The following is a 123,246-nucleotide window of genomic DNA, read 5'->3' as shown; positions in this document are numbered from 1 at the left end:
CAAGCCTGACAATTATTGGTCGCAAAATACAACTATCATTTCTGAAATTATGTTACTGAAAAACTGCATTTGCTCTTGACCTGAATGTTATAGATGACTTTTGTCATCATCACTATCATCGTCATCTGTAGATAACAAGAACATAGGATATATATATATATATATATATATATATATATATATATATATATATATATATATATATATATATATATATATTGCATTCACGTGGACTTAATAACATGTCCTTCCATTTATCTATCTCTTATATTATATCTATCTCTTATAGTATATACCTCAGCACAATAAATCATACAATGCACAGACATCTTGTAGAAAAAGTCATATAGATACACCCCCAACCTGACTGAAAAGCAATGTAGAAACAAATACACTCTCCAAGACTGAGCTAAAGTTATAAAAAAATAATAATCAGGGTTTCAATTCTTGCCCAAACTTAAAAAATAAACAATAAAATCGAAATAAAATAAAAAGAAAGAGAAAAAATAAAATCCACACGAGTTTTAATTCAAAGGTAGGCTCTCTTAGCGAAATTTGCACACCTTTAAATTTAAATATGTGCAAATTTGCTTTAGCTGGCATCTTATTTATGGGCACATTATGCATATTGTGCATGTAAATAATAGAACGTGTGTACATTTTACACATATCTCAACTGATATATTTACATTACACGCTTTCTTCTCTTCACCTAAATACTAGTACGTGTATACACTTGACACGCATGTCGACTGAGTAATATAAATGATGACGTTTCATTCCCACACGTAACTATCATTACAGATACGTGTGTACATTTTATACTGAAATGTAATTACATTTACGTGAGATGCTGTGACACAGTGCTGGACTCTCAACCGAAAAGGTGCGGGTTCAAATCCTACCACTGATGTAGCACGTCAGCAACCGTTGTGTGTCCTTAGCACTAAATACCCTACTTGTGTTGTTGTGCCGTAAAGTACCAAACGCATGTATACTTTACATGCATGTACACTGATGAATGGTAACCTTACCATTTCACATACCGTTCTAAAGCACGTCATATTTTGTATTTAGTTCAACAGTCAGTGTGATTAAAACGCATAAACACAGATAGTGGCAAATATATAGACAAGCACAGGGTTGTTCATGTCCAACACCGGTTTATGGATCCACGCGGCCATGGATAAACTTTTGAAATCCATCCTGCTGTCAAAACTGAAGCACTTGTTTTGCATCCGTTCCATATTTAACCCAGGCTTATTTATGTCTAACAAATGAATAACCTGTTTAGGACCAGAATTGTTTCTCAATAAAGGTAAGCCCCTCCCTGCACCATCGAGAAAATTAAAGGATCATTCCCTTAGGGAAACTAGTCCTGCACTTTGTGGTGAATTTCCGCGAAATTTTAAATATTGTCTGATGACTCTAATATCGACGAAACCGAAATCAGCCAAATTTGAGAGTAATGGCCCCTTTTTACTTAGCACACGCTCAGGTATATATCAAAATGTTGTTAATACATATACTTTTTTAAAACTTTTATTGGAACTACTATTAAACTTAATATATACGACTGGGGCTCGTAAAGTCGCTGACAATTTACATAAAAATAATATAATGTACTGGCACTTGACCCGATTCTCGTGAACCTATTTAATAATCGACGCTGATAGTATAAGCTACACTTCACGCAGCATGATAGTTTAGTATTGGTTGTTCAGTTCAGATACTTGACTTGTTAGACCTGCATCAGATTCGAGTCGTTATCACATGTTCTCCATCGTTATCGCTCGACATAACCGTGATCGCTATACAAGTGCTGAATGGAAAACTGCTCCGCTCATTTGATTGACTAAAACTGAGAACTCAGTATGCGTAGTACGTTATCGTTAGGGATCACATACGTATTTTCCGTAAAACTAAACAAAATCATATATATCTCCTTTTTATGAACTGCGGCCTATTTTCCGTCCATCGGTTTTTTCTTCTTCTATTTGCTACTATATTTACCAATATTGTTTTAGGTAAAGATAAACTGAAAATGTATTCGAAAGATTTATTTTAAAGGATAGGCGACAGCAGCGTCTAAATCTTTAAGTCAGAATCATTAAAGGGGAGTGGCTGATGTATCGCCTGCTGTACAGTGTAAAAACTCTTGTTGCACATGGAATTTCCATGTGACGTAGGACGATACACTGTAATATTGATTTCGGATAAAGTTCGATATCCATTAAATTTTTTACTTGTACGTTTAAATGAAACGATGCAATTTACTCCAAGAACCATACCTATTATTGAAGGCTGAGCTTCAGCTTCAGCTCTGTGCTCAACAAGTTTCGAAAATGCATGGCCTGGGTCCCAGTACATACTCAACTATCCAAGGACCGTAGCCAAATATCAGTACTAATTGATATTACCCTAGTCAAGGAAAGGTTTCGTGACTTAACGTACGGCAGTTCAACGGGTATTTTATTTAAACATTTTTATACTAAAGTCAAATTGGGGGCTAAATAAAGATTAAGCTGACATCAAAGTGACTGAATACTATTGAATTTAAATTGGCATTTGTTCCGTCTGTCAGAGGAAACAATTTTTGGTCATCTTTTAAGTGAACTCTTGAAATATAAATCGAGGTTGATAGTCATATTAAGGAATATAAATAAGCTCTGGTAAAATTTTAAACAGAATACAAAATATTAATGTGATAATAATTCATTTATGACTAGATTTTTGTATTCTACCTACTGTCCTCTTATTCATATTTGTAAATGGCAAAGTACATGTTCATACGTCGGCTTGCAGCCAGTGGTTAAAGCGCATGCTTTGTTTTGAAAACTTTGCAAGAAATTCAACCTTATTTAAAGATACAAGTGACATGAAGGCGAGTCTCGTGGGTTGGAACAAATAAAGAGTTAGAGAACTTAGTCTTTGAAAGAAGAACTACTTTATTTGACTGTAAGTTACATGTGACGGATACCTAGAATAATGTGGTGAATTTGTGTCCATCACTTTACGCGCTGAAGAACTTTGACCCTTACCATAAATAATGCCACCCGAAAACTTCATTTCCTTGTAGAGATACTAGTAAAATTATCTTATCGCCTTAGATGGCTGTACAATTTTAAAGGGGTGCAGAATATGTCCCTACAATGACCTGTGATATTTACGTTGAATATGCCGTAGTGAATGTGGCGCCTAACACGTATTCTAACAAAGAAACGCGTTTGCCAAATTTATTCGATCTGACCTACACTTGAATCGTTGACTTCTGTAGATAAAGGTAAGGAAGATAAACGGAAAATGCCAACCCATGGTCTTGACCTTAAAACTAAAACCCGCAGTGTGGTAGACTACGTGCTGTCTAGTACACCAAACATCACCAATTTATCTCTTATGGTACTGAAGGTACATAGAAAAAAAAATTCGAACGTGTAAACGAAAGCGATGGAATCAGATTAAGCAATTCTCGAGAGTGGTTGGATTACAAAAATAACAAAATTACAAAAGTAAAACGTACACATCGACCCACCCGCTAAAAGCATATCCACATTCATGCAACAAGAGCATCTTTGACAGCGGATTCTAAGAATGGACAGACGGTTTGCTTGGTTAAGAAGTAAATACGGTCGTCTTTAATAGAGATCAACTACATTTAATACTTATCTCTTTTAAACCAAATACTACACTAATTATCGATAACTAATTGAAACGTATATATCCTTGTTTATATTTGAGTCTTCGTTGTGTTTGTTTTATTACTACCACCGGCATCAGAGTGGTGTAAAGCTCTCGCCTTTATTGAAGAATGTGCTCTTATCTCTGTCATTGTTGTTTAGAGAACCAGTATCAGCCCATGTCGACATGAGAGAAACTTCACCAGTAGTCTCCCATTCAAGTGATGCCAAGCACGTCCAATAGAAGATACATTTAATGAGTTACAAACAGTTTAAATTAGAAAATGGTATTCTCTCCTCAGAAACTCATATTCAAGATTGTTTAATAACTGTAATAACTGGCACTTTTTGACTGGAATTGACTGGAATTGGCCTACGCTTATACTTAAGAAGAATATTACAAAATGTGTAAAAATGGTTTGGAGCTTTATAACACAGAAACAGATGCAGGTTATTAGATAGGATGCAGTCGAAGTCAAGGACGTCTCCATGTTAAGGTCAAGGAAGCTGACCCAGTTTTGTCCATTGCTCGTATTAAATCCCTTATCAGTCAGTCATAAGTCCAGTATGCTAACCACAGAGTCAACGTGGCTCCCTGGTATGAAATTGTCCCAGGAAACCAATAACTAGTACACTATAGCTAACTAGTACCACATCTCAGTCAAGTTGCGAAGTCGACCATTTGATTAAATGGCAAATAGATATCCCCAGAAAACCGGTTAATTTTCAAAAGGCAATTGAAATAAAGAGTGCATCATGTTTTGTACAAATATGCAGTTAAAATCGAGATAGTAATGTGAAAAAAAAAACCGCACATCCACTGAGATTTACAGGATTCAGGACCATACTTTAAGCCAGATTAAATCATGCATACCATCTCACGCAATATCACCTGGTTCATGTGCATCTGCGTGACAGAAACAATTTCGTGGCACATTTTGAGAAATAAATCAGGATTTTGTAAGAGTGTAAACAGAATGGTATTTTTGCAGTTTTGTAATGGTTTTAAATATGTTATATAAAACAAATGATAACCATAGGCTGCTAACTGCCCTGGGGTGTGATAAAGAATAGGGTAAAGGGTTTAAAGGCAAATTAATCTAAGTATTGGAAGTGGTTTTCAAGTGCACATGCACATTTTGTTCATAAATTGATGTGATCGTGCAATCAATGTAAGATTGGGATCCAGCTTTTATATACAAGATAGGCACTGACTGCTTCAATTCTTATTATATGTGCCAGTCTCAACTAACTACGTCTTTACTTTAATGTCTGTGGCACAAAATGTTTATAAATTCCATTACAATACAATAAAGACACGAAGATTGCAATATTGTTCTTAAACTAATAAACGTTAGCATTCAAATGTGTAAATACTTCTGACAGAAATATAAGCTTTCATTAAGCTGGTATGATATACATACATATGGCAGGACAAGGTACCAAACACAGAGGTGCTTACCCAGGCCGGAATGACACGTATCCACACAATGCTGTGCAAGACACAATTCCAATGGGCTGGCCATGCTGTCCGCATGCCGGTAGAACGCCTACGTTAAAATGTCTTCTATGGAGAGCTGCAGCAAAGCAAGAGATCTCACGAAGGTCATACAAGAGTTAAAAGGACACCTTCAAGGCCTCGTTGAAGAAATTAGGCATTGATGAGGACAGCTGGGATGGTGTCGCTGATAATCGAACTGCTTGGCGCAGTTAAGTCAATGCCGGTCCGGCAGTGTTTGGGTAGAAATGATCGGTGGACGCAGCTCAGAAACGTTATCTGCGCAAATCCAGGAATAGCAGTTCCGCAACTCCCAGTAAGCAGCCTGTACATCCACTGCATCGGCACCGATGGACAAAAGTCATAATGATATACAAAACCTTCTGATATCAAATCAATATATTCCTAATATGTTTTAATTTTACAGAAATGTTTTTACAATAAATTTCAGATAACAAAATTTGATAACTTTTTTCACAGCCAGGATATGCTTTAATCCGAATATTCTGTTACGACTGTAATATCTATGTGGCTTATCTTGCATTGTTTAGTACCAATCAGAACAGGGATAGGTAAAGTAGTATAAATTGTATTATTCTCTATAAAAAAGAACATTTACACGACAATATATTTAAGTGCATGAGTATCATAACCACACGATCTGCAGGTGAAAATTGTTTACTTTTTACAGTTCTTCAAATTTAATCTGTTACAATATGTCAAGGAATGCAGTTTGATTCCACCTCGGATGCGAGAGGTCATTGGTTCAATCCCCGGCCAAGTCATACCCACGACTTGGCGCTCAGCATTAAGAGGTTAATGTTAGTACTGGTTGGCTTAGTGTCAGGATAATGTGACTAGGTGGGACATCATGCTACATGTCTGCAGCATGATGCCCCAGTGCTAGACATCACTATAATCTGCCACACTAAATACATCGTAGCGATATGAATGAAAAATTGTTAAAGCTACGTAAACATTTTTAATCACACACATATATAACTTTGAAATTCAACAAATACATGGCAGTCTTATGGAAATGGTATATTGCCATCGTTGTTGATCCATCAAACCTTGGTCAAATATTTTTGGATTAAAGACTTTATGTTTATTATAGACTTTATATTCTTAAACAAGCATAAATACTGACATATCAAACAAAGTGAAACATGATAAAACCGAAAACTCTTGGGACCAAATTTAATTTTCATTTTGACGTTTTCAATTTACTGAAGGTCTTCCAGGTTTGAAAAATGTTCCACTTTTTTAAAGCACGTATGTTACTTGAGAAAATACAACTATGATAGAATATCTGTTTATGCTGGTAGGTGTGCTTCAATTAATATTTGTTTCGTTAACTCCAATGATACATTATTTTATTGTTTTCTAAAAGCACATCAATTAACATAAATAAATACAGTTGTTTTCCACAAGAAAACGTATTGTCGAGAAAGATTTAAAGAATGAGATTCTTTTATAACAAAACTGGAACGTACATTAAAATTATAGAATTATGTTCCTGTGTCAAAGTGTTCCCCCACGAGTTTCTTAAATTTGCACTGATTCGTACTATATGATCAGACTTGTTATATCACGTAAGGACAACAATCCTACAATGATTAGCTGGTAGCTTTGAAATCTTGACATGCACTTTAAGACAAATAAACCATAACTTCGAAAATAATTGTATGTAATACTTTAAGGCCTTTCAAAACCAACTGACTCAATGTGTCATTTTTGAAGTCCTATTTCCAGTCTCCAATGGGAAAGCATCAAAGGTAAGGCTGCACATCACATTAAAAAAAAACAACAGGTAATGCATGTTTTCAAAAATGAAAACCAATGATCTACGGATCACTTATACTAATCACCTGCCTTAATTACGGTATACAAATAAATAAATGGTTTTTTAATCGCTTATCTACATGCATTTAGTTACCAGTGAGTTAACTGAAAACTCGGCCTTTTTGTATGGAGCAAAGACTTTTAAATAGATTGTAAAGACCCTAATCTCTGTTGACATTAGTCTAACAGTATTGTAACCTCGACTACCTGTGTAACATATTCTCAACAATAAGCCCATTACAGTATTTGCTAACTATAAACAGAAGGATCCATCATGAGTCATTGATTTTGTAGCTAAAATACATTTCTTTTGTAAGCGAGCTTTACATTCATGTGTTGTTTTTTCTTAGTGTAAAATTCAAATCTGGCACCAACTGTCGTTTGCTGAAATAAAATATGATGATATTATAGAAGGACAAATTTGGTACCCCTCAAGAAATTTCGAACTCTTTCGGATTCCGGTATAATAAAGGTTGAGGATTTTCACTGTATAATAAAGGTCTGATTGTTACCATTATGACTAAACACACACCATCCATTTATTTTTTTCTGCTTACAAAGCACAATGCTTATGTGAATTCACATTTTGCTCACGCTTCCCTACTACTGAAAAGCTTTAGGTTTTTCTTTTCCTTGCATTTCCTTTGCCAGCACTAATTAAAATGTCCTATCTGACATAAATGATCAGTGCGGGAACAATGAATGTTATTTTACATATTAAAAACACCATCTTTATTCCCAGTCTATTATCAATCGTTACACATGGTCAATGTTCATTAATTCTGAAAAAACTGTCACTTAAAAAAAAAACGCATATTCTCCATTAATTTTTTTAAATAGTTTTGCATATAGTTTGGTCATCGTTTTTCAGTACAGGTAAAATATCCCTAAGAGTATGTTCTTTTAGTTTATTTTTTTTTTACTTTTTAAGAAACATAAATGAAGTTCAGGAGTTTTGTACCTTATTGATAATTATTACCATTCTGAAAAAGATGGCATCTGGATAATCAAGGAGTTTGAACATATGAAGTTGATTATGGTAAACCAGCCAAGAAAACTGAGTTGTATATTATGCTCATATGAAGCTTGCTTTTCTACAGAGTATATGGTAGAACTTCTTGTTCAACGGCAGTCTCTTTGCGACTGAAACATGTGCCAATACCTTAACATGAAGTTAAGCCCTTATCAAATATAGAGTTCACAAAACTAAATAAATAAACATTACTTCTAATTGATATCAGCCACATGGTCTTGACAACATATGTAATTCAAGCCTAATACAAGTATGATATACATGTGCTACAAATATGAATGGGACAAACTGGAAGAATGCGGAAAGCGCCTCATTCAAGCCGGTGTCATGATGACAATGGACACTAAAGCTGTGTTTTCTCTTTCTCTCTTATAAGCTAAGTAAACTTTCAAGTAATCAACTGTATAGTAGGTTAAACAAAAATTAAACAACAACATGAATTGCTCTGTCCACCACTTTGACTTTCTTTAATATTTTGCTAACTCCAATAATCGCTGCTTTTTCGTGGCTGGCCAGGTGATTCATTATAATAATGATTTACACTGAATGCTTGGAATAGCTCTCAGGTATGATGCTCCAACATCTAAGCGATCTTCAAGCAAAAATATAAACAAAGTCAAACTTTCATAATTTTGTACTTTTTGTTTAATCATTAAAATTTAACAATGTGGTTGTGATAGCTTTGCCTGGTAATTTTCTCTATATTTACCGAAATCACAACAAAAGCCATATAACAGAAAGTTCGAATTATCAGATTTCTTCCATTTGAAAGAAACACATTATTGCAAACATTTTAGAAAGAAGCTGCTTATAGAACATGAAGATACAAATATGTGAGCAAGTGTCTTTTCCTGATTAAGAAATTTAAAAATATACAAACATCTTTGAAAATAACAAATACAGATACTGCTAAAGAATGCATAAACAAACTATTTTCACGTTTTCAGACTGTAATCAACAAATTTAACGTCAACAATACCAAACAAAAACATTTAAGAAAACAATAATAATAAAAATGACCTATTTTTCAAAATTACCAATCAATAGTAATGATGAGCAGAAACAGCTACAGCATTTTAGTGTGCCTTTGCTGATACAATAAAAGTATTCCACAAAATTACACTTTACAAAGGGTACGAAATATCTCTAAATTATTGTCAGAAAAATATTTTATACTTGAAATTTTCATCAAGTAGAAGTTTGCAGTAATAATAAAAGATGTATAATGGGGAAAAGTAAATGAGCTAAAATCAAATAAATTACATTGATTATGAACTCTTTTCTAACAAAGCACTATTGTACGGCTGGTTACAAACCAGTAAAATATTTTGGAATAAATAAATATTTATATTACAAAAGATATTAATTTAAAATAGAAAGATATTCTTTGCAACCTAGAATTTAGTTTATTTTGCACAATCTATAACATAACAAATCTTCATGGGGTAGCAAGATGCATGTGTATGACCTCCCCAGAAGACGTCAGCAAGGAATGCACGAAGGTGTCTCGTTTAGTAATAACTGTACTGTTGGTTTTATTACGCGACTAATGGATTTGAAATTTCCAAGCAAAGAAAAAGTGTTCACGTTTGAACTTTGAAAATTCTAATGTATCCTCTTATTTATTATTAAAGTCGACCTAAATTGAAGACATATTAATAGAAACAGCGGAATATTCATTGGAGGTTAACCGATAACCACGTGCCAGTCAATCCCTAACATTTGCTGATACAGTGAAACGCCAACTAATACTTATTTGCTTGCAAAGATTTTGGAGTGTTTATACAATTAATGCTATTATGTAATATTTTGGGACATGTGGGTCAAACCTTTGACAGCTGGCTGGCTCGCTATATCTAATATGCACAAAACGAAGTCCCAATAGCTGTAGCATTTTATTATCATTTATCGTGGCATTTCATGCTATAAACTAAATAGTGATACTCGCTTCAAAACCCATATAACAGATGCCGTAATTATGCAGTCCTTTAATGTAAATAAATTGATATGATAAGAAGTGTGCATAGCAATGTTTACATGGGTAAAGGTGTTCCTCCACCGACATCCTTTGTAGTGTAAACAATTTCTTTGCATGATCGCTTATCAATGTGAAGTATACATTGAAATTTTATATTTTGAAAGAGTAATGTGCTTTACTTTTGCGTATTAGTATATATGCTTTAAACGTAGTTACTACTACAGCTATCAGTATTGGGAGAATAAATCTAAAATATTGTTTAGGTCAAAATATTGACAACCAAAGGCAATAACAATCTTTGTCACTATGGATGCCGTGATGTCTTCTTGGAGACATGGAATCCAGTGTTGTATTATAAAACTCAAACCTTGCATTTCCTGAGGGCCGAAAGTATGTTTGGCAAATGAGGAGTGCGAAAAAGAAGAAAGAAATGAATGTGTCACTTCTTTATCCCAATGTTAGTACAGTGGAATCCAATAAGACACGGAAGACAACAAAGCCAATTAAATATCTACCTAATCACTTTTGAGCGAAAAGAAATATGTGGACCAAACATACGTTTTCCTTTACCTGCGCATGCTTGATCTTTATGATTATATGTTTGTAAGTGTTCTTGTTATTATATTTATTTTGTTGTTTGTTCATTTTATGTCCTGTTTTTACTTTTATAGGCAATGCATTTTATATACAAAATCTTTGCTTAAAATCAGGATTGGTCATTCTAAAATATCTTCTTTCTATCATGAATGTGTTTGGTAACTCTTCAGATTTAGTGAATCTTATGTGATGCTCTCTTAATTTATCATATACGTGTTCTCACGATATTTATGAATTTGTTTTTTAGCATGGTCCCCCAAAATATTAGTCATTTCATTTCTAATATTTAAATGTTATTTAGTAGCTGGAACCGATGCTTTTAAGGGATTGCATTAATGTTTATGATTATTTACGTTCAAGTCATCGCTGATTGGATCGTCAATCAATGGGTTATATATATCTTCTTCTACTAAGATACAGCTACTATCATGCTAATTTACTAATAAAGCTCGAGCAAATCTACTTGAACCTTCCCAGAACCCATCTGTAAAACTTTGCTAATGATGATTATCGTCTTTAAATACGTTTCAACCTGATTGGAAAATACACACTCATCTTGATTAATGCCTCTTTACATTTTATATTTATTTGCATGTGAATGTCTGTCTATTCGTTACGATTATATTTAAAGTCTATATATTCTTCCATTTCCTATTTACCAAGTTTAAGCATCTACCAAAGTTGCCTGTTATTTTTCTCATACTGTTTTGCTATTCATTCGTTCAGCTGAGAGTAGATTTCATTTTGATTTTTCTAAATCAAACTGTTTTTTCTAATTGTTTATATATGAACATGGTATTTTCCTACAAAACCATTTCGCAATTTACATATTTCGCCCATGGGTCTACTCGAAAAGCAAATTACTGCGTCTTTCAAATTAATTCATCACCTTTTCCTTCCCACCGGGCGGTTTGGTTAACGATGGAATTCCAACTCAACAATCAGCAGTACATTACGAAGGCATTGATAATGCCATCACACGTATAACACAGCTGGGTATGGGGTGCTTATGGCCAAAACAGACATCAGGCGCTTTCCGCATTCTTCCAATTTGTCCCATTCAATATCATTGTTTTGGCTTTTTGAGGCGGAACAGATATTATTTTCACAAATGTTTACCAACGGGTTGTAATTCCAGTTGCAATTCTCTTCCATGGATAGTGAACACATAATTATCTATAACACACATGAATATTGTGGACGAATTTTTATATTATATGCAACTCGTGTCCAATGCATGCATAAGTTTGATTGCTTCCTGACTGTGTGTGCCGACTCGACGTTCCTATGTCTGTGGATAACACATTTGCCCCATCAACAACTATGACTTACCTCGGATACGAATTGGATTCTGTGAGAATGTATGTTCGCTTTCCCACGGACAAATACAAAAAGTAAAATAACTCATACATTTATATATGACTCAAAATAAAATTATTCTCAAGGAGTTGTAATCCGTCATGTGTACTCTTACCTTTGCTTGCACAGTAGTTTTGCCGGCACGAGCTTTTCTTAGGCGACTAAAAAATTGACAACTGGCATCTCGAAACCGCATCACCACATTAGATTAACAAAAGAGTTAAAAGAAGATTTAAGGGTCTGGTGAAACGTTTTAACCGGTTTAAACGGTAGATCCTTATTCTTACTGAAATTTTGCTGACTTCTGACACGTTCGATTTGTACACAGATGCTTCTCCCTCAGTCGGATACGGTGCGGCCCTAGGCACACACTATTTCTATAGCATTTGGGATCAGACATGGGCAGATAAAACTATAACGCTTCTACAATTCTACCCCATCGTTCTAGGGAACAAGCCTATCCAATAAATTATCTGTTTCCACACTGACAATCAAGCCTTAGTTAAATTGTAAACAAGCAATCATCTAAGGACACAAAAATCATGCATTACATTGGCAGGTTTGTATTCTCTTGCCTTAAATAAAATATCGTTCAATGCAAAACATATACCTGTTACACGTAACAAACTCGCCAATGCCCTTTCTAGCCAGCAGGTTTCGAGTTTCCACACCATGGCTCCCTATGCGGCTTACACCCTCACTGCATCCCGCTTCTTCCTACCTTGCCCAGCTAGCGAGTGCGCTGGACCATTCGCTCAAAAACATCCTACATCCAGCTACACAAACCACATATAAGCGGGCTTGGACGCTATATAACGAGTTCAGATTAGACACCTTGATCGAGTTCTCTCCCACTTTCAATAACCAGGATGACACTTTTCATAGCGCACGCAATCAACAAGAAATATGCATAATCTTTGATATTCACTTTTGTTTATGCATTGGGCTATATGCACAAACTTAATGGCTTCGCAAACCTTTCTTCCTCTTACCATATTCAAAACTCATTCAAACCATTCACTAAAGTATATTTCATGATCTTCATTTGCCAATTGACAAAGTTGTACTGGATAAGCTTAGAGTTTGTATGTTGCATACCATCTCAGACCATGTCGGGCGTACCATGTATTCGGCCATGTTTACATTGGCTTTCCGTGCATTTCTCAAAATAGGAGAGATTATTTTAGACACATCAAACACGGCTCGTGATAATCATATATTTTGCATATTTCTGCCTAACAAAATCCTTCGACATGTCCAATAGCTCATTTATAAGCATACCTAACCATCAGAGGTAATACTCCAAGATCACTTTATATGAAACAAAATGGGCAACCGTGTCCAGAGTAGAATTTAGTACAGAACTGAGAAGAGCGCTTTGCTTTTGTGGCTTTAACTCTAACCATTTTATGTCCCATAGCTTCAGAATTGGGGCCGCCACTGAGGCGGCCAGACAAGGTTACAGTAGCAACTAAATAACGGAATTATTCTGCTGGAGTTCAGATGCCTTTAAGAAACACATAAGATTAGGCAAAATGGTCTCACCTTTGTAACGCTTCAATCACTTTTTCTAAGATTGCCATTCTGCCGTGTGTGCTACTTTCTTGTACATGTCTCGGGTTTCGCAGACCTAGATGCCAGGGCATCGACCGTACTTTTCTGGAATGGCATACACTCGACCTGGACTAATCTATGTCTATTTACCATTTTCGACTGTCAGGAGCGTATGAAGATACTCTAACAACTCCTGAACACCAACAGCGCATGTATAAGTACGCATATCAGTTTTAAAGTTTCTTCCCAGCCTTTCATACAGGCTGGATATATCCTAACTACCGAGGCATATAAGGGTACTCTTATGCCCCGGTACAACAGAATTCACCGGTTTAACATTTATCAACGTTGCTATTTTCTTTTCTTTGATGCTGGACATTTTTGTTCTTTCCCCACCCACGATTTTGTGACTGGCAGACATGCAGCAAGCTCTATTTGCTGTATATCTGTTTATGGCGCTTGAAGCCTCAACAATGTCTGTATTATACGCGATGTCTCGTTGTTCTCATTCTTAGCACGTTTACTCTATAGACTTTGTACAAATAGTTAATTTATGCTGTAAATATATAGCAAATGCTTGGTTCACTAATATCATTTATGTTCAATACAAAGTCATGAAAGTGGCCAGCATCAAACACAATGTTTGTCTGTTTTAATTATGTACCCATATACTTTGACTTTGTAATATTTGCACGACTGACCTAGGGAATTCCGTCACTTCACTCTCTGTCCTCCTTTCGACTCTATCGATGTCGTAAAGTGTAGTCTGGTGTATGCACATTTAATTTTACTATCTCATCAAACACGTTATTAAGATAGAACCCTGTGTTTTCATTCATTTTCTGACAATAATTTCCACCCCTCTTCTACATGCGTAAGAACACATCACATAAATATTATAATAACTTCCGGCTTGCATGCTAGCAAAGTGCCAATCAGACAGCCGGGTGATGGCCGTTTTGAATGTTTTATTTCCCCAGCAATCACAGAAACAAAATACAGAATCGCAATAATAAGTTTTGGACCAAGTTAGTAATGTAAATATTTGTAAAGGATGGTTCTCATGAGACGTGTTCGATTTCATATGACCTGTGAGGACATGTCCACAACGGAAGTTAGGCGAAACCTCCACACTGCTCGTATATTGTTGGGAACTAGAGTTATGCAACCATAGAACACGTTTAATATATTATCAGGCATTACAATAGTTATGTATACATTCATGTTGGATTTATGTATACACTATTACTGTTACGAGAATCATACGTAAATTGGAAAATAATTTATTAATGATATAAACAGCAGTAAGGAAGTGAACAAACTCAAAATACCTAATGTGGTGGTGGTGTTGCCGGATAGTATTTACTGTTTCTTGAATTCATTTGTACTATCGGTAGTCTTGCGACCTGTTTAATATTTGCTAATTAATATTGGAACGAATTTTCTAACTTGCAAGATTTTCATCCATATTTCTTGTTATGGATATATTCTGAACGTTGCGGCCAATACAAAAGTATCCTTATTTTTATTTGTTCATAAAAGAAAAGGACAATATTTTGTCTAAATTGGTGATTACTTTCATTATACGCAGGAAGCATATGCGAAAATAAGGTGTGTTGTCGCAAATATTAAACTTTTACTGTATTTCTGTTGTTACACATTACTTTAAAATAGTAGCAAAGGTATTTCTCAGGGAATACTTATAGGTTACTAAATTTTATGGGGAAAATATGGACGAGTCTTTTTAGCAATACTGAACGACTTTTGCAGTGAAGTATTACTCAGAAAAACGGAGATCACATTTTCCCCTAAAACTAGAGTAACCCTTTTGTTATAAACTCATTTTGCGTTTCTACCTAGACCTGAATAATAAAAGAATAATACATGAAACAAAGTAACTGAATGTAAGCTGGATTCCAGAGTAAGTACTCATCGTGAAAGCTTATTAGTGACGTAAATTAGTTATATTTTAGACCACTATCTTACTAGGCTAACTATCAATGCAGAGCAGCTGTGCTAGTAGCTCTTAGTTATTTACTACCAATTAATTAGTGTGGTTCAATGTGTTTTGCTTTTCCTTAATTTTAGGCAATAATGAAGTCAAATCAGTTCAGTAATATTCACAGTAGTGTATAAATAAGCAGGTCTGGAAATAATAATTTTCATTGTGAGGCTTTGTTTCATTTTTTCATAATTTATTTATATACTCATCACGCTCTGCCCATTTGTAAACTACTAACAAACATTTATTTATTTTATTTATTTTTTATTCATTTTGTTATTTAAACTCCCAGGCAGTAAATATCAAATACCATAATGTCATACTTTTAAAAAGCACAAATTGGTATACCTTTCTAGGTTCATTTCATGATAGTGCAGTTCTACGTTATGACATTGCATGTGTACATAAATAATGATTTTGATGAATGAAATAATTATAGCAATGTGAAGTTTACATTCAAATAAATATTTTGAAAGAGTGTTGTGTTTCTTTTCTAGGGGTCTCTATAAAGGATTTGAAACCAATAACCACTACACGTGTCCATTTTGGTAGAACGAATCTAAACTTTTATATAGGTTAAAAAAGTTAGAACCAAAGGCAATAACAAGTCCTCTTTACTATGGATGCGGTGCTCTTGTCATGAATACATGCTATCCAGTGTTGCATTATACAAGTGATACTTGGCATTTCCAGATGGATATGAGTATATTTGGCAAAATAGTAGACCGAAAGAAGAAGGAAAGAAAGGTTCAACGTTTATGTGACAAAGTCAGCTCATGTTAGAATTGTTACAAACGCGAAACTCTATAATATTGGCCTTTACCACAGATGAGGCTGCAACTATTCCAGTAAGACCAAGTACTCCATCCACCTATCACTGCAAGTAAGAATATATGTGAACATAAGTTTTCCTTGCATTTCATATATATATATATATATATATATATATATATATATATATATATATATATATATATATATATATATATATATATATATATATATATATATATATATATATATGTATATATATATATAAGTATCTAAGTTATTTTTATTCTGCTGAATAAGCAATATAATAACAGATACTATGATGCAAGAAAATATAAATCACAATAAACTTCTGTAAACGATTCTGATAAATTTAATTACTACAATTGTTGCAGAATTGTGCATTCTTAATATTGATCATTATACTTGAATTTAAATGTACTCGGGTTTGTTTTCTGTTTGTTGGTTGTTTTTCGGGTCTAACGCAATTTCTCGGGGAAGACAGCCTCTACACGACGGCCAGTATAGCTGGCGAAGGAATAATCCGAGGTAAACCGTGGTATGAATCACTGACCATGTCTCGTGTACTATATAGCTTTAATCATTATATTTTCAGCTGTCTGAATTTTGAGGGAAGGTGTGACTATCGGTTTGGATTTGTAATTTTGGACGTTTAATTTTGGCTGTGTAACTGATATTGTTTGTGCAAGAGTCCTGGATGTTTGCATAGCCTGTCGAATGCACTCAGTGATGACGTTGGCCCAGAGGAAGCTTAAAAGCCAAAGTGTCTTCAGCAAATAATGGAGACATTGGGGATATTAAGGCAGACTAGGAGGAACTGGTCAGTCTAGGTGGTTAATTGATCATCTTAAACAGCGGTGTGACAGAAAATACTTTGTGGTCGACATCAGTTCCTTTTTTGGGAACTTATCAGTATCACTATCCGAGTGTATATTCAAGCATATCCTTATCACTATCTGAGTGAATATTTAAGCATATCCTTATCACCTTTTGTGTGGAAATTATATTCAGGTCAATGAATTCATGTCAGTGTAGTCGATACTATCTTATAGCAATGCCAGTTATGAGCGACGAATTAAATGCATGGCGATGCTTCCTATCATTTTGTGCAAAATTGATATTTCACTTATGCAATCTTTTTTTCTGTTTTTTCGGTCACCAGACAGTAACCCCTCCCCCGCCCGTTTCAAAAAATTTTAAAAGTTGTTATGTGTTTTGGTATCCCCCAAATGTGTGTGTCTATTTGTATTATTTATAATAGAATTTGGATATTTAAAAAAAATTGTTTTTATTTTTTATTTTTTATATATAGAATTTTGGATGGGGTATTTAATCCCTAGTGTGATCTATAGGGTTGTTCATCTGACACTGGGTTATAACCCCAGTGTCAAAATTCCTTCCCTGGTATGTTTGGTGATCCTTGTCAGAGATCCCTAAGTCCCGTGTATGCTATATATGTTTGTTATATGTATGTGTGCTATATGTTTCTATGTTGGGACGGCAGCCATAATCAAATTTTTCCCAGTTGTCTTCTCGTATACTTATAAAATGGTTGTTTAGTAATAATTAGTTTTTTATTTAAATATATTGTAATTGAGTTGTTTGAATTTTGGTCCAGAAAACGGTGTGATATATAATAGTTTTTAAAAGAAACTTATTGTTTTAATTGAGTAATCATTGTGTGTCGTTTTCTCGCTATTTCTTTATTTTAGTACATTTTGTAAATAGTTTGGTTCTAATCGGTCAAAAGCTTTCTCCTGGTCGAAGAGTACCATAGCACCCTTCGTACCTGTTTCCTTTATGTAGTCTATTATGGTTTTAATGTTTAAAATATTGTTTTGTATATCCCTCCATTTTGTGGTTTGCATTAAATTTTTTGTTTATCCCACCCTTTACTCTATTTGTTAGCATCCTACATAAAATTTTATAATCCGTATTCAGAAGTGATATAGGTCTCCAGTTTTTTAATCTCGTCTCAATCCACTTTCCCTTTATATATAATTGTAATAACCCCCTCTCTCATAGATTTAGTCATTTTCTTTTTACTTAAAAATATATTATTGTACAACGCGTTCAAGATCGGCGTGAGTTCACCGTGGAAATTTTGGTAGAATTCCACGGTGAGTCCATCTTTCCTTGGCGATTTTCTCTTAGTGAGTGTAGCTATGTTCTTTATGATTTCTTCATCTGAGATGACATCGTCACATTGGTCTCTATGTTCTGCTGATATCATCTCAAAGTCGACATGTTTTAAATAGCTGTCGATTGTGTTGAAATCTATATTTTGTGTAGTGTATAGTTCTTTGTAATATAGAAAAATGCTATTTAAAATGTCTTCTTTTGTCGTGTGGGTTACATTGTTTATTTTTATTTTATTTAAGATTTTATCGCCCCATTTTCTAAATTCTTCTCATTTATATGTTATTTGCTTTGTTGTAGATCTCTGTGAATTTTCCCGCCCTTATTATTCTCCCGATTTTCGTCTTCTTCAATGATTTTGATTTTATCTGTCAGTTGCTTTTTTTCGTCGTCGTTTGTTATCTTACTTAAAGTTAATTTGAGTTCGTTTTTGTCTTTTTTGTTGTTTTTCTGCCCTTCTGTTGGAGTAATTATTAGGACAGAATTTTTTAGTACAAGTAACAAGATTGACATTTTCTCTAAATTGTATTAAGAGTAAGTTTTGATTAAATTGTATTAGAAGTAAATTGATAAATCATACTGAAAGTAATCCTCTACTAAAATATATTGAGATTTAATCCATTTATTCGTGTTACAATTATATACTACTATTCAACAATGATTACGCTATTATGATCAAGTACGAACCGTCTTATACAAAACATTACTTGTATCTCAGACTCAGCAGAAAGAGAGTACATTCATCAGGTTATAAAAATAGCGAACTAGACAGATTCCAAAAATTCTTATGGAGGGCAAATGTGCTGATCTTGCAGAAGTACTTACGTAATAATGTACATAGACCTAGACAATAATCTGTAAGAGACTACGAAGCCTCGCTTTGAGATTCTGGCCAAACGCAAGAGCTAAAGAACACGCCATATTTGGCGTTGTCTTAAGAAAGCGGGTATATTAAGCCCAGCCGCGGGTCGACACCAGTTTTGCTGGCCAGAAGCTCAAGCAGGCTCTGTCTTTTGCAGGTAAGATAACCGTCTATGTACAGTTTTCATAGTATAAGACTTTTTAGTGTTATAAGAATTTTTAGTGTTATAAGAATATTTAGTGTTATAAGAATTTTTAGTGTTAAGATGTTAACCTAACATCAGTATGTTTAAACATTAGATAATTTTAATATTTCTTTGCTACTCTTTAATATAATGTAACGGAAAGTTTAATTGTTTGAATAACTTATATTTACTTATAACTATATTATTGATTATAGTAAAAGCAACGATCGTTACCAACGTCATACTCAGTAATAGTTAATTTAGAAATAAAATACTCTTTAAATAATAGAGTTTAATATGCTGACTTTTTAGAATAAATTCAGTAAAATATATTTCAATTAGGGTATTAGTCTGAAATATTGAATTTTAGATTCTTTTGCTATCGTGAATTTATTCGATATTTAATTATCTGTATTACATTCTAAACGGCAGATATTATACAAGTATGATGTTGGTAAGTGAAAGAATATCGTAGTTTTATATGTATTTCTTATATCCGTAAATTGAGCTTATGTAGTTTGATATTGAAATGTAAGTTTATATGTTGTGTATTTCAATAAAGTTTTGCTGGCCAGAAGCTCAAGCAGGCTCTGTCTTTTGCAGCTCGATCCCGAGTACCTTCAATTCCCCAAGAATGTAGTCACGTCTTCATCATCGAGTGACACTACATCAAATGACTTGAACTTCCTTCCTTTCTTCTCTCTCTCTCTCTCCTCGGAATTGAGAACGGATTGACTTAGAGTTTACGAAACAAATCTTCACATAAAACCTGATGAAGAAATCGTTTTACGTAAAATAATGAATTGATTTTCTTTTTATTATGTTTTTAAAACATCCAATTCATTCATTATACTTATAGTTTCTTCATTTTTAAAAGTTTCGATTTCTTTTTTGTTATTATTTCTATATATTCTTTTTCATTTAAAATTTTGTTATTTAGTTTCCATTGTCCTGACCCCCATTTTTCTTTTTTTTAATTTTTAGGTCCATAGTGACCATGAAATGGTCCGATAGATTCTGGTTGGGTATGGTTTTGTTGCTATAAGTTAATGGATCATAAAAGTTCCCGTAAAATTTGTCAATTCTGCTTGATTAATTTTGTTTATAATTAAAAGTGAATTCTCTCCTAAATATATTAAGTTTTCTTTAAATGTCATTTAATTTGTGTTTATTTGTTAAGTTTATCATTTCAGTCTTGTATATTTTGTCGCTAGTTGTTAGGTCAGTCGTTCTGTCAATTTCGTCCCCTACCCAGCTGAAGTCTCCTCCATAATTAAATTTTCCATAGAAAAAAAGTTGTAGGTAATTAGATAGATTTTCGATAAAATTTAGTTTTGTACTTCTATTGGCTGGCATATACATATTTAGTACATGCCAATTTAACATTTTTACATGTAATAAACGTCCCTTAAAAAACTCCCTCTCCTCCATCCTTTCCCAACTTATTCCCTGTTTACTTTTTATCATTGTTGCAACTCCCCCTCTAATATCATTATTTATAAAATTGTTGCATATCACTATTGCGTTAAGTTTATATTCTATTAAAAATTTGAATTCCGGCGTGATGCCATTGTTTGTTTCTTGTATCATTATTACATCAAAGTTTGTTTCTTTGGCTATTTTGTCTGCTTTCGCTTTGTCTAACCGATTGTTATTAATAGTAGCGATCGGGAAGTTTGTTTCTTCCATTTTATAGCTTCGCTTATGCAATCTGAGCTGGACAGTTAACATGATTTCTACATTGCTTTAGGTTTTAAAAAAAATCAACTATATTATTTGTTCATTATTTCAGGGATTAATGGTGGGTTTCTGAGTTTATCGTGGTATACAATGTTAGTTGACGACTCACTCAACAAACCACGATGGAAGGGCGTTAGGTAAGCTGTGTGAGTTGACAAGTGACAGTTGATAAAACAGCCTTCTTATCTATTAGATATAGTTTTTAATTCACTTGTAAGGAGCCGCAATGGAGGTGCTGTACAATGCTCCAGTGTGCTTCTTGCTAGATTTTCCCAGCAAATCTAATCAAAGAGAGAATTATATGTCTTCAGAAAAATGACAGATTTGTTATTTGATTCTGTCAAGTCAATTTATTAAATTATCTAAATAAAATAAAAACCCACCGTTATTATTTCTTTTTAAAGACATGCGGTGTGTATGCCTTCCGATTCAGTGTATACATTAGTTATTTTGCACGTGACTTTTAGTATAAAGTAGTTATCCGTACAGTGTATACAGAAATAAACGCAACTGGTATGATCACATGGTTATGTTCTGATAAATGGAAACTTCTCTACATTTATCAACTTATGCAACTGCAATTCTTCATACTTCCATTACAAATTTAATGCACAAAATGATACAAGATCTTGCAGCAACTCACTGTAAATCTTACAAAATAAATGCTACAAATGTGACTTTAATTTAAGAGAATGTGTGCATGATCCATAGTATTAACATAATATAAAGACACAGCTTACCTTATCATATTTTTACTATATTTCATTTTCAAAAACTAATCCTTTTAGTCATTTCATTCGCTTGAGGGTCACCGTGGATTTGGTTGCTTTGCAGGAGTCATTGGGTTTTGGAAAATCTGTTGTGCATATAAAAATACATTTCTCTTGGATCACGATTTAGTATATATCAGAATGTGTTAATTCAGATAATCGAAGCCTTTTGTGAACAACTGTTTAACTTAGTGTATAGAGCTGGTGCTCATAACGTTGCTTACAATTTAAATAAAACTAATACAATATAACACAACAAAAATCACTTCTTCAATTTCTCGTGCGACCAAGTTAAGTATCGGCACTGATATTTCAAGCTATGCTTCGCATAGCGTAATATTTTAAAACTAATTGTTTATTTCATATACATTACATTTTAGACCTACAAAGATTTTACTCGCTATTCCAGTGTTAAGGAATGCTAACCCGTTCTACCACGTTATCTCTAGACATGGCCATGGTCGCACCCACCTGTCATTAAAATGCAAGCATTATAACGAATACTGCTCCGCTCATTTGATCGACTGATAACGAGATTATCATTGTGAACAATACGTGACTATTGGTCGACCAAGAATGTTCACGAAAAGAAGGCATAACAAAATCATATATAGCTCTTTTTCTATGCAGCAACTGCCACACATTCGAGTTTTATGAACAGGCGTGCGTATATTGAATTCGAACAAAGTTATAAATATAGAACTCTCGGAATGGTTCTAATATTTCCCTTACCATTAAGTCTAATTTTAACGATGCCATTTACTCGAAGAACCATACCTAAATTTGGGAGTTTGAGCTTCAGCTCGATATCCGTGCTCAACAAGGTTCGAGAATGCATGGTCTGGTACTATTATGAAGGTAGCATAGTAAAACCTCAGATAATTGAGAATACTTGAGCTAATGGTTCACTTGCAATGCCTTAATATACAACAGTTCAACGGAGATTCAATTTAAACATCCTTATACTAACATCGAAATCATCTGGGACTTGTAAAGATAAAGTTGCTTTCAAAGTATTCCAATTTTGTTAAATTTAAATCGACGTATGTGGCCCGTCAGACGAAAGAACTTGATGTTAAGCACGTGTTTAAGGGAATTTGTGAAATTTAAATCAAGTTCGTTAGCCATAACAAAGGAAATATAACAAGCTATGGTGAACGAGTTTCAAAAATATACAAGTACATGTTTTAATAATGCATTGACGAGTTGTTTCTGTTCTGCCTACTGTCCTTATACTGCTCTTTGTGAATGGTAACGCACATTTTCACACAGGGGCCCCGAGTGGTCGAGTGGTCTAAAGCTCTCTCCGTTACTGATCACTGCCATCTCACCTCTGTCTGCGTGGTTTAGAGTCTCGGATTCGTGGGTATGTGAGAAAGCTTGCCAGTAGCTTCTCGTGGGTCGATGGTTCTTTCCGGGGTTTCTTCCTCCACCAGTATTACTGGCCGCCATTTATCGTGTGCTGAAACATGGCGTTAAATCCTACAACATCAGCAACAACAACGTCTTCACAAATTGGTTCTCGTCCCATGGTTAAAGAATATACACAGATATGAGTACGTTTCAAGAAAGCAAGTCTTTATTAAAGACGCAACAGACATGCGGTAGTTGGTGGTGGTTTGAAACAACTAACGAGTGCGTGATCGTACTTAGCATTTCACATAGGAGCTAATGGTATGTGCTTGTACATAAACTGTGGCCAATCTCTTAGAAATAATTTGGTGAATTTGTTTTCACCAACTTATGCGTTGTAAACATTTCAGCTTCATCACCCCAAAAATGGCGCAGAATAATTTCCTTGTAGAACTACCTACCTGTATAAGTATGAACCTTTAACATGTGTCCGAGATGGCTTCAAAATTGCCACGGTCAATTGCAAATGGCCTAACTTTGATTTGTGACATTTACGTTGAAGAGACTGTCTTGAATGTGATACCTAATAAGTCTTCTTGAAAAATGACATAAGTGTGCCGAATTTCATTGATATAACTCACACCTAAATCTCAAACTCAATATAAGTGTCAAAAAAAATAAATGGAATAAATCACCCCCATGACACTGAACGTGCAGGTGAATTCCGCAGTGTGATACTACATGCTCTCTGGAAATGTGCACACAATTTCATTAATTTATCTCGAATGGTACGTGTTTCGAAAGAAGGTGGAATAGTTGGACGAGAGCGAGAAAATCGGGTCCCCCATTTCTTGTGATAGGTTGGACGACAAATAGAAATGCTACACCTCCACACGCCCTGATAGCATATCCCGTTTATGTGCCAATAGCATTCATTTATGCAATGGTTTCTCAAAATGGATACTCGCTTTGCTTGGATACACAGGAAATGATGATGGGGTTCAATGGAGAGCTCATCACATAAACAGTGTTTTGACAATTACTTCAGTAGCTACACTAGTACGTATTCAATTTACAGAAAATGCTACAATAATTAAACATGGAGGATGCAAAAAAAGCACGTGCCAGTTGTTTTTGTCCTGATTTTACTCATATCTTATAGACGAGTGGTATAAATTGCACACCTTTCCCAATGGCCGCCAAGAATAGCCTCTTGTGCTGAAAAATGGCTCTAAACCTTACAACAACAACAACAATCCTCTTTTGTTGCACGTCGACAGCATTTCTCATACTTGATTGAAATAGGGGATATGCGTCCCGGCTAAAACCGGAGGATTTTCTATTGTTGTTTTCCGTTTCATATATTTAATTCCTCATATATCCATTGTCTGAATCATAGTCCATATTCATTATGGGTTATGCCTTTATTTATTTCCAACTCGTTTCCATTATACTGTTCCCAGTATTTTATATATTGTGATTTACTACTGGTCCATAAAGCCTACCACGAAAATAGTCGCAAAACGTTAGTCGATGCAAGAATAATCGCAGATCTTTACTTCACATGAATATTATATGCTTAATCAGGTTCACGTACGAATAGACTGAATACTCACAATACGTATAATGTTGCGTGTCAAAGTAATAGCAAGTAGTACAGGGGTCTCAAAACACGCGGCCCGCCGTATCCTGTACCCGCAAAAATGATTGGTGTCACAAGGTGACACGAGAGGTAACAAAGGTGGTGCGGCTCTTCGGCCATCGAAAATGCCCTCATGAGGCCTTCGGGGTGGTTTGACTTTGTGACACTGCTGCAGTAGATGTGTTTTAGTTAATCTTAGCCTCAGGATACAAAATCCATCGTCCAACCATAGTATAAATGCGATAAAGAATCGGGGAAACACCTTTGTAATCAAAGATGGGAATTCCGCAATTAGTTATAATCATTTAATGAAACCTAAATGCGGGTTGAATGCGATGTTCTAATTAATGTTAGAAATTTAAAGTCAAAATATTGACTAAAAATATTGACTTAAAATATATGTATCAAAGCTGTATCAAATGTAGAAGCTGACCTGGTGGAAATTAAATTCATATATTAACAGACCAAGCTAACACGTAACCACTGCATAAAAACATAAACAACTTGCTTCATATTATTTTGCCCGTCATAGGAAAATATTAACACAAGCGACATCTTGAGGAACATAATAACTAGTACAAGAAAATACACGTACAAATATGACAAGGAGAGAAACGAAGTATCTTGATAAAAATTATCTTAGCAAAATGACAGACAGATGGAAATTAATGTAAACAATGGGAAAAAAAATGCGAAAGTAAGTAAACAGTTTGGTAATTCTTTTTGTAGATAGAAAACAAAATAATGATCGTGTCACGTAGTCTGCTCGCAAATCAAGAACAAAGGAATTGGTTAGAAGCCATGTATGTATGTTAGACCTCGCGGCCATAGTGGTTCCGTTCGTAATTGTTACGAGGGCCAGCTTTGTTGGGTGTCAAAAATCACATGTGGACTTTGAAAGCTTTGTTCAAGAACAAAGGACCCTTATTGGCGTTGTAATTCTCACTTCGTTGACAGATGGCCTGAGCATTGTCTGCTAAGTTGAATAGAACAGGGTAAAATCGATATCCAATCGGAATTGAGAGAGGGTGTGGTCATCATTTCAATTCAAATATAACTGAGTAATTTAGACTAGAAACTTGAGTAATTGTGAAACATCGTGCTGGAAAGTTAAAGCAATAACTCCGGGAAAGCCACTCGAAAATTGGCATCTTATTTCCGCGTCCGTAGTGAGCCCTGCTGTGACGGCTTGACATGCGCTCAAAACGAAAAGTACAATGCTGCCTAAACAAGCAAGAAGGATATAGTTCAAAAGACGCAAAGGTAAGTATTGCTGGATTACCAGTAATTACCGCATTACGTGATTTTTTTTCCTTGCTGCACTTTTTTCACTTTTTTCATTTTTCTACTTTTTTCATATTTTTTTTGTATGTATTTTTCCTCAAATTTGTATTTTTTAAATTTACTTGGTTGATTTGTCAGTTTATTAGTTGACAAATTAGAATCTAGTGATAAACAGTGCATCTACCGTTACAGTAGAAACTGGGAATTTTCTCATCGTGATTTGCAACTTAGTTATTAGCACAATAGTGTGAGACCATGCTTGTACACACAAATACACAGTGAACTCTACTCAGTCTAAATGGAAGTAACAACTGAGGATATTAGGCCTAACCAGCTTAGTGAACGCAGACTAAACACCAAAGTCAGAGCGCATAGAATGGCTACAGTTTGGGGGTTTAGAGAAATAAAATCCGGGGTCAGAGTTATAACTGTTTTGAAAGAGGACGCAAAGAAGATCACTACTTTTTTCTATGTGATGGGTTTCCTCTTACCCACTTGGTATAGAGGATGTGAAAATGATAGAATTTGCACAAGGTGTAAACAGGTGGAGCATGAACCAAGAAATTGTAAAAATCCAGTAGTGGCCACTACTTATGCCACTAAAGTAGCCATCATTGTACAGTCCGCAGAGCAAGAATTCCTTAGAGCAGATCGAAACCTACAAACTCAAGTAGGTCAATTGATTGATCAAGTTAGGATATAAAATGAAACACAAGATCAAAATGGAAAGGAAACGGAACCTAGCTTAGAAGACGAGAACGAGTCAAGTGCCTAAATGGTTGAAAAAAAACAGGTCAAGTATAAACCTAACGGAGATCAAAGGGGATCAGAATTCTCAAAATGAGAAAGAGTGGAGGGACTACCTTAGTCCGAATAAGACTGGGAGTGCCTCTACGCCAATAAAAGGAGGGTAAGTTGCTCTAAGGAACAGGTTTAAAATCCTGGGGGAAGAAAGCTCAATAGATCAAGTTGATAATGAGCAAGAATCAGGAACTAGTCGACTGTCAGATACCCCATTAACTTCAACCCCTAGGTTTAAAAAAAGGAAGAAAAATAGATTAAAATCAAGTTCATCACAGGGAAGTGAGGACACGAAAGTGGAGTTTGATACTCCACAAACAGCGCACGACAGAAATATTGCAAATATGCTACAACACAAACAAAGAGGCAGGAAAAAGACGAAGAGAGCTAAGACAAACATACAAACCAGGAAGAAGAAACGGACGAGAGCGACAAAGATGATGGAATGAAAACGGAAACAGGACCGGAGACAGACAGTGGAAACGACGATGATATGGATATAATAAACTCAGACAAGACCGACACAAACGAAAGAAATGAAAATAATACAAATAATACAAATGAAGAAACGGGAGGGGGTCAGTGCCCCTAAAAATCACTGAATAAATACCTTTAAAAGATAAATAAAGAATAAAATAGAACTTACTAATAAAGTAAAAATGTGGCGACCTAGTGGAGAGAAAAAATGGAGGGAAAAATCTTCCGTATAATCTCAAGAAACTTAAATGGAGCAAGCAGGGAAAAAATTAGTAAACTAAAAAACTATAGAGAATTATGATACACTATTTGTACAAGAAACACACAACCAATTTACAAAAGAAGTGGCAACTTTCTGTGAAGAAAAACTTGATGGTCCTTAATGATTATAAAGGGGAAGACAAAAGAGGAGGAGTAGATACTTTAATTAAAAACAAAAAGGAATAAGTTGGGAGAGGATAAATGAAGGAACAGATTTTGCGGGGAGGATGCTACACATCCTAATAGAAAACATTCACTACATAAAGATATATATATATATATATATATATATATATATATATATATATATATATATATATATGCCTGCAAACAATTACAAGAAACAAAGTTTTATAGATAACCTTTTCAAGTACCTGGAGAAATTTTCAGTCTAAAACATTGTTTTAGCGGGGACTTCAACTGGGTGGGGGATGAAATTGATCGGGTAAGGAAACTAACAACTACTGACACTAGATTTAAACCGGCAATGGAACACTTTTTGAGCAAACACAAATTAGTAGATGTGTACAGAAGACTGAATATGCTATAAAGGGAATATACCTTTGAGTATAAAGGAGATAAAGGTAGTAGACTGGACAAGTTTTATTGCACTAACTTTGATGATAAAGTATGTGTAAAAGCAGGAATCGAAAACATAAAAGTGTTTGATCACAAAATTTATCTAGAAACAATTAAAAAATAGAAACATAAATGGGGAAAAGGGTCGTGGAAAATGAACAACAGAATTTTAGAATAAAAAGAATTTGTTGAGGAAATAAAAGCAATTATAAAAGACTTTACCAATAAAGGAAATAGGGATATTATGAATCAGTGGGACACTTTAAAAAATATTTTTAAAAAGAAAGCCGTAGCTACTCGTGTATAAGGAGAGAAAAGCAAAAAATGGAGAAAGAATCCATAAAAAGAAGACTAGAGAAAAATCTAACTGAAGATGAAAAACAAAAACTAAATGATAGACTAAACTATATCCTAAATGAGGAAAAGAATGACAGATAAACTAGAGCGTGAAAATTTACAAAAATATATAAAAATGCGGAAGGGCTATGAAAAAGAGATGAATTAAGGAGAGGAGGGGGAAAAGCATGTAGAAAATTTTAGAAATGGGGAGAAAACAATATCGGGGAAAACAGAAATTTTAGATTACATCAGGGAATTTTATAGCAACATGTACAAATCACAAGAAATCGAAGAAGATATTATAGACAATTATTTAGACGGAATACCATGTGAGATGATATCGCCAGAACATAAACTCCTATGTGATGATTTCATCTCCACGCAAGAATTTAAACTGACTAGAAACAAACTATCTAAGAAGAAATCCCCAGGTGGAGATGGACTCACTGCGGAATTCTTATCGAAAATTCCATAGTGAGTTGTCGTCCATTCTTGAATGGTTATATAATAATATACTCTTACGACATGAAACAACGACTAAATCAATGAGGGAGGGAATCATTACATTATTATACAAAGGGAAGGAGGATAGGCAGAATTTAAAAAAATTGGAGGCCCATATCGCTCCTAAATATAGATTATAAAATTTTAAGTAAAGTTCGAGCTAATAGAGTTAAAAAGAGAATGGGTAAAATAATTAATTATAATCAGACATACGGGGCGGAAGGTAGAGACATACACAATAATATTCTAAGCATAAGAACCATTATTGATTATTTACAAGAAACGGGCCAAGAAGGTGCTATGGTACTTTTTGACCAAGAAAAAGCCGTTGACAGATTGAAGCAAAACTATATACAAAAAGTACTAGAGAAATTTGGTTTTGAAAAAAAATTCCAAACGTATACTAAAATCCTATACAAATAAATCTCTGCAAAAGTACAGGTAAGTGGCGCTACCACATTTGACATTAAAAGCTCGGTGAGGCAAGGTTGCCCACTATCAATGCTATTATACGTAATAGGAATTGAAATTCTGAGCATAAAAATAAGGATAAACAAATGAATAGATGGTATCCAAATCCCAAATATAATGGAAAATATAAAAACGCTCCAACACTCTGATAATTCTACAAACTTTATAAGAGACCCAAACTCATTTAAGCACCTTGAAAAGGAATATGAGAAATTCGGTAAAGCATCACGGTAAAAAATCAACCACTATAAAACTGAAATAGTAAAAATATGCAACTGGTGGGGGGGGGGAGGGGGAATCACCCAGGATTACCCGCATTAAAAAAAATCGAGTGAAAGCATTAGGGTTTTTTTATTTTTTTTTTGGAAATGGAGAGAAACAAGAAAACTGCAAAATTATAGGAAACAAAGTAGAAAAGAATGTAGATATCTGGGCGCTTACGCCACTTTGTCTAATGGACCGAGCCCAAGTGGCCAAAACTTATATGTATGCGAACATGAATTTTATTTTAAAATCCATAGATATAAACAGCAAGAACTATTTAAAATAGATAACAATATTATAAACTGTATATGGAATTTTAAGACACAATATATCAATAAAAACACTCTGTATAGAGCAAAGGAAAGGATGGGGGCATAGGATTACCGAATCCGATATTAATTTCAATGTGTAAATTGTATAAATAGATTCAAAAGACTAAGCTCAGAACCAAAATCGGCCTGGTAAGGGTTATACGTATACTGGTTTGGGTTTACAATGCGAAATAGGGGAGATGGCTATAAGAACAATAAACTAAGAAAAAAGCTGGAAATACCAAACAAATTTAAATATATTAAAGACTTGTTAATTAAATAGAGGGATGAGAGGGAACAATGGGAACAAGATGAAAAACTGACGTGCAAATGGTCAAGGGAACAAAATACAAAAATGGTAAGATCTAAGGTGGAACAAGGAAATATACATATAAATTGGGATAGAGCATGGGGCACTGGGCGAAACTAGGCTCCCTAAAAATTCAAAGCCTCTGCATCAAATACATGCACAATGCATGGTTGACAGGAGAGGCGGCAGTGCGACGGCAAATGATCAGAGTATCGCCAAAATGTCAACTGTGTAAAAAAGAACCCTTTAGTAAAATACATACAATGGTGCTATGTGAAAAGACGCAAAAGCATAGGATAGAAGTCATTTTGGAAATAAAAAAATGAGAAAGGTACCGGAGGAACCATATACTTTATCTAGATGGAAATTTTGATTAAAAATAAACCTTATATAAAATAAACAATTACACAACGGCTACTATGATGGCCTGTGGGCAGGTAGTCACAATCGGTCGATAGCCTGTCAGGGCTACCTAACAGTGGAGGGGTGGGAAAGAGACACTGGTATAACGCCAAAGTAGGGGCGTTAAGCAAATATGGACCGGGGCCCCGATCCCAACCATCTACCCTGGATGAATCAAAGAAAATAGAAGTGCCATAAACAAAAATTAAATATTAGCATAGAAACGAAAGTCTATCTTCAGGCCAAACTATAATATAATATAATATATAATTTAATGAGAACTCTGTTAAGTAATACTTTCTTTACTTCACCATTGCATGGGACAGGGCAACTATGTGGGTTAAGTACAAGGTAATGACGCCAAGGGGCTATTTCACATGGCTCTACGCGAAGTGGACAGGCCCATGAAAGAGCCTAAGAAAAACATTCCACATAGAACACAAACATACACATGCAAACATAACATAAATAGAGGGATTAGGAACTCTTTCAAACCCTTCTAACTTTCTATCTTTCCTCTGAACAACTATAAAGCTCCCGTACTGTATAGTTAAATAAAAAACATTTGGAACACTTTGGTTAATAACCTAAATTAAGAGCGGGCCAAATTCGAGTCTGGAGATATGCAACTAAATAAAAAAGGATGGACCCTAACTCGAGTACAGCCACCTCATTTTAAGAACAAATTTTAAGAGGAGTGACACATATGATCACACACATAAAACAATAGGTTTTCTTTTTCTAATCATAATGAACGCACCAATCACTCGTCGAAATTCTAAATTATACTTATATTATATATAATAATAATATAGGTCAGTATGACAACTGGGGTGATTGAAGAGTACTGCTGTCCCGACACGAAAACTATACATAGCACTCACACAGTATAGCAAAACACACATAGCAAACATATGACTTAGGAGACCTCTAGCAAAGGTCACAAATAAATTCTAGGGAAGGGATTTCGAGTAAGGTGAAGGAAACCTAGCCCGGATGAACAACCCCATCGAAAACACTACGAAACTATAAATACCTCATCAACAATTTAATCAGAGAAATTTTTGATCGAAATTCTTTATTTAAATATAACAAACAACACACCTTCGGGGGATACACATACACATAAAACACTTTTTATTTTGTTTTCGGAAATAAATTAGGGGGGCATCTGTCTGGTGCCCCCCCCCCCCCCGAAAAAAAAAATGGCTGTTGATGACACGCGCGCGCGCACGCGCGCACACACACACACACACACACACACACACACATACTCTTCTTGAGAAGTACAGTCTGTTGTTATATCGTCGGCAATGGCACGTACAAAGCAAAACAGGAAACGTGGAGATAGATCACATCTGATTGTAAGCGCCTTTGCACCTTTACACCTTTTTTTTCTTCATTTGTTTCATTTGTTTCTTTTTTCCCCGTGTGAGATTTTCTATGTATTTTGTCTTTTGATCATTGTTTGCATTTTTTTGTTTTGAGACTTTATCTCCAAATGGGGTTTAGTTTATTGTGATTTGTAACAGAATTTTTCAGCATTACGTGTCTAGGGGGATTAACCGCCCTCTGAATTAGCTAGCTCAGTTTTAAGAAAGTTATAGTAGTGTGAGACCCACATAGTGAGAAATACTCAGTCAAAATGATTAGAATGGAGCAGGAGCTGGGAATTATCAACAGTCGGCCCAAAGGGACAAAATTAAGTATATATTTTAAAACCCAGCTAGTAGATAGGGTGTTGATGGCATACCACCCCGAAAACTGCACATGATAGAAATGAAGTCATTCTAATGAAATTAAGGATGAAAAAGAAAAGACTGGAACACAGTGACGAATATGACAATATGAACGATGACGAAAACACAACAGATGAAAGTGACGACGGGAACGACGGCGACAGTGAAGACTTTGAAACAGAGACGGAATACGACAGTGCTACGGACGATACGAAAAAACTTCCGTCTTTTGTCAATAAATGTTAATGGAATTAATAGGGATAAAATTTTATATTTAAGCACTATAACCCAATATGATATGATTTTTATACAGGAGTCACACAATGGTTTCACAAAGGAATTAATATCCTTATCTGAAGAAAAAAAATGAATGGGATTGTGATTTTTAAAAAAATTATCTTGCCAAAGACAGAAGGGGGGGGGGTGGCAGGCGGTAGTGATAAATAGTAAAAAAGGATGTAAATGGGAGAGAAGAGAGGAGGGGGAATTTTTTAAAGGGAGGTTACTACATATAGCATTCGAATGTGTACATTTTATAAATGTTTATATACCAGCAAATAAGTATCAAAAACAGCAATTTATAGAAAAACTATCTAAATATTTAGAAAAATATACCATGGAGGATCTTGTTTTAGGGGGAGACTTCAATTGGGTGGGGGATTCCATTGATAGAGTAGGGCCCTTAAATGACATGAGATTTAGACCTGAAATGGAAAAAAAAATGAAAAATCACAAATTTACAGATATTTATAGGAAACTGAATATGCCCAGAAGAGAATTTACCTCTGAATACAAAATAGGAAAAGGGAGCAGATTAGACAAATTTTATGGAACACACTTTGAGAAAAAATATGTATAAACATACAGGTATCTTTAATTATAAAATATCAGATCATAAACTTGTTTACTTTGACTTAGATATTAAATGTAGAACTAAATGGGGTATGGGGGAGTGGAAATTAAATAATAAAATGTTAGAAGAGCCAAAATTTATTAAGGAAATTAAAGAGGATATTTAAAAAAAATTATAAACAAGGGGAACCGGGGCATAATTGACGAATGGGATAATTTAAAGAAAATTTTTAAAGCGAAAGCAATTATATTCTCAAGAATGATGATAGACAGAATTAAAATGGAAAAAGAAGGAATTGAAATTTTTTAAAAAGGGTCTGACGACAGCAAGAGAAAACACTTTCAAAGAGAAGTTAAGTAAGATATTAAAGGATGAAAGAAAAAGAAGAGAAATAAAAGCTGGGAAATTTACCCAAATTTATATTAAAAAAAAGCAGATGGACTGTATAAAAGAGAGGAATTGAGGAGGGGAGGGGAAAAACTTTAGACAGTTTAAAATTAGGAAATAACGAGAAAACATCCGACAAAAATAAAATTTTAAATCACATTAAGGAATACTACACCAAATAGTACCAATCTGAAGAAATAGACAATACTACGATAGATGAATATTTACAAGGAACAGAATGCGAGATGATATCACCAGAGCATAAAAACTTATGTGATGATTTCATCTGGACACATGAAATTACAAGTGTAATTAAAAATTTGTCTAAAGGGAAATCACCAGGTAGAGATGGACTCACCGCGGAATTCTATATTAAGTTCTGCGGGGAGTTGTCGCCCATTAGAATGGTTGTTTAATAATATACTACTAAGAAACGACACAATGACAAACAGTATGAGGGAGGGGATAATTACATTGATATATAAAGGGAAAGGAGATAGGGAAGATTTAAAAAATTGAAGCCCATATCCCTCCTAAATACAGATTATAAGATATTAAGTAAGATATTAGCAGAGCGCGTAAAAAAGGAATGGATAAAATAACCAACAAAAATCAGACGTGGGACAAAAGGTACGGACATTCAAAATAATATTTTAAGCATTAAGACAATAATAGACTTTATAAATGATTCTGGACAGAAAGGTGCTATGGTACTTTTCGACCAGGAAAAAACCTTTGATAGATTAGAACTCAACTATATACAGAAGGTCTTGGAGAAATTTGGATTTAGAAATAATTTCCAAAAAAGGACTAAAATCCTGTACAGCGGAATAACTTCAAGAGTACAGGTAAATGGAGCCAATACAAGGAAATTCGATATTAAAAGATCGGTGAGGCAAGGGTGCCCCCTATCAATGCTAGTATATGTAATAGCAATATAAATTCTAAGCATAAAAATAAGACTAAACAACAAAATTGAAGGTATCAAAGTTCCAAACATCAGATAAGAGGTGAAAATGCTACAGCCCACAGATGATTGCACAAACATTATCAAGGATCCCAAACTCCTTTAAACACCTTGTGAAGGAATTCGAAGAATTCGGTAAGGCCTTAGGATCCGAAATCAACCATGACAAAACGGAAATTTTAAAAATAGGGAACAGGCGGGGGAACCACTCTGGTTTCCCACTAAAACAAATTAAGGAAAAGGTTAAAGCTTTGGGAATATACTTTGGTAAAGATGAAGAAAACGAAAACTGTAACCAAATGAAAATTAAAGTAAATGAAAATGTGAACATCTGGGCGCTTACGCCTCTAAGCTTCATGGAACGGGCCCAGGTGGTGAAAACATAATATGTATGCCAATATTAACTATATTTTAAAATCTATAGACATCAAAAATGAGACACTGCACAAAATTGGTAGCCGTATTATTGACTATGTATGGTATTTTAAAACCCACTATGTTAACACGGAAACAATTTATAGAGCAAGAGAAAGAGGGAGGCTAGCAATACCTAGCCCCTTAATTATTAAATGTGCAAATATAATTAACAGGTTTAAAATGATACAAGCAGAGCCAAAAATACCATGGGAGGGATTGTATATATTGGTTTGGGTTTTCAATGAGACATGAAAAAGAGATATATCAAAATAATAAGCTAACAAAACAACTAGAAATACCAAGAAGATTTAGGACTATCAAAGACCTATTAGTTAATATAGAGACATGAAAAAACTATGGGAATCTGATGGAAAAAAAAAAAAACACCTTCAAATGAATAAGAGAAGACATTACTAGTAAAATCGAAAGCAAAGTAGAGATGGAGAAAATACACTTGAACTGGAAAAGACCGTGGGGGCACTGGGTAAAAACTAGGCTCCCTTAAAATGCAAAGCATCTGCTTCAAATACATGCATGATGCGTGGTTGACAGGAGAGGTAGCAGTGAGGCGGCATATGGTCAGAGTACCGCCGCAATGCCCACTTTGCAAAAATACCACATTTACCAAAGTTAACACCATAACACAATGCGAAAGTAGGAAGACTCAAAGATTAAAAATAATTAATGAAATAAGTAAAAAAGAGATATACAAACCGCAAAACGTTCTATACATAGACGGAAATTATGATAAGAAAACTTTATACCAAATTACGAATTTTATAGTAGATACGATGAAAGCGTGTGGACAGGTAATTGTTATTGGACGGGACTGACGAAAGGGTGAAAAGAAGAGGCGATGACGAGTGGCAAGGGAAGATCAACACTTAAGGGTAAATTACCGAAAGCGGACCTTTGCCCTCATACTCGACCCCCGGTTTGGATCCCGCAGCGGACAGTGCCTGATCTCTATTTCATATTTTCTAATTTCTAAATTTAGCGTAAATATATCTTTACTTTAAAAGAACATAACGTAGGGAAATTAGAGGGAGGAACAGGGAATCTATATGGGGTACTTACAGGTCGAGGACGTCATGGGGCTATGTCACAGGGCGCAACGAAAAGTGAACAGGCCCATGAAAGCTCTTGGAAACCATCACATATAGAACACTTAACAGGCACACACGAAACAAGGGTTAGGATATAAGGAAATAGGATTTTAATTTGAAAATATCTTTTACCTTTTATACCTTTTCCTAAATATACAGCTCCCGTACTATATATTTACTAAACCTCACTCTCGAGGGACACTTTAAAATATTGTATTAACTTTGGCTGCTAAATAAATAAGAGAAGACCAGTTCGAGGTGGGAGAAGTACATGCAAATAAAGAAAGTATGAACCCCATTTCGAGTACAGTCAATCTCACTCAAATAATGCGAGGAAACGACACAGAAAGCACACACATAATGCACTAAGGGTTTTATTTTCTATCATAATTATTACACCGTTTTTACTCGCCAAAATTCAAAATCAAAATAAAAATTAAAACATACATCATTGGAGATTGTAGCCATTGGAAAATGATATGACAACTGGGTCAAAAATTTTATATCACATAGCACACACGGGAAGTAGGCGACCTCTAGCAAAGGTCAACTATGGAAACTAGGGAAGGAACTCCGAGTAGGTGAGAGAAACCTAACTCGGATGAACAACCCTTAGAAACACTAGGGAACTTTAGAAATACCCCAATCAAAATATTTCTAATTAAAATTCTTTTTATTAAATTAAACAAACAACACACCTTTGGGGGATACAGAAACACATAAAACAACTTTTATTTTATTTTTTGGATAAGGGGGGGGGTCATCTGTAGAAGTACACAGCAAACGGAATAGCAGCTTGGAACCCCCTCCCAAACTGTGATTTCGTCCATGGATACGTGTAGCCAGGAAAAAGACTAACAACTCAACATTGAAGTATGTAGAACGGTAAACAATACTTTAAAACAAAACACTGAAAATACAAAACATCAAAGGAATCTTGCAAGGTGATCTCCGCACGTGAAGCACGAGGTAGAATGGCAGCAGCTGGGAGAGCACTGAGCAACTTAGGAAATTTTTTCCAAATCAAGAGAATTGAAACTAGTGAGGGAAGTTTTATTGAATGCGCTTACAAAGATGGAACACAAGAGCTAGACATGTCCCATATACCAAGAGATAGAATACCGGGAACAGCAGCAGTGATGGTTGCTGGTTGTACAGAACCCAGATTACATCAAAAACTTGTACTCAATTAAACCCAAAGGATATAAAGGATATATAATCAAACCCAGAGGGAAAGAACTAATTCTACCGTATGGAGAGATGAGCATAAGGAAAGAGAAAGTTATAGTAGAAAAACCAACACCCATATTAAGGAAAGTAAAGAAACAAACTGGAGAAATATACCTGTCAGACATTCCTCTATAAATCCCACTGGAGGATGTAGCAGCACAATTTGAAGAAAAAAATTCAACATGCAAGTGATTTCATCCAGATTGGCAACTATCCCCTTAACAGCAATTTACAATAGGATGCAAATATTAGAAATCGAGAAAAACAAATTGAAGGACATAAAGAGAGCATTCTTTATATTTGGATTTTGAGCTAAATCATGGTACAGAGGGTGTATCAACGACAGAAAATGTAACAGGTGTGGAAACACAGGACATACACCCTTCAAATGTCCAACAAATCAGGCAATACAAGCAGAGACTGGAGACCCCAAAGTCATGAAGCGACAACAGCATCAACAGCAACAGCAACAACAACAAAGTCAGAAAAACCAGCAACCTGAAGTTAAACAAAGTACTAACCAACAACGAAAATAAGTTAGACAACAACAACAAAAACAAGACCAAATCAACCTCAACAGCACCAAGAAATGCATGACCAGGAAATAAAATTAACAAATTCGAAAAGTTCCACAACAGTACAATCAGTTATGACGGGAAAACAAAACGCTGATTCACAACAAAAAGATGTGAGACACCAACAAAAACAACAGGGAAAGAAACAAGAAATGCAAAAAGAGGAAGAACAATGCCCAAAACCACAACCAATAGTACACAAACAGCAAGGAAAAGAAAAGCAAGGGACAAAAAAAAACATGAACAAAAACAAGAGAAGGCAATATTAATAAAATTTAAAACTCCGACAACAGCACAATCACCAATGGCGGATAAAGATAAAGATAGGGATAGAAGTAGAAGAAAGGAAAACGAAGGAAACTAAGAGAGGAAGACGAATCCCGAATGGCAGACGAATACTTATTTATGCAAGATGACGAATGCCTAGGAGAGAAAATTGATTCAGATTTTTTTAAAAATTAACAAAAATTAAAATATACAAAATTATTAAAAACATTTTAAAAAAAGTATCTAAAAACAAATACAAAAACAAACAAAACAAAAAAGAAGCATTTTTCCCCACATTTTTCCAAATAAAATACAAAGCTATAATATACACAAAACTATAGCACACACAAATTATAATATTAGGGCAGGAGGGTTTCTCCAAATGGTCTGGAAAGATCAAACGGAGAGTTCCCCTACACAAAAAAAGTAAATTGGCGGGAAAACTTAGGAAATTCTAAGGAAAGACAAAGCTTCGTAAAGGTCAATGAGTTATTTGCTCGATTGTTGCAGAATATTACGGCATTGTAATTGTAATTATATGCAGTATGTATACTTCATTACTAAAACCGTAAGTACGTAGAATTACATTCGTAGTGTTTAATTTAAATGCGTATTTGAGAAATGAGTTATGATTATGTAAAGAATTATGTAGATTACTAGCTCGTGGTTAGAATTAATATTGCAATTTGCTATTTGGTTACTTCGTAGTAAACTAGTGCATGTATTCGTGTGATATTCTAGATGTTGCAACTATTGAATTGAATTGCAACTTTGAAAAATTCCTGCAGTGTGTAAAATTAGTTAATATGGATTGTTGAATATTTGTGTACACTTGTGAGAGTGTGATGTACATGAATGCGTCTGATTGTTGTGCTATTATTCAGTATAATGCGATTAAGAATAAATATACTGATGTGACGCAATGTATTGATGTCTGTATGATAAGTAGTTGATACCTTGCTTTTATTACGACAGTATTTACCATAAAAGAGCGCATGGTTATTTCGATGTGCACGAATTCGTGATTGGAAAATGTAATAGCATTTATCTGATGATTGATTGTTGGTTTAGTGTGGGACGAGATGGATAAAGAAATATGCTAACATCCTTGTATTTTCACAGGACGCTTTTAAGGGACAAACTTCCTGTGTGGTTTAGTCCCCAGTCTCTAGGAGAGAGACGGAATAGAGACTAGTGGAGAAGTCGATTGTGAATCGAAGGCTAGTCGGAGAGCAGAGTCAAGGATGAGGAGGAAACGGAGAAGGAACAGTTTAGGAGAAGGAGTTAGGAGGGGAAGTCGGAAGGAGAGAAGAAATTGGTGGGATAGGAGAGATACAGATGAGTAGAAAACAAGGACAGGTGGAAATGCGATCTCACACTATAAATCAAAGGATGCAATAGGCTATCAATTGGTCGAGAGGAAGGAGAGTGATTGGGAAATTATTACCATTTGAATATTGAATTGTATTAAATTGTTATTCTTTTGAATTTCACCTTTTGTGTTCTCAATAATTTAACTGTCGGCATTGCTGACTGGGGGCTCGGAGCCTTACTTCTCTCTATCACTAATTTAATATATAGGGAGCACCCCTCACCAACCCTACCAAACCCCACAGATTGAAAATAATGAAGATAATGGAAGGAAGGGAAAAGAAAGCAAGCCATAAAAAATAAAGAGCTTTAAGAATAAGAGAGATCAGATAGGATCTGGCGGTTCCATAAAAGGGGGAAAAATCTCTAAAAGAGAGGAAATGATAGGAGAAAAATAAAGGGGGATGTAATAGAATGTTGCGTAAACGTAGCTAATATGTAGAGTAAGGAGAAACAATATAGAAGAAATGCATTACAAAACATAAACACATAAATAAAAAAATCATAATATGAAAGTATGATCTTCTTAATAAAGTTGATGAGGAGAATAAAAAGCGCCGTGAAACTTATTATTATTATTCAAACAACAATAAAACAACAAAATTATGTAGCTGAAGGAAGACAACCCGCCTGGGGAGAAACAAAAATCATAATCCATGCTACTCCTTAGATTGTGATGGAATGTCTCATATCATGCATGCTAGGCTGAGAACAAATTGTAGCAGCGTGCGATTTATATAACAATCGTGTATCTAATAATATGTATTAATCCTGTGTTGAAATTTAAAATGCAAAACACTTACTTCTATAGACTGTTCCAAATATTCAGATCTTAAGAGATCAAATCCTATACACGCCCCTGAAACATTATTATTTGGTAACCATATGTTAACCGTAGAAAATAACACGCAAATATTTTTAACAGCGCAAAATTATATTAATGCGCGGGCTGGATGTCTTGCGCCTTTAGGATTTTCGGACGGGAAAGAGAAAGGAACAGAAATTTTACTTTCCTTTAATCTCAGCTAACATCTAATCACACAATACAAACCAGGGAACCCCCAAAAAGAAACAGTAATTCTAAGAGGCACTTTATAGGAACAAAATAAATCCCATAAAGATGGGAACAGGGAATAATTATGAACATTGCCAAGAGATATTAACATGCAAAGATCAGTATGGCAGGGCTGCCCTCTATATATGCTGTTTTATACTATAGCGAAAATATAAATGAAAACACTAATATTCAGGTACTTAGAATACCAAATTTGAAATACGAATTCAAAACTACGTTGCATGCAGATGACTGCAAAAACTTTACCAGAGATGGATTATCCTTCAAACATCTACAATACGATTCATGCAATTTGTACAGCCTCTGGCTCGACAATAAACCACGACAAAGCGGAAAGTTTACTAATAAGTAACTGGAGAGGTAACCACCCAGGTCTCCCTCTGAATTTGATCAAGAAGCATGTTAAAGTATGGAGGGGGAAAAAAACTCCACCAACTTGAACCTTCGTGAGATACTAAGTAAGATAGATGCGCAAATAGAAATTTGGTTGCCTGCAAGGAATAACTTGATGGACCGAATACAGGTTGCTAAAACCTATATTTATAGACAATTGAATTACATAATGAAGACAGTGCATCCCACGCAAGCCGTGATTAGTATTATAGAAACGAAAATACTGAGCTTTATTTGGAATAATAAAATTCTCTAAAGAAACATATATGCAGACCTAGAGAGAAGGGAGGGCTAAGCCTACCAAAACTCACCATTAAGCAACATACTACTATAAGATAAGATAAGAATTCTCGATTTCAGACTACATAGTCCATACATCCAAATTCAAATATAGATATCAATCACAAACATTGTAAACATAAAGGAACCAATGTATCATACATACAAGTATACAGATACATCTACACAATTAACTGCGCCTTGCATTGAACGAATGAAATTAATTGATACATTTAAAGAGTAATTTGTTCCATCTGCTAATAATATGAGAATTTAAATGAATGTCATAGTTCCAAAGATATTTCAATATACAGTTCTTACTACTAGATAGTCTTGTCATCATTGAGAAAACATACTTTCTCGTTACTTCATCAAAACTGAATACGTTATAATTTACAAACATGCTGGAGGCACTGTTCCATCTAGGAAAACCTAATAGAAAACGAAGACTATTATTATAACTAATAACTAGTTCTCTTTTCATACATTCACTAAAGTTTGTCCACAGAGGAGCACGATACACAATGCAGCAATAAGATTTGAATAATCTAATTTTGATATTCAATGAACAATTCTTAAATTTAAGTAGAAGCTTGTTTATTCGAGTACACAAAAATCGGTAATGTTTAATCATATCTTCATTATCTGACCGAAAAGATTTCAAAATATGACCCATATACGTATAACTGTTGACCTAGGTAAGAGCATTGCCGTTAAGATGTACAGGGGCAGGATATTGTAATTTGAAAGAAGTTGGCTGAAAGAACATGCATACTGATTATTTTGTATTATAGATGATATCATTCTCAATCATTCTAATACTAGTTTAAATAGGCATACATTTTTAAAAACTCCTAAATTACCTTTGAGGCAATATACATATATATATGGATATTTATTATGTATATTTAACAATGCAATATATAAAAACAATACATTAAGTAAAGTTTTGGAACCACCAGGTCATCGTAGAAGAATAAGGGACGTTATATGTATAGGGATGATAAAGAAATATAGGTGAAAAACAAAAGTATACATAAAATATTGATTGATAATGCCTCTAAGGAAAAACACGAAGTAGAATCTCTCCATCCAAACCTAAACTGGATAACTATATGAAAAAATTGGGCAGGTATAGGATCGGCGTCTATACAAAGTAGGCTGTTCCTTTACCTGCATGATAAATGGTTAACATGGGAGATGACCTTTAAAAGGCACATCATTAAAACCATAAAACCATGTAGATGGTGTATTAACTGTATAGACTCTAAGGATCACCTAATCCTGAGATATCTTAATAATGACGCAGATAAACAACTAATAATGAACAAAATACAAAAAAAACAACATATGTGACGCAGTAGAAGCCAAAAACTTATTGTTTACAAACGGATTGGGAAATAGACATGGATTTGATAGGGTATATTAACTCTATACCGCTTTAAATCGGAAATGAAGTACCTTACTCTACATGTCATCTTGCAAGTAAATTAACATATTATTTACCAAACAGAAACATGCACATATACAATGGGGCAGGGAGCTTGGCCTTGTTGATTAAGGAGTAGTTGATGGTACGACACCTAAGCTACGCGGCTAACACGATGTAGTATGGGTCGTGTCTGATCTTCCCAAAAGCAAGGCAAATTAAAAAGAACATTATGAAAACCAAAATACAGGGAACATAGAAACCTATGCACACACATCAAGCAACAAATTACCCAATTACTTTTTCTCTGACTCTTTATAATCTACCTATCTCTTCTCACACAAATACATACATGTAACTAAGTAAAAACTCAGAGAATTTTATCCTTATGAGCCAGTCAATACAGAAACATAGGGATGACGTACAAAACATATAACATACATACATGGTAAACACTGGACAACACGGATCCATGGCAAGGATCATTAATATAAATAAAGCTCTAAGACCAGCCAGGTCTGAAGAGCATTTAAATACTAGAGTAGGGAGGTGTGTAAACCTTAGATCGAAATGTATAAAATCCAAATTTTGATAAACTTGACACAAACATCATACAACATTATGGAGGAAACATAAAAACATAAAATCCATTTGTAACTTTAGGCAGTTGGTGTTGTCCTATATGATACATATCTGAGAGGGACCACACCAATACTCGTTAGAAAAAAACCCGACTAATTTTGTGGCACTTTTTGTTGGAATCAAAAGACGCAATATTTATAACCATGACTGACAACGAAGGATATTTCCATGACGCAGCTGAAGATATTTCTAGTTGCAATTAAAAAGAGGACATTTAAGGCGGACAAATCTGTTCTCAATGGCTTAGTGATGAGACATACGCTGGAAAGGCCATGTCTCACAACACAATGTTTGCCCTATATCAGAAGACAAGAGGGGAAAACACTCTTTGCACAAACGAATATTGGGAACACACACGAGTTCGGATGAGCAAAACTACTTGCTGATAGCTAGTGTAGAGCTGCCCAATGACACTCATCAGCTTAATGCTCTTGATTACGACTACGAATCATTCAACTGGAAGGTAGAATTAGAGATGAAAGTCAATCACGAAGGTGAGGTGAACAAGGTTTGCTACATGCCACAGAATCCTTGCATCATTGCAACAAAGACATCATACAGTGATGTGCTGGTATTTGACTGCATCAAACAACCATCTGAACCTGATCTCAGTGGAAGATGTAGTCCAGAACTAACATTGAAAGGTCACGAGGAAGAAGGATGTAGACGTTCTTGGAATCCCATTCAAAATGGCAATCTAATTCGTGCTTCAGACGACCACGTCATTTGTTCATGGGATATCAATTCCATGCCTACAAAAATAAGCTTTATTGATGCGATTATCATTTTTAAAGAGCATACATCAATTGTAAATGACGTGGCATGGCATCCTTCATAGAAGAATATGTTTGAGTATATTGGTGATGACAAGAAACTTATGCTCTGGGACTATGTCAAAGAAAAGCTTCAAGAAGAATTATAGGTCTTGATCAGCGCTCTTCTACAGAGATAACAATTAGCAGTCTTGTACTGTGGTCAGGTGAGGGATATGTAGATAAAATCAAGTTAGGTTTCTTCAATAAAATCTGCAAAGCTAACGGTTCACCAGCATGGAAAATCATATTCAAGAGAAGAATTCTTGACCTCCTGATATATGAGAGCGAGAGCGTTGGTTTTGTTAAAGATATATATCGTGTTCTTTTGAAATACCAGCTTGGTGGTTTCTTCTACCTATACGTGAACACCCTATAATCTGTCCCGAAACCAGCCTGTAGGAGGAATATTGAAACGGTAGTTAACTGCTGCGAAGAATCATTGTGGAGATCTAAACTTGAAATGAGACCTGAACTTTTACATTATGCAAGTGTCCATACTACTCTTCAACCACTCGCTGTCTGGAAGCTTGGTAAATGTTTTCCTAATAAAACGTGGACTTTCGCTAACATTGCCTATTTAACTATGTGTTCAGTTTTAACAGAGAATGAATATAACTGTAAACTCTGCAAAAGATTGACTACAGACAGAGTCAAGCATATGTTACTCTACTGTCAAGCCCTAAGTAATGAAAGTAATACTATGTTTGAAAATATAATAGATGCAATACACATTCTAGACTCACACTGGCTTTTATCTCAGGACAATGACCCATTACTTCATATCCTTTTGGGCAAGAGAGTGGACATCTTTGATTATATGGATGATCAATCATGACAAATATTCATGTGTGTGGTGGCTGATGGAATAGACACAATGTACAGAACAAAGCATGAACTTATCGAAACGATATATGATATTATGCTTGTTCAGCAAATTAGGGAAATGGACTCGTTTCATTTCTATCATACAAATTATTTACAAATGTTCTAAGTGAGAACCCATGTGATAATCCATTCACATAGTTCAAGTCGAATGTAAATAATTCCAATTTCTTTTTTCCACTCTTTTAATCTCTAATGCTTATATTTTAATTGTCTGTGGCTGGAACACTGTTTAAAACCAAATCCGCCTATCAATAGCTGCAAATCTCTCTCTCTCTCTCTCTCGCTCTCTCAATTTATATGTTTATAACAAAATGATAAAATATTATATCCATTAAATAATTTGAAAAGAGAACGATTATAATGCTATAAAAATACAATGTCGCAGCTCAGAACCAAAACACTGCCTCACAAACCAAAACTGAATGGTCAGTATTTTATAGTAGATGAATTTGCTATATGTATGTTGATTGTAAATAACATATTTGGCGTAGTTTTAGTCCGATTTTTTTGTGCTAAATGTTATATTTGGACTGAATATCTTTCTCAATGTCCCACTGACATATGTCAAGGGTAAAACATGCGATTAAAGGATTTTAAATATAATTACATTTGTAATATTACAAGTTTCCTTAGTTTGATTTTGACCCGAATGTCTTCCAGAACATCTCATTTGGCCACCACGTTGACATACGTGATATTTGTCAAATATGTGACTAAAGGTTTTTAAATATAATTACATTGGCAATATTCAAAATTAATTAATGACAAACACAAGTCTTAATAATAATAATAATAATAATAATAATAATAATGATATTTTCATAATATTTAGTGATGAAAAATGATAACTTTGTTGTTAATATCAAACAGCTTGTAACAAGATTTCTCGGGAATTTGCGTAAGTTCCTTGCTAACGGTAACTACCAACATAACGGTACAGTACACAGATACTGTAATATGTACTACCGGAAAAAATATATATGTAAAAAGTGTGTGAGAGAGAGAGACAGAGAGAGAGAGAGAGAGAGAGAGTATTATCGTGTGCTGAAAAATGGCGTTAAACACTACACCAACAACAACAACTCCCTCTCTCTCTCTCTCTCTCTCACACACACACAGAATGACGAATTTTCCGTTCATCTCAAAGGGCACCTGTCCAGGGTGGCAAACTTTTGGAGTGGCAGATTTTAAAGTATGAAAATCAGACTTAATTCATTAATTAATTAATTCTTATTTCGGATTATTCATTTCTTTTAGTGTTGTAACGTCAGTATGCAGATGTATTTTATATCGTGCTTAGATATTTGAGAGGAAATAGCTTATTCTTTGGAATTGCAATGAGTTCGTACGACAAACTAGTTACCATGGGAATATTGTGAATTATTCAAAAGAGTTGTGAACAATGCCATTGTGATAAATCAGGACTGTTTTCAGCAGCGAGGATCTGACATTTTTCATTCGAAACATTAGATTTCTGTTGAACTTCAGAAGGACTTTTCGGATCATTTTATATTTAATTCATAATACTCTTAAATTTTCATTATATAGCTTTGATTATTAAATCAGATTGTGAGAAATAATTATGTTTGCCATGCATCAGCTCTTGAAATTGAAATCTGCCAAAACAGATGTTGCACCTATAATAATAGCATGACAAGTTTTGTGTTAGGTCCATATCATTTAGTATGCAAGAGAAAGATTGGTTCTGACAGATTACAAGAAAATAAAGCTACAGGTCTGTATTTATTACATGTCGGTGAAACAGCTCTGATACATTTCTCTAATTAACTTCTCTATCGGTGGAGAATAGTTTGGCGAGTGGTGGCATTTGTAGACCTTTTCACTCATAGATGGATAGAATATACATGCCTGAACAGGCCACACACTCTCAACAGTGACACAGCGTATATTAATGTCCATATAGAGCTTATCATGTCCTCAAGAGGTAACGTACTTGTTTGGAGATACTTTTAGATGACGGTACGATAGTATCTAAACAACGAGGAGATTTTGTTTCGCTGTGAAACATAGCGACCGTTGCATCATATTTCATTACTTATTTAAACAAAGTATTGAATTGGATGAAACACTATAGTTGTATATAACCTGCGTTGACCGCATGCGGTGTACGTTGTCACGGCATTATGAAGTCATCTAAATTTTACATTTATGACGTTTTCTGCGTCAGAAGGAAAATTATTGCGGAACACATTAAATATCGATAATGTTAAATAAAGAAACAAAAATCATATTTATTGCAATGTTTCCAAAAGGTAATGTGAAGATATCTCGCAAATGATGCTAATTATTCATCAGAATATACAATAAGTAAGTTATTGTCCTGATACCACAAGTGAATTGGTTATAATGGTTTCGCAAACGAATAAGCTGTTAGCTCACGTAGTAAAACAGCATGTCCTCTTGAAACGTCGAGTAGAACAAATCTAATAAATTATACATATGAACGAAAATTAAACACATTCAAAATAGAAATACATGCCACTTAGATGTATAAATGTAAACTAAATCACACCACAAAGTGACCTTAATGACCGTTACATAATTCAAACCATTCTTAGTTCACTCCAATAACTATAGATAAGGACATTCTCAACTTAGCTTTAAGCAATTATGGCCAATTAAGATTAAAACTAGTCTGATTAAAACAAAGTTGCTGCTCATCGATTGGGGGTGTCCGGTATTCAAATCATCGATGTTACGTGAGTGAAATCCCAATAGGTCTAGCAATATATCATCGTTCCTGATTTTATGAGCTACGACTCGACATACAGGCTGATTCAATATTCTTATTATATAAACCAAGTTAAAAGAAAGAACTTTCATCATTTGGCAGTATTGCACTTGGAATACTAGCAGAATGAGCAGGTGGTACTCCACCTATCATCTAAATCCTTTGTTCTCGTTCTTTGGTCTCTATCATTTTTTTGTTATCTACATAAAGTCATACCAACATGGGGTTTGCACAAGGAGACATGATGTCTAGTTGGTCTTAAATGAAAATGGTGTCAATCTGATGTCGAATATGGTCACCACATTAGCCGTCTTGAATATATTGTTATTGCTGATCGAAATGAGTAGACGTAAAGGAAGACAATTTATACTCAGACTCGACATATTACTACTAGACTTTCAACCTTTCAAAACTCATTGTAAATAGCAATACTTTAAATGGAACTAAATGGTATTTGCTGATCTTGTTTATGGAACACATGTATGCCGTATGAAGTCGAGAACTACAATTGATTTTACACTTTTCCAAGACTTTTTGTTGTCTTATGGATCGGTTTTAAACATTTGATTTGTTTTGCGAGTTATGATATAAAATTTAATTTATATTGTCTTCCCCAACCCTTCAACGACGCATTAGACTTGTTTGAGTCAAAATGATACAGTGTTTGACACATTTAAAGTTAGGTGTCTTCCGAGTGATGTGTTAAAAAAAATTTAAAGAACGGGATAGGAAAACAAAATATTTCCATAACAAGCATTGTGGCAAGGTATGGGTAGACAATTAATTGTCAGACTCGAAAGAACTATATTGAATAAGTACCATTTTCATCCCCCTCTCCAAATGTCCTTATATGATGTGTACACCTGAGTTGGTTAACGTTTGTTTATAATATCAGTTCCGTGTTTACGTGTCCGTTGCCATGGTTACATGGTGTCAAAACATTATCAAAAAAAGACATGAAAATTAGTCATCTTTTCCATTTACTTCTCATAGATACTGTTTTACCATGAGCTATTCACTCAGATTCAAATTTGCATTATATAGTTTTATTATATTAAGGGTTATTAAGCTCTATAAATAAAGTTTAGTCTCTAAAACTATTCCAAAATGGTCCATTGGAGACAAAAATAGACTATCGAACTTACACCTCAACTGAAAACTGTTTCTAAATTACGTTGACAAAACGGTACTTAATCATAAAAAACAAAAACTGTTTCGCAATAAAATATTGTTTAATGTTATTGAATGATGTTTAATATTTTTGAATTATTTAAATGATTGTTTGATATTATTGAAAATAACTGTAAATGAGGCCATAACAGGGGCATGTACGTTCGCTTCTTCGCCGAATACATGGGTTTGTTACCTTCACTGGATATTACAGATGTTCTTTACGTATTTATGTACTTTTATCCTTATATTTTCATGGCTGTATAACACACACACACACACACACACACACACACTACTGTGTTTCTATCTTTAGAAGACCAAAAATACATTATCTTCCACACCCTTTGCGGCAGCCTATAGTCAAACTATAATCTATTAATAGACTACATATTCATCCATAAATATATAATATGGACATTAATAAGAAAGAGAATACTATTGGTTCAGCACTTTTAATGAACTTCTCAAAAATGGGAAATATGTTTTAGACGTAATGGCATTGGAAAATGCAGGAAAGGATTGTACTCTCTACACCTTTTGCGTCTATTTTTAAACCAGCGCGGGAACACTGCATTACATTGACTGCATACAGTTTTCTGTGAAAAGAGATGATGTACAAGTTTATAAAGAACATAAACCTTTAATTAACAAATAGACATGAAGCATTTTATTATTGTTTTGTAAATGTTATTTACCAGCACTTAGAGCCTGCAAAGATGATGATTTACTTCGTGCAAGATTACAGTCAAAGTAAATTTCTACCTTTTCATTGTTTAAAGTAACTATATATGACAATACTTTCTCTCCTCCTCCACTGCACATGTAGGCCTATTTTCGATTCTTTTTAGCGACTCAAAAATGAGGACCTCAAGGAGGCAATGAAGAAATTCACAAATGTACAGAAAAATTGAAACGAATAAAATAACGTTATATAAAAATGTGTTCATATATAATATTAAAATCTAGCTAGTCACATTATTACATTGACAATTATAATTTGGCAGAGATTTCGAAGGCATATTGTGTGCATACATATTTTAAGTAATGTATACTATGCATGTAGACCGAAGTGTTTGTCTGTATTCCTACGCAAGAATTATGCGACTATCTCGCCGAAAGGCTTTCTATATAACAGGAGGTTCAGAGAAGTGTTAAAATGAAAACCTATGCAAGCATGAGACGACGAAGCATATGATAAAAGAAATGCACTCACTAACACATATTACCTAACGGTAGTAGTTAACCAAAACTAATAGCAAATCCTGATGATTGTAACGTCCCCACTGATCCACCCACAGTATGACCCAGACGCGATACACTCCTGCTGTCTGTACAGTTGAGAGGAGCAACTGTTGCTGCAATTGCCATTTGTTGTGTTTTAACCTTTGGCCCCTCTTAGATTCTCTGGGAGGTGACCAGACAGAACTTGCAATGACTGCACATTCATCAGAGAGATTAAAAAGCATTACAAATAAACTATTCAGGCCAACAAGGACATAAAAAGTCAAATTATTAATGAGTATTTTCAATGTCTATATTATCATAATTATTGTTTTATATCACAAATTCTTGTGTCATCCATTATTCCATGTTGCATCTCAAAACGTTTTATTTCAGAATTGTTTTGGTCAGAATATATTGTATGCTTGATGTGTTTTATGGTTACTGACAAATCTCCCCCCCCCCATGGATGTTTCCACTAGACAAACCAGGGAGATGGACATTCTTTTAGAATTATTTTTAGTGCTGTTATTGTTATTATTATTATTATTATTAGTAGTAGTAGTAGTAGTAGTAGTAATAGTAGTAGTAGTAGTAATGGTAGCGGTACTTATATTCAAGCAGGATATCCTTTGAATAAAAGATTTTCATCTGTAAATGTTATTATAAATATGACTTCTTTTGTTATAATCAGTAAGTGTACAAAGTTATGAAGTTATCATTTAATGAAATAAAGGAAATTTGCCATTGCAATAAATATGCAGTATTTTGATAAATAGATTAAACAAACTTGTTTTGTTTATTTTTATTTGTGCTGGTTAGGGGGTAAGAATATCACGATTATCTTTTTCAGTTAACAAACAATAAATAAATTCAGTTACTTTAGCTGACATCCTGACATTGGGACATGTTTCCCACCGTTTGGAAACAAAATGTGTAATTTCTAATTTCAGTAATTGCTAGAAATATCATTGATTTAGAGGCAAGTAAAAATGTGTCAGTCCGAAACCAGTTTTTCTTGATTGGAGGAGTGATTAGAAAAATGTGATAAAATATAAGTCTTAAAAAATTTAGCAGAAACAAATACATTTATAAAACAATTATTGTGTATAAATATGGAATAATAATCGCTTCACAACACTGCTTCCACCACAATCATTTTCTGAGGCAAAGATATTTGGCCACTCTCCTCTAGTTTCATTTTAGATGAATACCATACCCATAAAAATATTACACTTTAGGAACATAAAAATAAAATTATTTGCAAATGATTGAGGCTCATATAATTGCTGGCTTTTGGCGTAGAGGTAATGCAAATAATATTTTCAATTAAAATATCATAAATAAATTGTCACCTTGTTTCCTTCGTGATGTGGACATGGATCCCACTGTTTAGAAATGGTTTCTAAGTTCATGAATTGTTAGAAACGTCATTGATTTAGTAAGCAAGTTTAACATTTTTGTATCAGTCTAAAACCGATTTTTCTTCATGTGGACGAGTACACCGGAAAATGTGATGAAACTTCAGCATGAAAAAACTGAACATAAATAAACTTGTATGAAAATTATAATATCTAATTATTGAAGAATAACCGCTTCACAACGCTGGTTCCAATACCATTATTTTTTTATGCAGAAATGATTGGTACCCTTGAATGGTTCCATTCTAGATGAATAACATATTGACAAATGTTACCTTGCACGATATTAAAATAAAAATGATTTTCAAATAGCGCATTATTTTTTGTTGGTTTTGAAAACTGAGCAGTTACTAATTTTTATTTCAAACCTGTAATTTGACAGCTGTTGATATTACGGATATTAACTCTTAAAAAATAAAGAAGAAAAGAAGAAGAAAAGGAACCTTCGGGGATTCGAACTTAGTGCAACAATTTGACACAATAATTCTATACCATTTGAGCTATTGAAGCTATGTCAATCTGTGTATCATGCAGATGACATAGTTCTTCCTAACAGATTTATATAACTGCAGACGATCATTTGTTGTTTGCCCAGTTAATGCTTTAGTTTTAAAGAATTAATAATGTTACTGTATGAATAAAGACCCAGTTAACAAAATTTAATGAAAACATACGCTGGTTGTAACTGTTATTTCCATCTGGAAATTGACAGATTCATTTAAAGATTACATGTACGGAATTACACTGTAATAGTGAGTGAATTCAACGTAGCAAACGGTATCTTGATGGCAATGAAGAAAAAAAAAAAAAACCTGTTATTTACGTATAAAATAAATAATATAAATGTATTCATCCTATTATTTACAGCATGCTTTTGCAAAAAATTGGCATTGTAAAAATGCAATTCAATTTTATGTTTTTTCCACGTAATCTTTGTTTACATATAATTCCAAATTCCCCTTCAGTGCCTGTTCGAAAAATCGTGTTCCCAAGCAATTGAGAAACAATGAAGAAAGAGAGAAATGAATGGATAACATTGATTTCTAAATATCTGAATAGTTATTATTCCCGGAATTTGTTTAATAGAATAATGAAGGAAATAATAAAGCGCACTCTAGAAATGCAGGTCTGATTGCTCACGCGTAGCGATACGTAGGCAGCTACCGTGCAACAGGGATAATAACGACAATGATAAAAAGACAGCAAAATTCAAGAAGTTTTTCGTTTTTTATGATTAGCGCAAACGTCCTCACATACGTTAACATGAGAACCCAAAACGTTTCATAAAAATTAATCAATTTGTGTAAATACCTTGTTTGAGCATGCCTTAGCTTAGATCTTATTTTTAGTTTCAAGTTGCTCAAATGTATCATTTTCTCCTAAATTTCCTATACCAGCCCATGTTCACAGGTCGTGTTTTGGTATGAAGAAGAAATTTATAGACATATTTAATGCAGAATAAGGTGATTTATGCATCGAGTAATACAATGAGACACAGAGATATGATATTTACAAGATTTTTTTTCTTCATACAAACGGGGGCAGAAAATGGCCCTTATTCAATATAGTCCTTTCACAACTTTATTTTAAACTACATTTTAAAAACACTTAACGTAAATAACTTCTAATTCGAATTGAACTTGAATAGTATGTGATGATCTCGTTTATGGAACTCACGTCCACTGTAAAAGTCGAGAACTGCAATTAATTTTACTTTGTTCCCTAATTTATTTTTATCTTCTAGGATAAAAAAATGCATTTATAACCTCTACCTCACCTCTTCAACGATGAACTAGACTTGTCTGATTCAGTATGATAAAGTGTTTGACATATTTAAAGTTTTATAAACCTTTCTTTTCATCAGATAGTGATAAATCGTTTTTCGTTGTAAACTCGCTTATCTCGAAAGCATAACAAATGATTGGGATCATTCGTTACTAGAAATATTGTGGCGTAGGTGGGTAACCTTAAACACGTATGTGTATTGTATTAAGTTCTCACAAGATCATAATAATCTTGTGAGATTTAATTTTTTAAATAAAAAACTTGTTTTCATCGTGCAAACAATATATTTAGCACGATGGTCGTGATCTTTAAACCATCTCCAACATTGATTGTAGAATTCGACTTGTATATTCCTCGTCTTGAACACGGATTTGACTTTGTACTGAGCATGTGTTTGTCATGAGTAAGTTTTTCATATATAACGGTGTGCAGGAATTGAATGGAGAAGATAGTAATATCCTGTACCTTGGTACCTGTTATTTTACTACTGAAAAAAAAAGATCACTGGTCACAGAGTAAATTGTTTACTGACATCATTACTATATACTGCTTTTGACTAATGTACAGCGACGTAGAAGTCCGGTGAATCATATGTGCCACAATCAGTGGTCAATGTACAAAAATAAGGGCCACAATTTTCCACTGTCAATCCTTGTATCACAAGGGATCCGTCTTGAACTTGTTTCAAATTTCTCGGGAAGGGATGGCCGACTATCTGAAAGAGATAATAATGAACATTGGTGATGGAAATTGTATTGATGGCGATGATGAAACTGATTACGTCTGAAGTAGAGAATAATATTGTTGGTGGTATTAGTCCTACAACAGCTCTTACAGAAGTAATAACGGATGCAGATCAATAGTGACAGCAGCAGTTGCAGTGGCAGTTGTATCAGGAGCAGCAGAAGAAGTAGACTTGTAGGGAGCATGGCTAAGAAAGGAACACTAGAAGTAATACAGGTATAAATAACGATAAAAAGATGAAGCGTTATCATTATGAGTAGCAATGGCTTCTGTTATATTTATCGTATTCGTTACTTCCAAAATGGTATAAAGAATAACGAAAGGTCTAATATCGGTGTCTTTGGTTTTCTTGAGTCTTCCTTCATATTCTGCTTAAGTGCAAAACATCTATTGCAGTATCGGCAAAAACGATTAAATGTGTAATATTTATATTGTCGTTGGAATTCTCCTTTAATTAAAGGCTATAATTGAATTAAGTTTATAAAACTATTTGGTAAAAAATGCCACTTAAAATGTTTGTACGAAGAATTTGTGAATTTCTAGTCTGCGATTTAGCGAAAGGTCGTTAAATCCACTATTTTCTTATGAGAATACATCCCAGTTAGTATCAGAAGACGTCGCATAGTTTCAAGTCATAGCGCGCTTTAAAAGCTGTCACAACTTTACCTTTCTATGATGAAATAATATTTTAGCGAAACATTAGGGTACATTAGAGATTTTAAACAGCATGTATGTATGTGTGTATGTATGTATGTATGTATGTATGTATGTATGTTTGTATGTATGATGACTTTTTCATGTTATAAGATAAATAAATAAATCAGTCCATCGTCCTAGCCACAGAAGCTTTACGCCTCCCCCTGTATGTATGTATGTATGTATGAAGACGTTAGTATTTATAAGATAAATAAATGAGCCCATCACCCTAACCACGGAAGCACTGCGGCTCCCCTGTGTAGGCCTCCTCTCATATTGACACTGTAAGACAGCTCAAAGCAAAACCTACTAGTGGAATAGTCCATGTGACGTGTGGGACTTGTTGTGGATGAAAACTGTCATGCACAAGACAGTTAATTACAACCTGAGATCCCAAAGAACTTGTGTAGTTATGTGCGCTTTGTATAACTTGCGGACCTGAAAATAGAACACTACAACACAGTAGATATTATAAGCGTAAAGGTCAATCCAGGAGAGTTAAAACATCTTAATTGTTTATTCTACTTTTTGCTGGAAAGAAGGTAAAAATACACATGTTAATCGTGAATGATACTTTGCTGATCATATGGTATACTCTTACTCTATGTATTGTACTAGCTCTCAAGTCCTAATACTATAAAATGTCATAACATTACCGAAGAATAGCTTCATTTCGTTACTTATTTATGACTATAATGTCGAATATGAGAGTCTGGGAGGACCTACTATTATTATTTGTTGGTGTTTCACTTGTATCAATCGCTAGTCCTCACATCTCTATGTTCTTGTCTTCGCTGCTCCACGGTTTACGTCTCTACATTACTGAATGTTAATATGTACGCTTCTCCAGGAATTACCACGGCGTGTGCTAGAAACTCTAATATTTTACACTAAATCACGGTGTGTGCTAAAAACTCTAATGTACTAAAAGTCTATGAACAATATAAATTATGGGAACCGAAACACTCACATAATATTTGTTAAATATAGTCAGCCCGAAATTCAATATCGGCTCAATAGTGAGTATGAAGTTGGCATTACTTATAGATTATAATTTTTCCTGATCATGATGATGAGTAAATGCAAATGGTATCTAATTAGAACCAAACCTGCATCGCAAAAATATATCACACATCTAATATAATTTTAATTCGTACTGAACGAAGATTTAAGTCGGAGCCCGCGAATAAGGGCACACATCGTATTGCCTCTAAGCATCAATACCATCTCGATCATGCACACATCTCCGAAAAATGATACAAAGTCACTGGTACAGGCATTTGTGCGTAGCAGACATGATTATTTTTCATCTAAGTATATAATCGTTCCAGATACGTATGAGACAAATCAAAGTATTCAGAGCAAAGAAATAGGAAGTTATCTCCCCTAACTACTTTGACTATAATGATAAACTCTCTGACATGCATTACTGAATCGGGTTTGGTTATTTTGTCATGTAGTGTAAAAGAGTGACACTATTACAAAACTTGTATAATACTGCTGTTGATATTTATATGATAGACAATAAACAGGGATGCAAATGACGGTGAACTTAGAGTGAACTCAATTTTCTATTAATCGATAGAGGCCCTTATGGAAAACTATGAGAAAGTACAACATCAGATCAAACCTGGTGAATTTTGTTTAGCACTTCTGTGACAAATTTCTTGCAAAGTTACTGAAACTGGCGACTTAAAGTTACCCTTAGTGACATTTTGCCATTGTTTATTAGCTTAATCTAGTGACTTTAGTTGGTGTGTTTTGATGAAATTTAGTCACTTTTATTGATTTTCATTTAGCGCTTATCGGTGAACTTCACCGTCTTCTATGTGCTACAATATTTAGTTACTTTGTAACCTCTCATGACATCTTGTGACGCACATCATTTTGCGAGCCATAGGATGCTGCTTGGCAGGCCGCATGCGTGTATGAGACCCATGATATAAAGTATAGTTGTTTCAAACGGAATGTATTGTTGTCCTTAGGCCAAACACTTCTGTTCTCAAGCTCAAGCATTAAACATATTTTTGTCACTTCTATAAATAGTATGCTATACGCAAAGATAATATTTATATTGATTCTTCATCAATCTTGAAAGTGTCCTTTATAAATTAGACATAACTAATATCTTGCAAAACGTTCCTAAATATTTATATTAAAATATTAATGTACTATATGTATGTTCGTTTTCGATGAAATAAAATCACTTCTCTGGCCACTAGTAATGTCCGGCAATATTTCCGTGATAATTGATATAACTAAAAGTAAGTCACTACAGACGGCAAGAAAGTTATCAAAGATGATGCTTATCAGTACAAAGTAAAACTGCGTTCTCACTCAGTCCAAACAATGCTAAACACAAAAGCTGAGATTCTAGCAATTCAGCGGTATAACTAAATGTAGCCATGTCTATTGCTTCACAGTGGATCATCGAGACACTTTGGTTAACTTGTATATTTTGCTTACGATTTGGTCCTGAGCACTGACGGATTTCGTATGGATGTCCAATATAGTATATTCCAGTAGCGGAAGGTCTGGGGTTATCACAATTGCGTTGCCTACTACTTATGCCACCTGTTCCACATGTCACACTGCAAGAGCTCCACGTGGTCCATAATGCCCATTGGCCATCAACTAAAAGCACAAATAGCTCGATTGTTTGCATATGACATTTGCGACTATTCCGATCGTCACAACAAAACTAAAGAGATGTATTGTTCCTAACATATGCAGTTGCTGCTTGTTATAAAGTAAAGAATTAAATAATTGTTTCATTGGACCTAAAGCCTGCTAACCAGGGAAAGTTGATTACAAGTGGTTGTATGGTTCAATTTAGGCTGACATGTGCAGTCTTATGTTAATAGTACAGCTAGCTTATGTTAAAAGTATAGCTAGCTAATGTTAAAAGTACAGCTAGTTGTAATTGGCCAATACTTATCCAGAGACTGACGAAAATGTTATAAGCCGAAAACTTGTAAAACAAGACTTAACTGCCACCCGTATTTCGCTGAATAACCTCGTCCTAAAACGTTGGTATAATCTTAAACACTGTCTAAATATTTTAGAGAGCTGTACAGGAAGCTTATGATACGCTGACAATGAACAGACAATGACTAACATTACGCAAGGAATGGAAGCTTCCTGTACTTGGAGCCAATCTTTCATGCATCGGCTTGGATTTACTCTTGGATTATTCTTAATCCGTTGAGGTACTTAAGAATAATATACAATAACTGGAACATCACTATGACCAGTGATACATATATCCTTGTTTCTAACGTCTTGGTTACTGGCGATCTGCACTATAATGGACAAATGTGGTTCATCTGCATTTAAATGAAGATTTGAAACAGTTGGAGCCTTCGGGCTTTTTATCGCAAAACAATATAGCACATTATCCCTTTTCCTTTTTTAAATACAGCAAATCAACAGACACGAAACACGCAGTCTGCCAAGAATGAATCGGTAGGCTTAAATGTTTATAGCATAAACTGCAATATTATTCACAGTAGACTTCAACACCTATTATCTGCATATGAAAATAATATGCATTACCTTGGCATGCGCCTATGTTGCATGCCTCTACATCTGACGTCGTGCCGATGCAGTTGGCCCCTCATGAAGCCGGCGCCGGATTGGTACAGGTTCTTGTTCGGATTCTAGTAACGGACGAACCACAAGTGGCCGTGCATGAGGACCATAGACCCCAGTCTGACCAATTCCCGTCGACTAGGTAAAACCTAATAATTTTAGTTTGCTGTTCGACTTTAACTTTTGCTATTTTCCTTATATGTACAAGGTATTTATATATACAAGAACCCACAAATAAATATAATTAACCAGCCAAGTGTATGTATCATATGTAAAATCCTGTAGAACACAGTTCCAATAAGTCATGATAAAGTATATTCGTCTGCCGCTGCAGTCTTCCCTCCATTTCAGACAAATATGACCACCCTATATCAGGGACTTTGTGATAACTACATCCCAATGGATTGGGTAACACAATAAATTTAGAACGCATTTGGTTCCAGATATTAAGTTACAATTGTATCTTGTGTATGTCAACTGCTGGCAAGTCCTACATTTTAATCATCATGGTGATATCATTCGATTATTTATCTCCTCTATCAGATATAAAAGAACTAAATAATACACATAAAATGAAATATATGATTTCAAGGATAAAGAACCTTCGCATATATTCCATCAAAAGTATGAAATAAATATGTCAATAAAGTAATAATGAGCAGTTCGACATCATCAAGATTTGTGACCAAGATCTGCATCTAGCAAATTGTTACGCGATACAGAGAACATGTCATTAAATGGGTGTAGAGCGGTCGTATATTTTTATGTTTGTATACGAATGATTATTTTATGAATAGGAATACTACAGCGTCTTGCGTTGATTTTAACATAATATCTATTTCAATCATGCATCCACCTGAATCAGTGTATTTATCAAGATGCAGAAGGATGAAAAATCAAAAAGTAAAATATTACATTGAGCAGTGCATGTATATATATATATATATATATATATATATATATATATATATATATATATGCACATAGCGAGATTATTAAAGTAATTTATTAGATACATTGTATATACCAAATGCTAGCAAGTGTTAAGAATTAAGACACATATTACCTTAAAAGTAAGGAACAATTATATATCCCAATAACGAAAGGATGAATAGTTCAAAATCATCAAGTTTAGTGATAAATATTTGTATAAAACTAGTTGATTTTAAGTAAAGAGAACAGGTCATTAGATAATTCTAGAACGTTAGTATATTTTCTATATTTTTGTATGTGAATGAACCTCTTGGGAATATGGCTGCTACAGTCATACTCTGAATAAACAAAGATGCCTATTTGAAGCACACATCCGCTTGCATCAGTACAGTTATCCTAGCATAGGCAAAATGCTAAAATGAAACAATGACGACCCTAAATGAAAACATGTTGAAGCAATGATAAGTTTACTTTGTACACAGTGAGATTATTAACTGAATTTACTTGCTTACGACTTTGAGAACTAGAGAACTACAACTAGTGGGACATAATAGTGGCGTGGTCCTTAATTGTTCTAACATGGTAATCAACTGGAAAAGGAGGCGGATGTTCAAAATAAAGGACATTTTCATCGACTTCAATAGCACCTGGAATACGTTCATTTATAGCACTGTTTGTCAGAATCACCAGAGGGTTTGTGTCTGTCACTAAATCTGATTTATTCTCACAGTTTCATTTTATGTTTCATTTAATTTGCAATTAATCGTCCACCAAAATGCATGTCTCTGATTTTGATTCTTTAGATAGAGTGAATATTGCAGATAGCTTCTTTATATTAATATATACACATAAGTGTTTTATCTTCGATTCGCCTGAAATTATTACAACACAAGGTTTCAACCTTATGCCCAATCCAAAACACGCAATTGCCCCTTACCTCCAGAGGCTGAACGATCTAAAGTCCATTTTTATCTCTATTGTTTAAAAGAAAATGCCATCTTTGAACTCGATCCCAGAGGTTTTAGGGGAATGATCTCAAGGCCAGGACAATGACTACGCTTAGTTTTAACCAAAGGAATAACCAAAAAGGGGCACGACAATTATAGAAAAATGCATCTTCTTCAAATTCGTTTAATACATCCAAAAGAAGAAAAACGTGTTGCATTGAAAACTTTTATGAAGGCATATATTTGGTTTAGTTTATTTTATCTTCAAGAGACAGGCATCAAATCATACATAATTATACTGATCTTACGTTATCACTTTATGTGTCGTTTCTTGCTATTTTGAAATTTCAGTATTATGAAAATAATTACATACCATTTAACCTTAATTTGTCACATATAGTGAAACGTATTTTCTTGAAGAGATATCAAAAACATATATAGTATAGACAATGTTCACAGATGACTTAAATTTCAGTTTTAACAGCAGCTGCTATTGAAAATTAAAATGTCTAGATATTAAAACAAGTGTAACAAGAAATCAAATATGTATTTCAACACCCCGAATCCTATTCATTAAATCACATAAAAGACAATTATGTTTATGACATAAAGTCAAACAGTACCGATACCATTTCTATTAGGAATTCAAAACCAAGCAAATGAAAATGGCAAAAGTTATTCGAAATCGAAGTGTTGCTTTTAATGAAAACATAAGTAATATGTAAATTGGTACTTGACCGAGATTGGTGATTTTTTTAAAAGTGACAATTAAATTTGAGGAAGCATTTTTATCCCTTATCAAACACAATCGATCATAAACAACTTGTATAACCAGAGAAGAACTTGAAACATTCAGAAAATATTTTGTGAACAGGTTTATTTAACTACTTCATTTTGAAGAAATCAAGTCCAGTGCATCTACTGAAATTTTACATTCCTGTGAGGAATGTGGACTATACCAGGAGAAGCTCTGCCGGGTAGGTCCATTGTATCAGATTGGTCAAATGAGACTGATCGTACTACCTAATTAATATTTAATTGATATTTTAGCTCTATGGCTTAACGTCATATTATCTGCTAATAGAAAGGCCATGCATGGCCACCCTGATCCAAATCGTCATGAGAAGATGTATACATAAGGCAGAGATTGCTGCAGCTTTTATGGGGAGTGGGGAGGGAAGGGGGCAAATTGTGGTAGAAAATATGAGCCTTAGATAGATTCTTCAGAGGACGTGATTCTTCACAGTACCGACATCTGGGTCTTTATTGGCTTGTCTTCTGGAACAAGTATAACACTGGGCCTTTAACCCCATGTGTTGTTTGAAACATGAATGGTTCAGTTCACTTGAAAAATCAGACCTATCTAGATTGATGTCGACTTAAAACTTGTATTCATTGGTAAGTGGATGCCTGAGTCTTTTCGTCCGGATTATGTTTAAACTCTATATTTCATAGTTTCAACATCTATCAAGGATGGTTGTATTTATTATCATCTTGTTATGATACATGTCTCTGAAAGTAGTAGTCTTCACTTTGATTTGTGTAAACAATAAATATTTGATCACTAATTGCATAGATATGAACAAATATATTGCATGACCTTCAGGCATACGTATTAGCAAACGCCCAACCAGAAAATGGGGGCTGGCCGTTTTGAATATTTCATTTCCCCAGCAATCCAACAAACAAAAATCAATTTGGGTGAATTTAACAATTTGGGCATTTTCTAAGACTGGGCCTCTTTAGACTTTTTCGATTCCATGTGACCTGTGAGGAAATATCCACAACTGAAGTTGACAAAAATGGCCAAACGGCTTGTAATTTCTCGCAAATCAGAGTCCTGCAACTGGATAGGCTGCATATTTAACAGATTATCAGGTATATTACCACGGTTATGTAAAAATTCAGGTTTATGTCTCAACTACTACTGTTTCGCAGATCATACTGACGGTGAAGGCAGATTTGCAAACTAATTTACAAATGCTATAAAGAAAAGTATTAAAGTGAACGTTTCAGCTAATATACCCTATTTCCTGTTATAGATTTTTTTCAACATATTGCGGCTAGTATAAAACTATATTTGTATTTGCTCTTCCTCATAAAAGAAACAGACATTATTTTCTCTTATACGGTCTTTACTAGTATAACTCGCTGGGAGGCCTATGCGAAGGTCAGTTGTGCAGTAGCAAAAATAAACATTCATTGCGGTTATCCTATTTAACATTACTATAAAATACTATTTTTATGGAACAATTGGAAACATATCTGCACTGAAACGCACATCAGTAATTAATGAATATGACTTTTCACAGCGAAAGGTTTAAAAGACGTTAATTGATTATGTTTTGGGCCATATATCTTGCTATGCTAACTAACAGTGCAGAGTAGCTGTGCTATTTTGTTTAATTTTACTTGATATCAATTAACTAATGTGTGGTTCTATGTATTTTGCTTTTTTTGATTTGCGAAATACTCAAGTCAAATTACATAGTAATATTTAAAGTAATGTACAATGTACAGGTCTGGAAATAACACTTTTCAATGTGAAAATGTGTTCCATTGTTTCAAACTTGTTGTACCTTATCTACTTTTATGCTACTAGTAAATATTTACCTATTTCTTAATTTAAACGCCCAAGCAGTAAACTCAGATAGCATATTGATATATATTTAATACTCGCTTCATTTCATAACAATGGAATAGTATGTTATGACATGAATAAAGTATAGTTTTCAAGATAAGTTTATACAAAGTGAGCAAGGAATATACGATAGTGCCACATTTAGTCATAACTGCACTAAAGGTTTTATTTCGCAAGAGATGGATTTGAACTTCCCTAACATACCGTTCATGTTTGTACTTTGAAAAATATGTCTTCTAGTTCATTATAAACTGGACCTAGATTAAAGGCATAGTAATAGAAACATCTGAATGTTCGTTGCAAGTTAAGTGATAACCACGTGTCAGTCAAACTGGCATATGATGTTACCTGTCAAACGCTAACTAACACTTGCTTAATTGCAAAGCGTTTGGAGCATTACAAAAGTATAGCTACACAGAATGACTGATGGGCATTCGGCTCAATAGTTCGACACCGGATGACTGTCACTATATGTAATATACACCAATTCAAGACCTTATAAGAGTAGTAGCATTTTCTATCATTTATCGTTGTAATTCACAATGAAAACTAAATATTAAAACTCACTTCAAAATAATTGCAACAAATACCAGAATTATTAAATCTTTGATTTTGTATGATTTAGAGTGTGGTTATTTCTACATTGGGTCATGGTATTCTTCCACCAACATGCACCTTTAGTGTAAACATTTTGTCTCCGGGTAGGACTCGACCTTTCTCTGAAGTATGTATTGAAACAATATATTTTAAGAGAGTGATGTGTTTCTTTTCTTGTGAACAGTATATATGCTTCAAAGCTAGTTACCACTACACGTGTCAATTTGGTAGGAACAAGTCTAAAATCTTGTTTAGGTCAACCAAATGCATTGATAACATCCATCACTATGGATGGGATGCTCTCTTTAAGACATATTATCCAGTGTTATATTACACTACTTAAACCTTTCATTTTCAGATGGCCGAGATTATTCTGACAAAATGGTACAGAAAAAGAAGAAAGAAATGAAAGAATAACGTCTTTATCCCAAAGTCAGTTCAATGCAGTTCACGAAAACCTGAAAGAAGAGGAAAAAGAAAGGGACAGCTAATAACATAACCGGAACACTTAAATGTATACACAAATTCTGGGGAGCAAACTATAAGTATCTGGACCAAACATACTTTGTCCCTTACCTGTGCATGGTTGATTATTGCAAGTTTGCGTTTCTTTGTTTGAACCACTACACGAAGCTCCACCAAAAGCGGGAGAAGGATTGTTACAAAAGCGAACCCGGAAATGATTGCCTCCACCACAGGTCAGGCTGCAATAATTCCAATGAGACCAAGTACTCCATCCACCGTTCACTGCAAGTGAGCAATATATGCGAGAATAATATAGATTATCTTGCAGTTCAAAGTTTTGGAGTTACTTTTATTTTGAATAATCACTACAAGAACAAGTAAGGTGACGCATTACAATAGATAACGTAATAGATGCAAGGCCTGAAAATTGTTCTGTTCAATTTAAATACCACTATCACCAAATGAAAATTCATTTTATTATATAAAGTGACCTAGAAAACACTATGCCAAAAACCTATTGCATCATCGACAAGACAAAAACAAGCCAACATATGAATCTGTTTTGTATTGTCTTAAAAATCAAGCCAAAAGCAATGCTGATTAATATATGAGTACTGATATTGTTATCATACCTTTGTCTACGGTTACTTCATTTTATACACGTGTGAATAATACATGCTGAGTGATCAGTCTACGAATTTTCCGGATTATTTTTTCATTTTTGCACCTGCAAACTCTAGCTAGCGTTAGCAGTCATCATTTCTTACACGTGTACTACAGCAGCTATAAACCATAGTTGTGCAATTTTCTTCAAATTGCCTAATCTGTGTTGTTGAATTTCATTATTTTAAGTCTGTAATAGTTTCATCTCTGTTTCACTAAATATTTTTTAACAATTTCATTTAATAATTTCGTATCAGTTTCGAATACATCAATATATGATTTTATTTTTGTTGTTATTTTTCGTTTTGTTATTGTCCAGGTTTTTAACAATATTATCTTTTTATCACCAATTTGGCTTTGTAACGCTTCAAATTTATTATTCGTATACGGTACTCTGTTAATTCTTTGTCTACCTGTTCTCTCATTTTTTATTTTCTATTGCTGTATCCTCCAAATTCAGTCATCTGCTTTCGAATACTCTTATTTAAAATTTCTTTAGTAGCTGGGACTAATGATTTTAAGGGATCGCTTAAATGTAGAATACGGTTGTCATATACGAATTCATTGCTCACTCGTTATTTAGTTAATGGGGATTCATGAACGTCTGCTTATTTAAAGCTAATGTTAAGTAAATCCTTAAACATATTTAACCAAAGTAACTGGACGATTTCATTCACGATACGAAGTAATATTACAGTTATCACAGATTACGTTTATATTTATTTTTTATATAAATATTATTGTTTGTTGAAATTAAAAGCTTGGTTATCAGATAATCGCACTAAGACTTCAGACAACGATTTTCATATCGAAACTAAGTGTCAATACATGTGGTATCACTTGATTTAATAAATGCCTGTAAGATATTCCGTCTCTTGATCGTGCCGTTCATACTGCCCCGTCAACTTGACTAGGCCAAAAATCCATACAGTGACCGATGTTTTTTTCATTGCCATAATTTAAAAGTGTAATTATCCAAAATGCTCATTGCATTATAAATAAATTTTGTCGTCAATAAATATAGTTTTCTTTTTTTAAATATGCGCATTATTTGTGTCTGAAATATATTATTGAACGATGCTGAATACAAAAATAAGGTGCAATACTTCATATCTTTTAAATCACCAGCTCATTATTAATTTATTTAAAGTTTTATTTCATATAAGAGTTTTCAACAACAAAAATAAACGGTTACGTGCGCGATGCTACTTCGCTGGTTCCCGTTTTATGTATATAAGTTCCAATATGTGTTCTACTTAAAATCTGCAATTTGGACAAGATGCTTTTTAAGGTAAAACCTGTTCCACGATAAAAGCCATCAATATTAAGGATAATCGTGAGACTATGCCAAAATTCCAAATAATGTTGTATACAACGATTAAACGTCCAATCGGGTGTCTAGGTCACAGAATATAACAATAAATAATTATTTCCTAAGGTACATAGGTCGCTATGTCTGCACTTGTTTAAAAACAAATATAGTTAAATTATAGCAAAATAGTTCTGTCCTTTAATATTGTAGGAACAAAACCGATAACGATGATGACGATTTTAATGATGAATGGGTAGAATGTAAGAAGAGAAAGAAAGAAGAAAGACATGACGAAAACTAGAAAGACATGGCGAAAGAAGATATAGCTTATATTAACTGCAATCCAATGAAAACATATTCGTAAACTCTACTTTACAAAGAAATTCCTGTCTCAAATATCCAAATGATTCTCAAATAGACCTAAAATATACCTGTTGCTGATGTTGTGCTTGCCTGTGTCGTAGTTGCTGCTGTTACGGATACAGTTATTACGGAAGTACAATTGTCCGAGTTACATAGGTTTTTGGAGCAGCATTTGTTGCAATTTGTGCCCCTTTGGAATCTGCTAATCATATCAACGCCTCTTCGGCCTACAAGTTGGTAAGCTCTTATATCAAGAACACCTAGATGGTGGCATGCCTTTGAAAGAAACAAAAATTAAATTGAAGACTACTCAAGCACCATTCAGCAAAGAATCCTGCATATATACAGAAAGTTTTAATACGTACCTCTTTCTCTCTCTCTCTCTCTCTCTCTCTCTCTCTCTCTCTCTCACACACACACACACACACACACACACACACACACACGCATACACACACACACACACACACACACACAAGTAGCAGTGTGTAGTGAGGGTTCTGATTCACCCAGCTCAATGCGTGATCTGGGTGAGCGTCTCCTCTACCCCATTAAATCTACCACTGGGTTTGGCTCACTGCACTCCTTAGATAGAAACGGTGATTCTGGCTCACTGCGTGATAAAAAAAAGATATTTCCCTGTCTATCTACTACTGGGTTCTGTCTCGCTTTTACTTGGGGTATTATCCATGTGGGAATGTGTGAATACCATCAGTGGAGTAACGTTTATCGTCGAAGAAGCATAGTCCATTTTTTTCGATGACCATGGTGAGGAAATGATGTCTCTGTGATCGGAAAGTTCTCATGAAGTAGTAACGTAGATGCCCCTGTAATGGCTGTCTTAACGATCGATGCGACTGTTGACATATTTTTTACTCATTTGGCTTGTTTCTTGATGATATCATCATTGAGCGTGAGACAATACATTTTGGATCTAAGTCCTATGAATTATGTGCTGGGTATCGAATAAGTTTCATCTTTGAACTTTCCAAGTTTCCTTTTATTATCTTTGCAGTGAAATGGACTTGTTTCAGGATAAGCATTAAGATCAAAGAGGCCTGAATGTTGACGGAGATCCTCTTAGACGTCGTCGGTATGAATTTCATAGATGAGTAAATCTGTATCGGTCATTAGTAGTCTTGCTTTATCTCCATTTTTGCGTTGGATGAAGTCGTAATGAATCTAGAGCACGAACATTTTGGAAAGGTTCAGAACAGCTGGACCGACGAAGATGGGTTTATCTAGTATGTGATGTTTTTCTGGATTCAATGGCAACGATCTCTTCGTCAAATATTTTGATGCTAACTAAGACATCGTTGGTCACACGTTTATCTCGTCGTCCTTGGTTCTTAATGATTTAGAATTTCTTTCCGAATCTAATGATTTCCATGGTCTTTTCTTTGTTGTTCTTGAGACTGAGGAAATTTTAACCGAAGTCTGTAGTGGCTTTAGGTCGTTGTTGGGTGTTCAAGTCGACGTAGGATTTCATCCATGGATATTGTTTAAACTTCAGAGCTCGAGGAACTTTGTCAAGAACGCGTCCGTGTTGGAGAGTATATTTTAGTAGTCGATGATGTATTTTGTATCGCGTTTTGTGGTTGTACCAATTTTTAACTTGCCATCACTGATTCCGAATTGGTGGTTTTACTCCAGTTGTTGTGGATAAAGCATCGAGTTCGCGATGAGGAGTGGTTCAGCGCAGAAGGGTTAATCGTTATGAACGGCATGGAGATGAGAGGGACAAAGGATATCGACTGCGATGAAACAGTCATGATCCTCATTGTATCCCGCTGTTCTTTCAAAAACGACCTCATTTCTGGTGATACAGTGAAAATCACCCACAGGAATGTGTTGTGATTTAGCTCAACCATAGAGATTATTGGTATAAAAATAGAGGATGTAGGAAAAGGGTTGGGTAGGATTGTAATGTTTTACGTATTTGTTATTAGCCAAGGCTTGTTTTTGGATGACGGCTATATGTACATCGCGAATCATGTGTTTTGTGAAAATTAACATGTCTGAATCGGTGAAGAGCTCAAGCTGGACCTGACTCGTCTAGAAGAGGGCATCCCAGGAGAGGCTCTGTGAGGAGAAATACCAGAGTGAATTCAGTTGATAATGATCATGGCACATGCGTCTGAACTTTTCGAAGACATTCATTAGTAGAAGTATGTCAGTTTTCAGGTAAAGGTCGTGATAATCGCCAGGAGTGTGACAGTCTAGGTCATTCCATATCTTCTTCGCATAATATTCCTCAGTGGTGATGTGGGAGAGATGTAAGTGAGAATAGAAGGCGTCTAAGGATGGCAACGAGGTTTCATCTGATCTCGGCAACGCATCGATGCATTCTAAGGGATAAACACCTTTCCGCTGGAGTAGAGTGACATGAGCTCCAAATTGGTTTTTCAAGGGTGTGAATTTAGAACTGGTTCCAGGGTATTCTTCTGGCGACGACTCCACAAACTGGAACGAATCGATGAATTGAAAAGGACCAATCGAAAACGAAAGATATTTTTGTCGTTTGTTAGGAATCCATTTGATAGGACATGAACCCACCTCAGCGAGATATGTTTTAAAGCGCGGATGACCGAGTGGTGCAATGATGAAGTGTCCCATAGTAGCTTCATATATTATGACCGTCATAGAAGGAAGTCTGGATCTTTGAATTGTAGATTACAATCCACATAAGCAGCTCCTTGACAGTGTGCAGTGACAGCAATCTCTGTATTTTTATCATGAGGTTTAAAGTGTTCTTTACATATGTGGCATTGAGTCGACGACGTGTGCTGTCGCAGTTGTTACGAGGTGGGGAGATGCTAGGAGTTGGATTTTTTTGGAGGTCACTGACGAGTTTTCATTTAGCGGTAAGTTGCATAAAGAACCAAGCTACGCAATCCTCACCTCGCTGCTGTCGATAAAGAGAAGACAAAAGATCATCAACGGAACGGCAGGTTTCATAGCCTATCGCGAACGGGATGTACTTGTGTTCCATTTGAGTGAAAGAATCGATCGGATCAGGAGAGGTTCCTTGCACCTTTTCATGGATTGCTTCCGAGCCAGAGACGATGCAAAACACGTGTGCGTATTTTTTGTAGTGGTATTCGAACCGTGGTGTCCCCTCGCTTGGCATCTGTACGTTTTGTAGTTCCAAACAGTATCCCGGCTAGACGCGGTTGATGAAACCATTGCAAGCAGCGATAACATAATTAGTCGTGATTCTTATGTCGTGTATACTGAGATCGACATAACCGACAAAAGTATTTGATGTACTCGAAATGGTGATGGTAATACAATAGACTGATGCTGCTCAGTGCGGCTGTTTTGGAGATCATAAGCGAATAGACCACGAATTGCTTATTGCCAGCCTTTTTGTCATCGATTACAAACACGTTGTTGGAGAGTCCCTCTTTGAGCGCTTCTAGTTTGGGAACGTCTTTAACGGCTGCTGAAAAGGTAATCCCGATGGCATGGAGTATTAAAATATGGCTTGTACTTGGAGACGCGTTCGGCATTATCCTCTGCGGGATGCAATGCGGAAAGGATACCCCATACGAGACAGTAGTCGTCGTTGTTCTTGACACTGATGCATGCGTTGGTGGCAACGATGGATTTGGGAAGAGTTAGGTACTTGCTACCACGGAACTGTATGACTTGGAAGTTTGAAACGAGAGAGAATTGACTCCGGAAAAGTCCGATGCCGATCCTGACGTCGGATGAGAAGCTGTATAAAGAACCAAAAAATGTCGATGATGTAACTGAAATGATCACAGCGATAACAGACAGCAATCTGATTCTGATCCACACCTCGGTGATCTTGTGTTGCCGCACAAGATCAACGTTGAGAGCTGCTCCAAGTTTGATGCACGCAGAACTTCCTCTACTGTATGGTGTAGAATGCGCTGCATGAGTTTGTTATCGACTCCTTGCTCAAGCCTGTGATAGCAAATAAATCCTTTGTCAGCAACTTCATATGCTTTTTCAGCGAGTCGGGGTTGTGGTAGACGCGTCATTTTATCGCGTTGTCCTTCAAAAAGGCTTGTAGATCGCCTTTGCTTAGTCTTTTCTCGATGTCAATTTGTAGCGAGCAGCTCATGGTTTCATTCTGAAATCGAATGAGTTTGGAAGGCTTAGCAGTTTTTCCAGTGAGCGCTTTGTATTTTTCTCACAGTTGTTTTTGGTACTGCTGCGTGGTGAGAATTTCTCGTCCTGCCAGTGTTTTTTAGTCGTAGACGAGCGTGCGAGGCGCAGGATGTTTATGGGGCATCACCTTGAGCTCTCCTCTTACTCGTTCTATTAAGTCATACGATCTGAGATAGTGCATGTGGACACCCTGCATCAATCTAGCGATGCTCCTAAGTCGACAAGCAATATCATGCCACAGAATAAACTCATTCCTGGATCTTCCATATGCGATTCCATTGATACTAGGCAAGGTTCTAGTCTCTCCCTGCAACAATAGAGATGTTAATAATATAATCCCGTTGTTAATTTCATTAATTGCTTGTTATTGTATCATAATATTTAATATATCGTCGCCGTCAACATCTTTTATAGGATTAGGTTTCATATTTTTGGTCGTAATACTTTTCGAATCGACTTAGTTTCATCAGCTCGCACTGGTTTCCTACCATGTCCACAATGAGATCGTCGACAGTCCTCGTCTCGTGAATCAGACAGGAATTGTCAAATGGAGCTCCGCGCAGATAAGATCAGATTTTATTGAGCATTTTCTGATAGGACAGTATGGTCTGCTTGGTGATATTTTTGTTGGCCTCCATTCGCGGTTCGAGGCATTTCATCAGGTCTTCTTGGCCGGTCCAGCACCAGATAAAATCAATATCATGGGGTTGGCTATTTGTCTGTGGTTATAGCAGTAATACAATTCTAGTTCGCGACGCTGCTCCACCGTTACGTTTTCGTCGATTATGTTTAAGTCGAGGATGGGCTTAATTCCACTAAATTCTGGAACAATGCCTTAAGATCAATCAAATGATACTCCAACGTTTTCATATATTTTTTCACACTTAATATTTTATTTTTGATACCCTCAGACATTTCACTAACCAATGATACCTCGTGAGATTCAGTGGGGAAGTATCTATTGAGGTCAACTGATTCAGTTTAACAAGATCGTCAATGGTTACTGATGCCTGAAAATTCATCGCCTCCAGATATGTGTACGCAAACATCACCGTTAATGGATCGGTATCGAAATTATGTTGGTATCTGTAAAGAAGGTAAAATGTCACGCCAACTCTTACCACGTTTATGTACATCCTTTCATGATCAAGAATTTCATCCAGAAGGACTTCGTTTTCTTGCATGATAGAATCATATCTATCTATCGTAAAGGTTTTGTTTTCGATGACCATTTTTGTTAATGGATCTGCACAGGGTAATCTGTAAAAACTCCTTTCCTCTATTTACTCTGCAGACTTGTTCTAAGAAGAAATCATAATGGGAATCTTTTTTAGACATTGAATATAGTGATATGATGCTGCCACAAAGTTGGTATGCACTCTTCTGTTGTTGCTGTTGTTGTTGTTGTTGTAGGGTTTAACGCTCTTTTTCAGCACACGATAGACTATATATGGTAGCCAGTATTAATGGTGGAGGAAGAACCCGGGAACACTCCGGAAAGAACCACCGACCCACGAGAAGCTACTGGCAAACTTTCTCACATACCCACATTGGCTGAATCCGAGACTCTAACCCGCGACGGCAGAGGTGAGATGGCAGTGATCCGTAACGGACATCGCTTTATACCATTCAGCCACTCGGGGCCCCTTCCACTCTTTTGTCGTACTCTGCATACAGTGAATAATAAACAGGGCCTCTCTTGCCTTTTTTTTAGGTCAAAAGCTGATGGATCATCACCGTCGCTATCACCGGCAGCAGAGTGTTCGTCGAGTGCCATCACCATCAGAGTCGTATCTAAATCCTCGTACTCCAGACCTACCTGCTGACAATTACGTTTGTCTATAGATCATCGCAGTAATCATTTGCCACCAAAGCGTTTTCGTGACACTGTGTGATAGGCATCAAACTCTGAGGACGCACAGACAGAAAATCCACATCGATTTCCAGTCTCTGAGGGCAACACGGGAATGTGACCATTGTTATTCTGACGCGCTGTTTGTCCACGTACTGTTTTTGTGAGGCCTCGGTGTCGAGTACTGTAGGATAGTCGGTGATCATCAATCGTGCCCCTGTAGTAAAAAACACATCGTCCGTTACCGTATCACTGCTTTTGCTGACTGCACAACGTTTTTGGTATCATCGTTCGATGATGTGATCGTGGGAAGACCTTTGATGCTGTTTCCGGACATGGTGATCGCTCCCTTCCTTCGTGAATAATTTAGTATTTCCAAGCGAAATACTGACCATAGAATATGAAATCGCGAGTGTTATCGGTAATCGGCCACGTGGTAGGAATTCCGTATAGTTTTTGGTTTTGCATCGACCTGGTTCTGTAAAGATTAAATTGGATATCATTGATCTCTACGAAAGAGTAGTAACTTGAGTTGTTGACGTGAAATCTTTCTACCGTTTGAACGGTGATGGGCGTGTAATTCCGATTAGCCTCTCTATCGATCCAAATGGAACGATCTGAAGTTCTAAAATGATACACCACCATGGTCGCTCGTGTCCAGTCTGGTGTACACCCCACACGTCTGGGATTTTGAGACGTGCTTCCAGAAGTTGGAGAGAACATCAGCAAATCGCTAGTATCTGACCAGCTACGGACAACATTCCAGTGATCGCAACATTTCCACTGACCGTACCTCCTATTTTATCGTATTTTCAGCAAGTGATTCCTCGAGATCTGTCAAAGTTGCACCGGTCAACGATCATTTGGTCTGCACTAGTCTACTGACGTGAGACCATCGTGCGCACTGGCGTTCTGAGGGAATAACTGAAGTTTTCAAGATTAGCGAGAATGTGACCACTCATGTTGAGATCCCCCTACATAGAATCTCCAGCACGGTTGGCATTTTTGTCCCCGTACGAAGTACTGCTGCCCGACCCGTCGCGTCTACCAAAGGACGTGTACGACATATTCGTACTATATAGATAATGCACATCATTAACTTTGACACTAAGGAGAAAACAAGAGAGCATCCGCATCATTTTTTATGTTTGATTACCATTATATGATTGTGAGCAGCAGGGAAGTTCTACAGACCAGACGTTCCAGACCAAATAAAGCCTCCTACGAGAACTTTCTCCGTAGAAGCCTCAGATTTCAAAAATAAGCCTTCCCACGAAAATTAATTTGCGTAAATTCGTCACCGAGTGCAATTTTTGTGTGCAAAATCAATGATTCTGGACAAAGAAAAAACGAAGATTTTGGGGGGGTGGGGGTGGGAAATTTATTCTGGTGTCGTGGACGTTTGTCAGGATTTGGCTGCTGATCCTAATTTTACCTCGCATTAAAACAATATACTTGAAAATAATATGAGTCCGAAAGCTAGCACAGTTGGAGAGCCTCATTCTGCCAGATTAGCGCGAGAGCAATTAGCGGCATTAAAGAAGCTTATCCCGACAAAACAATTATTTAAGAGAAATGTTCGTGGTTACGAAGATGTACAACATGGAATCTCCGAGGAATCATCGAAATGGTTGAAGCCAGTTACCGGAACAATCGAGCAAGTTGTATTTGGCGACGAAAAAGATCCGGATACTAAGAAAAAGGGAATTTTTCCCATGTTGAAAGGTATTGAGGAACAATCACGAACATTACCCGAGCGATTAGCAATTGCAGCACAACAAGGGCGACAACCTGCAATTGCTTATAAAATAGGTAGTAAGGGAAAAACCGTAGTAGGAAAACCGGGAGTAAAAAAAGGGAAGTTTAATATCGAGAATTTAAGAGAAAATTTCACCGATGAGGGATGGGAAATAATATCACGACCGCTCTCGACACTGTATACCATAGATCGAATTGGTCAATTTGCGGAAGATATGTTTAGTGTTCGAAATGAATATTTGACTGAAATAGGAAAGGGAAAATATAAAACCCGTAATAGTTGGTATGGTATGTTATATAAAGTTTATGCGGAAAAAACACAGGCGAGTGAAAGGGATCCATTTTTTAGAAGATTTTTAGAAGCAGCAGACGATAGATATAATTATAATAAGCAACTAGCGGAAGATATAAAACAGCAAGCGAAGGAAAGAAAACAACAGGAGAAGGAAGAAAAAGCTAAAACACGAAGGAGAAAAGTAATACCACAGGAAGATATTCAACCACAGGAACCAATAATTCAACCACAGGAAGAAGATATTCAACTAGAGGAATTAGGAGCTAGACCAAAAGAAAAAATTCCACCTCAGAAAAGGGAGAGAAAATCAAAAAAGAAAAAAGATCAGAGTGATCAGGAACCAGTAACTCAACCAAGCGAATATAAACCATCTGTGTACAATGGCTCATTAATAATTGATCCTAAATTACCCGCAGATAATTATTTGAACAAAGAATATATGGATTTAATCGATGACGATATTTAAAAAATGGTAGTTGCTGCGGATGATTCTCCGGAAACTAAAAATTTATTTTTGAAAAAAAAATATTGCTGATAAAGTCGGAGAAATTGATTGGCAGGCGATAATTTATTTTGGTAGTTTAGGAAAACCGATAGTTTACAATGATGAAAATTTTGCAAAATTTTTATTGAAGGTTGATCAATACAAATTAACAAAAGCGGCAGCGGCAAAAAGACCATCTACGAGAGATGTTTATACGTTAATCAGACCCATCACCCCCCCCTCCCGTCAGAACCATCACCCCCCCCGCGACCCCTTTTACCACCCCCTTTCAAAACCGTATAGCCCGACAAACTGGAAGGGTCCCGTACTTTCCCCCAAATTAAGATGGGGTATTCATCCAGAGGGTAAGGCACTTAGGGGTTCCCCCGAAACTTCACCAGAAATATATTCACCAATGACGTCTGATTCGCCAGGTCCATCGTCAGATGAAACAGAACCAAAGTCAGGTAGCGGATATACCATTTGCCCTGACAGTGTTGTCAACGATGTATCTCGCCTCGAGGTATTAATCGGAGGAAAACGAGCCGGAAATAACTCTCGCGAAGTAATCAACGAAGCCTCAGATATTTGTCAGCGGTTATTCCGCGGTGGCATCATTAATTCTCACATTTACAAGGAACTTGTCGATGAGCTCATCGATTAAAACAACACAATTGAAATAACATGATTGTTCACAAACATCAGCGCAGACCCAAACAGGTCCGCATAGTAAACTCTAGATTGCCCGTGTACAAATATATACACGGCAATGGATTCGGCGATATCATTGGAAGTCTCGTTACGCGAATAATACCTAAAATCGGACCCGTGATCAAACAGTTCGGGTTAAAAGCAATAGGAAAGATCGGCGAGACTGCCATTTCTGGTATCGGTAATTTGGCCAGCAAGGGCTTCAATGCTGTCAAAAGTAAAATATTAAATTTAATGCGCAAAAAACAACCCGTCTAATTACCTAGCACCAGAGAAATGCCACCCGAAATCAGCAAAGCCATAAACGACGCGGCAAATAAAAAAATAAACGATCTAGCGCAGGAAGTTGCTAAGACAAATTTAGCGCAGGAAGTTGCTAAGACAAATCTCGCAAATGAAGTTGCTAATACAAGTTTTATTTCAGGCAGTGGTCTTCGTTTTAGATGATATTCTTAATAATAAATGTTCGCACAAGTGTCAAATGAAGTGTTCGACATGGACGAGCCCGTAGGTAGAGACACATCCGTGCGAGATTTCCAGTATTTCTCGTACGATGCAGTTGAACCAAATACATCTAATCGCTTGGAAATTCAAGTTCACGATACAACAAGATATTTTCTTCCATCTGAGGCATATATCGAAGTTACCGGGGAAGTTGTTAAAGCGGATAATACCGCCTATGCAGCAGATTTTAGAGTCGGATTTGTTAACAACGGTATTATGGCGTTATTCAAGAGCGCAACTTACATGATTGATGGAAGAGAGATTGAGTCAATTACCAACGATATTGACTTAGCAACAACGATAATAGGCCTAGCTAGATACTCGGATGATTTTACTAGATCAGCTGGCCCTAGTATGATGTTTGCCAAGGATAATACTGATCGTCCCGAAAGTAGGCCGTTCAATATTAGACAACCCAACGATCGCGCCAATCCTGCTGTTCCCGCTGGTATCGAAGATATGATCATTAAACCTTATCCTGATTATAATCTCGGATTTACCACGCGAAAGTCCATGCTATCACCAGGTAACAGAAGATTCGCTTGTGCTATCCCGTTATCCCATATATTCGGATTTTGCAGACATTTCAGGAAAATTATCTACGGAGCAAAACACACCGTAACATTTGTCAGAAAGGAAAATAGCAACGATGCTATCTGGCGAGAAGGTGCCGTCGATTACGCTACTGGCGTGATAGGTCCCAATGATGCCGCGAATAATAACGGCATAGTAAGATTACTAAAATTTACCTTGTGGATGCCAGCGATAACCCCGTCAATAATCGAAGAAGAAAAATTATTGTCATTTATGAACCAAGGCGGTAAATCTGTCATGTCAAGGCTGACAACAACAACAGATTCCACAACTACCAATATTAATGGTGATTTTACCTGGCGTATTGCATCGCAGCAGGGTACCTCTGCACCTAGGCATATCTTTATCGCGTTTTTGCGTGCCAATAGGTATCATCAATTATACAGTCATATGATATTTGATCACATTGGAGCGACAAATGTGTCGTTGAGAGTAAATGGTCAACAAGAACCATCCGAGGAAATATCAATTGATTTTGAAAATCATTCGACGGCTCGTGCGTATCATCGCTTGTTAAGTTTCATGGGTCGCGATCAAAATATCGATACGGGATTGCAAATATCGCAGCTAGATTTTAATACTCATTATCCTATCTATTACTTTTCCCTGGAGCATCTCGATTTGGTAAAACAATCTGTTGTTGATATCCATTTCAAAGCCAGAATTAACACAGCTGGACTTAATCACAAAGTGATCGCGGTAATTCTCAGTGATAGAACAATGATATTGGAAGGCATCAGCGGCAGAATGAGAATTATTGACGCTCCTGTCGAGAACATGTGACAAATTCCAAATTTAGATTAAGCGGTTATTAATATGCCATACGAGCACGTCAGTGTAACTCTGACCCCGGGTCAGATAAAAAAGCTCCAATCAGCGATATCAAAGCGATGCGGTATGAAATTAACACTGAAAAACGATCAAATTCACGGTGGACCTAACAAACTGTCGCTAACTAAAGGTCAACGTGAACGGTTTTCCAAGGCCAAATCAGCAAATTCCGGTGTTCATGTGAGCCTTTCCATAGGCGCCATCAGAGACATGGTCAAAACAGGCGGATTTCTTCCTCTATTGGGGCTAGTGAAAATGGCTCTTCCGGCGATTGGAAAGGCACTAGGATTAGGCGCGCTCGGAGGGATAGGTTCCCAATTAGGTTCCGCATTAACAAGTAAAATTACCGGAGGGAGATACGGTAAAAAAAAGGGAAACGGCCTTTATCTAAGACGCCCCCCATACGGATCCGGCCTAAGATTAGCACGGCCTATTCAAATTTAGATCTACTTAGCGAAGCAAAGAATAAAAAAATAAAATTTTTCAGAGGCGTATTTATGCGGGATCAACTACCAGACAAACCAAACCCTACCGAGACAGGAATAATAAATCTCGATAAAAATACCGGCCCTGGCACGCATTGGGTTGCCTACGCGATTAATCCTCGCGAAGTTATTTACTTTGACTCATATGGATTAGCACCACCGAAAGAATTTATCAACTACGTGTCTTCGCTGAGACTTCCGGTTTGGTATTCGACTCTTCCAACACAAACATTAGCGGATCCACCAATATGCGGTCCAGAGTCAATTAATGTTCTTGACGCAATTTCAAAATCATCCGGTCCGTATCATAAAATTGTATTTGAATACGCCGTAGATAAATATCATGGTTGACATTTACGGTAGATCGCTCTTTAGGAAGGAAAAAGCAGAAGTGACTGACATCGATACATCAAATTTCGCAACCAAGAGCGATATTAACAATCTTCTATCGCTGTCAGAAGTAGATCCTGGCGAAGTTGCTGTTTTTCAAAATACCGAGGGAAGATTACACACCAGCAACGTGAAAATAACTGATATAATCAAGCGAGAAGAATATAATGATCATATCAGTCAATTTACTCGTCAGTCGGAGATGGTATTAAAATCTATTGCTGATATTACCGATATCATCGCGGAGTTTCCAGCCGATCTCGTGGATATAAAACAAAAAAATAGCGAGTTATCAGCGGCGATGCTTCTAATGTCCGATAAGGCATCACAGGATGATTTCCAGGAAAAAATAACAAAAAGATTTAACAAGCTAAATAATGATCTTAAAAAACTCGAGGAGGTATCAAAAAATCTCAGTAAAAAACTCGACGAGGATATAAAAAAGTTCATCGATACCTCCTCAACTACACACAGCGATCTCATCGAGAGAGTAAAATCCATCAACGAGGAAATTACTAATATTCTTGCCGAAATTATCGAAGTAAATATCTCGTTGGGTCAGAGAACAACAATCGACGATCTCAACAAAAAAATCAGCGAGGAAATTAATAAACTCAGCGATGTTGTTGCTCCCGAATTTGCCAAGGGGGTTAACGCGATACGTGAATCGATAGATGAGAAAATAAAAAAAATCAACTATGAAATTAACGTGGTACGTGAATTAGCGCGTCAAAAGATCGATACATCAGTGTACGGCGGAGAAATTCGAGATTTAAACACGAAACTTCTCGACGCAACTACAAAAATTCAAGAAATTAGCGTAGAAGTATCATCGTTGGATATTCCTACGTTGATGCGTATTTCGATACCAGATCAGGTGATAACAGAGAGAATACCCTTCGATATGACATTTGTTGTTAAAAAATTATTTCTCACTTGGACACCCGAGAATAATTCTTTTAACTTTACCGCGCCAATTCGGGGTGTATATCGAGTTTATGTTATATCCAATATAAAATTCAATATAAATTCGACTTTTTATGAAATTCATGAATATTATCCTGGATTTTTCATTATTTCGTTAAATGAAGGTACCATCGCAAATTTCACACTAGAACCACAAAACAGAACCACCATGGGACCAACGTCTTATTATGTAATATTCGAATATTTATCACATTGAATCCAATTAGTCAGGTAAATTAATTAATAAATGACCGCATCTGACTACCGTTACAATCAGGCGCGATCATGGCAGGATTCGTTAAAAAAACTCCTCGACGAGTATCAGATAAAAATAAAGAAATACCAGCGTAGATTAGTTATCATTGACGTCGCCGTGTACGCGGTATCCGCTGTAGTCGCTGGTGCTGGAATAATTTTATCCGCGGTAACAACGATAGCACCGATCGCAGCAACGATAATAATCTCGTCAACAACGACAATCGCTGGTGTTCTCAATATCGTAGCGAAAAAAATCTCCTCGTGCACAAGTGAGAAATTATTCCTGTACACGAGTAAACTATCCCAGGTCAACGACGCGTATTCGAGATTATCATCGCTTCTTTCTGAAAGTCTCAACGATGGTGTTATCTCCGATCCAGAATTTTCGGCAATGATCAGTATTTACTCGGAGATTGAACAAATGAATATTAATAATGTCCGAACTAGCCCAGATCGTGACAAACACGACACCGCCGACAACAACACTAATATCGTTAAACTCAACCAAGCCAGAATTTAGCATTAATTTTTCAACACCAATCAGCGTCAAAGAAATTGCACTAACACAATTGCGTGTCTACAACAGTTGGCCTAATGTTAGATCGAAATCATTTGGCAAATTATTATCAAACAATTCGCTTGTTTTTGCCAACAAAAACAAACCTGATGGAACACCTGATTGGATACATGTCGGTATACCAACAGGCAGTTACGAAATTGAGCAACTAGGTAAGGAATTTACCAGTAGAATATCAAATATAACCGGCGATGCTACTCCGGGAATAAAGATATCTGCGCACGATCCAACACTGTCATCGATGATAGAAGTGAAATCACCGTACATGGTAGATATTTACCAATCATCGATTAGGACCATATTAGGTTGGCCTGAAATCGCACCTCTGGCAAAACCAGAAAAATCTGATTTTATTATTCCAGGTTGGTACGAGGAAGCTCCTCCAGAGCAACCGGAACCAAAAAAAGAAGATTTTACCACCGACGAAGGATGGTACGGAGATATCAAACACAAGTCTCTAATCCACACTGCCATCAGCTTCGTGAACATCCACAAATTTAACATGTTAATGTTCGCTTTTACTTTTAGGGACGAAAAAATTCTCTCGTGGTTGGCTCTTCCCAAAATTCCCCCGGCGTGGAAATCTTCGACGCTACCCACATTAACAGGAAAATATTCCCCATAGAAGGCATCTCGATAAGAAGAACCATCAACGAATTTAATCAAGAACATAAATTACATTTAAATTTATTGCGGGAATCCTTTCATGAATGCATCTTAAATAAATCAGGCTCATGTAGCGAAATTATCGGACGCGTGAAAATTTTAAATCAACTCGCGAATGATGTTGAATATTATCATGGTATGTTTATTCAGGCGATAGTCGACGATATATCAATTGCCGATTATGTTCTTCCTATTAGCAAATTCACGTTGATCAGAAATTCAGGAGAAAAACAAAAATTCATGAGAGTATTTGGTTTAACCGAGGAAACGCTACCAAATTTCAAATTTCCCGATTATGATGTTGATAAAATGAGAAAATCTGTTACTGATACCATCGATGATTTATTTCCGAAGTTACATGCCGCGTGGACTAAAAAAATACAATCAGAATCGATTCTCAAACACAATAACGATCTCGCCGGGCAGGGGCGGCATATCTCGCCAGGTATCGTTAACATAACGGAAGTTATCGCGATTTATCTTCACGCGAATGTTGTCGAGGGTAGCTACAATGTTGATTCGTCAGAGTCAAATCAGGCGCAGCAGGGATTTATATTGTATTCGTTTTCACCTAGCGCCTCTCCTGGTTATTTGATAATAAAGGAGCCAGTGAATCCGTTTTACCTAAGATGTCATAATCGATTGTTGTCAAGGATAAATTTCAAACTAACGGATCAGAAAGGAAATTTGCTTGATATACGCGGGGAAACGATAAGTATCAATCTGCTGGTAAAATCGTGAGAATCGCAGATTTTTTGAATCTGTACACCAGGGAAAAATGGGCCAAAAAAATAAATAAAAACCGGGGAAATTTTCAAAATTGGAAGATTTTTTTAATTTTTGTTTTTTTTTTGTTTGCGGAAATCTTCAGGAAAATTCAAGGATCAGAAATTTCCTTGGCCTTGCTCTCATCGACAAGTTTTTTCAGCTGTCTGACGCGTGAACTTGTAATTTTTCTTGATTCATATGCTTCTGATAAAATCAATCTAGCTTTTTCCACTAGCGTAGATAATTTAACAAAATCCTCGATTTGATCATCGCTGACAGTCGCAAGTGATTGATACATGGCAATTTGGATCTTTTTTATTAATTTGTACTCTGACGGCAGCGTGTATTTGTATTCGAGTTTCCCCTGAACAATCGTCTCGAATTCGGATCGGATTTTATTCGTGTCTAGATCCGATGGAAGATTTATTTTTTTCTTTCTCAGATCATCGATGGCTTCGATGATGTTATTTATATTTTCTTCGTCCATATTATATAGATTTTGTAATATTCAATTTAATTTTCTTCGGATATTATCGGAATATAGTAAAACTCGATCCACTCGCCGAATTTGTGGGAGAATGTTGCGTTGATTATTTTTTCTGTTGCACGATTCACCGATGCTGGATTAATACTAAAATATTTTGCGGCGGCGTTCATCGACGTGAATACAATTTCTTCATTTGTTTCTCGATTTAATGATTTTACCGCCTTAGCTGATCGATATCCGCCATTAAATTTACAATTTACACTTTGAGTTACCGCGCGAAGATTGGATAGTTTGTTGTTAAGTTTATTTCCGTCAATATGGTCTATAACAAGACCGATTTTTATTGGTCCGTGGAAAACTTCGAATACGAACCTGTGACAGAAATAAGTCGTACATCTTCGTTTTTTATCATTACCGACGGTAATTTTGAGATATCCAAATCTATTAACACTACCGACTTGATTTTTCGTTTTGATATTTCTAACGATACCATCCGATGAAGCCTCGTAACCCTCGATGGTTGGATGTAATCTAAACTCGTATGTGATTGTTGCTGGAGGAATCGTTGATTTCAGTTCCATATACAATATTCTGTTTGTTTAAATCGTAATTTGCCTTGAATCGATTAATATAATCTTCTTCGCAGGTTATTATCGAGGAAGATTTCTTTTTGTAATATCTGAGCAATTCTCGATAATTTTTCCCTCCACAGGATAAACACAATCGGGTCTTTCCTCGAGTGCCAACTTGACAAACTAAGCACCGCTGTGGTCCTTTACTGCCTCGTCGAATCGCATATATATGAGCGCCACAATAATCGCCTCTGCAGGATTTGTCGCATGATTTTGTTGATCCGATTGGTATCCACGAACATTTATTCATTATAATTTAGATATTTGTCTAAAATATAATAATGGATGCATTTGATCTTGATGAGGCAGAATATATTATACCTGAGGTTGATCGCGCCAAGAAGGAATTTTTCGATGATGGGGCGATTCACACTTGGTCGACATGGAAAACTAACTCTGCTGATGCTACGATGAATCTGGAACGGGCCAAGAAGATAATCGAGCACATAAAATCCGAACACAAGGAAGAACGATTTATCTTTGGAATAAAATTTATTGCACAAATGCCTGACGACACTTGGATTATTCGCGATAAACGAGATCCCGTGCGTGGCGGTAAGAAAAATGTTGTTCTTGATAAAAATTCGAAGCCAGGATTATTATTGGGAATTGACGGTCCTTATTATGCCAGGGCATATCCATCTAGTGCAGTTGTTTATGGAATTTATCGGCTAAATAATAATCCTGACATGAAAAATCTACCTGCGATGAAAGAATCTCCGATGATAAATTGCGTTGCCGAGCGCGTTATCGAGCATATGAAAAACGCTCGTCGTGGATCTGGATTGACCCAGTTGAGATTGAATAAAATTAATTCATGGGCGAAGACTGTTGTTGATGGCGCATCGATTGACGATGTTGCTGTGTTGAGCAAGAAACTTAAATTTCCTATTACCGTGTAAACGCTATCAGGAGAAATATTATATTCGTCGCCGTATAGATCTCGAGGAGTTCCAATCGAAATTATTGATCATAATTCACATGCGTGGTCGCAATCGGTAATGATATTTCCGCGAGATCGTGTTGTTAAATTTTATCCCACAGATAGTAAATCTGCGGATGGTGCAAAGGACAATTCCGATGCTATGTTCAGATTTATCAAAATATTAGCCGCATCTGATCCGATATCGGTTTGGTTATTCTCGAGCGAAGAAAAATACGATCAGTTTATATTGCCGCGAGGAGATATTTACCGCGATGAAAAATTGCATGAATCGATGAGAAATATCGCGGTGAAATATTCGTCAAATCCTGATCAGTTATTAACGAATTGTTTTACTGTTCCATCTGTTGCCGCTCACGCCGCCAGAGAAAGAAATTCGTGGAAACCTACAAGGAACGAATACCTCACTGATATTCAACTTAGCTGTATCGAGTATGGCCATGGCGGATTGTGGAATACCAAATATTATTTCGAAGATATGATATCCGTTGACATGAGCGCGTGGTATCCTGGAAGTTTCCTTGGATATGGCGATTGTGCAGATTATTTTGCTAAATTTGGCCATCCCACCAACGAGATGACGAGAGTTGCAATTAACGGGCCGTTGCCAGATTTTGTTATGACCGGATTCGCTTATGTTACTTCATTCGAGTTTGCTGAAAATTTACATAAAATTTGTTATATTTGGTTTGGTCGGCATTTATCTCAACGCAGATGGGTTCCTACGGTGTTGTTGAGATATATGCTGGATTCGTCAATGTTAATATCGTTGACGGTGAGCGAGGCGATTATATCGTATAGAAAACAAACTGAAGTGTGGTTGCCGACGGATTGTGAAAACGCGAAAGATATCGGAAGAAAAATAATTGGCAAATTTACTCAAGGAGGATCCGTTGATCATAAACATCGACACGCTAGGTTATTTATCAACGACGCCGAAATGGACTTTATTATTGCCGATACGGTATCGCGTGGAATATTCTGCAACAGAGAGAATATTATTATTGACGGAGAAAAATTAGGTACCGTAATTAGCTATCTCGATGGAGAATCAGCGCAGTATACGCATTTGAGATCATCGATGCTCGCTTATGTGAGTATAAATTTACTGTCGATGATAAATAAATTTTCTGATATCGCGGTAAGGGTCGCAACGGACTCGTTTTATATCGATAAGAAATACCAGTATAGGCTGGATAATTTAATCGCCGATGGCTCTTGGGGAACTTGGAGGATAAAAAACGAGGATATCCTAGATTACTGTGAGGACGCCGATGTCGAAGATTGCGATAAATTTCATCGAGATAAATTTGAGGAAATATCGACGGCTGCATCTGCATTTGACCCGATTTCACGTAGTAAATTCGTTTACATGAATGGTCCTGGTGGTAGCGGTAAAACAACGCGAGCGATAAATTTATTTGCGAAATCTGATATGATAGTGTTGACTCCAACTCACAGATTAGCGCGAGAAATAAGGCAACGCGGCGTTGATTCTTGCACGTATCACAGTTATTTCAAATACAGCGGTGGATTATGGGATTCGGCTCGCATGGGAAATAAATATATCAACAGAATTATAATATTTGATGAAATTTGCACAGTAAATTTAGTTGTATTAAAATCGTTCCTGATCTGGCTGGAGGAGAAAAATACCGCCGTGGTAATGTGCGGAGATCACGGCCAGCCTGATCCTATTGATGGTGAATCTCCTCATGAGTGGCTCAGGAACTTCGTTGACTATTATGAGGAAATCGACGCCGATTATAGATCCGATGATATTTTACTGACCGAATTTAAGAAAATAATTCGATTACAACCGAATAAGTTTCAATGCGATGTGATGAGAAGAATAATCGACGAGACTCCGATGGATATTTTTCTAAATTTGTGGCGTCCAGATCATCTGATTGTTGCTAGTAGGAAAATTGTTCGCGATATTATTCAGGATATGTTATTCAAACTTCATTGTGAGAAATTTCCAACATTGCAGGTGCCGTTATGTTACAGGCCCGCTGATACCAGGAAACAAAATATCAGTGTTACTTTACACTGCGGAGAGGAAAAGATTTTAGTCTTGAATGATATTATTCTTGTTGATATTAATCTTGTCAATGACGCGATAAACGCAGAAAGATCGCCATGGAAACTTGGATACGCAACAACGATACACTCGTCGCAGGGATTAACCGTGGATGGCCAAGTTTGGATCGTCGATGATAGAATTTCCTGGTCAAATTTAGTATATTTAGCTGTGTCGAGAGTAAGAAAATTATCTCAGTTAGGTAGAATTCGAGTAAATCACATTAATGACGCTGGCGGTAGTTGAGTATCTTTCGGTATTATTTGTAATTCTTCTTTGGTAAATCCGCGTTGTGGCGCTAGCGAATCTAGAAAATAAATTGCTGGTCTCCCTGACGATCTTGTTACGGCTGATATTTTATGTGTTGTAACGCTCCAATTTGGATCGGTTGCTCTTTTTCTTCCTCCTTCGGCCTCGCCTTCTTTATATAAATACCTGACAGTGACGCTACCTAGCACAGGCGGAATTGTGGAATCTCGCTTTAGAGGTATATTCGATTTTGTAATTGCAATTGCGGGTTTCATTGCTATTGTTCGAGTTACTTCGTTATTTAACGCGTTAATCACATGAGGCAATCTTGATACCTAATCATGAGATCGATTATCTTGAATAAATTCACGCGCGTATTGGTATCCGAATAATCGTTCTGCAAGAGTTTTGTTGAATCTCTCAACGATAGCTTGATTGTGATGAACACCTACAATACCGCGACGGATTTTAACATTATTCTTTTTCATCAGTGAAGTAACCGCGCCAAGAAATTCTCGACCTGGATCAACCTGGAGAAGCTTCGGCCATGTTAATGGAGATCGTGAATAAATTTCGCTAAACGCCTTAGCGATCTCCGTTGCTGTTTTATTCGATAACGGCTCGGCTTCTTTATACCTGCTGGCGATATCAACGACTGTCAAGACATATTTATATGTGACTCCGTCGACGGTATCGTAAGGAAGAAACATTAAATCAGCCTGATGGACTTCATTAGGGACACTGACGGTGAAACTTGCATATGGTATTTTCTTAGGCGGAGGAAGATATATTTGCCAGACTGCCTGTTTCGATAACCACGATTCAGCGGTGGATTGTTTTACTTTAGCGGCTTTAGCGAGTTTGGCAATTGCTGATTTTCCTCGCCAGAATCCTCGCGGAGAATAATATATCTGCTCCATTATTATTTACCAGCACCGAATACTAATTTACCTTTCATTGCGCCTTTTATCAACCAAGTTGCCAATTTTTCTTTGAAACTTTTGTCAGGAATCGCGTCTATTGCATGAATTAGCCTAATATCAGCGAGATGTCTTTGTTGTAAATCCCCGCTACGATACGCAAGATCGTGATAGTAACACGCGTTATCGATGGCGTTTACTGGATCTTCGCCGGGATTTGGTTGATTATTATCGTTGAGTCTTATATCGAGCCTCGTACCAGGTCCGCAGTAATTGTATCCTGGTAGATGCTTTTCTCCGGGATATTTCGCCCAGGGCAACCCGGGTAGATTTTTCATGGAGGCGGTAATGTCTCCTCCGGTTCTTCTATTTTTTTTTTTACAAATCTGAACTTGCGTGTCTTACAAATATCGCATTCTCCTGCAATTGCGTTCCTGTTATTGCGTGTGACAATTTCGATTGGATTTATCGTAGCTGTGCGCGTGCGACACTTAACACAATATAGATCCATGTATTCTAGTAACATGAATGTAATTGATTTTTCAGCCACGAAGCGACGCGAGCAGGTGAAACACAACGCGGTGTTACCGAATTCGATAAGGATGATAATTATTGGCCCGTCTGGTTCTGGAAAGACGCAGTTGTTGCTAAATTTGATAATGCGATGGCTAAAATGGGATAAGTTGTATTTGGTTGCACCGTCCGTTGATGATCAGCGTTGTTATCAAGTACTAAAGGAATTTAGCGACAATACCGACGAAGGCACAATCGAATTCATCACAGACATCAATGAAGCTCCATCAGTGGAAAATTTAGATGGCGATGTTAATAATCTTGTCGTATTCGATGATGTTATGCTGGATAAGCAAACTAATCCGGCTAGGATATTTTCGCGTGGCCGACACAAGAACAGCGATGTTATTTACGTGACGCAGCGATATACGCAAATTCCAAAGGTAATTAGGGACAATTGCAATATCTTATCGGTTTTCAATGGCGTTGATACTCACACGTTGAGAAATATTCATCAGACTTGGTCTAACGGCGACATGGACATAAACAAATTCAAAAATTTCTTCAGCCGCGCCCAGGCAACACCGCATGGTTTCATCACGATTAATCTTCATGATCCGCGTAGTAGATATCGAATCGGTCTCGATCAAATTTATTCATGAGACTTGCAGCCAAATCTTCGCAAACTTCGTCGACACCAGAATAAATTTCCCCCCCCCCCCAAAATCTTTGTTTTTTACTTGTCCAGAATCATCGATTTTGCACACAAAAATTGCAATCGGGGACGAATTTACGCAAATTAATTTTCGTGGGAAGGCTTATTTTTGAAATCTGAGGCTTCTACGGAGAAAGTTCTCGTAGGAGGCTTTATTTGGTCTGGAACGTCTGGTCTGTAGAACTTCCCTGCTGCTGATTGTGGGTCCTACTGAACGGAGTAAAACCAATCTCCTTCTAAACATGCTCCTCAATAACATGCTCAAGAACAATCGCGTGATGTTTTACACGTTCAATCTTCACCAAGACAAATACCACACGATCCACATTAAAATCGATCGCGAGAACATGAATAAAATATGCTAGTATATTTCGTTGTCGTGACACAAGCGCTGAAATAGTATTTATCTCAATCAACGTACTAATATCCTAAATGCATCTGACGAAACACGTGATGCTTTGTGCTGTTTTCGCAAAGGCTCTGACAAATTTTGCCTTCTTGATTAGTATAGACATGTAGTTCGAAATGACAGCCACTCGTCGTCAGCTTGTTCTCAAGACCTTTATCGATCAGAGAGCAGCCTTACGACAGCGCGTTCTGGACAAAGTAGTCCAGTTGACGTTTCAACGCGATGTGGCTGGAGACCGAACTCGACGAAGCCAAAACAATGTACGATGTCAGCACGATCAGTTGCATGACACGTTCAAATCGACTCAGCAACAACCGGTGCGATTGCGTAGAGAAATAATGCAGCAGAACATTCCGAAGACTCCCGAAAGTGACATCTTTGAGATGTCGAGACGAGCGGAAGCTGAACAAAAAGGAGAAGCTAGAAAGGCTGAACTATAAAAGAAAATTGAGACGGAATCAAAAAGATGCAGCGGCATCACTTCAGCAGTTGAAAACAGAGAAGGAAAAACAGAAGCCAGCCTAGAATCGCTGAAGAAAGAGGACAAAAGAATTAAGCAGGAAAAAGAAAAGTTAAAAAAGAATATTCGACAGAGGAATTAGCCCAAAAATATGAAAGTCTGAGAAGCAATAAGTGAACTTATATTTGAAATCGGTTTTAATCGTCAATCTACTTTAAGCAAAGAATGGTTGAAGGACTTCGTGACAGACACTATTCCAGAAATCAAAGAGAGTGGGTCGTCAGCATCATCTGCCGAGCAAAATTACTATCAAGCGGTAGCTGAACGTGCATTGATAACTCACGTTAACCGAGAGAATGAACCCTGGATCATGCAAAACAAGACAAAAACGAAAATGAGGATCTGACCAAGCTGCTTTTGGGGTCCAAAATCTACAATAAGGTGGTGGGAGAGGAACTCAAAGTCAGGACAAAAGTCTTTCACACAGGAGCCAGGCCCATGTTTCCCATGCACGACCTAGACTTTCCCATCGCGCAGTCAGATACATCAGCGAGTCTTCCTGCAACGGGGTCCATCCCAGAATAACAAATATTACTTGGTTATTAGATCAACTGTCTTTTGATGGAGGATGAAATAGCACTACGTGAAAAATCGACGGAAGATGAAAGAAGGAGTATTACAAAAGATGGTGAATTACATCTAAAGTATCATGTACTCAGGAGATGAAAGACACATTGACATCTGAAGAGGAAAGAGACACATTGACATCTGAAAAGTTGATGCAAATAGCACAACGCCCAGAACAGCCAGAAAAAATCCTGTAGAAAAACGAATGATGCTCACTCGAGAGCACCAAAGGGCAAATGACGAGAAGGCATCCGGTACTATCATACCCCCTCACGATATCGACTCAAGTTAGTGATCGCTTCCAAACAAACAGGAAATGGTGTGGACGTCGATATCAAGATTGGTAGAAATCCTCAATCATCTTGTGAATCAAAATATACTGACGTCGGATTGGTATAGTAGTTTGTACGAGGACTTGATACAGACATGACACTCGACGATACCACGTTGCTATTCGAGTTGCGGTTATTCACTTGCACAGTGAGGTGTCAAACTCCGTTAGTATTCGACCAGCAGTCGTCCCAAGAAATCGCGTTGATCTCCACCGACTTCAACGTCACCGTGAACAACAATCAGTTTTCGTACTGGACATCCGCTCTAAGACAAACGATACGATCTCTCCAGATTCGTACAACATCACCGACATCACCACAGAAATACTCCGGCTGATCACCAACAACGGACACACCTCTGACAACATCAAAATCAAACCCAAATAATATACGTTGTGTACTCAAATCATGCTCTTGGGTAGGTATTGCGTTGAAATTGACATTGCCCAGTCGAACGTTTCATTCTTGGATTTAGAGCAGCCACCGTCTTGGATGGCAACCGAGTCCAATAATGTGAACAGTGTCCTCGTCAACTGCTTGATCGCTCAGGGATCGTTGTCATCGGCAGGTTTTCTTCCATCATGATTTATTCCACGTAGATTAACTTTCCCTCTGGCTCACGGATGCAGATTTGTCCTAATGCCCTCATTTATTACCCATCCTAAAGACTTACCTATCAGTCAGGTAATGAAAGACTCGCCTATTATCTTCATGTCAAACGCAAAACGTAAAAACTCTTAACAGATAAACTAAGCAACCGTGAGACCCTCACGGGTACCACGATGTAAAATCGCGGGTGGGTTTTTATCCACGCTGTTTTTTTCCCCCTTCCGGCAGCAGTTCCACACTTTGCCTACAAAGCCGCACCGATTGCCCTTAAGGCAGCCTAAGCGCGGTCATCAAAGCAGCCTCTGCCGCTGAAGAGGAAGTGGGGCAAAATTAGTAAACAAAGTCATGTCTTCTACTCCATTATCGAAGCTATCAACACCTTCAATTACCCAATCTCTCCATGCAGGCTAAACAGGCTCTTAAAACCCCTCAGAAGTCCTCAGCGATAGATCCAAAAGAATTGTACAAGACCTGGAGAGAAAGGTTGATGCACAAACCTCTCTGAGTAGTATCATATCCGGGTATGGATTAAAAATATTAAGGTAAATTTTATTACACTATTATAGCATAGCATCAACTATTCGATGTTTACTCCCGACTACCTTCGTCTGAACGATGACCCTCCAGTGGATGACTCGCAGACCGAGTAAGAGTACGTTGAGTACCAGGACACCAACATAACTAACCTTAACGCGAGTACGCATCGAAAAATAGAGACACGTGACAAAGATGTTTACCTGCTTCCCATAAAACCTTATCGGAATTTCGCGGCAAATGCAACTACGTTGTTTAATAACTATGCCGCAAATGTGCAAGGCACACTCCAAAACCACGGAAGGTATGTATTCAAGTCGGCTAAGTACCAACTGAATGACCAGATTGTGGATCAAATCAATTGCTATTTCCTTCAATCAAGCACAATCCTAAACTTGATCATGTACAGCAAAGACTATAAGCGATCTTGTGAGGTGTGATCAGTACTATCAGCTGCATGACACGTTCAAATCGACTCAGCAACAACCGGTGCGATTGCTGCGAGAAATAACTTAGGAGAACATTCCGGAGACATTCCAGAGATACATCGATTGGAGCTGCAGTCAGCACTAAATTTCCTACAACAGCAGACCTGCTTCCAGTGGAAGGCGTGGCGGATGCCACTGTGGTCAACGGAGGCGATGTCAGAGCCAATTTTGCTTTTGAACGTAATGCTGACTTCAATGTGGGATTTTCAGCACGACGTGCTGTCACCGATACCAGTCACGAAATCTGGTTGATGCTTCTTCTCCGCAGCATCTTTGGTTTGTGTCGAGATATACCTACCGTCTTCGGAGGCGTCAATCATACGCTGATGCTGAAGAGAGACTTACCCGTTCAATACCTTACAGAGCAGCTTCAGCTGACGATGGACAATTAAACATGATGTGGTTGGTGCTGTGACTGCCCAATATCACTATCACTGCCTCTACTTCGCACATGCTCGAGCTGGAACCGACGTTAGCTATATTCACCAAGAAACTGTACTTTGAGCGACACCGCATGTACATTCATCAGTTTACAGAAGCTCAGTCCACCGTGTGGTGGAGAGTCGCCACCAATCTAGGTAGAGAACTTCCCAGACACATCTTCGTAGTAATTCAGCTGGCAAATCAGCGTACAGAACAAACCGGAAACAAGCATATGTTTAACCATCTCGGTCCATCTCGCATTCACGTCCTCGTCACTCTTGACTGTATCCAGAGCGAGAACTCGAATGCCACCTCGCCGTAGGCTCCCGAAATTAGTCGAACGCAAATATGATGCTGCTGGAAAACATGCAGAAGTACAAAGATGTGGAGAAGGGTACGCAGATTTTGCTGGATAATGTCGCTAACTTGTATCCCATCTTCGACTTCGATGTCTCCAAACATTCCGAACGTCTCAAAGATTCCATCCGCTGACATGGAGATCCGATTGACTATGTTTCCACGCGGCGACCACCACTGCTCCACGCGATGCTGATCTCAGACAGATCTAAGACGATGGACGTGCTTAATTGAAAAATGAACATCCTTGTATAAACCAATATGCCCACAAAAATCATGACATTGCAGACATGCGATGGTCAGGAAATGGTTGATGAGATCATTCCTTTTGTCATGCCCATGGCCCCTAAATTATTTGCTTCAGCCCCCCTTGCATCATTAGGACTGGCTGCAGCCACGGGAGGCATTACTGGAGGCAATTGCAATTATAATAATATTTCATATAACATCATGTCGTCGTATATTCCAGACGAAGTCACGCTGTCACCGTAGCAGAAGAAAAGCATTGCTGTGGCAGCTGCACATAAAAGACCTGAATCGGTCAGGCCGAAAGAGTCAGCACTCACGGGACCCGATCAGATCATGCTGATGCATTGTCAAACGACTTCTGTCACCAAACATAAGGCTGTTAGATTAGGTGTAGTTCTGAATTATTCCTCAGTTCGTCTGTCGAAATAAGGAGGATTGATCGGACCTCCGTTAGCAGGGATCACTGGATCGTTAATTTCCGCACTGCTCGGCCCCGGAAAAAGACTTTAGCTGCCGCGAACTACGCATGATATAGGCAGCAGAAAAAAAAATAACGATTTTAAATAAATTCGACATTAAGTACCTCTTCGGATCTAGCATTCCACATTTCCAAAGCGTATATTCAAAATATCAACTTCACAAACACATCATGCCTGACGAAAGATAGGTTATTAATCTTGAAAATTATTAGGATGGACCTGACACTCATTGGGTCGCTCTTGTCAACTATCCCCAGTGTAGCGACGTGGAATATTTCGGTTTGTTTGGTTTACCTCCTCCTGATGAAGTAGTGCATTATCTACACACAGCGCACACAAGGATTACAAAGTCGAGAGATCAGAGATAACACGATGAACTATGCCCCGTCGAGACCCTCTTAGGCTTAAGACTAATATATTTGAGTTCTTTTAAGTTCCTCAGCATGACAAGATCACATCCCACTTGGTTTACCTCCTCCTGATGAAGTAGTTCATTACCTGCACACAGCGCACACAAGGGCTGTTCACAACTCGCTACAACGTCGAGAGATCAGAGATAACACGATGAACAATCCCCCGTCGAGACCGTCAGCGCGATGATCATCCAGACGATGAAACAGGATGTGATCCAGTCATGCTGAGGGACTTAAAAGAACTCAAGCCTAAAACATTCAGAGAACGTGAAGATGGAGCTCTGCTGCGTGGCATCATTGGCTCCAAACATAAGCTGGGTGTTAATCATGTCAGAGGAACTCACAGAAGAGCTACATAAACACGCACGCAAGCATTGTCCACGACGCAGAGTCATCGCAGACACGGCAGACGATTTATGGTCCACATGTCTCGTAGACATGAGCGATTACAGCGCACACAATAAAGATTTCCACTGTCACATGACGATCATCGATGTGTTCAGTAAATACTCCTGGGTCATTCTTCTCAAAAGCAAAAAAGGAACTTCTATTGGAGGCGCGCTGAAAGGCATTATAAGGGAACGTGAAACTCATAAACTTCTATCTAAGGAGTACAGTTAACTAGAACACACATAACCCAGTAGTAAATTTAGTGGGGGAGAGAATTCGCTCATCCAGATCACGCGGGAGCTGGGTGAACTGGAACCCCCAATAATTACTGCTACTTATATATATATATATATATATATATATATATATATATATATATATATATATATATATATATATATATATATATAAAGAGAGAGAGAGTTATATTAACTTCCATGTGCCTTGATTGGTGTGCGAATGTGGTGAGAGATTATTTTTATTGATGTCTTCGATGGTCTCAACAAAGCCTAAATAAGCACATCACACTAAGTAGAGAATAATCGTCACTGAAGTGAATCAACACTTATGGAGTCGTATCTAAGTATTGATTTTAATATAGGATAGGCAGCATTTCATAAAAGTTAAATTTTATAAAATGATTAACAAATAGTTTTTAAACAAAATCAATAGGAAAATATGATAAGTTCAAAGGGCAGCTGTAGGAAAATCACGTGATTAGTTCACGGAAGTAGGAGAATATAGAGAATGTACTTACGTTTGTAGGTATACAGCTGCTACTATAAATAACATCCAATCCGACATACAGCGTTGAAAGATGACAAGACTATGAGAAAAACACACGCAAAAAACAGGAATAGAATGTTAATTTATACATCAAACCGTTGTTATATGTTCTTTTGGAGTTATTCACTTTCATGTTCCATACTATAAATATGAATGTAACACGAGAAAAATAATTATCGTTGTATCAATTGCATATTTAGTAAATTCCTAAAGAAAATCAAAGCTTGTTATGGAAGAAGAAAGTGCATTTCTACATTTATTGTATCAAGGTTTACACCGAAATAAGTAATATACACCGATATACTTGAAAAGAAATCCCTGATCCCATAGACTAGAAACGTTCTAATGTGAAACTGTAACCTTCGTTTTTGGTTGTTTGTTTTTCAGATTCGTTTATTTTTTATTATATGTCTCTTAACGGATATATTTCAGTTCGTCCTTGACCTACGCACGTGCTGTTCATGTTGCATACTGTCATAATGAAACGTCCTGACGCATATTATAATTTGTAACAAAAGTATATAAGATATGAAGATACCTATTTGGTCGAAGAGATGACTACTTACGGAGTCTATGCTGCATAGTTCAATTTTGTTACATTTGTCCGGAGCAACGTCTTGTTCGCATGCATAACATAGTAGTCCACTGTTTGGCGGCAACCCTATAAACGCCAAGAAGAATATGTACTGTAACGGAAGAGGACACATCATCTAACTGTCGCAGTCATGAATAGAATTCAGTTCGTCTATCTTTCACTAGGGCACACCTGTCATTGGACTAAAACATCAAGACCAGTAAAGGTAGTTAGAACGTCATCTCATAAACCTAGGCCGCTACAGTTCCATGTTTTACCTTGGCATTCATCCGCAAATGTCGTACAGATTCACTTTTCAAAGCTATCGAAAGCCATTCTAAACCGGGCTACCAGTTACTTAGAATCGAAAAAGAACCCAAATGTGATGGGAGGAGGAACAAAGTCAAACTTTCGCGGTCGGGAAAATAAACCATATTCTTCTGTCTCGTATCACTAGACTAACAGGTCTGAACAAGCTAAGCTTGTTACTAAGTGGATTCGTATCATTACTCTGCAAAAATATCTCAGGGGCCCTAGTGGCCGAGTTCGAGTAGTCTAAAGCGCTCCCCTTTGCTGATCACTACCATGTCACGTCTGAATCCGTGGGTTCGACTCTCGAACTGGGCCAATGTGGGCAAACGGCAAAGCTGTCAGTAGCTTCTCGTGGGTCTTTGGTTCTTACAGGGTTTCTCCCCGGGTTCTTCCTCCACCAGTCAGACCGGCCACCATATATAGCCTATCTGAGAAATGGAGTTAAAGCCCCAAAAGCAACAACGACATATTATCAGTGTATGCATTAGATTCTGGCAAAGTTAGAATTATAAATTATATCCCGTCCAGTCTGGAAACAATCATTTCAGTAAGTGAAATAATTGTCTTATTACTGTCTATGGATTTTTTAACGATGCACACACATCGGGTCACAGATGAAAATTACATGCACATAAATAAGTACGTGTTTTAGTGTAGAAATATCGAGACTGTCAGATCGATACGTAATGACAATGAAAATAACGAGCACATTTTGTTTAGATTTATGCGTTAAATTAATGGTTAGATACTCACCTTTCCGTTGTTTCTATGTTTATATTTGTCTCTAAGAGTCTAAGACACCAACTGTGTTTAAAATTTTGTTTGCGGGTTGAGATACGTCGTATAAATATTAGGCTAGACTTCTAACAATGCTTCCACAACACTTGCCAAGGTCTTTGTTTCGGAACAGAAATACTTGCAATTTTAAAACAGATTATACTTGACGGCTTTGACGAAATATACTATTTCTGTACGCGTAAATATAGCCACAAATATGAAACTAATTTCTACGTGGTCATCTTTCAATAGTCTAGAAACAGAAGGAAACGTATTCTAAGCTAATTAAAACGATGGAAGAAATTCTACAGAATATAAAAAGATTTCATCTTCATTACATTAATATTTAATCTACACCATATCTAACTGTATGCCAATTTGATTGGTCTGTCGTATGCAACGTACTTATAGTCGTACGAAACAACTAGCCCATCAGGAGAAATTCAAACTTTGACCTATCAAGTATACATTCTTTATTTCGATAGAACGAGGTAGTCCTCACCTTCTTCACCACATCCCTTGATATTACATAGTTCCGTATCACAGCACACACTACACACTATCATGTTTGTTTGATCCGATTGCTCCTCCGGAACTGCACCAAAGTCATTTGTTTGTTGGATCTCGTTGAGGACAGTGGCGTTAAGAATATTTCTTTTTCTTCCAGCAGCCGCGCATTTCTGGAACAGTAGTCAAATTTTACCATTAGTCGTGAAAGCCAGTATTACTTCCAGAGAAATAACGTAACAAAAGTTTCACAAAACTTACAACTAATACTTTATGTTTTAATACTTTATTCATTTTAGGGAACATTACTTTGGCAAACTTCTACAGTATGGCATGTACAGGTTTATAACTTTTTAACAACTAACAGTGACTTTAAAGCATGCATTACATAATTAATATTCTGGATCTGTTAGGTTGTTTTGCTTTATTTAGTCTCTTGTTGTTTTCTAAGTCAACCATTATAAACTCTTTCTTGGATTCCACTAGGCCTTGCATTAAAGTCATATGGTTTGGAAATTTGTTGGTTGCGGATGGGGTCAATAATCCCTTGTTGTAAGAGATGGATAATAGAGTGAACTTGGTTGCTATGATATGCATCACATGGTGATGTTCCAGTTAAAATGCTCTTTTAATTTCTATTTTCAAAATTGCAATTTATACAAAAGTCAGAATGACATCTTATGATAAAGACAGCACACTTTCTGCCTTTTTCTTTTCCTGTGCTTTTCCTGGAGTGCTAGCACTATCTCTGCATTTTATAAAAATGAAAATGTGTAAATTCACATATTTATTCTCCTAATTGTTCCCTCTCGTACATTTGTTTCTTCTCCTTTTCTTCTTACGTCCACTCTTTTGTTTACCAACTTATTTAAACCTACCCCTATTGGTTTGTCAGTTTCTTTGGGAGTTCCTTTTAACTGAACGGCACAGTGAAGTGGATTATTGATGGCAGTAAATATGATAATGATTTCAAAACAAATAAAAGGGTCAGAAACTTCTTAAGGCACAGGGTTAAAATTTAACCAATGTACATCCACCATGTAAAATTTGCTAATATTATTGGAGTTTTTTTCTCCATTCAATTGAAGGAACTCATGAAGCTTCAGGTAATTAATTTTTTGAGGGGGAGGGCTAATGTTTTTATTTTATTGGTCCCCGTAATTGGTAGAAGTGGATCGGGGAACCATCCCACTGACTACCTCACAATTCCTTTTAAGTACACGTTACTTTATAGGGAATCATGTTTAATATTAGTATATAGTATTACATTCTAATTCTAAACACAATACAGATTTTAATATTGGTTACATTATAGACAGAGAACAAAGAGGAAGACAAAAGGAGAGATGAGAGGGCGGGGGCGCACAAGATAAAATGTATATATGTTGTAACCATTTTATGCATGGACACATACATCCACACAGAAAGATGCACACATACACATACATATGTACACACACATACACATACATACGTACACACACATACATACGTACGTATGTGCACATACACACACATACATACATACATACACACACATACATACATACATACATACATACATACATACATTCATACATACAGACAGACACACATACATACATGCATGCATGCATACATGCATACATACACACACACATATATACGTACATTCATACATACATACACACACACACACACATACATACATACATACATACATACATACATACATACATACATACATACATACATAACATATTGTCTTTTCTGGTCATCTTTATCTTATAATACGCTGAGGAAAGTATATCAAACGGTTTCTTTTTAAAACAAAATTCTCCATATGACAATCGCTTGTCAAAACTAAAGATAATTCCTCACAGAAAATGTTGTATTTTTGTTGAGGTAGTAAAAATTACTTAGAAGAAAATGCAACGGTGTGACAAATATATTGTAGATTTATTTTATATTTGTACGAAGATATCAATGACAATGAACCAGCGATTGAAAAAATCTCAACAACTTTTGTTCTGAAAACTTACAGCTAGATTGAATAATCAGGCTTCAGAATACGTCACCCTGGTGACAGAGCGAGTTGTGTATTCAAACTTATACCTCAAGACAAGGTTTACAAACACAATGAACCGAACTGAACTTAATAAAGTAATTTAAAGTATATTTTGCACCTTACATCCCAAAATATGGACATACAATAAAAAGTACAAAACGGATATTTGACATGACGGAAATATTGAACGTTGCAACTCTGCTCTGAAAAGCTTACACAAGTTTGCATTGACATGATTAAAAGACCTGTATTAACGTTAAAGAATACAATTTGTATACCCTTCTTGCATGCTCTTGAACGTGTATTAAATCGATCATAATGTAGACCATTAACATACAAGTTCGATACATACAATCATTGGTTTAAACGATATGTAGCAAAACTTTGGGGGAACAAAAAAATTGGAAATTATATGAATACATATGTAAATGTGCATCAAATATTATAGGGGATGAAAGTAGTGTATTGGATATACCCCATAATGGAAAATACCAGTAAATTTAAATCAAAACTGTTTTGTGGGTGGTGAGAAATTAGTGTCATCAAAGACAAATAGACATTAAAAGAGAGAATATGTTTTGACAAACATAATGGAATATTTTCAAAACATAAGAAAAAATATACTTATGTCGATCTTTCTGACCTTCAATAACAGACAAACTGCTTTTATTGGTGATACACTAGACGTCTTTGACACTTAACTTTCTGTCTTTCATTGTCTTTTGAACCCTGACACGTCTAAATTGTATCTCATTTGCATTCAGTGCATAAAGATGTAACCAAAAACTAAATGAGAAAAGTCAATTAAAGAATACGATATACAACCTAATGCTAAACATGTTCATTAATTCTATTTCTGGAAATGTTGTAACAATACAAAATATAGATTGGAAGAAATTTGCTAGTTATTAATTACATATGACAGTAACTATGGCCTTTTAAGTTATTGTGTCTTCTTGGGGTTTTTCCTTCATCAAATTCGATGTGTCACATGTACAATTTACTGGATATCTCTGTGTTCATTTTCCACTTGCAATACGAAACTCCTGTTTAAGATCTTCTGGTTTTGAATAATGATTTTCTTTCCAATAAATCTTCTTTTCCATTCTTTGATAGTTATATAACAGCGAAAAACTGCTAAGGGAAGTGAAAGGTGGTTTTAATTGAACGTGCTATAAATGTTCACTGAAATAAAAATGGTCACACTCACATTTGTATATAATAATAGTAGTAATAATAATAATAATAATAATAACGACTTTGTATAGCGCCTAATCTTTAGAAGATCTAAGCGCTTCGCAACATTAGACAACACCTATAAAATAAAAAACATATATAATGATATGATTACAAACAAAACCCATGAAATTAGAAAACATAAAAAAACATGCTGAGAATATTTAAGGTATGAAACAGTATCAGGTCTTTAAGTGTGTTCTTGCAGTCCAAATAAGTGAGTTTTGAGAGCCCTCTTGAATGTGATCACTGTGTCTTTGTGTCTAAGTTCAGTGGGCAATTCATTCCACGTTGCTGGGCCCTGGTATACAAAAGAACGCTGTCCATATGACTTTGTTTTCATAGTGGAAATAATGAGTATATGATTGTCAGAAGAGGAGCGTAAGTGTCTTGCTGGTGTTTACACATCGGTGAGGTCAGATAGGTATGTTGAACTAGAGTCCGACAGTGAAATGTAGCACAGATAACAAATTTTGTGTTTGATTCTGGATCGAATGGATAGCCAATGAAGGGTATAGAGCAGCGGGAATGTGTGCTCTGATCGTGGTATCTAAGTATGATCTGAGCAGCTGTGTTTTGAACTTTTTGAAGTTTTTGGAGTAGATATTGAGATGAACTAGACATAATTGAGTTACAATTGTCCAGTCTTGAAAGTACTAATGAACACACAAGTGTTTTAATGGCATGAACTGAAAGATATTTGTGAATTGAGCTGATGCGTCTCAGCTCAAGATATGCAGTCTTGCATATATTCATGATATGTTGGTGCAATGTGAAAGTACTGTCTAGAGTAACACCTAGGTTTCGTACTGATCATATGAATTTAATGTTGGCGTTGCTGATATTTATTGTTTGATGTAAAGGATGTGAATGAGAAACTCTTTGTGCTCTGATCAGAATGGCCTCAGTTTTATCATCATTCATCTGCAGCTTGTTACAAGTCATCCATGATTTCACATCAGAAATGCACCTCTCTACACCTTGGATGGTAGCATCGACTTCAGTTGGGTGGCTAGATTTGTATATTTGTGTGTCATCAGCGTACAATTGGTGAGGAACTGGATGATGATCTAGGACACTTGAGAGCGACTGAGTGTACAGAATGAACAGAACAGGTCCAAGAACAGACCCCTGTCGAACACCACAACATAGATCAACTGGGCTGGAGTTTATTCCATTTGCAGATACAATTTGTGTCCTGTTGACCAAGTAGGACTAGAACCACAGTAAGGCTGTATCATAAATGCCAAATACATGCTGGAGATGGTGAAGTAATATATCATGGTCTATTGTGTCAAATGCTGCAGATACATCAAGGAGGGTGAGGTATGTAATCTTTCCGCTATCCAAAGCAGAGAGAATGTCATTAACTACTTTTAGAAGAGTAGTTTCAGTACTGTGGCAAGGGCGATATGCAGATTGTACATTGCTAAAAAGACTAGTTGAATTTAGATGAGATACAAGCTGGGATAGAACAACCTTTTCTAAAAATTTTTAAATGAATGGGAGATTAGAAACTGGGCGGTAGTTCTTTAAATCGTTATGGTCTAGTGTTGGTTTCTTCAGCACAGGCTTTACAATGGCAGTTTTAAAAAATGATGGGAATTCCCCAGATGAGAGAGAGGTATTAATAACATCAGTTAGTGAAGGCAATACTGGATCTAAGCACTCAAGCGGCAGTGATGTTGGAATTGGATCAAACTCACATGACTTTGGTGCTTTCTTCATCACGATTGTACGTACGAAATCCATAGAGACAGGTTAAAATGCTGCTAATGGTTGCCGCTCAAATAAGAAACACATAATAATTTAACAGCCAATACATAATGAACACAATAACGAAGATGAAAACAGGCAACAAGCACAAACATCATGAAAACGTCACTAAAAAACGGAACAGCTGCTTCAAGCCGGTTAAGCGATAGTGGCCATCTTGTTTCCAACTTCCTGACAATGTAATATACCTTGGTACTGTAGCATATTATGGTGATGTAATATATATTATTACTATAGTTTGGCCTGGTACTGTAATATACCATTGGCATTACCCGAGTACTGTAATATGGCCTTATTGTCATAGTTTTGTTTTATCTGTGGATGTCTCAGAAAAAAATGATAAATAATAGCGAAACTGTGAGCCTAAAGGTTTTAGATAGAATCCATTGTAGACACCATGAACTATGCAAGATATGTAAGTGAGAACAATCCTACATAAACAGGACTTAGAAAGTTTGTATGCTTTGGCATGCCGTTTTGCCTTCTTGGCGGTATATAAACGCCCGTTGAACTTTAAGCCGTTCTGACATTTCATTCACAGATACGCCCATCGCAATTGCTATCACAAACATGGTGACACACACATTTAGGTACATGTATGTTGTGTGCTTAATGTCGGTCAATAATCGTAGAATGTACTTTCAGATATTGATCATTTGTAAACACAATGTTTACATAACTAAATTTGTCCATGATACAAATTTCAAATAGGAAGTTTATAAAACATTTGAGTTTGGAACATTCTATGCTCAGTCTTGTTTATAATTAGTAGAAGTTTCCCTGGGAATGAATCATATCTAGATGAATGGAACATTTGTATAAATATGGAGATGATTCTGTTGGAATCCATCTGTGATCGGAATCTACAGTGTGTTATATAAAATATTCCTGGGAAATAGTATAGTGCTCATTGACTTTGGATTAACACAGTTGGTTATATTGTGAAATAATTCTAACACATTTTGGACAAAATAATTGTATTACAGAAGGTCATTCAAGCTTATTGGAATTGATAAGGAACATTCTATACAATAGGATGCTTAATAGAACATATATGGTTATTTGAGATTCATTCATCAATACTCGTTTTGTCGTTTGAATTATTAATTTGTATTTAAGAGAAATAAATTGCTTGATGATTTTGCTTACAATGGTTTGATTTTTCTGTCATTTATTTTAAGACATAGATTTATTACAGAAACTGGTGGCTCGTCTGGGACATAAATGTCTTTAAAACATATCAGCAATGCTGAAAATTGCCTTAGAAAGTAAATTGGCTTTGTTTCGGAATTTTCAGTTTCCAGAGTAACTATTTTGATACCACAAATTTGAAAAATCATTAGCAAAATCAGATAACGTTCACATTTTGAATGTCGAGGCTCTGTTTCAAATCCAACCCATGATGGGTTAGAATCGATAAAAAATATGAGTTACTTGAGCTTTCCAGACGTTCTGGTGTTCCTGAAGCGAAGGCATTTATAACTAAGCAAGAGATAAAAACTACTGTGATTCAGTAATAGTGAGGACAGAAATTTAGATAATAGTGCTTTGGGTTCGATTGGTAGGTATGAAACTGGTTTTGATAGAAAACGAAACGAATTAGAGCACAATTTCAGGTGGAACTGGAACTAAGACAGCTTCACCTTCTGCATGATATGATGGAAATGCAAATACAGAGAGAAGAGAAATTCAGGGAGAGGAAACGTAGAAGCAACTGCGGAAAGACAGAAACAGGAGGGGAAGGAAATGTAGAGAGATAGTACAAATGTAAATGTAAAGAGACAAAATGGAATTGCAATACAGATTAAAATAATTAGAACTTCCATGCAAAACATTCTCCTCAACCCTCCACTTTACAGACATGTTCCGGCTTTGGTGTTACCAGAAATATGAAATTAGTATCTCTTTTCAGAAGAAAGAAGTAGATACTTTTTTACTTTCAGAAAATTGCTGAAAGCTTGAAATGGGTAAGAGAGCAGTGGACTTCATTATTACAAAGTGTATTAATTGGCAAAGCTGGTGATGTATATACTTTGCTGACAGTAAAACAGACTACTTTTATGATGCAGTTAAAGAATATATCTTGAAGGGTTTGAGTGGTTACCTGAAGCGTATCGAGGTTTAAAACGTTTAAATAGACACTGGACAAAAACGTGTCGTATTTGCATGGGAAAAGAATAACTAGCGAATAGATGGAGCTCATCCAAGAAGGATTATAAGATTACGTTAGACACTGACAGAACATATTAACTGAAGAGTTTAAGAAGTGCCTCCACAGTGTCGTCAAGATCAATACTGATGAGAAAAAAAGGAAACTTTGGAAAATGCTGCTCAAATAGATGATGTTTATTCCTTGACGCACAAATTATCATTTGTCAGTGAGTCATCCTTTAAGCTGTTTTGGTAAAATTACATCTCAGTCTCTCACGAGTATTTCCAAATTTCAATATGGCACAACTTTTATAAATCAGACACCTGATAAAGCAGATCAGAAACCCTAATGTCCTCCTACGTGCTCTAACTATAAAAAGAACCGGCACGTGATATCTGATTGAAATACATTGAAAAGTAAGGAAAATAAATATTCTCATATGTTCACATATTGTACAAAAGGAAAGGTACATCTTTTATGATAGTCACAGGTTGAACAAATAAGCAACACCTTTCTTGTTAAGAAAAGGAAAGGTTTATGCAAAAAATACATCTCTCTCTCTCTCTTTGCATAGCGGTATGTCTTGCAAAGTGATAATGAAGCATTTTGCATCTCTTCAACGGGCTTGGATCGAACCATACTTCAAATATGACCAAAATATTCTTCCTGGCTTCCTTTTATGTGTTGTTTTTAAAAACTGCTCTTGTCTCTGTTGGAGTTTATCGGATCCCACTCAAAGTGTCGCGTTTGTCGGAACAAACGATATCTTAGAGACAAAATAGAATTCCGAAGAACATTATTGCAATCAAGACTATTACAAATCAGTATGCAAAATGTATTTACTTCAGAGAAAATAACAGTTTAAACGTAGACTATACTTACATATCCATCCATACAGTCAACATTGTATCGAATATCACCCGATACTGTCACATAGGATGCTACGGAACATTTCTGGAGAAAAGAAAAGCTATTATTAACTTAAAAAAATTATGCAACGAGATGACTGGTGCATTTTGTTAAAAGCAGCTTCCAAACTTTGTATATTTCATTATTTAACGCATTTCTTATATGTGTTATAAACACGAGCTTCGAGTTTCGTATATGTGAATAAAATACTTTTGTTTACAATGAGCACTTGTTTCATATATGATAGTCCAAAACGCATGATATTTACATTTGTGAATGATGCAAAAAAGTTTCCAATTAACACGAATTGTGTGTGTTTGTGTGTGTGTGTGTTTGTGTGTCCTGTTACTACTAGTATGAGATTCCATCTATCACAATCGGCGTGAATCATCCGTTTACTGTCAACAATTTATATTTTCAACTCGGAAACCAAACATGGCAGACAGCATCTTGATATATAGCTTTCTCGTTGTATAGAACCGCTGCATATTCGCTATCAAATATGGCCGCCGTCACTAAAATTAGGAAACCTTTAAACAGCACGTTTTTCAAAAACGCTAAATGACGTTAACCAGATTTAAGGAAAAGATCAAGTAAATGCCTTTTAAAATGCAATATGTGTAAATAGAATAGAAAAACAATCAAACGACTGCTTTGCAAAACCTCCTAAACCTAATTCTGTTGAAATTGATAGAAAACACCCTCACATAAAACCTCTACAATTTATATATGTGAAACGGCTGCGACGTCAAAATGAAATGTCGCTGCAGTTATTTAAAGTACATTTACAAACATTTCTTCTGATAGGCAACTGAACAAAATTTAACCAAACTGGACCCAATTCTCTCAAAGTTAGTTTTAAATTGCTTCACATTTTATTTATCTTCATCAAATGTAGCCGCTTTTACTAAATACAGATAAACCGTTACAACAGCTTCTCAAGCAGCACATAAATGAATTGGACAAAGTACCTTGGTATGAGGGTATTTATATTGTGTACAAATGATGCCGATTTGTTATCAAATGTCTGCAAAGCAAAGCACAAAGCTGATTTACTGAACTGGACAAGGAGAATACTTACGTTTGTAAAATAGACGACGTTCAATCAGATTGATAGCCATCAAAAAAGAACTATGTTGATGGTTTTAATCGTTTGGACACAGTCTCAAATCGAACAGATATTTCTAAATTTCTCACATGGTTTTCTTTTTCATGAAACAAATTTTATGTACTGCTTTTCATTTGTTATTCTATTCAGCAGTCCCTTTATTTTTTTATATATTTTTTTTGGGGTCGTTGTCAATGCCTCTATCTGGAAAATGATGGGTTAAAGATAGAATTAAAAACTGAAAGCGAAGTGATTAATTCCTTGTCTGCTCTTTCTCCTCCACCTGACATTATCAATTTTTTTATGATTTCTTTCATATGTGTAAAGTGACAAATCTGTTCAATAACGAATGTACTACATCATCAAGTTTGTTTCCAATACTAAGTTTTTCATTCGTTAAAAATACTTTGAATGTTTCCTAGATTGTTACTCTTACTCTGTTTTCAATGTCTGCAAGGCTTTCATCCATCTCGGTTTTGAATTCATGCTGTAATATAATGGGGATTACGTTCCTTATGGCCAGCGAAAGCTTTTGCGGTAAACTGCATTTATATATGCCTGTTGGATATTTTATTTTTCAGATGGATTCTTAAATTCCACATATTTCTTGCTGAGTGAATGTAATAAGGACGCTGCTTAGGAATGTAGATTTAAAATGCATGAAAAAGAGCGCCTAAAAGTAACTAAATGTTACGAAAAGTAACTGTTAGTAAGATTTCAAATGTAACATTTAGTTGCAAAAGGGAGTGCTAACTAAGATTTAGTATTAACTTTTGCTTATTTTATTTAGTCACGATTACATTATTACCTATATAAGTTTGTCTGCAAAGCAATGCCAAGCATAAAATTAAAATTCTTAAAATTAGACTAAAATACTTTACAATAATCTCAAAAGTTGTTTATTAATATTAGCATGCACAAGGTCGTACAGTATTAATTAATAATCATAGTTCATATTTTCCAATATAATTGCAGCAACCTAGACATGTGTGTGTGTGTGTGTGTGTGTGTGTGTGTGTGTGTGTGTGTGTGGCTGTAGTATGAGCATCTCAATCATTTCCAGGTGTTGATCCACAAAACAATGGAGCGGGGGTGGGAGAGAAATGAATCTCACAGGAAGGCCTTGTCGAACGTAGAAGCATTATCTTAAAATTCGGAGCCACGATTGTTACCCCTATGTACACAATTTCATTTAAATATACTGCATTAATACTGGAACTGTTTCTGATATTTTGCTCTCTCCGCCAGGTCTCAGGCAGAGGTCTAAGCTAGAAACTAGATACGTGTTGTGCCACTTTACACCGTGGGAAACGTATTGCATCAAGTTTTGTAGATGCTTGCATAAAACTAGAGAGTATAATGAATGAAAGTAAGGAAATCCAAAGGAAGAATGGCTGGTGTTTTAAAAAACAGAGTCTGGATAATTAATTTGCTATATACAGTTGCTAAGATATTTTTGTCATGGTGTGGTGTGGTATATAATTTTAATGAGATGATGTGATGACTCGGGTAATGTGACGTTCATAAGACAATTGATTTTGACAGGAAAATGGGAAACGTATTTCCTTTATCGTTTTATGAGAAGATTATTGTTATTCAGTACTGTTTTGCCTAGTAGCAATTTCCTTGTAGCCTAAAGTGTCAGAAGTTTTAATGAATATGACTTTAAAGTTTAGAGGGAAAAGGCAATGTTTCTTTAGGATGTGGTACGAAAATATGTAAACCATTTTGTGTTTGTTTTTGGTTTTCATTTTTGCTTCTTCTTCTTCTTCGTTTTCCGGGGGAGGGGGCACTCTTGCTGTATAAACTGCTTGTTTTAAATTTAGAACTTTCAACAGCCAAAACAGTTTTTATCTGATATCCAAACAATTGGCTTGGTTACTCTTTACATACGTATAACCGACAACAAAAGACGCCTAGAATTTTGGTCAGTTGTATGGTACCTCATGACTGCCACATTCCTGTACGTATTGACAATCACGTGGTCTAGCAGCCTCTCTGCAACTAAGGCATTTGATAGAATCTGAAATTTACAAACAGAAAAAAAGCAAACGACGTGGTTATCTTTGACAACAATTTTAGTGAACTGTTTTGATCTGCGAGTAATGATTAAAACACTATACAATGAGTGGTTACTTTATGGTGAATTATCTTAATAGCCAGTGATATCTAAGACAATGGCGTTGAGTATGACTAACAAAATTCTCAAAATGTCCCACCTTGATGAAACGTAATCTTACTTCGCTCATCAGATAACAACCTAGCCCATTTTTACATATTGGCAGCCAAACCACGTACAAGCACTGTATCATGTGGAACGAACTGACGTGAAATATACTTTTATACGGAAGGGATCTATTTACTGAGAGAATCTAACACGTGCGTGAGTCTAGCTTATGGCCGGTTGTTGTTCCCTTTTTAAGAGACTTCAAGACAATAATCGTTCTCAACTATGGGTTCATAAACGCGCAATTGCTACAAATCCTCTAATCCCCTAATGACCTCACATCATCAAACTCTAATTTTACACTGCATGTTCTCTCTACTGTCATATAAGTATGACTTATCTGTAAGCCAAATATAAGTATTTCATGCCATGCAATACAAAATACGACCCAAAAACGTAATATAAAGAATTATTCCGATCACACAAAATTACCTAACACGAATAGGTGAAAATATACTCGGATAATTCACTATGATAATAATTTTAAGAGGGTCCAAAACAAATCCATGCTGTCGTAAAGCCTCTTGAATACTGTACATTATGACGCTTACTTATAGAAATTGGCTAAATGCTAGAGTTGAGAAATACCTTCCCTATACTGACTCATCATGTTTAATAAACAATCACTAAAAGTTGTTGTTGTTGTTGGGTTTAACGCCATTTCTCAGCACAAGATAGGCTATACATGGTGGCTAGTATTAATGGTGGAGGAAGAACCCCGGAAAACCCGGGAAAGAACCACCGACCCACGAGAAGCTACTGGCAAGCTTTCTCACATACCCACATTGGCTGAATCCGAGACTCGAACCCACGCAGAAAGAGGTGAGATAGCAGTGATCCGTAACGGAAAGCGCTTTAGACCAATCGGCCACTCGGGGCCCCCCAATCGCTAAAATCTAACAAAGCTATAAAGATGGGCGTAAAAACAAATGGCAGATCCTTAGGTTTAATGCACACCGCCGAATATCACTCGTCCTCAAGTAAACGTCATATCTGTGGTCACTAATCACTAATAACCCGATTCGTGATTCCCAAACATGATTACAAACCTGACTTAGATTCAATGGGTCATATCCCCTAGATCCGCCACTCTCCATGAAGCTAAAGATAAAACATAATCACCCATCGCCTTTACCAAAACAACACATAAACAACGAACAAAAGCTACACAAAATTCAGTCACAAACTACACATCTATGACTGGGCTATCAAGACTGCAATCTTTTACATATTCATATCACACTGAAAGTCAACTGAAACATGTCACGCTCTGCAATCTGTCTGTATCTTGTAATCATAACAATGCCTATTTACTGAAACTAAAAAGGGCAATTTGCGAGAAAACTATTACATTTTAATACTTATGTTAAGGTTAACATTATTTATCAACATTATTTATTTTCATTTTTCAATTTGTCCAAGAGATATGAACATGAACCGGTACCGGACACCGTGTTACAAAGCAACACATGCCCAAGATCTTTCTAAGTTCTTGCATACTACTTTCGTACGTGATTATGGGTGATTCACTAATCAGAATTGCGTACGTATTTCGTATGTTTCTCTTGCTGTTTTGCCTACTTTTTAATACAAGTTCAAGACGGGCAAATGTGCAACGTTTGCTAGTAAATCTCTGATTGGAGACTTAGAGTCAGAGAGCGGGTTACAAGCCAGATGCCTAGGGCGGCAAAATTCAGCGGCGGCAGATTTTAATGTATGAAAATCCGGTTTTGTTAAGAAAAAGTTGTTTATTCTGTTTTAAACATGATCATGTTAAATGTTGCCATCATTTAAAGACGTAAAGGTCTTTAAAGCCTCTGGTTTTAAGGCTTTGTTTTGGGCCGGGGAAAGAAGGGGAATGCTGCAGCTCTGACAGTGTCTAGGTTGGTAAAATCATAAATTTGTCATAGCACCCACCCACCTACCTATCCCCCCCACCCACACACACACACGTACCATGCCTTCTGTAATGAAAAAGAAACCTATATTTAAATATTTAATTCAAAATAGCCAATAGGTCAAGGCATTGTTGCCCTATATGTATTTTGTGGGGGGTCATTGAGTGTCTATTTGTGTTGTTATTTTGTCATATTCGTCGCCGTCCTTCACAGGTATACTGTGGGTGCCCTTTTATATTTTACCGACTTTTTACCTGCCTCCCACACAAAAGAGTAGCTCACACAACGTTTTCCTCAGACGTACGAACTTATCAGAGGAGACCTTTGTGAAACATACTTACAAAACAGCGTGAGCTATTCTTAAGCTTGAAACATATTAAAATTGTAAGCGTAGCCTTCCGTTGCTTCGCGTAACGAGACTCGGGATAATATAACATAAAACAAGATTATTGCTGGTGGTGTCATTATTGTTGGATGTGTTGAGAAATGACATGGCAAGACATGGATTGTATTCCGTTAAACTATGTCATCTGCTATAAGATAACCATACAGATATGAGAAAAAGATAGCGACCATATACCTTGATAAGAGTAGAAAGAAATCTGTATACTGTGTGTCATTTTACGACAACACTGGTACATATGTGTAATCAATAAAATACGGATTCTTCGTAAAAACGAAATACGACAAGTACTATTTCAAGTATCAAGATCGTATAGTTCAGTGGCACTTTTTAAGAATCAGGACAGTTAAATAAGTAGGGATAGGAGATAACGATCAACACCAACGTAAGCCATAAAACTGACATTATATGGAATTTTAAACAAAATAGTAAACTATTTCAAAATGAAGTAAAATGTAAATTATTATTTGAGAAATAAATATTTCTCTCACTTACCAGCTCTTGAAACTAGTCCGCAGACTAAGACTGCCAAATGACTGCTGTACCTGTAATTACATCATGCAAATCCATGTAGTTTAGGTCTGTATCAATTAGTGAGAAAGATAGAAAGAAAAATACATTAAGAAGAAATTAAATAATTTGAAGAAGAAAAAACGATTAACTTTCTATTAAAATAAAAAGCAATATCACAGCCCAAATGAAAATAGTTCCACAACAAGCGAATATTAAATGGTCAGTACCGTAAGGCAGACGACTTTGCGATGTGTATGCTAATTATTGTTAAATTTGTATTCTTAAAACCGTAACTAAAGTGGAGAGACTCTGTGCTGACTATATATAGCTTGGTCATACAAGAAGGAAGTGTTGACAATGAAGCTCTCATTTAACATGTTACACTAGGCAGATAAACTTTGAGCGGGATGCCAACACCCATGGACGGTGTTTATCAATGAGGGCCAGTAGAACATAAAACACACTTATTCAACAATCGAGAAAATATTTGGCGGAAATTATATAAAACTAAAATATAAAAGGACTGCTGTCCTGGAAATCTTTGATTCGCAGTGTTGCAAAGAAATACGCGTACTTAACACATTAACACACGTCAGTATATAACTTAATTATAGCGTAATTATTCGGAATTTATATCTCTAACAATTGGATTTGGCCCGCGTATCTTTCACAACATTCCATTGACATAGGACACGAGTCAAACATGTGATCAAATGATTGTAAATATAATTACACTTGCAATATTCCCATTTTCCCTACAGTTCGATTTTGCCAGAACATTTTCACAGCATCTCATTTGACCAACACGTACACATACGCGACTTGTATTAAACATGTAATTGAAGGATTTTAATTATGATTAAATTTGTAATACTTAAAATTAATTTGTGACAAACACAATTCTTTGTGAAGCAAATAATAATAATAATAATAATAATAATAATAATTTTTAAAATATTTTGTAACGAAACATGTAAACTTGCTGTTAATATCAACAAAATTAATTAGAATGTGTGTAAATTCCTTGCTAACAATAATTATTGACGTACCGGTAGAGTAAACAAGTACTGTGATACGTACTACGAGGGTTTGAGGTGCCGGGGATCTCCTAAATTTGGTACAAAGAACAGTTTTTATATCAATGATCCTCCACTTCACCACCCCAACCCCGTCACAAATATAAGTTTCGTGGAAACACTGTACCCGTTGCTTTTATCTTTTATGAGTAAGTGAAATAAGATAAAAAAAAAAAACAGCCGCAAGGAAGAAAAAAATTCTCGCCTGAACTATATATATATATATATATATATATATATATATATATATATATTGAGAAAATGAAGAATAATCAAAATTAAGACTGGTTCAACCACATAAAACTTACAACTCATCGCTTGACTCTGTCAGGTTACCAAATGATCGAGCTTACATAAGTTTACTTGAATACAAATGCATAATCGTTCGTGCAATACAAGGAAGTCCTCTCATCATAAATGATAAGACAGAAGACACAGATTGGTTAAAGGTAATTATCGTTTGATGAAACTTGCAGGATTGCACTTAGGAATACTGTTAGGATGGGCCGTAGGTAACGCACCTATCGTGTAAATTCTTTTCTTGTTCTCATACACCAAAGTTGTACCGGGTGATTATACTTGTACCTGTGCAAATATGTCACCGATGCAAAAATACACACATATGTATTAGCAAATATGCAATTTGCTATTTAAATTGGTTTAAAAAAGATATACAAGTTAGATATATTTAAGAACAAACCTGAATATTACGGGTCACAAAATATTGCTATAATATGTGAAGATATGTTACTGAAAGATTGCTTTTGCTGTAAACGACAACATTAAAGATGACAACTGTCATCGTTATTATCATCAGTATCGGTAGATAAAACAAAAGTGGACATATATACATGGATGCAAAAATATTCATTCACATCCACTCAATAATATATCCTTCCGTCTGTACTATATGCAATGACACAAAACGTCATAAGACGGACACACAATCATTTAGAAACGAGTGCAAGTATACACAGTGGCTGCCGTGACTCACAGGCTATGTAAAAAGAAATACATTGACCAAACTTATCTAAAGTTATTAAAAAAAGAATAATCGCCGTTCAACTTCTGGTCTATATTAAAGAAGAAAAAATTAAATAAAAGATATAAAAAAACAAGTAAAATATAAACCAGTAGTAATTCATAAAGGTGTGCTCATATGGCGTAATTTGCTTTCCTTGAAAATTACTCGTGCAAATTTGATTTATCCTACTTCTTATTACTATACAAAATATGCAGATTTTGCACGTATATACTAATATGTATGTATATTTTACACTTTTGTAAACTGATATACGTAAACTACACAGTTTCTTTTCTACACGTAAATACTAGATCTTATGTATGTCAACTGATACATGTAAACTACGCCGTTTCTTGAATACGCCCCTCTAAAGTACGTGATATTTTCATCTATTGTTCAACATTCGAATGTAAATCTACACGCACCAATACATACAGCGGCAAATATATAGACTGACATACAATTATTCATGTCCAGCACCGGACTATAGCAAAACAAAAACTAAATAGAACAAAAACGACCCCGCAAAAGAAACTCAAACACTTGCATTGCATGAGTTCCGTTGCATAACTTTTAATCCGGCCTTGTTCATGTCTAACGAAGGGTTTTACATTTCCATCTTCTCTAGCTCAAATCTGTCTTTTTCCATGTCTATTTGCTCCACCTTTAATAAGGACTTGTTCATGTCTAACAAAGGATTTTACATTTCCATATGTTCTAGCTTAAGTCTGTCTTTTTCCATGTCTATCGAACAGTGTGTCTGTTCTATTTGCTCCACTTTTAATCCGGCCTTGTTCATGTCTAACCCTTCGTTTACTGCAGCAAGAAATTTTTGTTGTATTATACCATTTAATATCGCCTGGTAATGTATGCTATCAAGACGATATCAACTGCTTCTGTTCAGGTCATAATATAATGATATCATTTTCACAAGACACTGTTAATTGGTGCTGGATAATTCATAATGTTCGGTTGTATTATCACCAACTCTAAAGTCTCTTTTCCACTTATAACTGCGTTGAATATCTTACCTTTTGACCCAAACATAACAACGAGCATGATAAATTTAAAACAAACACAACCATAACCATTCAATCTTCATTGATGTTGGTAAAAAAAAAATCATTGGTTCTATGAATATGCATTCATTCGTCAATAAAATATTTTATTCGCACACGTTCATATGAGATGTTTCTTCATTTAGTCATGCAAAATAAATATTGGCAATAACTGTAAGTATAGTTTTCTCAGTTTTTGTTTTGAGTCTATTATAACATACTTCAGACGATGATGCAATTGAATTATGTGTGCTAATGAAAGGTAGTTAACTTTTTATCCTGGAAAGAGAATATTCATAACATGGGAGATTTCGAATACAAATCTTTCAAAACGTTTTTACCCAAGACAATCACCTTAAATTTAGTTTCTAAACACTGGGACGTAAATGTGTTTTTTTTTTGTTGTGATCAGTTAGGAGTTATATTTTAAGTTTTATTCAAATTATTTGGATTTCTGAAAAGATTAATCTTTTTTTCCTGAAAATATTTGAGTGCTCATACAGAACTATTGGACAAAGACATTTTAAAAAATTATATTCGGACATTCAAACACCGGAATATTATTGACTGTGGAATAACAAAGAAATATAGACGATACAGCACCATAAAGGCTACAGTATACGTCATCGCCTTCTATTTTAGATCTTTTCGTCGGAACTCGAACTTGAATTCATTAGAACATTTCATTACTATGACTTGTAAAATTTAATTCGTGGATTATTTTTGGATTATTTTTGGATTTCATTCTTAAAACCGTAAGTTCTTATTTTTTTCTCCAATTTGTACAGAGATTTTTTCAGGGAAATAAATTATTTGTTACATTTTTCAAAGCTTATTGTTTTCACTCATTATTTTGTTACTGTTTATTAGAACCTAAACACGTAGCATAAGCAACATAGTATATACCTCACTCTAGTAGATAACACCGTATCCTAGTATATACCTCATTCTAACACATAATGCGTTATCTTAGTATATACATCATTCTATTATAAAATACCATATATATATAATACCGTATCCTGTTGTATACCTCATTCGACCATTAATATCGTATCCAAGTATGTACTTAACTCCAGTAAATAATACCGTATGCTAGTATATAACTCATTCTAGCATACAATACCGTATCCTAATATATACCTCATTCTAACATTAGTACCGTATCCTAGTATATACCTCGTTTTAGTGCAAACTTCATCCTAATACATGCAAAACGTGACTCATTCCCCCCAACTGTACACATGCGTACTTCTTTACACACACACCACACCTGTGTACGTACGCTTGATGCACCTCCCCCTCCCCCCGAATTCTATAGAACGGATTATATTTAATCTACGCAGAAACGACCAAGGATTAATAATATTAACGTGTTTAATAAAACATATAGTCCACCGACATTGAATGTTTGGCTGCATCAAAGAAATAAGCTGCGTAACTTTAAAAGGTTTGTCTAGTGTCCGCTAAAATTCAAACGCCGACTGAACCCAGCAGAACAGGTTACGTATTAGGCAGTTTATTATCGAGGTTTCACACCACCCAGCCACCCAGCCACCCCGTTTCCCATGCGTATGTACATTATCAGTAGACCCTTCGCCCCATATATAAGCGTATACATTTGGGTTAACCCACTATCCCCTCCATGCGTACGTACTAAATGGACGGCCCCTTAATCCTTATGTTTGACACGTAGTCTCATTAGGGACCGGCCATTAATTTTCTGCGGGGGGTGGGGGGTGGAGGCTGTCATTTTCACTCGAACCAGGATATCTTTATCTGATTTCTTATCTCATGATAATTGCTCAGCTAATGCAACTGGATATAATAGGTTTCATTTTCTTCTAGTAATAAAGAGCAATAATATTTTTTCAAGCAATTTTTGGGCCGGAATTTTTTTCTCGTAAAGGTTTAAGCCCTGCCTCCACCCTCGAAGCAATTATATGGTAAGTATTTTTTTGGAAACTAGTTCTACAGTTTTTGATGGATTTCCTCAAAAATTTATAAACAATTACCTTTAGATGCGAATATCGACGAATCACAACGCTCCAGCAATATATTCGAGTTATTGCCACTTTTCACTGGGCTCACGATTTAATGCATATCAGAATGTTGTTAATGCATATACTCTAAACAATTTTGTGACAGGTTGTGTAACGTAGTGTATACAGCTGGGGCTTGTAAGCTTGCTTTCAGTGTAGATAAACCTTATATATATATATATATATATATATATATATATATATATATATATATATATATATATATATATATATATATATATATATATATTAGAATCAACACTGATATTTCAAGCTAAACTTCTCATAATGTAATAATTTATCACTGATTGTCTAGTTCAAATGTTCGACAATATAGACATGCAACAGGTTTGAATCGCTATCGCATTTTTAAGGAATCCTAGCCTAATTCCCAATGTTATCGCTTCACGTGGGTGCAATTTCGCCCAGTTGTGCAACGCACCAAATTGAATACTGTCCAGTTCATTTGATCGACTGAAAATGAGATAATCAGTGTACGCAGTACATCATTTTGATTTTCAGAAAAGGGGAGAATAAATGAACATACTCATTTATAGCTCCAATGTTTATGTACAGTAAGCTATCTTTCCGTCTATCTGGATTTTTTCTTCTTTGCTTATTTATTTATTTATTGGCTAGAATATTTACCAAGATCTCTTGTTGTAAAGATATGCTGCACAATGTGTTCGAAAAATTTATTTACGCATCTTATTAAATCACAACATTGGTAGTAGGTTGCTTAGACCCGAATATTTTGATGTGAGGAGAGGTAGAGTTCTCCTATCAAGCTATTTATCTTTTGCTTTTAAGTTCATTTTCTCCACCACTGCTGCCATCCCACACCCGTAACGGGCCATTCCAATACTTTTTGCATAGATGTGTATGTGCGTGTGTGTTTGGATTTTTAACGTAGCTATAATATTTTTTATAAACATTTCAGTCATATGGATACGATGTCTGCAGTGTGAGAGTTTAGAGTGACGTCTAGCACTGGGGCATTATGCCACAAACATGTAGCATTATGTCCCACACAGTCACAACATCCTGACACCAGGCCGACCAGTCCTAGCCCTAACCTCTCAATGCTGAGCACCAAGCGAGGCAGGTGCTAGTACCATTTTTATAAGTCTTTGGTATGACTCTGCCGGGGTTCGAACCCACGACCAGCGCACAGGAGACGAATGCTCATATGACTATGTCATCTGAGCGGTATTGTGCATAGCATTACACACGACAAATATTTAAACTTGGAAAAAGAAGAAAAATAGTAAATAAATCTACTTTTATTTTATTTTACGGGATATATGTTTACTTTTTAACAGATACACTCTATGAAAAGTATCTCTTATCTTTACCCACGTAAGACTCATGATTTGTGGTTAAGTTTGTATTTTTCAACTTAAGTAAGACTTTCTCCAGACTATGAAAATATATATTCGCCGTTTTCTCGAAAGTTGTTGAAATTATATAATTCCTTTTTCTTTACGTGCATTGACTACCACGCCTTCGTACTTAGAGTATTCAGGGCAGGTGTACTTATGTACAGCGAGGTTGACTTCAGTGGCGACGACTCTGTTCCAAATTATTTTTGAGTATCGACCACTCCGGTAGCTGTGTTGAGAGATTATAAAGAGTATAATATGCAAGTATTAATAACGCACTTAAGAGTCACTTTCTGTTCTGTCAACTGCCCTCTAATCATTCTTTGTGAATGGTAAAGAATATTTTCATAAATAAGCATAAATGGTTACAGCATATATACAGTCATGAGAATGTTGCAAGAAAGTAAACTTATTTTAAAGATACAAGTGACATGCATTCTGGTTTCGTGGGTTGTGAATAATTTGGTGAATTCGTGTGACCTTTACCACTCCGAAAATGGCACTAAACTGATTTCCTCGTAGAACTACATACCGATATAAGTATCAAGTTTTATCCTGTGTTTGAGATGGCTTCAAATTTATAAAGGTGAAGAGAAAATGCCCCAAACATTGTTCTGTGATATTTACGTTGATGACACTGTCTTTAATGTGATGGCTAAAAATGACATAAGTAAACTGAATTTCATCCATCTGACTTACACATGTAGATCTCAAATTTCTGTAGATAACTGTTAGAAACATACACGGAAAATACCAACCCATGATCATGACTGTGAAGCTAAAACCCGCGGTGCGGTACACATCATGTAATGTGCACCTAATTTCATCAATTTATCTCGACTTGCACTTAAATTACATAGTGGAAATGAAAGTGTATTGGGTGGACGAAAACGTGAATATCGTACCCCCCAATTCTTGTGAGAGGTTGGAAGACGATCCCTCCCATCCAACCCCCAGGCCATACCAACCAACCCCATGAAAGTATATCCCCATTATGCACCAATGGCATTCTTTGGAACAGATTCTCAAACTGGACAGACGGTTGGCTTGGATACACAAAAAACGACGATTGTCTTCATTGGTGAGCTCATCACAAAACTAATGTATTCACAACAACATCAGGTACTACACCAACACCTATTCAATTTACAACAAATGCTACAATAATTAAACATGGAGGATGCAAGCATATGCCTGTTTCTGTTTTTCTTTTTGTTGTTGTTATTTTGTTTTTTATAATTCCCATTGTGTGCCTGAGTAGTCTAAAGCACAAAACTTTACTGATGACTGCTCCTCTCTCCTGTCTTTGTTGTTTCAAGTCTCAGGTCTCAGGCTTGGCCAGAGTGGCTATATGAGAAAGGTTGCTAGCTCTTTTTTAGTGGGCCAGTGGTTTTCCCAGTGTTCCTCCTCTGCCAGCTATTTGGGCCATCATGTATATTTTATCTTGTGCTGAAAAATAGTGTTAAATCCCGCAATAACAGCTCTCTTATGCAAACATTTGCATCACTGCATCAATTTTGTGCATCTTTTCTCTTTTACTCAGCAGAAATGTGTGTATATATATATATATATATATATATATATATATATATATATATATATATATATATATATAATCTTTGTAGAGTTTGTCACTGCATCAATGTTGTGCATCTTGCTCTCTTATGCAAACATTTGCATCGCTGCATCAATTTTGTGCATCTTTTCTTTTACTCAGCAGAAATGTATATATATATATATATATATATATATATATATATATATATATATATATATATATATATATATATATATATAATCTTTGTAAAGTTTGTCACTGCATCAATGTTGTGCATCTCGTCTCTTTGTAAGTACACACACAGATATATATATATATGTATATTTGATTTAATTTAATTGTTTTTTGTTAGTTTTAATTTTTTTAAAATTCCATTACATGTTATCGTAATGTAATTTTATGTACTGGATTTGACATTTCCCAGAAATTCAGTTCAGTTTGACCTGTTTTTTGTAAACACTAATAATATAATTTTTTATCTAATGCTGACCTAGTTCCTGACCTTAATTCAGAATCAGTAAGTGTTGAAGTAAACAACGTTTTTTAATTTTTGTAATGCTTTCTCACAGTAAAATTCATAAAGTAAAATCAAGGCCATACCTGGTGTACGTGAATTGATGCTGCGATACTTGACCTGAATACCAATACACAAATCCAACCATCTTACGGTCCAAGCCCTTTCAGCCTGTGACAAACCATTATACACAAAAAGGTAAAATTAAAAAAAATACCTAGTGGGAAAATAATTACAGATCTAGAAAGAAAACTTCAAATCTCGAATATCAACCTAGAAAAAATACGGTACTACCCAGATCCCCTGTGGACCTACCCCACACCGCAAATCAACCATAGCCTAAGTAAATTAGGAAACAAACAAAACGACCCGATAGGACTAAGGGCATTAATACTAATGTACATAGACAACAAAGACGAGTCATACACGCAAACTCTCAAAGACGGATCAAAAACCAAAAATCCAAATAAAACGGCAGAAGTGATAGTGATTCCAAAACTAGATATCACATTTGGAAAAAGACTACCAGACCAGTGTGCAATTTACACTGTAGAATTCATGCCAATACTAATGGCACTAACCTACGTAAAAACATATTCAACAACTAAATCGGTCATTCTAAGCGACTCGTACAGAGTACTACAATCTTTGGCAATGGACCAATCCAAGAGTAGACCTAATATGATTAACCATGCAAGATCTCTACTTGAAAAAGAACAACAAACACGTTGAATTCGTATGGATCCCCTCCCACATGCAAATTCCGCGTAATGACAAAGCAGACGCAGAAGCAAAAAACTCCACAAATGAACCCATGGCCAAAAACATAGTTTACAGCGTCACTGAAATTAATATTATTATCCGGAACAAGATCAATGCCTTGTGGCAAGAACAATGGGACAAATCGGACCCTAGTAGCAAATACACAAAATAAAAAAGTAAGTAGAAAAGTCAATTATCCGACCTTCAAAGACCAATACGACAGGATGCGCAGGGAAACACATCAAAAGGGGATCAACTAAAAACTGCCCCATCTGTCCAACTCCAGAAACAATCGAGCATGTGCTAAATATATGCCCCAACTACAACCAGTAGAGGGCCGAACTAAAACCCAACAGGAACTAACAGGAGAACGGTGCACGTACCCAGAGTTACTAGTGGCAAAAATAAATAACATAGGAAAGACATATAACAACATCCTGGCATTCATTAACAAAATAGGCAAAAGGGGACAAATTTAGGTTAATGTAGAGCTAGAAATAAAGATATGTCTTGTACAAAGTTGAAACCAGTACACCTAAAAATTGAACCAAAACATATAATTAACTTTATACATGAATCTGACCCGCTAAATAAATACCATTCAATTATTTACAACTAGGAGACAGGCTAACAAACTAAATACAAGGAACAATAAGAACAGATGTCTTTGACATGTCTTAGCGTCCCGAGTATTCGGCAAAGATATCTTTCTGTTCAAAATAGATTTAGCCCGAAAATAACATCACATAAATAAATCAATTCACAAGTTAGGAAATAATCGAAACAAAAATATGTCCAAACTTAACAGACAGGCTAACAAACCTAAAATTAGGAAATACAAAATATCAGATGTCTTTGACATGTCTTAGCGACCCGAGTATTCGGCAAAGATATGTGTCATATCAAAGTAGATTTAGCCTGAAAATCACATAAATAACTCTATTCACAAGCTAGGAAATAATCAATACAAAATATGCCCAAATTTAACATAACAAGTAGACAGGCTAACGAACATAAAATTAGGGAATAAATAAGATTAGATGTCTTTGACATGTCTTAGCGACCCGAATATTCGGCAAAGATATCTGTCTTAACAAAATAGACTTAGCCTGTAAGTAAAGTAATAAAACAAAAAACAATAAAAGCTAAATTTAACAAAATAACATTTAACTAGCCATGTGATCAAGGGGGAAAAATAAACACACACACACCCTCCTAGAAGCAGACATCTCATATCAAGCGTGGCAGTATTAAAGAAGATCAGGAGACAAGAACAAACAAAAACATCAGTGGGCACGGAAAAAGAAGAGTAACAAACTTTTCGAAAATTTCAAATACGCATGGTACATGAAATTAAAAGAACTAACATAAGATAGGAAAATACACAACTCAGAAATATCTGAATCGAATGTGAAAATCACATGTTTGGCAAAACAGTATAGATCAGCCCGATAAAAACTGGGAACTGGGCATTGATTTGAAACATGAATTTTAAAACCACTGCTGCTAGTGTACTTGGTGACTGCCTGGAATGAGAGAGGACGGGGATGCAGACCCCCACCGGAAGACAAAGATGGAGGATGTCGCTCTGACGGGGGCATTGGCGGGGCCTTTGGGGCTCCTCTGCTTCTGTTGCTTGCTTGGGAGTTATTGCACTAATAGCGGTTAATCGCACAAATTAAGATGTACACAAACGTGTACAACTAACGAGTCGCACGTGGCCCACATGACTATAATCCAAGAATGATGATGATGGTAAATTGGGATCTGGTTAATTTTCAAATGGCAATATAAATAAATTGTGCATCAATGCTTTGTACTAATGCAGACTCAAAATATGGAGTCTGTCTTTAAAAATAAAACTGCATCACCCCTACCACTTAGATGCATCAGGTCCAAAATCCAGTTATACTATATCTAGCATATCATATCGATACGTCATCTAGCCCATGTAAATCTGAGTGACATCAGTAAAAATTTCTGGGCAAACTTTAAGAAATAAATAAGGACTGTGCCAGATTTTAAGCAGATTGTTATTTCTGTAGCTATGTAATGAATTTAAATCTGTAGAAGAAAGCAAACTGTGAATATACAGTGGAGTTGCATTTTGCTTGGTAAGATGAAGAAGGGGGATAGGGTTATGTGAGGTTGTCTATAACTGCGTCTGTAAACGAATGTCAGACACTAGTCTGTAAATTTTCTGAACCTCTGGTATGTATGTATGGATGGATGGATGAACGTATGCATGCACG

At 36.0% G+C, this 123,246-nt stretch overlaps 1 protein-coding gene and 1 pseudogene across 1 annotated transcript; one reads left to right on the top strand and one right to left on the bottom strand.

The window, feature by feature from the left end:
- The first annotated feature begins 43,926 nt into the window (after positions 1–43,926).
- Positions 43,927–44,680, top strand: LOC149793252 (histone-binding protein RBBP4 pseudogene; annotated as a pseudogene).
- A 9,633-nt stretch (positions 44,681–54,313) lies between these two features.
- LOC149793251 (ectin-like) lies at positions 54,314–97,359 on the bottom strand. The gene is made up of 8 exons (XM_089967227.1): positions 97,305–97,359; positions 95,706–95,800; positions 95,111–95,179; positions 66,831–67,038; positions 64,536–64,706; positions 57,717–57,884; positions 55,561–55,688; positions 54,314–54,525 (listed from the first exon to the last, which is right to left on the bottom strand). The coding sequence occupies exons 4-8, from the start codon at positions 66,970–66,972 to the stop codon at positions 54,367–54,369; spliced, it is 768 nt and encodes a 255-aa protein (XP_089823353.1). The 5' UTR covers positions 66,973–67,038; positions 95,111–95,179; positions 95,706–95,800; positions 97,305–97,359; the 3' UTR covers positions 54,314–54,366.
- Between the last annotated feature and the right edge of the window lie 25,887 nt (positions 97,360–123,246).

Source organism: Sinohyriopsis cumingii, chromosome 8 (assembly GCF_028554795.1).
Source record: "Sinohyriopsis cumingii isolate HCF-2022 chromosome 8, ASM2855479v2, whole genome shotgun sequence".
NCBI classification, from domain to species: domain Eukaryota; kingdom Metazoa; phylum Mollusca; class Bivalvia; order Unionida; family Unionidae; genus Sinohyriopsis; species Sinohyriopsis cumingii.
Note: the sequence above shows the minus strand (reverse complement) of the source record. Positions and strands in the feature narration are given on the sequence as shown.

What these genes read in the sequence shown, in the direction of transcription:
- LOC149793251 (XM_089967227.1), bottom strand. Translation starts at nt 66,972, where the DNA reads ATGATTAGCAGATTCCAAAGGGGCACAAATTGCAACAAATGCTGCTCC. An exon ending in TCAGTGCTCAGGACCAAATC is followed by an intron (nt 55,689 to 57,716) that starts GTAAGCAAAATA and finishes TTCTATTTTCAG; the next exon opens with GTCCGCAAGTTATACAAAGC. An exon ending in TCACATGGACTATTCCACTA is followed by an intron (nt 54,526 to 55,560) that starts GTAGGTTTTGCT and finishes TATCTCTTTCAG; the next exon opens with ATAGTCGGCCATCCCTTCCC.